Source organism: Carcharodon carcharias, chromosome 15 (genome assembly GCF_017639515.1).
Source record: "Carcharodon carcharias isolate sCarCar2 chromosome 15, sCarCar2.pri, whole genome shotgun sequence".
NCBI classification, from domain to species: domain Eukaryota; kingdom Metazoa; phylum Chordata; class Chondrichthyes; order Lamniformes; family Lamnidae; genus Carcharodon; species Carcharodon carcharias.
The window spans coordinates 80,051,969-80,196,147 of record NC_054481.1 but is presented as its reverse complement, the minus strand read 5'-3'; the positions used below and the strand labels follow the sequence as shown (position 1 = coordinate 80,196,147).

At 50.7% G+C, this 144,179-nt stretch overlaps 4 pseudogenes; all 4 read left to right on the top strand.

Annotated features, from left to right (window-relative positions):
- The first annotated feature begins 8,781 nt into the window (after window positions 1–8,781).
- LOC121288401 lies at window positions 8,782–19,602 on the top strand (annotated as a pseudogene).
- Window positions 19,603–30,567: 10,965 nt separating this feature from the next.
- LOC121288400 lies at window positions 30,568–95,023 on the top strand (annotated as a pseudogene).
- Window positions 95,024–110,640: 15,617 nt separating this feature from the next.
- Window positions 110,641–121,329, top strand: LOC121288399 (annotated as a pseudogene).
- An 8,266-nt stretch (window positions 121,330–129,595) lies between these two features.
- On the top strand, window positions 129,596–131,370 carry LOC121287824 (annotated as a pseudogene).
- Window positions 131,371–144,179: the final 12,809 nt, after the last annotated feature.

Below are 144,179 nucleotides of genomic sequence, written 5' to 3'. Positions count from 1 at the left end.
GCAGGAGCTACAGCAGCAACAACTGCAAGAGCAGCATAATAAGCAGCAACAGCAGCAGCAGCAGCAACAGCAACAGCAGCAACAGCAGCAGCAACAGCAGCAGCAAAAGCTGCAACAGGAAAAGCAACAAGAGCAGCAACAGCAGCAACAGAATCAGCAACAGCAGCAGCAAAAGCAGCAGAAACAGCAGCAGCAAAAGCAGCAGTTGCAAAATCCTCAACAACAGCAGCAGCAGCAACTGCAACAGCAACAGCAGCAGCAACAGCAGCAACAACAGAAGCCGAAACACCAGCAAACATGCCGCAGCAGCAAATTCAACAGGATCAGCAGCAGCAGCAACAACAGCAGCAGCAAAAGCAACAGTTGCAAAATCATGAGCAACAGCAACAGGAAGAGGAGCAACAACAGCAGTAACAGCAACAGCAACAGCAACAGCAACAGCAACAGGATCAGATGCAACAGGAACAGCAACAACAGCAGCAACAGCAGCAACAGGATCAGCAACAACAACAGCAGCAGCAACAGCAGCAGCAAAAGCAACAGTTGCAAAATCCTCAGCAACAGCAGCAGGAACATCAGCAACAACAGCAGCAGCAGGAGCAACAGCAGCAACAACAGCAGCAGAAACACCAGCAAACATGCCGCAGCAGCAACATCAACAGGTTCAGCAACAGCAGCAGCAACAACAGCAGCAACAGCAGAAGCAGTGGCAGCAACAGCAGCAACAACAGCAGCAGCAGCAACAGCAATAGCAACAGTAGCAGCAGCAGCAACAACAGCAGCCATAGCAACAGCAGCAACAACAGCAGCAGAAACACCAGCAAACCTGCCGCAATAACAACAGCAGCAGCAGCAACAGCAACAGCAGCAGCAGCAGCAACCGCAGCAGCAATAACAGCTGCGGCAACAGCAACAGCAACATCAACAGGAACAACATGAGCAGCAGCAGCAGGAACTGCAACAGCAGTAGCAGCAACAGGAACAGTAGCAGCAGCAGAAGCAGTGGCAGCAACAGCAGCAGCATCAGCAACAGCAGCAACAGAAACAGCAGTAGCAGCAACAGTAGCAACAGCAGCTGCAACAACAGCAGCTGCAACAGCAGCAACAGGATCAGCAACAGCAACAGCAACAGCAGCAGCAGCAACAGCAGAAGCAAGAGCAGGAGCAGCAGCAACATTAGCAACTGCAGCAGCAACAGCAGCAGCAGCAACATCAGCAACAACTGCAGCACCTTCAGCAGTATCAACAGCAGCAGGAGCAGCAAAATAACAGCAACACCAGCAAAATCAGCAGCAGCAACAACAACAGCATCAGCAAGAACAGCAGCAGCAAAAACAGCAGCAACAGTAGCAACAGCAGGAGCTGCAGCAGCAACAAGAGCCAAAGGAACAGCAACAGCAGTAGCATCAGAAACAGCAGCAGCAGCAACCGCTTTACCAGCAGCAGGAGGAGCAGTGGCAGCAACAGCTTCAGTAATAGGATCATCAGCAAAAGCAGCAGCCCAACACCAGCAGAAACAGCAGCAACAACAACTGCAGCAGCAACAGCAACAGCAACACCAGCAGCAACTGCAGCTGCTTAAGCAGCAACAACAGCAGCAAGAGCAGCAGCAGCAACATCAGCAACAACTGCAGCACATTCAGCAGTATCAACAGCAGCAGGAGCAGCAAAATAACAGCAACAGCAGCAGCATCAGCTGCAGCAACATAGGCAGCCATAGCAACAACAGCAGCAGCAACAGCAGGAAAAGGAACAGCAGCCGCAGCCGCAGCAGCAACAGCAACAGCAACAGCATAACCAGCAGCATCAGGTGCAGCAGCAGCAAAAACAGCAACAACAGCAGCAGCAACATGAGCAACATGAGCAACAGCAACAGCAGCAGCAGCTCCAACTGCAGCAGCAGCAACAGCAACAGCGATAGCCGCTACAGAAGCAGGTACAGAAACAGCAAAAACAGCTTTAGCAACACCACCAGCAGCACTAACAGCAACAATAGCAACAGCATCATCAACAGCAAGAGCAGAAAAATCAGCAGCAACAACAACAGCAACAGCTGCCACAACAGCACCAACAGCAGCAGCAACAGCAGCAGCAGGAACAGCAAGAACAGCAACAGCAATAGCAACAGCAGCAACAGCAGCAGCAGAAACACCAGCAAATCTGCCGCAGCAGCAACATCAACTGCAGCAGCAATAACAGCTGCAGCAACAGCAACAGCAACAGCAGCAACAGCAACATCAACAGGAGCAATGTGAACAGCAGCAGTAGGAACAGCAACAGCAGCAGCAGTGACATCAGCAGCAGCAACAGCAACAGCTCAGGAGCAGCAGTGGCAGCAGCAAAAACAACTGCAGCAGCAGCAACAGCAACACCAGCAGCAACTGCACCTGCTTCAGCAGCAACAACAGCAGCAAGAGCAGCACATGCAACAGCAACACCAGCAACATCAGCAACAACAACAGCAACAGCATCAGCAAAAACAGCAGCAGCAACAACAATAACAGCAGCAGTAGCAACAGCAGGAGCAGCAGCAGCAACAAGAGCCAAAGGAACAGCAACAGCAGTAGCATCAGCAACAGCAGCCAAAGGAACAACAACAGCAGAAGCATCAGCAACAGCAGCAACAGCATTAGCAGCAACAGCAGGAGCAGCATCAGCAAGAACAGCTGTAACGAATATCAGCAACAGCAGCAGCAGCAACAGCTTCACCAGCAACAGGAGGAGCAGCGGCAGCAACAACATCAGTAATAGGATCATCATCATCAGCAGCAGCAACAACATCTGCAGCAGCTGCAGCAAAAGCAACATCAGCAGCAACTGCAGCTGCTTCAGCAGCGACAACAGCAGCAAAAGCAGCAAATGCAACAGCAACACCCGCAACATCAGCAGCAGCAACAGCGGCAGCCATAGCAATAACATCAACAGCAGCAACAACAGCAAAAGGAACAGCAAAAACAGCAAGAGCGACAGCAGCAACAGCAACAGCAACAAAAGGAACAGCAACCGCAGCCGCAGCAGCAACATCAGCAGCAACAGCAGCAGCAAAAGCAACAGTTGCAAAATCCTCAGCAACAGCAGCAGGAAGAGCAGCAACAACAGCAGCAGCAGCAACTGCAACAGCAACAGCAGCAGCAGAACCAGCACCAGCCAGAGTAAAAGCAGCAACAACAGCTAGAGAAAAACCAGCAAACATGCCGCAGCAGCAACATCAACAGGATCAGCAACAGCAGCAGCAACAGCAGCAGCAACAGCAGCAGCAACAGCAGCAGCAAAAGCAACAGTAGCAAAATCATCAGCAACAGCAGCAGCAGTGGCAGCAACAGCAGCAACAACAGCAGCAGCAGCAAAAGCAACAGCAACAGCAGCAGCAGCAACAGCAACAGCAGCAGCAATAACAGCTGCAGCAACAGCACCATCAACAGGAGCAACATGAGCAGCAGCAGGAACAGCAACGGCAGTAGCAGCAACAGGAACAGTAGCAACAGCAGGAGTAGTGGCAGCAACAGCAGCAGCATCATCAACAGCGGCAACAGAAACAGCAGTGGCAGCAACAGTAGCAACAGCAGCTGCAACAACAGCAGCAGCAACAGCAGCAACAGGATCAGCAACAGCAACAGCAGCCGCAGCAACAGCAGCAGCAAAAGCAACAGCAGCAGCAACATTAGCAACTGCAGCAGCAACAGCAGCAGCAGCATCATCAGCAGCAATAACAGCTGCAGCAACAGCAACATCAACAGGAGCAACATGAGCAGCAGCAGCAGGAACAGCAACGGCAGTAGCAGCAACAGGAACAGTAGCAACAGCAGGAGCAGTGGCAGCAACTGCAGCAGCATCATCAACAGCAGCACCAGAAACAGCAGTAGCAGCAACAGTAGCAACAGCAGCTGCAAAAACAGCAGCAGCAAAATCAGCAGCAGCAACAGCAACAGCATCAGCAAGAACAGCAGCAGCAAAAACAGCAGCAACAGTAGCAACAGCAGGAGCTGCAGCAGCAACAAGAGCCAAAGGAACAGCAACAGCAGTAGCATCAGAAACAGCAGCAGCAGCAACCGCTTTACCAGCAGCAGGAGGAGCAGTGGCAGCAACAGCTTCAGTAATAGGATCATCAGCAAAAGCAGCAGCCCAACACCAGCAGAAACAGCAGCAACAACAACTGCAGCAGCAGCAGCAACAGCAACACCAGCAGCAACTGCAGCTGCTTAAGCAGCAACAACAGCAGCAAGAGCAGCAAATGCAACAGCAACAGCAGCAGCATCAGCTGCAGCAACATAGGCAGCCATAGCAACAACAGCAGCAGCAACAGCAGGAAAAGGAACAGCAGCCGCAGCCGCAGCAGCAACAGCAACAGCAACAGCATAACCAGCAGCATCAGGTGCAGCAGCAGCAAAAACAGCAACAACAGCAGCAGCAACATGAGCAACATGAGCAACAGCAACAGCAGCAGCAGCTCCAACTGCAGCAGCAGCAACAGCAACAGCGATAGCCGCTACAGAAGCAGGTACAGAAACAGCAAAAACAGCTTTAGCAACACCACCAGCAGCACTAACAGCAACAATAGCAACAGCATCATCAACAGCAAGAGCAGAAAAATCAGCAGCAACAACAACAGCAACAGCTGCCACAACAGCACCAACAGCAGCAGCAACAGCAGCAGCAGGAACAGCAAGAACAGCAACAGCAATAGCAACAGCAGCAACAGCAGCAGCAGAAACACCAGCAAATCTGCCGCAGCAGCAACATCAACTGCAGCAGCAATAACAGCTGCAGCAACAGCAACAGCAACAGCAGCAACAGCAACATCAACAGGAGCAATGTGAACAGCAGCAGTAGGAACAGCAACAGCAGCAGCAGTGACATCAGCAGCAGCAACAGCAACAGCTCAGGAGCAGCAGTGGCAGCAGCAAAAACAACTGCAGCAGCAGCAACAGCAACACCAGCAGCAACTGCACCTGCTTCAGCAGCAACAACAGCAGCAAGAGCAGCACATGCAACAGCAACACCAGCAACATCAGCAACAACAACAGCAACAGCATCAGCAAAAACAGCAGCAGCAACAACAATAACAGCAGCAGTAGCAACAGCAGGAGCAGCAGCAGCAACAAGAGCCAAAGGAACAGCAACAGCAGTAGCATCAGCAACAGCAGCCAAAGGAACAACAACAGCAGAAGCATCAGCAACAGCAGCAACAGCATTAGCAGCAACAGCAGGAGCAGCATCAGCAAGAACAGCTGTAACGAATATCAGCAACAGCAGCAGCAGCAACAGCTTCACCAGCAACAGGAGGAGCAGCGGCAGCAACAACATCAGTAATAGGATCATCATCATCAGCAGCAGCAACAACATCTGCAGCAGCTGCAGCAAAAGCAACATCAGCAGCAACTGCAGCTGCTTCAGCAGCGACAACAGCAGCAAAAGCAGCAAATGCAACAGCAACACCCGCAACATCAGCAGCAGCAACAGCGGCAGCCATAGCAATAACATCAACAGCAGCAACAACAGCAAAAGGAACAGCAAAAACAGCAAGAGCGACAGCAGCAACAGCAACAGCAACAAAAGGAACAGCAACCGCAGCCGCAGCAGCAACATCAGCAGCAACAGCAGCAGCAAAAGCAACAGTTGCAAAATCCTCAGCAACAGCAGCAGGAAGAGCAGCAACAACAGCAGCAGCAGCAACTGCAACAGCAACAGCAGCAGCAGAACCAGCACCAGCCAGAGTAAAAGCAGCAACAACAGCTAGAGAAAAACCAGCAAACATGCCGCAGCAGCAACATCAACAGGATCAGCAACAGCAGCAGCAACAGCAGCAGCAACAGCAGCAGCAACAGCAGCAGCAAAAGCAACAGTAGCAAAATCATCAGCAACAGCAGCAGCAGTGGCAGCAACAGCAGCAACAACAGCAGCAGCAGCAAAAGCAACAGCAACAGCAGCAGCAGCAACAGCAACAGCAGCAGCAATAACAGCTGCAGCAACAGCACCATCAACAGGAGCAACATGAGCAGCAGCAGGAACAGCAACGGCAGTAGCAGCAACAGGAACAGTAGCAACAGCAGGAGTAGTGGCAGCAACAGCAGCAGCATCATCAACAGCGGCAACAGAAACAGCAGTGGCAGCAACAGTAGCAACAGCAGCTGCAACAACAGCAGCAGCAACAGCAGCAACAGGATCAGCAACAGCAACAGCAGCCGCAGCAACAGCAGCAGCAAAAGCAACAGCAGCAGCAACATTAGCAACTGCAGCAGCAACAGCAGCAGCAGCATCATCAGCAGCAATAACAGCTGCAGCAACAGCAACATCAACAGGAGCAACATGAGCAGCAGCAGCAGGAACAGCAACGGCAGTAGCAGCAACAGGAACAGTAGCAACAGCAGGAGCAGTGGCAGCAACTGCAGCAGCATCATCAACAGCAGCACCAGAAACAGCAGTAGCAGCAACAGTAGCAACAGCAGCTGCAAAAACAGCAGCAGCAAAATCAGCAGCAGCAACAGCAACAGCATCAGCAAGAACAGCAGCAGCAACAACTGGAGCAACAGTAACAGCAACAGTAGCAACAGCAGGAGCTGCAGCAGCAACAAGAGCCAAAGGAACAGCAACAGCAGTAGCATCAGCAACAGCAGCCAAAGGAACAGCAACAGCAGTAGCATCAGCAACAGCAGCAGCCACAACCGCTTTACCAGCAACAGCAGGAGCAGCGTCAGCAAGAACAGCAGTAACAGGAATATCAGCAGCTGCAGCAGCAACAGGTTTACCAGCAGCAGGAGGAGCAGTGGCAGCAACAGCATCCGTAACAGGATCATCTGCAAAATTAGCAGCCCAACACCAGCAGAAACAGCAGCAACAACAAATGCAGCAGCAGCAGCAACAGCAACACCAGCTGCAACTGCAGCTGCTTAAGCAGCAACAACAGCAGCAAGAGCAGCAAATGCAATAGCAACACCAGCAGCATCAGCTGCAGCAACATAAGCAGCCATAGCAACAACAGCAGCAGCAACAGCAGCAAAAGGAACAGCAGCTGCAGCCGCAGCAGCAACAGCAACAGCAACAGCATAAGCAGCAACATCAGGAGCAGCGGCAGCAACAACAGCAGTAACAGGAATATCAGCAATATCAGCAAGAACAACTGCAGCAGCAGCAAAAACAGGAACAACAGCAGCAGCAACATGAGCAACAGCAGCAGCAGCAACAGCAGCAGCGGCACCAACTGCAGCAGCAGCAACAGCAACAGCGATAGCCGCTACAGAAGCAGGTACAGCAACAGCAAAAACAGCTTTAGCAACACCACCAGCAACACTAACAGCAACAATAGCCTCAGCAGCATCAACAGCAAGAGCAGAAAAATCAGCAGCAACAACAACAGCAACAGCTGCCACAACAGCACCAACGGCAGCAGCAACAGCAGCAACAGGAACAGCAAGAACAGCAACTGCAATAGCAACAGCAGTAGCAGAACAACAGCAAATCTGCCGCATCAGCAACATCAACAGCAGCAGCCATAACAGCTGCAGCAACAGCAACAGCAACAGCAGCAACAGCAACATCAACAGGAGCAACATGAACAGCAGCAGCAGGAACAGCAACAGCAGCAGCAGCGACATCAACAGCAGCAACAGCAACAGCACAGGAGCAGCAGTGGCAGCAAGAACTTCAGTAATACGATCATCAGCAACAGCAACAGCCGCAACAGCAGCAGAAAAAACAATTGCAGCTGCAGCTGCACAAGCAACAGCAGCAGTCGCAACAGCAGCAGCAGCAAAAACAACTGCAGCAGCAGCAACAGCAACAACAGCAGCAACTGCACCTGCTTCAGCAGCAACAACAGCAGCAGGATCAGCAACAACAGCAACAGCATCAGCAAAAACAGCAGCAGCAACAACAATAACAGCAGCAGTAGCAACAGCAGGAGAAGCAGCAGCAACAACAGCCAAAGGAACAGCAACAGCAGTAGCATCAGCAACAGCAGCCAAAGGAACAGCAACAGCAGTAGCATCAGCAACAGCAGCAACAGCATTAGCAGCAACAGCTGGAGCAGCATCAGCAAGAACATCAGTAACAGGAATATCAGCAACAGCAGCAGCAGCAACAGCTTTACCAGCAACAGGAGGAGCAGCGGCAGCAACAACATCAGTAATAGGATCATCATCATCAGCAGCAGCAACAACAACTGCAGCAGCTGCAGCAAAAGCAACATCCGCAGCAACTGCAGCTGATTCATAACAACAACAGCAGCAAGAGCAGCAAATGCAACAGCAACACCAGCAACATCTTCAGAAGCAACAGCGGCAGCCATAGCAATAACAGTAACAGCAGCAACAAGAGCAACAGGAACAGGAAAAACAGCAAGAGCAACAGCATCAACAGCAACAGCAGCCAAAGGAACAGCAACCACGGCCGCAGCAGCAACAGCAGCAGCAACAGCATCAGCAGCAACAGAAACAGCATTACCAGCAACAGCAGGAGCAGCAGCTGCAACAACAGCAGTAACAGGAATATCAGCAATAGCAGCAATAGCAACAACAACAACTGCAGCAGCAGCAAAAACAGCAGCAGCCACAGCAGCAGCAACAGTACCAACAGCAACAGCAGCAGCAGCAGCTAAAGCAAAAGCAACACCAGCAACATCAGCAGCAGCAACAACAGCAGCAGCAGGAAAAACAGCAAAAGCAACAAGAGTAGCAACAGCAGGAGCAGCAGCAGCAGCAACAGCAAGAGCAGCAGCAACCGCAACAGCAGCAGCAGCTAAAGCAGCAGCAACAGCAGCAGCAACAGCAGCAGCAAAAGCTGCACATGAACAGCAGTGACAGCAGCAATAGGATCAGCCACAGCAACAGCAACAGCAGCAGGAACAGCAGCAGCAAAAGTAACAGTTTCAAAATCCTCAGCAACAGCAGCAGGAACAGCAGCAACAACAAGAGCAGCAGCAACTGCAACAGCAACAGCAGCAGCAGCAGCAGCAACAGCAGCAGCCAGATCAACAGCAGCAACAACAGCAGCAGAAACACCAGCAAACATGCTGCAGCAGCAACATCAACAGGATCAGCAACAGCAACAGCATCAGCAGCAGCCACAGCAGCAGCAAAAGCAACAGTTGCAAAATCCTCAGCAACAGCAGCAGGAACAGCAGCAACAATAGCAGCAGCAGCAACTGCAACAGCAACAGCAGCAGCAGCGACATCAGCAGCAGCAACAGCAACAGCAACAGCAGCAGCCACAACTGCAGCAGCAGCAAAAACAACTGTAGCAGCAGCAGCAAAAGCAACGCCAGCAGCAACTGCAGCACCTTCAGCAGTAACAACAGCAGCAGGAGCAGCAAAATCAACAGCAACACCAGCAGAATCAGCAGCAGCAACAGCAACAGCATCAGCAAGAACAGCAGCAGGAACAACAGCAGCAACAGTAAAAGCAACAGTAGCAACAGCAAGAGCTGCAGCAGCAACAACAGCCAAAGGAACAGCAACAGCAGTAGCATCAGCAACAGCAGGCAAAGGTACAGCAACGTCAGAAGCATCAGCAACAGCAGCAGCAGCAACAGCTTTACCAGCAACAGCAGGAGCAGCGTCAGCAAGAACAGCAGTAACAGGAATATCAGCAGCAGCAGCAGCAGCAACAGCATCAATAATAGGATCATCAGCAACAGCAGCAGCCCAACACCAGCAGAAACAGCAGCAACAACAACTGCAGCAGCAGCAGCAGCAGCTGCAACACCAGCAGCAATTGCTGCTGCTTAAGCTGCAACTGCAGCAGCAAGAGCAGCAAATGCAACTGCAGCACCAGCAGCATCAGCTGCAGCAAAATAAGCAGCCATAGCAACAACAGCAACAGCAGCAACAACAGCAACAGGAACAGCAAAAACAGCAATAGCAACTGCAGCAACAGCAACAGCAGCAAAAGGAACAGCAACAACATTACCAGCAACAGCAACAGCATTACCAGCAACAGCAGGAGCAGCAGCATCAGCAACAGCAGTATCAGGAATATCAGCCACAACAGCAACAGCAGCAACAACAGCAGCAGCAACAGCAGAAGCAACAGCAGCAGCAACAGCAGCAGCAAAAGCAACAGTAGCAAAATCATCAGCAACAGCAGCAACAACAGCAGCAACAACCACAGCAGCAGCAACAGCAGCAGCAACAACAGCAGCAACTGCATTACCAGCAACAGCAACAGCATTACCAGCAACAGCAGGAGAAGTAGCATCAACAACAGCAGTAACAGGAATATCAGCAACAGCAGCAGCAATAGCAGTTACAACAACTGCAGCAGCAGCAACAGCATTAACAGCAACATCAACAGCATTACCAGCAACAGCAGGAGAAGCAGCATCAAAAACAGCAGTAACAGGAATATCAGCAACAGCAGCAATAGCAGATAAAACAACTGCAGCAGCAGCAAAAACAGCAGCAGCAACATCAGCAACTGTACCAACAACAACGGCAGCAGCAACAGGAAAAGCAAAAGCAACACCAGCAACATCAGCAGTAGCAACAACAGCAGCAGGAAAAACAGCACAAGCAACAAGAGCAGCAATAGCAGGAGCTGCAGCAGCAACAACAGCAAGAGCAGCATAATTAGCAGCAACAGCAAGAGCAGCAGCAACAGCAACAGCAGCAAAAGCAGCAGCTACAGCAGCAGCAAAAACTGCAACAGGAACAGCAACAACAGCAGCAACAGCGGCAACAGGATCAGCAAAAACAGCAATAGCAACAGCAGCAACAGCAACAGCAGCAAAAGGAACAGCAATAGCAGCCACAGCAGCAACAGCAACAGCAACAGCATAGCCAGCAACATCAGGAGCAGCGGCAGCAACAACAGCAGTAACAGGAATATCAGCAACAGCAGCAGCAGCAACAGCTTTACCAGCAACAAAAGGAGCAGCGGCAGCAACAGCATCAGTAATAGGATCATCAGCAACAGCAGCAGCCCAACACCAGCAGAAACCGCAGCAACAACAACTGCAGCAGCTGCAGCAACAGAAACACCAGCAGCAACCGCAGCTGCTTCAGCTGCTACAACAGCAGAAAGAGCAACAAATGCAACAGCAACAGCAGCAGCATCAGCTGTAGCAACAGAAGCAGCCATATCAACAACAGCAACAGCAGCAACAAAAACAGCAAAAGGAACATCAAAAACAGCAACAGCAACAGCAGCAACAGCAACTGCAATAACAGCTGCAGCAACAGCAATAGCAACAGCAGCAACAGCAACATCAACAGAAGCAACATGAACAGCAGCAACAGGAACAGCAACAGCAGCAGCAGGTACAGGAACAGTAACAACATCAGGAGCAGTGGCAGCAACAGCAGCAACATCAGCAACAGCAGCAACAGAAACAGCAGCAGCAGCAACAGCAGCAGCATCAGCAAAAACAGCTTTATAGCAACACCACCAGCAACACTAACAGCACCAATAGCAACAGCAGCATCAGAAGCAAGAGCAGAAAAATTAGCAGCAACCACAACAGCAACAACTGCCACAACGGCAGCAGCAACAGCAGCAACAGGAACAGCAAGAACAGCAACATCAGCAGCAACAGGATCAGCAACAGCAACAGCAAGAACAGCAACATCAGCAACAACAGGATCAGCAACAGCAACAGCAGCAGCAAAAACAGGAGCAACAGCAACAGTAGCAAGTGCAGCTGCAACAGCAGCATCAGCAACATCAGCAGCAGCAACAGCAACAGCACAGGAGGAGCAGTGGCAGCAACAACTTCAGTAATAGGATCATGAGCAACAGCAACATCCACAACAGCAGCAGAAACAACAACTGCAGCAGCAGCTGCAGCAGCAACAGCAGCAGCCGCAACAGCAACAGCAGCAAAAACAACTGCAGCAGCAAAAATAACTGCAGCAGCAGCAGCAACAGCAACACCAGCAGCAACTGCAGCTGCTTCAGCAACAACAGCAGCAAGAGCAGCAAATGCAACAGCAACACCAGCAACATCAGCAGCAACAACAGCAACAGCATCAGCAAAAACAGCAGCAGCAACAACAGTAACAGCAGCAGTAGCAACAGCAGGAGCTGCAGCAGCAACAACAGCCAAAGGAACAGCAACAGCAGTAGCATCAGCAACAGCAGCCAAAGGAACAGCAACAGCAGTAGCATCAGCAACAGCAACAACAGCATTAGCAGCAACAGCAGGAGCAGCGTCAGCAAGAACAGCAGTAACAGGAATATCAGCAACAGTAGCAGCAGCAACAGCATTAGCAGGATCAGGAGGAGCAGCGGCAGCAACAACATCAGTAATAGGATCATCAGCAACAGCAATAGCAACAACAACTGCAGCAGCTGCAGCAACAGCAACTCCAGCAGCAACTGCAGCTGCTTCAGCAGCAACCACAGTAGCAAGAGCAGCACATGCAACAGCAACACCAGCAGCATCAGCTGCAGCAACAGAAGCAGCCATAACAACAACAGCAAAAGCAGCAGCAACATCAGCATCAGGAACAGCAAAAACAGCAATCGCAAAGCAGCAACAGCAACAGCAGCAAAAGGAACAGCAACCAAGCCACAGCAGCAACAGCAACAGCAACAGCATAACCAGCAACATCAGGAGCAGCGGCAGCAACAACAGCAGTAACAGGAATATCAGCAATAGCAACAGCAGCAGCTACATCAGCAACTGCAACAACAGCAATAGCAGCAGCAGCAACAAGTGCAGCAGCAGCAACAGCAACAGCGATAGCCGCTACAGAAGCAGGTACAGCAACAGCAATATCATCAGCAGCACCATGAACAGCAACATCAGCAGCAACAGCTGCAACTGCAACAGCAAAAACAACTGCAGCAGCAGTAGCAACAGCAACACCAGCAGCAACTGCAGCACCTTCAGCAGTAACAACAGCAGCATGAGCAGCAAAATCAACAGCAAAACCAGCAAAATCAGCAGCAGCAATAGCAACAGCATCAGCAAGAACTGCAGCAGCAACAACGCAGCAACAGTAACAGCAACAGTAGCAGGAGTTGCAGCAGCAACAACAGCCAAATGAACAGCAACAGCAGTAGCATCAGCAACAGCAGCCACAGCAACAGCTTAACCAGCAACAGCAGGAGCAGCATGAGCAGGAACGGCAGTAACAGTAATATCAGCAACAGCAGCAGCAGCAACAGCTTTACCAGCAACAGGAGGAGCAGCGGCAGCATCAGCATCAGTAATAGGATCATCGGCAACAGCAGCAGCCCAACACCAGCAGCAACTGCAGCTGCTTCAGGAGCAACAACAGCAGCTAGAGCAGCAAATGAAACAGCAACACCTGAAACATCTGCTGCAGCAACAGAAGCAGCCATATCAACAACAGCAACAGCAGCAGCAGCAACAGCAACAGGAACAGCAAAAACAGCAACAGCAACAAAAGCAACTGCAATAACACCTGCAGCAGCAGCAACAGGAACAGCAGCAACCATATCTGCAGCAACAGCAACAACAGAAGCAACAGAAGCAACAGCATCAAAAAGAATATTAACAGCAGCAGCAACACCAGCAACAGGAACAGCAGCATAACAGCAGCATCAACAGCAGCAACTGGAACAGCAACAAGAGCAACAGCAGCAGCAACAGGAACAGCAAAAACAGCAGCAGCAATCGTCGCAGCAGCAGCTGCAACAGCAGCAGCAACAGCAGCAATAGCAACACAAACAGCAGCAAGAGGAACAGCATCAACAGCATAACAGCAGCAACTGGAACAGCAGCCGCAAAAACAGCAACAGAAGCAGCAGCAACAACAGCAGCAACAGGAACAGCAGCAACAGGCACAGCAACAACAGGAACAGGAACAACAGCATTAACAGCAACAACAGAAACAGCAACAACAGCAACAGAGGCATGATCAGCAGCAGTAGCATCAGCAGCAGGAGCAACAGCAACAGCAGAATGAAACAGCAATAGCAACAGCAGCAACGACAGCAGCTGCAACTGCAACAAGAACTGCAAAAAAGCAACAACAGCAACAGCAGCAGCAACATCAGCAACAGGAACAGCAAAAACAGCAATAGCAACAGCAACAGCAGCAAAAGGAACAGCAATCGCAGATGCAGCAGCAACAGCAACAGCAACAGCATAACCAGCATCATCAGGTGCAGCGGCAGCAACAACAGCAGTAACAGGAATATCAGCAATATCAGCTACAAGAACTGCAGCAGCAGCAGCAGAAGCAGCAACAGCAGCAGCAACATGAGCAACAGCAGCAGCAGCAATGGCAGCAACAGCAACAGCAGCAGCAACAGCGACAGGATCAGCTGCAACAGGAACAGCAACAACAGCAGCGACAGCAGCAACAGGATCAGCAACTGCAACAGCAACAGCAGCAGCAGCAAAAGCAACAGTTGCAAAATCCTCAGCAACAGCAGCAGGAACAGCAGCAACAACAACAGCAGCAGCACCTGCAACAGCAACAGCAGCAGCAGCAACAGCAGCAGGTAGAGCAACAGCAGCAACAACAGCAGCAGAACCACCAGCAAACATGCCGCAGCAGCAACATCAACAGGATCAGCAACAGCAGCAACAACAGCAGCAGCAGCAACAGAAGTAGCAACAGCAGCAGCAGCAGCAACAACAGCAGCCATAGCAACAGCAGCAACAACAACAGCAGAAACACCAGCAAACATGTCGCAGCAGCATCATCAACAGGATCAGCAACAGCAGCACCAGTGGCAGCAACAGCAGCAACAACAGCAGCAGCAGGAACAGCAACAGCAACAGCAGCAGCAGCAGCAACAGCAGCAGCCATAGCAACAGCAGCAACAACAGCAGCAGAAATACCAGCAAACCTGCCGCAGCAGCAACATCAACAACAGCAGCAACAGTAACAGTGGCAACAGCAGCAGCAACAGCAGCAGCAATAACAGCTGCAGCATCAGCAACAGCAGCAGCAACATTAGCAACTGCAGCAGCAACAGCAACATCAGCAACAGCAACAGCAGCAGCCACAACTGCAGCAGCAGCAAAAACAACTGCAGCAGCAGCAACACCAGCAGCTACTGCAGCACCTTCAGCAGTAACAACAGCAGCAGGAGCAGCAAAATCAACAGCAACACCAGCAAAATCAGCAGCAGCAACAGCAACAGCATCAGCAAGAACAGCAGCAGCAACAACAGCACCAACAGTAACAGCAACAGTAGGCAAAGGAACTGCAACAGCAGTAGCATCAGCAACAGCAGCAGCAGGAAGCGCTTTACCAGCAACAGCAGGAGCAGCGTCAGCAAGAACAGCAGTAACAGGAATATCAGCAGCAGCAGCAGCAACAGATTTACCAGCAGCAGAAGGAGCAGTGTCAGCAGCAGCATCAGTAATAGGATCATCAGCAAAAGCAGCAGCAACAACAACTGCAGCAGCTGCAGCAACAGTAACAGCAACACCAGCAGCAACAGCAGCTGCTTCAGCAGCAACAACAGCAGAAAGAGCAGCAAATGCAACAGCAACACCAGCAACATCAGCAGCAGCAACAGTGGCAGCCATAGCAACAACAGCAGCAGCAGCAAAAGGAACAGCAAGCGCAGCCGCAGCAGCAGCAACAGCATCAGCAGCAACAGCAACAGCATTACCAGCAACAGCAGAAGCAGCAGCAGCTGCAAAAGAAGTAACAGGAATATCAGCAACAGCAGCAATAGCAGCTACAACAACTGCATCAGCAGCAAAAACATCAGCAGCTACAGCAGCAGCAACGGTACCATGAGCAACAGCAGCAGCAGTAAAACCAAAAGCAACACCAGCAACATCAGCAGCAGCACCAACAACAGCAGCAGGAAACAGAGCAAAAGCAACAAGAGCAGCAACAGCAGGAGCTACAGCAGCAACAACTGCAAGAGCAGCATAATAAGCAGCAACAGCAACAGCAGCAGCAACAGCAACAGCAGCAACAGCAGCAGCAACAGCAGCAGCAAAAGCTGCAACAGGAAAAGCAACAAGAGCAGCAACAGCAGCAACAGAATCAGCAACAGCAGCAGCAAAAGCAGCAGAAACAGCAGCAGCAAAAGCAGCAGTTGCAAAATCCTCAACAACAGCAGCAGCAGCAACTGCAACAGCAACAGCAGCAGCAACAGCAGCAACAACAGAAGCCGAAACACCAGCAAACATGCCGCAGCAGCAAATTCAACAGGATCAGCAGCAGCAGCAACAACAGCAGCAGCAAAAGCAGCAGTTGCAAAATCATGAGCAACAGCAACAGGAAGAGCAGCAACAACAGCAGTAACAGCAACAGCAACAGCAACAGCAACAGGATCAGATGCAACAGGAACAGCAACAACAGCAGCAACAGCAGCAACAGGATCAGCAACAACAACAGCAGCAGCAACAGCAGCAGCAAAAGCAACAGTTGCAAAATCCTCAGCAACAGCAGCAGGAACATCAGCAACAACAGCAGCAGCAGCAACTGCAACAGCAACAGCAGCAGCAGCAACAGCAGCAGCCAGAGCAACAGCAGCAACAACAGCAGCAGAAACACCAGCAAACATGCCGCAGCAGCAACATCAACAGGTTCAGCAACAGCAGCAGCAACAACAGCAGCAACAGCAGAAGCAGTGGCAGCAACAGCAGCAACAACAGCAGCAGCAGCAACAGCAATAGCAACAGCAGCAGCAGCAGCAACAACAGCAGCCATAGCAACAGCAGCAACAACAGCAGCAGAAACACCAGCAAACCTGCCGCAATAACAACAGCAGCAGCAGCAACAGCAACAGCAGCAGCAGCAGCAACCGCAGCAGCAATAACAGCTGCGGCAACAGCAACAGCAACATCAACAGGAACAACATGAGCAGCAGCAGCAGGAACTGCAACAGCAGTAGCAGCAACAGGAACAGTAGCAGCAGCAGAAGCAGTGGCAGCAACAGCAGCAGCATCAGCAACAGCAGCAACAGAAACAGCAGTAGCAGCAACAGTAGCAACAGCAGCTGCAACAACAGCAGCTGCAACAGCAGCAACAGGATCAGCAACAGCAACAGCAACAGCAGCAGCAGCAACAGCAGAAGCAAGAGCAGGAGCAGCAGCAACATTAGCAACTGCAGCAGCAACAGCAGCAGCAGCAACATCAGCAACAACTGCAGCACCTTCAGCAGTATCAACAGCAGCAGGAGCAGCAAAATAACAGCAACACCAGCAAAATCAGCAGCAGCAACAGCAACAGCATCAGCAAGAACAGCAGCAGCAAAAACAGCAGCAACAGTAGCAACAGCAGGAGCTGCAGCAGCAACAAGAGCCAAAGGAACAGCAACAGCAGTAGCATCAGAAACAGCAGCAGCAGCAACCGCTTTACCAGCAGCAGGAGGAGCAGTGGCAGCAACAGCTTCAGTAATAGGATCATCAGCAAAAGCAGCAGCCCAACACCAGCAGAAACAGCAGCAACAACAACTGCAGCAGCAGCAGCAACAGCAACACCAGCAGCAACTGCAGCTGCTTAAGCAGCAACAACAGCAGCAAGAGCAGCAAATGCAACAGCAACAGCAGCAGCATCAGTTGCAGCAACATAAGCAGCCATAGCAACAACAGCAGCAGCAACAGCAGGAAAAGGAACAGCAGCCGCAGCCGCAGCAGCAACAGCAACAGCAACAGCATAACCAGCAGCATCAGGTGCAGCAGCAGCAAAAACAGCAACAACAGCAGCAGCAACATGAGTAACATGAGCAACAGCAACAGCAGCAGCAGCTCCAACTGCAGCAGCAGCAACAGCAACAGCGATAGCCGCTACAGAAGCAGGTACAGAAACAGCAAAAACAGCTTTAGCAACACCACCAGCAGCACTAACAGCAACAATAGCAACAGCATCATCAACAGCAAGAGCAGAAAAATCAGCAGCAACAACAACAGCAACAGCTGCCACAACAGCACCAACAGCAGCAGCAACAGCAGCAGCAGGAACAGCAAAAACAGCAACAGCAATAGCAACAGCAGCAACAGCAGCAGCAGAAACACCAGCAAATCTGCCGCAGCAGCAACATCAACTGCAGCAGCAATAACAGCTGCAGCAACAGCAACAGCAACAGCAGCAACAGCAACATCAACAGGAGCAATGTGAACAGCAGCAGTAGGAACAGCAACAGCAGCAGCAGTGACATCAGCAGCAGCAACAGCAACAGCTCAGGAGCAGCAGTGGCAGCAGCAAAAACAACTGCAGCAGCAGCAACAGCAACACCAGCAGCAACTGCACCTGCTTCAGCAGCAACAACAGCAGCAAGAGCAGCACATGCAACAGCAACACCAGCAACATCAGCAACAACAACAGCAACAGCATCAGCAAAAACAGCAGCAGCAACAACAATAACAGCAGCAGTAGCAACAGCAGGAGCAGCAGCAGCAACAAGAGCCAAAGGAACAGCAACAGCAGTAGCATCAGCAACAGCAGCCAAAGGAACAACAACAGCAGAAGCATCAGCAACAGCAGCAACAGCATTAGCAGCAACAGCAGGAGCAGCATCAGCAAGAACAGCTGTAACGAATATCAGCAACAGCAGCAGCAGCAACAGCTTCACCAGCAACAGGAGGAGCAGCGGCAGCAACAACATCAGTAATAGGATCATCATCATCAGCAGCAGCAACAACATCTGCAGCAGCTGCAGCAAAAGCAACATCAGCAGCAACTGCAGCTGCTTCAGCAGCGACAACAGCAGCAAAAGCAGCAAATGCAACAGCAACACCCGCAACATCAGCAGCAGCAACAGCGGCAGCCATAGCAATAACATCAACAGCAGCAACAACAGCAAAAGGAACAGCAAAAACAGCAAGAGCGACAGCAGCAACAGCAACAGCAACAAAAGGAACAGCAACCGCAGCCGCAGCAGCAACATCAGCAGCAACAGCAGCAGCAAAAGCAACAGTTGCAAAATCCTCAGCAACAGCAGCAGGAAGAGCAGCAACAACAGCAGCAGCAGCAACTGCAACAGCAACAGCAGCAGCAGAACCAGCACCAGCCAGAGTAAAAGCAGCAACAACAGCTAGAGAAAAACCAGCAAACATGCCGCAGCAGCAACATCAACAGGATCAGCAACAGCAGCAGCAACAGCAGCAGCAACAGCAGCAGCATCAGCAGCAGGAAAAGCAACAGTAGCAAAATCATCAGCAACAGCAGCAGCAGTGGCAGCAACAGCAGCAACAACAGCAGCAGCAGCAAAAGCAACAGCAACAGCAGCAGCAGCAACAGCAACAGCAGCAGCAATAACAGCTGCAGCAACAGCAACATCAACAGGAGCAACATGAGCAGCAGCAGGAACAGCAACGGCAGTAGCAGCAACAGGAACAGTAGCAACAGCAGGAGTAGTGGCAGCAACAGCAGCAGCATCATCAACAGCAGCAACAGAAACAGCAGTGGCAGCAACAGTAGCAACAGCAGCTGCAACAACAGCAGCAGCAACAGCAGCAACAGGATCAGCAACAGCAACAGCAGCCGCAGCAACAGCAGCAGCAACAGCAACAGCAGCAGCAACATTAGCAACTGCAGCAGCAACAGCAGCAGCAGCATCATCAGCAGCAATAACAGCTGCAGCAACAGCAACATCAACAGGAGCAACATGAGCAGCAGCAGCAGGAACAGCAACGGCAGTAGCAGCAACAGGAACAGTAGCAACAGCAGGAGCAGTGGCAGCAACTGCAGCAGCATCATCAACAGCAGCACCAGAAACAGCAGTAGCAGCAACAGTAGCAACAGCAGCTGCAAAAACAGCAGCAGCAAAATCAGCAGCAGCAACAGCAACAGCATCAGCAAGAACAGCAGCAGCAACAACTGGAGCAACAGTAACAGCAACAGTAGCAACAGCAGGAGCTGCAGCAGCAACAAGAGCCAAAGGAACAGCAACAGCAGTAGCATCAGCAACAGCAGCCAAAGGAACAGCAACAGCAGTAGCATCAGCAACAGCAGCAGCCACAACCGCTTTACCAGCAACAGCAGGAGCAGCGTCAGCAAGAACAGCAGTAACAGGAATATCAGCAGCTGCAGCAGCAACAGGTTTACCAGCAGCAGGAGGAGCAGTGGCAGCAACAGCATCCGTAACAAGATCATCTGCAAAATTAGCAGCTCAACACCAGCAGAAACAGCAGCAACAACAAATGCAGCAGCAGCAGCAACAGCAACACCAGCTGCAACTGCAGCTGCTTAAGCAGCAACAACAGCAGCAAGAGCAGCAAATGCAATAGCAACACCAGCAGCATCAGCTGCAGCAACATAAGCAGCCATAGCAACAACAGCAGCAGCAACAGCAGCAAAAGGAACAGCAGCTGCAGCCGCAGCAGCAACAGCAACAGCAACAGCATAAGCAGCAACATCAGGAGCAGCGGCAGCAACAACAGCAGTAACAGGAATATCAGCAGCTGCAGCAGCAACAGGTTTACCAGCAGCAGGAGGAGCAGTGGCAGCAACAGCATCCGTAACAGGATCATCTGCAAAATTAGCAGCCCAACACCAGCAGAAACAGCAGCAACAACAAATGCAGCAGCAGCAGCAACAGCAACACCAGCTGCAACTGCAGCTGCTTAAGCAGCAACAACAGCAGCAAGAGCAGCAAATGCAATAGCAACACCAGCAGCATCAGCTGCAGCAACATAAGCAGCCATAGCAACAACAGCAGCAGCAACAGCAGCAAAAGGAACAGCAGCTGCAGCCGCAGCAGCAACAGCAACAGCAACAGCATAAGCAGCAACATCAGGAGCAGCGGCAGCAACAACAGCAGTAACAGGAATATCAGCAATATCAGCTAGAACAACTGCAGCAGCAGCAAAAACAGGAACAACAGCAGCAGCAACATGAGCAACAGCAGCAGCAGCAACAGCAGCAGCGGCACCAACTGCAGCAGCAGCAACAGCAACAGCGATAGTCGCTACAGAAGCAGGTACAGCAACAGCAAAAACAGCTTTAGCAACACCACCAGCAACACTAACAGCAACAATAGCCTCAGCAGCATCAACAGCGAGAGCAGAAAAATCAGCAGCAACAACAACAGCAACAGCTGCCACAACAGCACCAACGGCAGCAGCAACAGCAGCAACAGGAACAGCAAGAACAGCAACTGCAATAGCAACAGCAGTAGCAGAACAACAGCAAATCTGCCGCATCAGCAACATCAACAGCAGCAGCCATAACAGCTGCAGCAACAGCAACAGCAACAGCAGCAACAGCAACATCAACAGGAGCAACATGAACAGCAGCAGCAGGAACAGCAACAGCAGCAGCAGCGACATCAGCAGCAGCAACAGCAACAGCACAGGAGCAGCAGTGGCAGCAAGAACTTCAGTAATACGATCATCAGCAACAGCAACAGCCGCAACAGCAGCAGAAAAAACAATTGCAGCTGCAGCTGCACAAGCAACAGCAGCAGTCGCAACAGCAGCAGCAGCAAAAACAACTGCAGCAGCAGCAACAGCAACAACAGCAGCAACTGCACCTGCTTCAGCAGCAACAACAGCAGCAGGATCAGCAACAACAGCAACAGCATCAGCAAAAACAGCAGCAGCAACAACAATAACAGCAGCAGTAGCAACAGCAGGAGCTGCAGCAGCAACAACAGCCAAAGGAACAGCAACAGCAGTAGCATCAGCAACAGCAGCCAAAGGAACAGCAACAGCAGTAGCATCAGCAACAGCAGCAATAGCATTAGCAGCAACAGCTGGAGCAGCATCAGCAAGAACATCAGTAACAGGAATATCAGCAACAGCAGCAGCAGCAACAGCTTTACCAGCAACAGGAGGAGCAGCGGCAGCAACAACATCAGTAATAGGATCATCATCATCAGCAGCAGCAACAACTGCAGCAGCTGCAGCAAAAGCAACATCCGCAGCAACTGCAGCTGATTCATAACAACAACAGCAGCAAGAGCAGCAAATGCAACAGCAACACCAGCAACATCTTCAGAAGCAACAGCGGCAGCCATAGCAATAACAGTAACAGCAGCAACAAGAGCAACAGGAACAGGAAAAACAGCAAGAGCAACAGCATCAACAGCAACAGCAGCCAAAGGAACAGCAACCACGGCCGCAGCAGCAACAGCAGCAGCAACAGCATCAGCAGCAACAGAAACAGCATTACCAGCAACAGCAGGAGCAGCAGCTGCAACAACAGCAGTAACAGGAATATCAGCAATAGCAGCAATAGCAACAACAACAACTGCAGCAGCAGCAAAAACAGCAGCAGCCACAGCAGCAGCAACAGTACCAACAGCAACAGCAGCAGCAGCAGCTAAAGCAAAAGCAACACCAGCAACATCAGCAGCAGCAACAACAGCAGCAGCAGGAAAAACAGCAAAAGCAACAAGAGTAGCAACAGCAGGAGCAGCAGCAGCAGCAACAGCAAGAGCAGCAGCAACCGCAACAGCAGCAGCAGCTAAAGCAGCAGCAACAGCAGCAGCAACAGCAGCAGCAAAAGCTGCACATGAACAGCAGCAACAGCAGCAACAGGATCAGCCACAGCAACAGCAACAGCAGCAGGAACAGCAGCAGCAAAAGTAACAGTTTCAAAATCCTCAGCAACAGCAGCAGGAACAGCAGCAACAACAAGAGCAGCAGCAACTGCAACAGCAACAGCAGCAGCAGCAGCAGCAACAGCAGCAGCCAGATCAACAGCAGCAACAACAGCAGCAGAAACACCAGCAAACATGCTGCAGCAGCAACATCAACAGGATCAGCAACAGCAGCAGCAACAGCAGCAGCAACTGCAGCAGCAAAAGCAACACTAGCAAAATCATCAGCAACAACAGCAGCAGGAGCAAGAGCAAAAGCAACAGCAGCAACAACAGCAGCCATAGCAACAGCAGCAACAACAGCAGCAGAAACACCAGCAAACCTGCCGCAGCAGCAACATCAACAACAGCAGCAACATCAACAGTGGCAACAGCAGCAGCAACAGCAGCAGCAATAACAGCTGCAGCAACAGCAACAGCAACATCAACAGGAGCAACATCAACAGCAGCAGCAGGAACAGCAACAGCAGCAGCAGCAACAGTAACATCAACAGGAGCAACATCAACAGCAGCAACAGTAACATCAACAGGAGCAACATCAACAGCAGCAGCAGGAACAGCAACAGCAGCAGCAGCAACAGTAACAGTAGCAACAGTAGGAGCAGTGGCAGCATCTTCTGCAACATCAGCAACAGCAGCAACAGAAACAGCAGTAGCAGCAACAGTAGCAACAGCAGCTGCAACAACAGCAGCAGCAACAGCAGCAACAGGATTAGCGAAAGCAACAGCAACAGCAGCAGCAGCAACAGCAGCAGCAACAGCAGGAGCAACAGCAACAGTAGCAACTGCAGCAGCAACAGCAGCAGCAGCAACTGCAGCAGCAGCATAAACAGCTGCAGCATCAGCAGCAACAGCAACACCAGCAGCAACTGCAGAACCTTCAGCATTAACAACAGCAGCATGAGCAGCAAAATCTACAGCAACACCAGCAAAATCATCAGCAGAAACAGCAACAGCATCAGCATCAGCAAGTACAGCAGTAACAGGAATATCAGCAACAGCAGCAGTGGCAACAGCTTTACCAGCAGCAGCAGGAACAGCGGCAGCAACAGCATCAGTAATAGGATCATCAGCAGCAGCAACAACCCAACACCAGGAGAAACAGCAGCAACAACAACTGCAGCAGCTGCAGCAACAGCAAAACCAGCAGCAACTGCAGCTGCTTCAGCCGCAACTACAGCAGCAATAGCAGCAAATGCAACAGCAAAACCAGCAACATCAGCAGCAGCAACAGCGGCAGCCATAGCAACAACAGCAACAATAGCAACAGCAGCAGCAAAAGCTGCAACAGGAACAGCAACAACAGCAGCAACAGCAGCAACAGGATCAGCAACAGCAACAGCATCAGCAGCAGCCACAGCAGCAGCAAAAGCAACAGTTGCAAAATCCTCAGCAACAGCAGCAGGAACAGCAGCAACAATAGCAGCAGCAGCAACTGCAACAGCAACAGCAGCAGCAGCGACATCAGCAGCAGCAACAGCAACAGCAACAGCAGCAGCCACAACTGCAGCAGCAGCAAAAACAACTGTAGCAGCAGCAGCAACAGCAACGCCAGCAGCAACTGCAGCACCTTCAGCAGTAACAACAGCAGCAGGAGCAGCAAAATCAACAGCAACACCAGCAGAATCAGCCGCAGCAACAGCAACAGCATCAGCAAGAACAGCAGCAGGAACAACAGCAGCAACAGTAAAAGCAACAGTAGCAACAGCAAGAGCTGCAGCAGCAACAACAGCCAAAGGAACAGCAACAGCAGTAGCATCAGCAACAGCAGCCAAAGGTACAGCAACGTCAGAAGCATCAGCAACAGCAGCAGCAGCAACAGCTTTACCAGCAACAGCAGGAGCAGCGTCAGCAAGAACAGCAGTAACAGGAATATCAGCAGCAGCAGCAGCAGCAACAGCATCAATAATAGGATCATCAGCAACAGCAGCAGCCCAAAACCAGCAGAAACAGCAGCAACAACAACTGCAGCAGCAGCAGCAGCAGCAACACCAGCAGCAATTGCTGCTGCTTAAGCTGCAACTGCAGCAGCAAGAGCAGCAAATGCAACTGCAGCACCAGCAGCATCAGCTGCAGCAAAATAAGCAGCCATAGCAACAACAGCAACAGCAGCAACAACAGCAACAGGAACAGCAAAAACAGCAATAGCAACTGCAGCAACAGCAACAGCAGCAAAAGGAACAGCAACAACATTACCAGCAACAGCAACAGCATTACCAGCAACAGCAGGAGCAGCAGCATCAGCAACAGCAGTATCAGGAATATCAGCCGCAACAGCAACAGCAGCAACAACAGCAGCAGCAACAGCAGAAGCAACAGCAGCAGCAACAGCAGCAGCAAAAGCAACAGTAGCAAAATCATCAGCAACAGCAGCAACAACAGCAGCAACAACCACAGCAGCAGCAACAGCAGCAGCAACAACAGCAGCAACTGCATTACCAGCAACAGCAACAGCATTACCAGCAACAGCAGGAGAAGTAGCATCAACAACAGCAGTAACAGGAATATCAGCAACAGCAGCAATAGCAGTTACAACAACTGCAGCAGCAGCAACAGCATTAACAGCAACATCAACAGCATTACCAGCAACAGCAGGAGAAGCAGCATCAAAAACAGCAGTAACAGGAATATCAGCAACAGCAGCAATAGCAGATAAAACAACTGCAGCAGCAGCAAAAACAGCAGCAGCAACATCAGCAACTGTACCAACAACAATGGCAGCAGCAACAGGAAAAGCAAAAGCAACACCAGCAACATCAGCAGTAGCAACAACAACAGCAGCAGGAAAAACAGCACAAGCAACAAGAGCAGCAACAGCAGGAGCTGCAGCAGCAACAACAGCAAGAGCAGCATAATTAGCAGCAACAGCAAGAGCAGCAGCAACAGCAACAGCAGCAAAAGCAGCAGCTACAGCAGCAGCAAAAACTGCAACAGGAACAGCAACAACAGCAGCAACAGCGGCAACAGGATCAGCAAAAACAGCAATAGCAACAGCAGCAACAGCAACAGCAGCAAAAGGAACAGCAACAGCAGCCACAGCAGCAACAGCAACAGCAACAGCATAGCCAGCAACATCAGGAGCAGCGGCAGCAACAACAGCAGTAACAGGAATATCAGCAACAGCAGCAGCAGCAACAGCTTTACCAGCAACAAAAGGAGCAGCGGCAGCAACAGCATCAGTAATAGGATCATCAGCAACAGCAGCAGCCCAACACCAGCAGAAACCGCAGCAACAACAACTGCAGCAGCTGCAGCAACAGAAACACCAGCAGCAACCGCAGCTGCTTCAGCTGCTACAACAGCAGAAAGAGCAACAAATGCAACAGCAACAGCAGCAGCATCAGCTGTAGCAACAGAAGCAGCCATATCAACAACAGCAACAGCAGCAACAAAAACAGCAAAAGGAACATCAAAAACAGCAACAGCAACAGCAGCAACAGCAACTGCAATAACAGCTGCAGCAACAGCAATAGCAACAGCAGCAACAGCAACATCAACAGAAGCAACATGAACAGCAGCAACAGGAACAGCAACAGCAGCAGCAGGAACAGGAACAGTAACAACATCAGGAGCAGTGGCAGCAACAGCAGCAACATCAGCAACAGCAGCAACAGAAACAGCAGCAGCAGCAACAGCAGCAGCATCAGCAAAAACAGCTTTATAGCAACACCACCAGCAACACTAACAGCACCAATAGCAACAGCAGCATCAGAAGCAAGAGCAGAAAAATTAGCAGCAACCACAACAGCAACAACTGCCACAACGGCAGCAGCAACAACAGCAACAGGAACAGCAAGAACAGCAACATCAGCAGCAACAGGATCAGCAACAGCAACAGCAAGAACAGCAACATCAGCAACAACAGGATCAGCAACAGCAACAGCAGCAGCAAAAACAGGAGCAACAGCAACAGTAGCAAGTGCAGCTGCAACAGCAGCATCAGCAACATCAGCAGCAGCAACAGCAACAGCACAGGAGGAGCAGTGGCAGTAACAACTTCAGTAATAGGATCATGAGCAACAGCAACATCCACAACAGCAGCAGAAACAACAACTGCAGCAGCAGCTGCAGCAGCAACAGCAGCAGCCGCAACAGCAACAGCAGCAAAAACAACTGCAGCAGCAAAAATAACTGCAGCAGCAGCAGTAACAGCAACACCAGCAGCAACTGCAGCTGCTTCAGCAACAACAGCAGCAAGAGCAGCAAATGCAACAGCAACACCAGCAACATCAGCAGCAACAACAGCAACAGCATCAGCAAAAACAGCAGCAGCAACAACAGTAACAGCAGCAGTAGCAACAGCAGGAGCTGCAGCAGCAACAACAGCCAAAGGAACAGCAACAGCAGTAGCATCAGCAACAGCAGCCAAAGGAACAGCAACAGCAGTAGCATCAGCAACAGCAACAACAGCATTAGCAGCAACAGCAGGAGCAGCGTCAGCAAGAACAGCAGTAACAGGAATATCAGCAACAGTAGCAGCAGCAACAGCATTAGCAGGATCAGGAGGAGCAGCGGCAGCAACAACATCAGTAATAGGATCATCAGCAACAGCAATAGCAACAACAACTGCAGCAGCTGCAGCAACAGCAACTCCAGCAGCAACTGCAGCTGCTTCAGCAGCATCCACAGTAGCAAGAGCAGCACATGCAACAGCAACACCAGCAGCATCAGCTGCAGCAACAGAAGCAGCCATAACAACAACAGCAAAAGCAGCAGCAACATCAGCATCAGGAACAGCAAAGACAGCAATCGCAAAGCAGCAACAGCAACAGCAGCAAAAGGAACAGCAACCACAGCCACAGCAGCAACAGCAACAGCAACAGCATAACCAGCAACATCAGGAGCAGCGGCAGCAACAACAGCAGTAACAGGAATATCAGCAATAGCAACAGCAGCAGCTACATCAGCAACTGCAACAACAGCAATAGCAGCAGCAGCAACAAGTGCAGCAGCAGCAACAGCAACAGCGATAGCCGCTACAGAAGCAGGTACAGCAACAGCAATATCATCAGCAGCACCATGAACAGCAACATCAGCAGCAACAGCTACAACATCAAAAACAGCTTTAGCAACACCACCAGCAACACTAACAGCAACAGTAGCAACAGCAGGAGCAACAGCAGCATCAACAGCAAGAGCAGAAAAATCAGCAGGAACAACAACAGCAACAGCTGCCACAACAGCAGCAACATCAGCAGGAACAGCATCAGCAGGAACAGCAAGAACAGCAACAGCAATAGCAACAGCAGCAACAGCAGCAGCAGAAACACCAGCAAACCTGCCACAGCAGCAACATCAACAGCTGCAGCAACAGCAACATCAACAGGAGCAACATGACCAGCAGCAGCAGGAACAGCAACAGCAGTAGCAGCAGGAGGAACCGTAGCAACAGCAGGAGCAGTGGCAGCAACAGCAGCAACATCAGCAACAGCAGCAACAGAAAAAGCAGTAGCAGCAACAGCAGCAACAGCAGCTGGAACAACAGCAGTAGCAACCCAGCAACAGGATCAGCAACAGCAACAGGAACAGCAGCATCAGCAACAGCAGCAGCAAAATCAGGAGCAACAGCAACAGTAGCAACTGCAGCAGGAACAGCAGCAGCCACTACTGCAGCAGCAGCAAAAACAACTGCAGCAGCAGCAGCAACAGCAACACCAGCAGCAACTGCAGCACCTTCAGCAGTAACAACAGCAGCAGGAGCAGCAAAATCAACAGCAACACCAGCAAAATCAGCAGCAGCAACAGCAACAGCATCAGCAAGAACTGCAGCAGCAACAACGCAGCAACAGTAACAGCAACAGTAGCAGGAGTTGCAGCAGCAACAACAGCCAAATGAACAGCAACAGCAGTAGCATCAGCAACAGCAGCCACAGCAACAGCTTAACCAGCAACAGCAGGAGCAGCATGAGCAGGAACAGCAGTAACAGTAATATCAGCAACAGCAGCAGCAGCAACAGCTTTACCAGCAACAGGAGGAGCAGCGGCAGCATCAGCATCAGTAATAGGATCATCGGCAACAGCAGCAGCCCAACACCAGCAGCAACTGCAGCTGCTTCAGGAGCAACAACAGCAGCTAGAGCAGCAAATGAAACAGCAACACCTGAAACATCTGCTGCAGCAACAGAAGCAGCCATATCAACAACAGCAACAGCAGCAGCAGCAACAGCAACAGGAACAGCAAAAACAGCAACAGCAACAAAAGCAACTGCAATAACACCTGCAGCAGCAGCAACAGGAACAGCAGCAACCATATCTGCAGCAACAGCAACAACAGAAGCAACAGAAGCAACAGCATCAAAAAGAATATTAACAGCAGCAGCAACACCAGCAACAGGAACAGCAACACAACAGCAGCATCAACAGCAGCAACTGGAACAGCAACAAGAGCAACAGCAGCAGCAACAGGAACAGCAAAAACAGCAGCAGCAATCGTCGCAGCAGCAGCTGCAACAGCAGCAGCAACAGCAGCAATAGCAACACAAACAGCAGCAAGAGGAACAGCATCAACAGCATAACAGCAGCAACTGGAACAGCAGCCGCAAAAACAGCAACAGAAGCAGCAGCAACAACAGCAGCAACAGGAACAGCAGCAACAGGCACAGCAACAACAGGAACAGGAACAACAGCATTAACAGCAACAACAGAAACAGCAACAACAGCAACAGAGGCATGATCAGCAGCAGTAGCATCAGCAGCAGGAGCAACAGCAACAGCAGAATGAAACAGCAATAGCAACAGCAGCAACGACAGCAGCTGCAACTGCAACAAGAACTGCAAAAAAGCAACAACCGCAAAACGAACAGCAGCAGCAGCAGCAACAGCAGCAATAGCAACAGTATCAACAGCAGGAGCAGCGGCAGTAACAACAGCAGTAACAGAAATATCAGCAAAAGCAGAAGCAGCAACAACTTTAGCAGCAACAACAACAATATTATCAGCAACAGCAGCAACAGCAATAGAGACAGTAGCCACAGAAGGAGCAGCAGCAGCAACAACAGTAGTAACAGCAATATCAGCAACATCAGCAGCAGCAACAGTGACAGTAGCAAGAGCAGGAGCAGTGGCAGCAACAACGGCAGTAACAGGAACATCAGCAATGGTAGCAGCAACAGCAGTAGCAACAACATCAGCAACAGCAGCAACAGGAATATCAACTGCAGCAGGAACAGCAGCAGCAACAGCACAACAGGAACAGCAGCAACAGGAATAGCAAACGCAGCAGGAACAGCAGCAGCAGCAGCAAGAACAGCAACAGGAAAAGTAGCAACAGGATCAGCAACAACAGCAGCAGTGGCAACAGCAACAGGAACAGCAAGAACAGCAACAGCAACAGCAACAGCAGAATGCAAGCAGCAACAGCAGCAAAAGGAACAGCAGCAACAGCAGCAACAGCAACAGTAACAACAGCAGGAGCAGTGGTAGTAACAGCAACAGTAACAGGAATATCAGCAACAGCAGCAGCAGCAAAACTTTAGCAGCAATAACAACAACAGCATTAACAACAGCAGCAACAGCAACAGCGACAGTAGCAACTGCAGGAGAAGCAGCAGCAACAACTGTATTAACAGGAATATCAGCAACATCAGCAGCAACAGCAGCAAGAGAAGCAAAAGCAGCAGCAGCAACAGCAACAGCGCCAATAGCAACAGCAGGAGCAGAGTCAGCAAAAACAGCAGTAACAGGATCATCAGCAATGGTAGCAGCAGCAACAGCATTAGCAGCAACAGCAGCAATAGCAGCCACATCAGCAACAGCAGCAACAGGAACAGCAGCAAGAGGAATATCAACCACCGTGGGAACAGCAGCAGCAAAAGCAAGAGCACAACAGGGACAGTAGCAACAGGATCAGCAACACCAGCAGCAACTGCAGCACCTTCAGCAGTAACAACAGCAGCAAGAGCAGCAAAATCAACAGCAACACCAGGAACATTAGCAGCAGCAAAAGCAATAGCATCAGCAAGACCAGCAGCAGCAACAACAGCAGCAGCAACAGTAACAGCAGCAAAAACTGTAGTAACAGGAATATCAGCAACATCAGCAGCAACAGCAGCAAGAGAAGCAAAAGCAGCAGCAACAGCAACAGCGCCAGTAGCAACAGCAGGAGCAGAGTCAACAACAAAAGCAGGAACAGGAACATCAGCAATGGTAGCAGCAGGAACAGAATTAGCAGCAACAGCAGCAATAGCAGCCACATCAGCAACAGGGACAGTAGCAACAGGATCAGCAACACCAGCAGCAACTGCAGCACCTTCAGCAGCAACAGCAGCAGCTAGAGCAGCAAATGCAACAGCAACATCAGCTGCAGCAACAGAAGCAACCATATCAACAACAGCAACAGCAGCAGCAACAACAGCAACAGGAACAGCAAAAACAGCAACAGCAACAGCAGCAACAGCGGCAATAGCAACCACATCAGCAACAGCAGCAACAGGAACAGCAGCAGCAGGAATATCAACCACTGTGGGAACAGCAGCAGCAACAGCAACAGCAAAACAGGGACAGTAGCAACAGGATCAGCAACACCAGCAGCGACTGCAGCACCTTCAGCAGTAACAACAGCAGCAGGAGCAGCAAAATCAACAGGAACACCAGCAAAATCAGCAGCAGCAAAGGCAACAGCATCAGCAAGACCAGCAGCAGCAACAACAGCAGCAACAGTAACAGCAACAGTAGCAACAACAGGAGCTGCAGCAGGAACGACAGCCAAAGGAACAGCAACAGCAGTAGCATCAGCAACAGCAGCCCAAAGAGCAGCAACAGCCATAGCATCAGGAACAGCATCAACAGCAACAGCTTTACCAGCAACAGCAGGAGCAGCATCAGCAAGAACAGCAGTAACAGGAATATCAGCAACAGCAGCAGCAGCAACAGGTTTACCAGCAACAGGATGAGCAGCGGCAGCAACAGCATCAGTAATAGGATCATCAGCAACAGCAGCTGCCCAACACCAGCAGAAACAGCATCAACAACAACTGCAGCAGCTGCAGCAACAGCAACACTAGCAGTAACTGAAGCTGCTTCAGCAGCAAAAGCAGCAGCTAGAGCAGCAAATGCAACAGCAACACCAGGATCATCAGCTGCAGCAACAGAAGCAGCCATATCAACAACACCAACAGCAGAAGCAACAACAGCAACAGGAACAGCAAAAACAGCAACAGCAACAGCAGCACCAGCAACTGCAATAACAGCTGCAGCAGCAGCAACAGGAACTGCAGCAATCGCTTCTGCAGCAACAGCAACAACAGAAGCAACAGAATCAAAAAGAACAGTAACAGCAGCGGCAACAGCAGCAACAGGAACAGCAGCATAACAGCTGCAACAGCAGCAGCAGCAGCAATAGCAACATAAACAGCAGCAATAGGAACAGCATCAACAGCAGCAACAGCAACAGCAACAGCAGCAAAAGGAACAGCAACATCATTAGGAGCAACAACCGCAGCAATAGTAGCAGCAGCAACAACAGCAGGAACAGCGACAGGAGCAGCAAAAACAGCAACAGGAACAGCAGGAATAACAGCACCAAAAAAAAAATTGTAACAGCAACAGCAACAACAGCAGCAGAGGCACGATCAGCAACAGTAACATCAGCAGCAGGAGCAACAGCAAAAGCAGAATGAAAGCAGCAATAGCAGCAGCAACAACAGCAGCAACAGGAACAGCAGCAACAGGCACAGCAACAACAGGAACAGGAACAACAGCATTAACAGCAACAACAGAAACAGCAACAACAGCAACAGAGGCATGATCAGCAGCAGTAGCATCAGCAGCAGGAGCAACAGCAACAGCAGAATGAAACAGCAATAGCAACAGCAGCAACGACAGCAGCTGCAACTGCAACAAGAACTGCAAAAAAGCAACAGCAGCAAAAGGAACAGCAGCAGCAGCAGCAACAGCAGCAATAGCAACAGTAACAACAGCAGGAGCAGCAGCAGTAACAACAGCAGTAACAGAAATATCAGCAAAAGCAGAAGCAGCAACAGCTTTAGCAGCAACAACAACAACAGTATCAGCAACAGCAGCAATAGCAATAGAATCAGTAGCCACAGAAGGAGCAGCAGCAGCAACAACAGTAGTAACAGGAATATCATCAACATCAGCAACAGTGACAGTAGCAAGAGCAGGAGCAGTGGCAGCAACAACGGCAGTAACAGGAACATCAGCAATGGTAGCAGCAACAGCAGTAGCAACAACATCAGCAACAGCAGCAACAGGAATATCAACTGCAGCAGGAACAGCAGCAGCAAGAGCAACAGCACAACAGGAACAGCAGCAACAGGAATAGCAAACGCAGCAGGAACAGCAGCAGCAGCAGCAGCAAGAACAGCAACAGGAACAATAGCAACAGGATCAGCAACAACAGCAGCAGTGGCAGCAGCAACAGGAACAGCAAGAACAGCAACAGCAGCAGCAACAGCAGCAGCAACAGCAACAGCAACAGTTGCAACAACAGCAACAGCAGTTGCAAGAACAGCAATAGGATCAGCAACAGCAACATCAGCAGCAGCAGCAACAGCAAGAGCAGAATGCAAGCAGCAACAGCAGCAAAAGGAACAGCAACAGCAACAGTAACAACAGCAGGAGCAGTGGAAGTAACAACAGCAGTAACAGGAATATCAGCAACAGCAGCAGCAGCAAAGCTTTAGCAGCAATAACAACAACAGCATTAACAACAGCAGCAACAGCAACAGCGACAGTAGCAACAGCAGGAGCAGCAGCAGCAACAACAGTAGTAACAGGAATATCAGCAACATTAGCAGCAACAGCAGGAAGAGAAGCAAAAGCAGCAGCAGCAACAGCAGCAACAGCAACAGCGCCAGTATCAACAGCAGGAGCAGAGTCAGCAACAACAGGAGTAACAGTAACAGGAACATCAGCAATGGTAGCATCAGCAGGAGCCTTAGCAGCAACAGCAGCAATAGCAGGCACATCAGCAACAGCAGCAACAGGAACAGCAGCAACAGGAATATCAACCACCGTGGGAACATCAGCAGCAACAGCAAGAGCACAACAGGGACAGTAGCAACAGGACCAGCAAAAACAGCAGCAGTGGCAGCAGCAACAGGAACAGCAATAACTGCAACAGCAGAAGCAACAGCAGCAACAAGATCAGCAACAGCAATAGCAGCAGAAAAAATATCAGCAGCAACAGCAACAGTAACTGCAACATCAACAGCAAGCAGCAACAGCAGGAGCAAAAGCAGCAACAGCAGCAGCAACAGCAGCAACAGGAACAGCAACAGCAGTAGCAGCAACAACCACAGCAATAGTAACAGCAGCAAAAACAGCAGCAACAAAATAGCAGCGGCAGCAACAGCAGCAGCAACAGCAGCAACAACAGCAGCAACAGGAAGAACAACAACTGGAACCGCAACAACAGCAGCAACAGCAGCGGCAACAGCAGCAACAGCAACAGCAACAACAGCAACAGCAGTAGCAACAGCAGCAACAGTATGAGCAGCAACAACAACAGTAGTAGCAACAGGAATAGCAGCAACAGCGACAGCAACAACAACAGCAACAGGAGCAACAACAACACAACAGCAACAGCAACAGCAGAAGTAGGAACAGCAACAGCAGCAGGCACAGCAAGAGCAACAGCAGCAACAGGTGCAGCAACAGCAGCAGCAACAGGAACAGCAGCAACAGCAACTGCAGCAACAACAGAAGCAACAGCAGCAAAAAGAACAGTAACAGCAGCAGCAACAGCAGCAACAGGAACAGCAGCATAACAGCAGCAACAGCAGCAGCAGCAACAGCAACAACAGGAAGAGCAACAGCAGCAACAGCAGCAGCAACACCAGCAACAGGAATAGCAAGTACTGCAACCGCAGCAGCAACAGCAGTAGCAACAGCAACAGTAACAGCTACAACAGCAACAGGAAATTTAGCAACAGGAACAGCAACAACAGTAGCAACAGCAGCAATAACAGCAGCAACAGGAACAGCAACAGCAGCAGCTACAGCAGCAACAGGATCAGCAACAGTAGCAGCAACAGCAAAAGCAACAGCAGCAACAGCAGCAAAAATACAGTAACAGCAGCAGCAACAACAGGAACAGCAGCAACAGCATTAGCAGCAACAGGAACAGCAGCCACAACTGCAGCAAAAGCAGCAAGAAGAACAGCATCATAACAGCAGCAACAACAGCAGCAGCAACAACAGGAACAGCAACAACAGCAGCAACAGGAACAGCAACTACAGCAGCAAAAGCATCAGCAATAACAGCAACAGGAACAGCAAAAACAGCAGCAGCAATCGTAGCCGCAGCAGCTGCAGCAGCAGCAGCAACAGCAACAGAAACAACAGAAATAGGAACAGTATCAACAGCATCAACAGCAGCAGCAACAGGAACAGCAACAGCATTAGGAGCAACAACCACGGCAATAGTAGAAGCAGCAGCAAAAGCAACAGCTATAGTAGCAACAGCAGGAGCAGAGGCAGCAACAACAGCAGTAACAGGAACATCAGCAATGGCAGCTGCAGCAACAGCAGTAGCAGGAACAGCAGCAGCAACAGCAGCAACAGCAATAGAAACAGCAGCAATATGAACAGCATAAACAGCAGCAGCAACAGTAGCAGCAACAGGAACAGCAGCAACAGCAACTGCAGCAACAACAGAAGCAACAGCAGCAAAAAGAACAGTAACAGCAGCAACAACAGCAGCAAAAGGAACAGCAAATAGATCAACAGCAGCAGCAACAGGGACAGCTGCACAGCAACAGCAATAGCAACAGCACCCGCAGCTGGAACAGCAGCAACAGGAACAGCAGCAACAGCAGAAATAGCATCAGCAATAACAGCAACAGGAACAGCAAATTCAGCAGCAGCAATCGTAGCAGCAGCAGCTGCAACAACCGCAGGAGCAACAGCAGCAGCAATAGCAGTAACAGCAGCAACAGGAACAGCAGCAAAAGTAAGAGCAACACCAGCAAGAACATCAGCAGCAGTAGCAACATCAGCAACATCAGCAGCAACAGCAGCCACAGCAGCAATAGCAACAGCAACACCAACAACATCAGCAGCAGCAACAGCAAAAACAGTAGCAGAAACAGCAGCAAACCTGCAGCAGTAGCAACATCAACAGCAAGAACAGCAGTAACAGGAATATCAGCAACAACAGCAGCAGCAACAACTTTACCATCAACAGCAGGAGCAGTGTCAGCAACAACAGCAGTAACAGGAATATCAGAAATTGCAGCAACAGCAGCTACAACAACTGCAGCAGCAGCAAAAACAGCAACAACAGCAGCAGCAAACACAGCAACAGCAGCAGCAGGAGCAGCAACCACTACTGCAGCAGTAGCAACAGCAATAGCGATAGCCGCTATACAGAAGCAGGTACCGCAACAGCAATATCAGCAGCAGCACCATGAACAGCAGTAACAGGAACAGCAACATCAGCAGCAACGGCAGCCGCAGCAGCAAAAGCAACAGCACCAACAACATCAGCAGCAGCAACAGCAACAACAGTAGCAGAAACAGCAGCAAACCTGCAGCAGTAGCAACATCAACAGCAGCAGCAGCAGCTACAACAGCAGCAGGAGCAAAAACAGCAACAGGAGCAGCAAAAGCAGCAACATTAGCAACAGCAACAGCAGTAGTAGCAACAGCAGCAGCAACAAAAGCAGCAGTAACAGCAGCAACAGCAACAGCATCAGCAAGAGAAGCAGCAGCAACAACTGCAGCAACAGTAACAGCAACGTCGCAACAGCAGGAGCTGCAGCAGCAACAACAGCCAAAGGAACAGCAACAGCAGTATCATCAGCAACAGCAACCAAAGGAACAGCAACAGCAGTAGCATCAGCAAGAGCAGCAACAGCAACAGCTTTACCAACAACAGCAAGAGCAGCGTCAGCAAGAACAGCAGTAACAGGAATATCAGCAACAGCAGCAGCAACAGCTTTACCATCGACAGCAGGAGCAGTGGCAGCAACAACAGCAGTAACAGGAATATCAGAAATTGCAGCAACAGCAGCTACAACAACTGCAGCAGCAACAAAAAGAGCAACAAAAGCAGCAGCAAACTCAGCAACAGCAGCAGCATCCACAACTGCAGCAGTAGCAGCAGCAACAGCGATAGCCGCTACAGAAGCAGGTACAGCAACAGCAATGTCAGCAGCAGCTCCATGAACAGCGGTAACAGGAACAGCAACATCAGCAACAGTAGCAACAGTAGCAACAGCAGGAGCCGCAGCAGCAACAACTGCAAGAGCAGCAAAATCAGCAGCATCAGCAATAGCAAGAATAGCAACAGTGACAGAAGCAACAGCAAGAAACAGCAGCAACAGCAGCAGCAACAGGAACATCTACAACAGCAGCAACAGCAGCAGCAACAGCAACTACAGGAACAGCAAGAACAGCAACAGCTGCAGCAACAGCAGCGGCATCAGCAGAAACAGCATTAGCAACACCACCAGCAACACTAACAGCAACAGTAGCAACAGCAGGAGCAACAGCAGCATCAACAGCAAGAGCTGAAAAAACAGCAGCAAAAGCAGCAGCAACAGCTGCCACAACAGCAGCAACAGGAACAGCCGGAACAGCAACAGCAATAGCAACAGCAGCAACAGGATCAGCAACAGCAGCAGCAACAGTAGCAGCAGGAACAGCAGCAGCAACAACAGCAATAGCACAGGAGGAGCAGTGGCGCCAACAACTTCAGTAATAGGATCATCAGCAACAGCAGCAGTCGCAACAGCAGCAGAAACAACAACTTCAGCAGCAGCAGCAACAGCAACAGCAGCAGCAAAAACAACTGCAGTGCAGCAGCAACAGCAACACCAGCAGCAACTGCAGCTGCTTCAGCAGCAACAACAGCAAACGCAACAGCAACACCAGCAACATCAGCAGCAACATCATCAGCAAAAACAGCAGCAGCAAGAACAGTAACAGCAGCAGTAGCAACAGCAGGAGCTGCAGCAGCAACAACAGCCAAAGGAACAACAACAGCAGCAGCAGCAGCAACAGCAGCCAAAGGAACAGCAACAGCAACAGCATCAGAAGCAACAGCAGGTAAAGCATCAGCAAGAACAGCAGTAACAGGAATATCAGCAACAGCAGCAGCAGCAACAGCATTAGCAGGAACAGGAGGAGCAGCAGCAGCAACAACATCAGTAATAGGATCATCAGCAACAGCAACAGCAGCAACAACTGCAGCAGCTGCAGCAACAGCAACACCAGCAGCAACTGCAGCTGCTTCAGCAGCAACAACAGCAGCAAGAGCAGCAAATGCAACTGCAACACCAGCAACATCAGCAGTAGCAATAGAAGCAGACATAGCAACAACAGCAACGGCAGCAACAACAGCAACATGAACAGCAAAAACAGCAATAGCAACAGCAGCAACAGCAGCAGCAGCAAATGGAACAGCAACCGCAGCCGCAGCAGCAACGGCAGCAGCAACAGCAACAGCAACAGCAATACCAGCAACAGCAGGAGCAGCAGCATCAGAAAGAGCAGTAACAGGAATATCAACAACAGCAGCAACAGCAGCTACAACAACTGCAGCAGCATCAACAGAAGCAACAATAGCAGCAGCAACAGCAGCAGCAAAAGCTGCAACAGGAACAGCAACAACAGCAGCAACAGCAGCAACAGCAGCAACAGGATCAGCATCAGCAGCAGCAACAGCAGCAGCAACAGCAGCAGCAAAAGCAACAGTAGCAAAATCATCAGCAGCAGCTGGAGCAACAGCAGCAACAACAGCAGCAGCAGCAACAGCAACAGCAACAGCAGCAGCAGCAGCAACAGCAGCAGCCATAGCAACAACAGCAACAACAGCAGCAGAAACACCAGCAAACCTGCCGCAGCAGCAACATCAACAGCAGCAGCAACAGCAACAGCGGCAACAGCAACAGCAACAGCAATACCAGCAACAGCAGGAGCAGCAGCATCAGAAAGAGCAGTAACAGGAATATCAACAACAGCAGCAACAGCAGCTACAACAACTGCAGCAGCATCAACAGAAGCAACAACAGCAGCAGCAACAGCAGCAGCAAAAGCTGCAACAGGAACAGCAACAACAGCAGCAACAGCAGCAACAGCAGCAACAGCAGCAACAGGATCAGCATCAGCAGCAGCAACAGCAGCAGCAACAGCAGCAGCAAAAGCAACAGTAGCAAAATCATCAGCAGCAGCCGGAGCAACAGCAGCAACAACAGCAGCAGCAGCAACAGCTACAGCAACAGCAGCAGCAGCAGCAACAGCAGCAGCCATAGCAACAACAGCAACAACAGCAGCAGAAACACCAGCAAACCTGCCACAGCAGCAACATCAACAGCAGCAGCAACAGCAACAGCGGCAACAGCAGCAGCAACAGCAGCAGCAAAGGCAACAGCAACAGCAATATCAGCTGCAGCATGAGCAACAGCAACAGCAGCAACAGCAACATCAACAGTAGCAACATAAACAGTAGCAACAGCAGGAACAGTGGCAGCAACCGCAGATACCTCAGCAACAGCAGCAGCAGAAACAGCAGTAGCAGCCACAACAGCAAGAGCAGCTGCAACATCAGTAATAGTATCATCATCATCAGCAGCAGCAACAACAACAGCAACAGCTGCCACAACAGCAGCAACAGGAACAGCAAGAACAGCAACAGCAATAGCAACAGCAGGAGCAGAAACACCAGAAAACCAGAAGCAGCAGTAACATCAACAGCAGCACCAACAGCAACAGCGGCAACAGCAGCATCAACAGCAGCAGCAATAACAGCTGCAGCAACAGCAACAGCAACAGCAGCAACAGCAACATCAACAGGAGCGACATGAACAGCAGCAGCAGGAACAGCAACAGCAGCAGCAGCGACATCAGCAGCAGCAACATCAACAGCCCAGGAGGAGCAGTGGCAGCAAGAACTTCAGTAATAGGATCATCAGCAACAGCATCAGCCGCAACAGCAGCAGAAGCAACAACTGCAGCTGCAGCTGCAACAGCAACAGCAGCAGCAACAGCAGCAGCAGCAAAAACAACTGCAGCAGCAGCAACAGCAACACTAGCAGCAACTGCAGCTGCTTCAGCAGCAACAAAAGCAGCAAGAGCAGCAAATGCAACAGCAACACTAGCAACATCAGCAGCAACAACAGCAACAGCATCAGCAAGAGCAGCAGTAGTAGCAACAGCAGCAACAGTAACAGCAACAGTAGCAACAGCAGGAGCCGCAGCAGCAAAAAGAGCCAAAGGAACAGCAACAGCAGTAGCATCAGCAACAGCAGCCAAAGGAACAGCAACAGCAGTAGCATCAGCAACAGCAGCAACAGCATTAGCAGCAACAGCAGGAGCAGCGTCAGCAAGAACAGCAGTAACAGGAATATCAGCAACAGCAGCAGCAGCAACAGCTTAACCAGTAACAGGAGGAGTAGCGGCAGCAGCAACATCAGTAATAGGATCATCATCATCAGCAGCAGCAACAACAACTGCAGCAGCTGCAGCAACAGCACACCAGCAGCAACTGCAGCTGCTTCAGCAGCAACAACAGCAGCAAGAGCAGCAAATGCAACAGAAAAACCAGCAACATCAGCAGCAGCAACAGCGGCAGCCATAGCAACAACAGCAACAGCAGCAACAGCAGCAAAAGGAACAGCAACTGCAGCCGCAGCAGCAGCAACAGCAGCAGCAACAGCATTAGCAGCAACAGCAACAGCATTACCAGCAACAGCAGGAGCAGCAGCAGCAACAAAAGCAGTAACAGGGATATCAGCAACAGCAGCAATAACAGCTACAACAACTGGAGCAGCAGCAAAAACAGCAGCAACAACAGCTGCAGCAACCGTACCAACAGCAACAGCAAAGCAGTAGTAAAAGCAAAAACAACACCAGCAACAGCAGCAGCAGCAACAACAACAGCCGCAGGAAAAAGAGCAAAAGCAACAAGAGCGGCAACAGCAGGAGCTGCAGCAGCAACAACAGCAAGAGAAGCATAATAAGCAGCAACAGCAACAGCAGCAGCAACAGCAACAGCAACAGCAGCAACAGTAGCAGCAACAGCAGCAGCAACAGCAGCAGCAAAAGCAACATTTGCAAAATCCTCAGCAACAGCTGCAGGAACAGCAGCAACAACAGCAGCATCAACAGCAACAACAACCGCAGCAGAAACATGAGCAAACATGCCGCAGCAGCAAATTCAACAGGATCAGCAACAGCAACAGCAGCAGCAACAGCAGCAGCAAAAGCAACAGTAGCAAAATTATCAGCAACAGCAGCAGGAAGAGCAGCAACAAGAGGAGCAACAGCAACAGCAGCAGCAACAGCAACAGTATCAGCTGCAACAGGAACAGCAACAACAGCAGCAACAGCAGCAATAGGCTCAGCAACAGCAACAGCCACAACAGCAGCAGAAACAACAACTGCAGCTGCAGCTGCAACAGCAACAGCAGCAGTCGCAACAGCAGCAGCAGTAGAAACAACTGCAGCAGCAACAGCAGCAGCAAGATCAGCAACAGCAACATCAACAGGAGCAACATGAACAGCAGCAGCACGAACAGCAACAGCAACAGCAGCTGCCGCAAGAGCAGCAGCAGCAAAGATAACTGCAGCAGCATCAGCAGCAGCAAAAGCAACAGTAGCAAAATCATCAGCAACAGCAGCAACAACAGCAGCAGCAACAGCAGCAGCAAAAGCAACAGCAGCAAACAGCAACAACAGCAGCAGCAACAACAAAAACAGAAGCAGCAGCAGCAACAACAGCAGCCATAGCAACAGCAGCAACAACAGCAGCAGAAACACCAGCAAATCTGCCGCAGCAGCAACATCAACAACAGCAAAAACAGCAACAGTGGCAACAGCAGCAGCAACAGCAGCAGCAATAACAGCTGCAGCAACAGCAACAGCAACATCAACAGGAGCAACATGAACAGCAGCAGCAGGAACAGCAACAGCAACAGCAGCAGCAATAGCAACAGCATCAGCAAGTGCAGCAGCAGCAACAACAGCAGCAGCAGTAACAGCAACAGTAGCAACAGCAGGAGCTGCAGCAGCAACAAGAGCCAAAGGAACAGCGACAGCAGTAGCGTCAGCTACAGCAGCAACAGCATTAGCAGCAACGTCAGGAGCAGCGTCAGCAAGAACAGCAGTAACAGGAATATCAGCAACAGCATCAGCAGCAACAGCTTAACCAGCAACTGGAGGAGTAGCGGCAGCAGCAACAACAGTAATAGGATCATCATCATCAGCAGCAGCTACAACAACTGCAGCAGCTGCAGCAACAGCACACAAGCAACATCAGCAACAGCAACAGCAGCAAAAGGAACAGCAACCGTAGCCACAGCAGCAGCAACAGCTGCAACAACAGCAACAGCATCAGCAAAAACAGCAGCAGCAGCAGCAACAATAACAGCAGCAGTAGCAACAGCAGGAGCTGCAGCAGCAACAACAGCTAAAGGAACAGCAACAGCAGTAGCATCAGCAACAGCAGCCAAAGGAACAGCAACAGCAGTAACATCAGCAACAGCAGCAACAGCTTTACCAGCAACAGGAGGAGCAGCGGCAGCAACAACATCAGTAATAGTATCATCATCATCAGCAGCAGCAGCAACAACAGCAACAGCTGCCACAACAGCAGCAACAGGAACAGCAAGAACAGCAACAGCAATAGCAACAGCAGCAGCAGAAGCACCAGAAAACCAGAAGAAGCAGTAACATCATCAGCAGCAGTAACAGCAACAGCGGCAACAGCAGCAACAACAGCCGCAGCAATAACAGCAGCAGCAACAGCAACAGAAACAGCAGCAACAGCAACATCAACAGGAGCGAAATGAACAGCAGCAGCAGCGACATCAGCAGCAGCAACAGCAGGAGCAGCAGCAAAATTAACAACTGCAGCAGCAACAGCAGCAGCAGCAACATCAGCTGCAGCAACAGCAACAGCAACAGCAGCAGCCACAACTGCAGCAGCAGCTAAAACAACTGCAGCAGCAGCAGCAACAGCAACAGCAGCAGCAACTGCAGCACCTTCAGCAGTAACAACAGCAGCAGGAGCAGCAGAATCAACAGCAACACATGCACAATCAGCAGCAGCAACAGCAACAGCATCAGCAAGAACAGCAGTAACAGGAATATCAGCAACAGCAGCAGTGGCAACAGCTTTACCAGCAGCAGCAGCAACAATAACAGCAGCAGTAGCAACAGCAGGAGCTGCAGCAGCAACAACAGCCAAAGGAACAGCAACAGCAGTAGCATCAGCAACAGCAGCCAAAGGAACAGCAACAGCAGTAGCATCAGCAACAGCAGCAACAGCATTAGCAGCAACAGCAGGAGCAGCGTCAGCAAGAACAGCAGTAACAGGAATATCAGCAACAGCAGCAGCAGCAAAAGCATTATCAGCAACAGGAGGAGCAGCGGCAGCAACAACATCAGTAATAGTATCATCATCATCATCAGCAGCAACAACAACAGCAACAGCTGCCACAACAGCAGCAACAGGAACAGCAAGAACAGCAACAGCTTAAGGAACAGCGGCAGCAGAAACACCAGAAAACCAGAAGCAGCAGTAACATCAACAGCAGCACCACCAGCAACAGCGGCAACAGCAGCATCAACAGCAGCAGCAATAACAGCTGCAGCAACAGCAACAGCAACAGCAGCAACAGCAACATCAACAGGAGCGACATGAACAGCAGCAGCAGGAACAGCAACAGCAGCAGCAGCGACATCAGCAGCAGCAACAGCAACAGCCCAGGAGGAGCAGTGGCAGCAAGAACTTCAGTAATAGGATCATCAGCAACAGCATCAGCTGCAACAGCAGCAGAAACAACAACTGCAGCTGCAGCTGCAACAGCAACAGCAGCAGCAACAGCAGCAGCAGCAAAAACAACTGCAGCAGTAGCAACACCAACACTAGCAGCAACTGCAGCTGCTTCAGCAGCAACAAAAGCAGCAAGAGCAGCCAATGCAACAGCAACACCAGCAACATCAGCAGCAACAACAGCAACAGCATCAGCAAGAGCAGCAGCAGTAGCAACAGCAGCAACAGTAACAGCAACAGTAGCAACAGCAGGAGCCACAGCATTAACAAGAGCCAAAGGAACAGCAACAGCAGTAGCATCAGCTACAGCAGCCAAAGGAACAGCAACAGCAGTAGCATCAGCAACAGCAGCAACAGCATTAGCAGCAACAGCAGGAGCAGCGTCAGCAAGAACAGCAGTAACAGGAATATCAGCAACAGTAGCAGCAGCAACAGCTTAACCAGTAACAGGAGGAGTAGCGGCAGCAGCAACATCAGTAATAGGATCATCATCAGCAGCAGCAGCAACAACAACTGCAGCAGCTGCAGCAACAGCACACCAGCAGCAACTGCAGCTGCTTCAGCAGCAACAACAGCAGCAAGAGCAGCAAATGCAACAGTAAAACCAGCAACATCAGCAGCAGCAACAGCGGCAGCCATAGCAACAACAGCAACAGCAGCAACAGCAGCAAAAGGAACAGCAACTGCAGCCGCAGCAGCAGCAACAGCAGCAGCAACAGCATCAGCAGCAACAGCAACAGCATTACCAGCAACAGCAGGAGCAGCAGCAGCAACAAAAGCGGTAACAGGAATATCAGGAACAGCAGCAATAACAGCTACAACAACTGGAGCAGCAGCAAAAACAGCAGCAGCAACAGCAGCAGCAACCGTACCAACAGCAACAGCAAAGCAGCAGTAAAAACAAAAGCAACACCAGCAACATCAGCAGCAGCAACAACAACAGCCGCAGGAAAAAGAGCAAAAGCAACAAGAGCGGCAACAGCAGGAGCTGCAGCAGCAACAACAGCAAGAGAAGCATAATAAGCAGCAACAGCAACAGCAGCAGCAACAGCAACATCAACAGCAGCAACAGTAGCAGCAACAGCAGCAGCAACAGCAGCAGCAAAAGCAACATTTGCAAAATCCTCAGCAACAGCAGCAGGAACAGCAGCAACAACAGCAGCAGCATCAGCAACAACAACAGCAGCAGAAACATGAGCAAACATGCTGCAGCAGCAAATTCAACAGGATCAGCAACAGCAACAGCAGCAGCAAAAGCAACAGTAGCAAAATTATCAGCAACAGCAGCAGGAAGAGCAGCAACAAGAGGAGCAACAGCAACAGCAGCAGCAACAGCAACAGGATCAGCTGCAACAGGAACAGCAACAACAGCAGCAACAGCAGCAATAGGCTCAGCAACAGCAACAGCCACAACAGCAGCAGAAACAACAACTGCAGCTGCAGCTGCAACAGCAACAGCAGCAGTCGCAACAGCAGCAGCAGCAGAAACAACTGCAGCAGCAACAGCAGCAGCAAGATCAGCAACAGCAACATCAACAGGAGCAACATGAACAGCAGCAGCAGGAACAGCAACAGCAACAGCAGCTGCCGCAAGAGCAGCAGCAGCAAAGATAACTGCAGCAGCATCAGCAAAAGCAAAAGCAACAGTAGCAAAATCATCAGCAACAGCAGCAGCAACAGCAGCAGCAACAGCAGCAGCAAAAGCAACAGTAGCAAACAGCAACAACAGCAGCAGCAACAACAAAAACAGAAGCAGCAGCAGCAACAACAGCAGCCATAGCAACAGCAGCAACAACAGCAGCAGAAACACCAGCAAATCTGCCACAGCAGCAACATCAACAACAGCAGCAACAGCAACAGTGGCAACAGCAGCAGCAACAGCAGCAGCAATAACAGCTGCAGCAACAGCAACAGCAACATCAACAGGAGCAACATGAACAGCAGCAGCAGGAACAGCAACAGCAGCAGCAGCGACATCAGCAGCAGCAACAGCAACAGCCCAGGAGGAGCAGTGGCAGTAAGAACTTCAGTAATAGGGTCATCAGCAACAGCATCAGCCACAACAGCAGCAGAAACAACAACTGCAGCTGCAGCTGCAACAGCAGCAGCCACCATAGCAGCAGCAGCAAAAACAAATGCAGCAGCAGCAACAACAGCAACAGCATCAGCAAGTGCAGCAGCAGCAACAACAGCAGCAGCAGTAACAGCAACAGTAGCAACAGCAGGAGCTGCAGCAGCAACAGCAGCCAAAGGAACAGCGACAGCAGTAGCGTCAGCTACAGCAGCAACAGCATTAGCAGCAACGTCAGGAGCAGCGTCAGCAAGAACAGCAGTAACAGGAATATCAGCAACAGCATCAGCAGCAACAGCTTAACCAGCAACTGGAGGAGTAGCGGCAGCAGCAACAACAGTAATAGGATCATCATCATCAGCAGCAGCAACAACAACTGCAGCAACTGCAGCAACATCACACCAGCAGCAACTGCAGCTGCTTCAGCAGCAACAACAGCAGCAAGAGCAGCAAATGCAAAAGCAAAACTAGCAACATCAGCAGCAGCAAAAGCGGAGCCATAGCAACAACAGCAACAGCAGCAACAGCAGCAAAAGGAACAGCAACCGCAGCCGCAGCAGCAACAGCAGCAGCAACAGCATCAGCAGCAACAGCAACAGCATTACCAGCAACAGCAGGAGCAGCAGCAGCAACAAAAGCAGTAACAGGAATATCAGCAACAGCAGCAATAAAAGCTACAACAACTGCAGCAGCAGCAAAAACAGCAGCAGCAACAGCAGCAGCAACCGTACCAACAGCAACAGCAAAGCAGCAGCAAAAGCAAAAGCAACACCAGCAACATCAGCAGCATCAACAACAACAGCAGCAGGAAAAAGAGCAAAAGCAACAAGAGCAGCAACAGCAGGAGCTGCAGCAGCAACAACAGCAAGAGAAGCATAATAAGCAGCAACAGCAACAGCAGCAGCAACAGTAGCAGCAACAGCAGCAGCAACAGCAGCAGCAAAAGCAACATTTGCAAAATCCTCAGCAACAGCAGCAGGAACAGCAGCAACAACAGCAGCAGCAGCAACTGCAACATCCACAGCAGCAGCAACAGTAACAACAACAGCAGCAGAAACACGAGCAAACATGCCGCAGCAGCAAATTCAACAGGATCAGCAACAGCAACAGCAGCAGCAACAGCAGCAGCAAAAGCAACAGTAGCAAAATTATCAGCAACAGCAGAAAGAAGAGCAGCAACAAGAGGAGCAACAGCAACAGCAGCAGCAACAGCAACAGGATCAGCTGCAACAGGAACAGCAACAACAGCAGCAACAGCAGCAATAGATTCAGCAACAGCAACAGCCGCAACAGCAGCAGAAACAACAACTGCAGCTGCAGCTGCAACAGCAACAGCAGCAGTCGCAACAGCAGCAGCAGCAAAAACAACTGCAGCAGCAACAACAGCAGCAAGATCAGCAACAGCAACATCAACAGGAGCAACATGAACAGCAGCAGCAGGAACAGCAACAGCAACAGCAGCTGCCGCAAGAGCAGCAGCAGCAAAGATAACTGCAGCAACATCAGCAGCAGCAGCAAAAGCAACAGTAGCAAAATCATCAGCAACAGCAGCAGCAACAGCAGCAGCAACAGCAGCAGCAAAAGCAACAGTAGCAAACAGCAACAACAGCAGCAGCAACAACAAAAACAGAAGCAGCAGCAGCAACAACAGCAGCCATAGCAACAGCAGCAACAACAGCAGCAGAAACACCAGCAAACCTGCTGCAGCAGCAACATCAACAACAGCAGCAACAGCAACAGCGCAACAGCAGTCGCAACAGCAAAAGCAATAACAGCTGCAACAACAGCAACAGCAACATCAACAGGAGCAACATGAACAGCAGCAGCAGGAACAGCAACAGCAGCAGCAGCGACATCAGCAGCCGCATCAGCAACAGCCCAGGAGGAGCAGTGGCAGTAAGAACTTCAGTAAAAGGGTCATCAGCAACAGCATCAGCCACAACAGCAGCAGAAACAACAACAGCAGCTGCAGCAAAAACAACTGCAGCAGCAACAACAGCAGCTAGAGCAGCAAATGCAACAGCAACACCAGCAACATCAGCAGCAACAACAGCAACAACAGCATCAAGAGCAGCAGCAGCAACAACTGCAGCAACAGTAACAGCAACAGTAGCAACAGCAGGAGCTGCAGCAGCAACAAGAGCCAAAGGAACAGCAACAGCAGTAGCTTCAGCAACAGCAGCCAAAGGAACAGCAACAGCAGTAGCATCAGCAACAGCAGCAACAGCATTAGCAACAACAGCAGGAGCAGAGTCAGCAAGAACAGCAGTAACAGGAATATCAGCAGCAGCAGCAGCAACAGCTTTACCAGCAACAGGAGGAGCAGCAGCAGCAACAACATCAGTAATAGCATCATCATCTGCAGCTGCAGCAACAACAACAGCAACAGCTGCCACAACAGCAGCAACAGGAGCAGCTAGAACAGCAACAGCAATAGCAACAGCAGCAGATGAAACACCAGAAAACCAGAAGCAGCAGTAACATCAACAGCAGCACCAACAGCAACAGCAGCAACAGCAACATCAACAGGAGTGACATGAAGAGTAGCAGCAAGAACAGCAACAGCAGCAGCAAAAGCAACAGTAGCAAAATCATCAGCAACAGCAGCAGGAAGAGCAGCAACAAGAGCAGCAACAGCAACAGCAGCAGCAACAGCAACAGGATCAGCTGCAACAGGAACAACAACAACAGCAGCAACAGCAGCAATCGACTCAGCAACAGCAACAGCCGCAACAGCAGCAGCAACAAGAACTGCAGCTGCAGCTGCAACAGCAACAGCAGCAGTCGCAACAGCAGCAGCAGCAAAAACAACTGCAGCAGCAACAACAGCAGCAAGATCAGCAACAGCAACATCAACAGGAGCAAAATGAACAGCAGCAGAAGGAACAGCAACAGCAGCAGCAGCGACATCAGCAGCAGCAACAGCAACAGCCCAGGAGGAGTAGTGGCAGCAAGAACTTCAGTAATAGGATCATCAGCAACAGCATCAGCCGCAACAGCAGCAGAAACAACAACTGCAGCTGCAGCTGCAACAGCAACAGCAGCAGTCGCAACAGCAGCAGCAGCAAAAACAACTGCAGCAGCAACAACAGCAGCAAGATCAGCAACAGCAACATCAACAGGAGCAACAGGAACAGCAGCAGGAACAGCAACAGCAACAGCAGCAGCAGGAACAGCAACAGCAGCAACAGCAACACGAGCAGAAACTGCAGCTGCTTCAGCAGCAACAACAGCAGCTAGAGCAGCAAATGCAACAGCAACACCAGCAACATCAGCAGCAACAACAGCAACAGCATCAGCAAGAGCAGCAGCAGCAACAACTGCAGCAACAGTAACAGCAACAGTAGCAACAGCAGGAGCTGCAGCAGCAACAAGAGCCAAAGGAGCAGCAACAGCAGTAGCATCAGCAACAACAGCAACAGCATTAGCAGCAACAGCAGGAGCAGCGTTAGCAAGAACAGCAGTAACAGGAATATCAGCAGCAACAGCAGCAACAGCTTTACCAGCAGCAGGAGGAGCAGCGGCAGCAACAGCATCAGTAATAGGATCATCAGCAAAAGCAGCAGCCCAACACCAGCAGAAACAGCAGCAACAACAACAGCAGCAGCAGCAGCAACAGCAACACCAGCAGCAACTTCAGCTGCTTAAGCAGCAACAACAGCAGCAAGAGCAGCAAATGCAACAGCAACACCAGCAGCATCAGCTGCAGCAACATAAGCAGCCATAGCAACAACAGCAAGAGCAGCAGCACCAAAAGGAACAGCATACACAGCCGCAGCAGCAACAGCAACAGCAACAGCATAACCAGCAACAGCAGGAGCAGCGGCAGCAACAACAGCAGTAACAGGAATAACAGCAATATTAGCTACAACAACTGCAGCAGCAGCAAAACAGCAACATGAGCAACAGCAGCAACAGCAACAGCAGCAGCAGCAGCAGCACCAATTGCAGCAGCAGCAACAGCAACAGCGATAGCCGCTACAGAAGAAGGTACAGCAACAGCAAAAACAGCTTTAGCAACACCACCAGCAACACTAACAGCAACAGCAGCATCAACAGCAAGAGCAGAAAAATCAGCAGCAACAACAATAGCAACAGCTGCCACAACAGCAGCAACAGCAGCAGCAACAGCAGCAACGGGAGCAGAAAGAACAGCAACAGCAACAGCAGCAACAGCAGCAACAGCAGCAGCAGAAACACCAGCAAACCTGCCACAGCAGCAACATCAACAGCAGCAGCAATAACAGCTGCAGCAACAGCAACAGCAACATCAAAAGGAGCTACATGAAAGCAGCAGCGGGAACAGCAACAGCAGCAGCAGCGACATCAGCAGCAGCAACAGCAACAGCACAGGAGCAGCAGTGGTGGCAAGAACTTCAGTAATAGGATCATCAACAATAGCAACAGCCGCAACAGCAGCAGAAACAACATCTGCAGCTGCAGCTGCAACAGCAACAGCAGCAGTCGCAACAGCAGCAGCAGCATAAACAACTGGAGCAGCAGCAACAGCAACACCAGCAACAACGGCACCTGCTTTAGAAGCAACAACAGCAGCAATAGCAGCAAACGCAACAGCAACACCAGCAACATCAGCAGCAACAACAGCAACAGCATCAGCAAAAACAGCAGCAGCAACAACAATAACAGCAACAGTAGCAACAGCAGGAGCTGCAGCAGCAAGAGCCAAAGGAACGGCAACAGCAGTAGCATCAGCAACAGCAGCCAAAGGAACAGCAACAGCAGTAGCATCAGCAACAGCAGCAACAGCATTAGCAGCAACAGCAGGAGCAGCGTCAGCAAGAACAGCAGTAACAGGAATATCAGCAACAGCAGCAGGAGCAACAGCTTTACCAGCAACAGGAGGAGAAGCAGCAGCAGCAACATCAGGAATAGGATCATCATCAGCAGCAGCAGCAACAACAACTGCAGCAGCTGCAGCAACAGCAACATCAGCAGCAACTGCAGCTGCTTCAGCAGCAACAACAGCAGCAAGAGCCGCAAATGCAACAGCAACACCAGCAACATCAGCGGCAGCAACATCGGCAGCCATAGCAATAACAGCAACAGCAGGAACAACAGCAGCAGGAGCAGCAAAAACATCAAGAGCAACAGCAGCAACAGCAACAGCAGCAAAAGGAACAGCAACCGCAGCCACAGCAGCAACAGCAGCAGCAACAGCATCAGCAACAACAGCAACAGCATTACCAGCAACAGCAGGAGCAGCAGCAGCAACAACAGCAGTAACAGGAATATCAGCAACAACAGCAATAGCAACAACAACAACTGGAGCAGCAGCAAAAACAGCAGCAGCAACAGCAGCAGCAACCGTACCAGCAGCAACAGCAGCAGCAGCAACAACAGCAGTAGGAAAATCAGCAAAATCAACAAGAGCAGCAACAGCAGGAGCTCCAGCAGCAACAACAGCAAGAGCAGCATAATAAACAGCAACAGCAAGAGCAGCAGCAACCGCAACAGCAGCAGCAGCAAAAGCAGCAGCAACAGCAGCAGCAAAAGCTGCAACATGAACAGCAGCAACAGCAGCACAGGATCAGCCACAGCAACAGCAACAGCAGCAGCAACAGCAGCAGAAAAAACAACACTTGCAAAATCCTCAGCAACAGCAGCAAGAACAGCAACTGCAACAGCAACAGCAGCAGCAGCAACAGCAGCAGCCAGAGCAACAGCAGGAACAACAGCAGCAGAAACACAAGCAAACATGCCGCAGCAGCAACATCAGCAGGATCAGCAACAGCAGCAGCAACAGCAGCAGCAAAAGCAACAGTAGCAAAATCATCAGCAACAGCAGCAGGAAGAGCAGCAACAACAGCAGCAGCAGCAACAGCAAAAGCAACAGCAGCAGCAGAAACACCAGCAATCCTGCCGCAGCAGCAACATCAACAACAGCAGCAACAGCAACAGCAGCAGCAGAAACAACAGCAATCCTGCCGCAGCAGCAACATCAACAACAGCAGCAACAGCAACGGTGGCAACAGCAGCAGCAATAACAGCTCCAGCAACAGCAACAGCAGCAATATGAACAGCAGCAGCAGGAACTGCAACAGCAGCAGCAGCAACAGGTACAGTAGCAACAGCAGGAGCAGTGGCAGCAACAGCAGCAACATAAGCAACAGCAGCAACAGAAACAGCAGTAACAGCAACAGAAGCAACAGCAGCTGCAACAATAGCAGCAGCAACAGCAGCAACAGGATCAGCGACAGCAACAGGAACAGCAGCAGCAGCAAAAGCAGCAGCAACAGCAGGAGCAACATCAACAGCAGCAACAGCAGCATCAACAGGAGTGACATGAGCAGCAGCAGCGGGAACAGGAACAGCAGCAGCAGCGACATCAGCAGCAGCAACAGCAACAGCACAGGTGGAGCAGTGGCAGCAAGAACTTCAGTAATAGGATCATCAGCAGCAACATCAGACGCAACAGCAGCAGAAACAGCAACTGCAGCTGCAGTTGCAACAGCAACAGCAGCAGCCACAGCAGCAGCAGCAGCAAAAACAACGGCAGCAGCAGCAACAGCAACACCAGCAGCAACTGCAGCTGCTTCAGCAGCAACAACAGCAGCAAGAGCAGCAAATGCAACAGCAACACCAGCAACATCAGCAGCAACAACAGCAACAGCATCAGCAAAAACAGCAGCAGCAACAGCAATAACAGCAGCAGTAGCAAAAGCAGCAGCTCCTTCAGCAACAACAGCCAAAGGATCAGCAACAGCAGTAGCATCAGCAACAGCAGCCAAAGGAACAGCAATGGCCATAGCATCAGCAACAGCAGCAACAGCATTAGCAGCAACAGCAGGAGCAGCGTAAGCAAGAACATCAGTAACAGGAATATCAGCAACAGCAGCAGCAGCAACAGCTTAACCAGCAACAGGAAGAGTAGCGGCAGCAGCAACATCAGTAATAGGATCATCATCAGCAGCAGCAGCAACAACAACTGCAGCAGCTGCAGCAACAGCACACCAGCAGCAACTGCAGCTGCTTCAGCAGGAACAACAACAGCAAGAGCAGCAAATGCAACAGCAATACCAGCAACATAAGCAGCAGCAACAGCAGCAGCCATAGCAACAACAGCAACAGCAGCAACAGCAGCAAAAGGAAAAGCAACCGCAGCTGCAGCTGCAGCAACAGCAGCAGCAACAGCATTACCAGCAACAGCAGGAGCAGCAGCAGCTACAAAAGTAGTAACAGGAATATCAGCAACAGCAGCAATAGCAGCTACATCAACTGCATCAGCATCAACATCAGCAGCAACCTTACCAACAGCAACAGCAGCGGCAACAGCAGCAGAAAAAACAACAGTTGCAAAATCCTCAGCAACAGCAGCAAGAACAGCAACTGCAACAGCAACAGCAGCAGCAGCAACAGCAGCAGCCAGAGCAACAGCAGGAACAACAGCAGCAAAAACACAAGCAAACATGCCGCAGCAGCAACATCAGCAGGATCAGCAACAGCAGCAGCAACAGCAGCAGCAAAAGCAACAGTAGCAAAATCATCAGCAACAGCAGCAGGAAGAGCAGCAACAACAGCAGCAGCAGCAACAGCAAAAGCAACAGCAGCAGCAGAAACACCAGCAATCCTGACGTAGCAGCAACAAAAAACAACAGCAGCAACAGCAACAGTGGCAACAGCAGCAGCAACAGCAGCAGCAATAACAGCTGCTTCAACAGCAACAGCAGCAACATGAACAGCAGCAGCAGGAACTGCAACAGCAGCAGCAGCAACAGGTAAAGTATCAACAGCAGGAGCAGTGGCAGCAACAGCAGCAACATCAGCAACAGCAGCAACAGAAATAGCAGTAGCAGCAACAGTAGCAACAGCAGCTGCAACAACAGCAGCAGCAACAGCAGCAACAGGATCAGCGACAGCAACAGGAACAGCAGCAGCAGCAAAAGCAGCAGCAACAGCAGGAGTAACATCAACAGTAGCAACTGCAGCAGCAACAGCAGCAGCAGCAACATCAGCAGCAGCAACAGCAACAGCTTCAGCAAAAACAGCAGCAGCAACAACAATAACAGCAGCAGTAGCAAAAGCAGCAGCTGCTTCAGCAACAACAGCCAAAGGATCAGCAACAGCAGTAGCATCAGCAACAGCAGCCAAAGGAACAGCAACGGCCGTAGCATCAGCAACAGCAGCAACAGCATTAGCAGCAACAGCAGGAGCAGCGTAAGCAAGAACAGCAGTAACAGGAATATCAACAACAGCAGCAGCAGCAACAGCTTAACCTTCAACAGGAGGAGTAGCGGCAGCAGCAACATCAGTAATAGGATCATCATCATCAGCAGCAGCAACAACAACTGCAGCAGCTGCAGCAACAGCACACCAGCAGCAACTGCAGCTGCTTCAGCAGGAACAACAGCAGCAAGAGCAGCAAATGCAACAGCAACACCAGCAACATAAGCAGCAGCAACAGCGGCAGCCATAGCAACAACAGCAACAGCAGCAACAGCAGCAAAGGGAACAGCAACCTCAGCTGCAGCTGCAGCAACAGCAGCAGCAACAGCATCAGCAGCAACAGCAACAGCATTCCCAGCAACAGCAGGAGCAGCAGCAGCTACAAAGGTAATAACAGGAATATCAGCAACAGCAGCAATAGCAGCTACATCAACTGCATCAGCAGCAAAAACATCAGCAGCAACAGCAGCAGCAACCTTACCAACAGCAACAGCAGCAGCAGCAGTAAAAGCAAAAGCAACACCAGCAACATCAGCAGCAGCAACAACAACAGCAGCAGGAAAAAGAGCAAAAGCAACAACAGCAGCAACAGCAGGAGCTGCAGCAGAAACAACAGCAAGAGAAGCATAATAAGCAGCAACAGCAACAGCAGCAGCAACAGCAACAGAAACAGCAGCAGCAGCAGGAACAGCAGCAGCAACAGCAGCAGCAAAAGCTGCAACAGGAACAGCAACAAGAGCAGCAACAGCAGCAACAGGATCAGCAACAGCAGCAGCAAATGCAGCAGCAACAGCAGCAGCAAAAGCAACATTTGCAAAATTCTCAGCAACAGCAGCAGCAACAACTGCAGCAGCAACAGCAGCAGCAATGGCAGCAACAACAGCAGCAGAAACATGAGCAAACATGCCACAGCAGCAAATTCAACAGGATCAGCATCAGCAACAGCAGCAACAGCATTAGCAGCAATAGCAGGAGCAGCTTCAGCAAGAACAGCAGTAACAGGAATATCAGCAACAGCAGTAGCAGGAACAGCTTAACCAGCAACAGGAAGAGTAGCGGCAACAGCAACATCAGTAATCGGATCATCATCATCAGCAGCAGCAACAACAACTGCAGCAGCTGCAGCAACAGCGCACCAGCAACATCAGCAGCAGCAACAGCGGCAGCCATAGCAACAACAGCAACAGCAGCAACAGCAGCAAAAGGAACAGCAACCGCAGCCGCAGCAGCAGCAACAGCAGCAGCAACAGCATCAGCAGCAACAGCAACAGCATTACCAGCAACAGCAGGGGCAGCAGCAGCTACAAAAGCAATAACAGGAATATCAGCAACAGCAGCAATAGCAGCTACATCAACTGCATCAGCAGCAAAAACATCAGCAGCAACAGCAGCAGCAACCGTACCAACTGCAACAGCAGCAGCAGCAGTAAAAGCAAAAGCAACACCAGCAACATCAGCAGCAGCAACAACAACAGCAACAGGAAAAAGAGCAAAAGCAACAAGAGCAGCAACAGTAGGAGCTGCAGCAGCAACAACAGCAAGAGAAACATAATAAGCAGCAACAGCAGCAGCAACAGAAACAGGATCAGCTGCAACAGGAACAGCAACAACAGCAGTAACAGCAGCCACACGCAACAGCCGCAACAGCAGCAGAAACAACATCTGCAGCTGCAGCTGCAACAGCAACAGCAGCAGTCGCAACAGCAGCAGCAGCAAAAACAACTGCAGCAGCAACAACAGCAGCAAGATCATCAAACGCAACAGCAACACCAGCAACATTAGCAGCAACAACAGCAACAGCATCAGCAAAAACAGCAGCAGCAGCAAAAATAACGGCAGCAACAGCAACAGCAACACCAGCAGCAACTGCAGCACCTTCAGCATTAACAACAGCAGCATGAGCAGCAAAATCAACAGCAACACTAGCAAAATCAGCAGCAGCAACCGCAACAGCATCAGCAAGAACAGCAGTCACAGGAATATCAGCTACAGCAGCAGTGGCAGCAGCTTTACCAGCAGCAGGTGGAGCAGCGGCAGCAACAGCGTCAGTAATAGGATCATCAGCAACAGCAACAGCCCAACACCAGGAGAAACAACAGCAACAACAACTGCAGCAGCTGCAGCAACAGCAAAACCAGCACCAACTGCAGCTGCTTCAGCAGCAACAACAGCAGCAAGAGGAGCAAATGCAGCTGCAACACCAGCAACATCAGCAGCAACAACAGCGGCAGCCATAGCAACAACAGCAACAGCAGCAACAGCAGCAACAAAAGCAGCAACAGCAGCAACAGGATCAGCAACTGCAACAGCAAGAGCAGCAGCAACAGCAGCAGCAAAAGCAACAGTTGCAAAATCCTTAGCAACAGCAGCAGGAACAGCAGAACAATAGCAGCAGCAGCAACTGCAACAGCAACATCAGCAGCAGCAACAGCAACAGCAAAAACAGCAGCCACAACTGCAGCAGCAGGTAAAACAACTGTAGCAGCAGCAGCAATAGCAACACGAGGAGCAACTGCAACACCTTCAGCAGTAACAACAGCAGCAGGAGCAGCAAAATCAACAGCAACACCAGCAGAATTAGCAGCAGCAACAGCAACAGCAACAGTAAAAGCAACAGTAGCAACAGCAGGAGCTGCAGCAGCAACAACAGCCAAAGGAACAGCAACAGCAGTAGCATCAGCAACAGCAGCCAAAGGTACAGCAACAGCAGTAGCATCAGCAACAGCAGCAGCAGCAACCGCTTTACCAGCAACAGCAGGAGAAGCGTCAGCAAGAACAGCAGTAACAGGAATATCAGCAGCAGCAGAGGCAGCAACAGCATCAATAATAGGATCATTAGCAACAGCAGCAGCCCAACACCAGCAGAAACAGCAGCAACAACAACTGCAGCAGCAGCACAACAGCAACACCAGGAGCAACTGCAGCTGCTTAAGCAGCAACAACAGCAGCAAGAGCAGCAAATGCAACAGCAACACCAGCAGCACCAGCTGCAGCAACATAAGCAGCCATAGCAACAACAGCAGCAGCAGAAGCAACATCAGCAACAGGAACAGCAAAAACAGCAATAGCAACAGCAGCAAATGCAACAGCAGCAAAAGGAACAGCAACTGCAGCCGCAGCAGAAACAGCAACAGCAAGAGCATAACCAGCAACATCAGGAGCAGCGGCAGCAACAACAGCAGTAACAGGAATATTAGCAATATCAGCTACAACTGCAGCAGCAGCAAAAACAGCAACAACAGCAGCAGCAACATGAGCAACAGCAGCAAAAACAGCAGCAGCAGCAACAGCAGCAGTGATAGCCGCTACAGAAGCAGGTACAGCAACAGCAAAAACAGCTTTCGCTACACCACCAGCAACAGTAACAGCAAGAGTAGCAACAGCAGCAATAACAGCAAGAGCAGAAAAATCAGCAGCAACAACAACAGCAACAGCTGCAAGAACAGCACCAACAGCAGCAGCAGCAGCAGCAACAGGAACAGCAAGAACAGCAACAGCAATAGCAACAGCAGCAACAGCAGCAGCAGAAACACCAGCAAACCGACCACAGCACCAACATCAACAGCAGCAGCAATAACAGCTGCAGCAATAGCAACAGCAACAGCAACAACAGCAACATCAACAGGAGCAACATGAACAGCAGCAGCAGGAACTGCAACAGCAGCAGCAGCGACATCAGCAGCAGCAACAGCAACAGTACAGGAGCAGCAGTGGCAGCAAGAACTTCAGTAATAGGATCATCAGCATAAGCAACAGCCGCAACAGCAGCAGAAACAACAACTGCAGCTGCAGCTGCAATAGCAACAGCAGCAGCAGCAAAAACAACGGCAGCAGCAGCAGCAAAAGCAAGACCAGCAGCAACTGCAGCTGCTTCAGCAGCAACAACAGTAGCAAGAGCAGCAAATGCAACAGCAACACCAGCAACATCAGCAGCAACAACAGCAACAGCATCAGCACAAACAGCAGCAGCAACAACAATAACAGCAGCAGTAGCAAAAGCAGCAGCTGCTTCAGCAACAACAGCCAAAGGATCAGCAACAGCAGTAGCATCAGCAACAGCAGCCAAAGGAACAGCAACAGCTGTAGCATCAGCAACAGCAGCAACAGCATTAGCAGCAACCGCAGGAGCAGCGTAAGCAAGAACAGCAGTAACAGGAATATCAGCAACAGCAGCAGCAGCAACAGCTTAACCAGCAAAAGGAGGAGTAGCGGCAGCAGCAACATCAGTAATAGGATCATCATCAGCAGCAGCAACAACAACTGCAGCAGCTGCAGCAACAGCAAAACCAGCACCAACTGCAGCTGCTTCAGCAGCAACAACAGCAGCAAGAGGAGCAAATGCAGCAGCAACACCAGTAACATCAGCAGCAGCAACAGTGGCAGCCATAGCAACAACAGCAACAGCAGCAACAGCAGCAACAAAAGCAGCAACAGCAGCAACAGGATCAGCAACTGCAACAGCAACAAAAGCAGCAACAGCAGCAGCAAAAGCAACAGTTGCAAAATCCTCAGCAACAGCAGCAGGAACAGCAGCAACAATAGCAGCAGCAGCAACTGCAACAGCAAAAGCAGAAGCCACAACTGAAGCAGCAGGTAAAACAACTGTAGCAGCAGCAGCAACAGCAAAACGAGCAGCAACTGCAGCACCTTCAGCAGTAACAACAGCAGCAGGAGCAGCAAAATCAACAGCAACACCAGCAGAATCAGCAGCAGCAACAGCAACAGCATTAGCAAGAACAGCAGCAGCAACAACAGCAGCAACAGTAAAAGCAACAGTAGCAACAGCAGGAGCTGCAGCAGCAACAACAGCCAAAGGAACAGCAACAGCAGTAGCATCAGCAACAGCAGCCAAAGGTACAGCAACAGCAGTAGCATCAGCAACAGCAGCAGCACAACCGCTTTACCAGCAACAGCAGGAGAAGCGTCAGCAAGAACAGCAGTAACAGGAATATCAGCAGCAGCAGAGGCAGCAACAGCATCAATAATAGGATCATTAGCAAAAGCAGCAGCCCAACACCAGCAGAAACAGCAGCAACAACAACTGCAGCAGCAGCACAACTGCAACACCAGGAGCAACTGCAGCTGCTTAAGTAGCAACAACAGCAGCAAGAGCAGCAAATGCAACAGCAACACCAGCAGCACCAGCTGCAGCAACAGAAGCAGCCATAGCAACAACAGCAGCAGCAGAAGCAACATCAGCAACAGGAACAGCAAAAACAGCAAAGCAACAGCAGCAAATGCAACAGCAGCAAAAGGAACAGCAACTGCAGCCGCAGCAGCAACAGCAACAGCAAGAGCATAACCAGCAACATCAGGAGCAGCGGCAGCAACAACAGCAGTAACAGGAATATTAGCAATATCAGCTAAAACTACAGCAGCAGCAAAAACAGCAACAACAGCAGCAGCAACATGAGCAACAGCAGCAAAAACAGCAGCAGCAGCAACAGCAGCAGTGATAGCCGCTACAGAAGCAGGTACAGCAACAGCAAAAACAGCTTTAGCTACACCACCAGCAACACTAACAGCAACAGTAAACAACAGCAGCATTAACAGCAAGAGCAGAAAAATCAGCAGCAACAACAACAGCAACAGCTGCAAGAACAGCACCAACAGCAGCAGGAGCAACAGGAACAGCAAGAAATCAACAGCAATAGCAACAGCAACAACAGCAGCAGCAGAAACACCAGCAAACTGATGCGGCACCAACATCAACAGCAGCAGCAATAACAGCTGCAGCAGCAGCAGCAAAAGCAAGACCAGCAGCAGCAGCAAAAGCAAGACCAGCAGCAACTGCAGCTGCTTCAGCAGCAACAACAGCAGCAAGAGCAGCAAATGCAACAGCAACACCAGCAACATCAGCAGCAACAACAGCAACAGCATCAGCAAAAACAGCAGCAGCAACAACAATAACAGCAGCAGTAGCAAAAGCAGCAGCTGCTTCAGCAACAACAGCCAAAGGATCAGCAACAGCAGTAGCATCAGCAACAGCAGCCAAAGGAACAGCAACGGCCGTAGCATCAGCAACAGCAGCAACAGCATTAGCAGCAACAGCAGGAGCAGCGTAAGCAAGAACAGCAGTAACAGGAATATCAACAACAGCAGCAGCAGCAACAGCTTAACCTTCAACAGGAGGAGTAGCGGCAGCAGCAACATCAGTAATAGGATCATCATCATCAGCAGCAGCAACAACAACTGCAGCAGCTGCAGCAACAGCACACCAGCAGCAACTGCAGCTGCTTCAGCAGGAACAACAGCAGCAAGAGCAGCAAATGCAACAGCAACACCAGCAACATAAGCAGCAGCAACAGCGGCAGCCATAGCAACAACAGCAACAGCAGCAACAGCAGCAAAGGGAACAGCAACCTCAGCTGCAGCTGCAGCAACAGCGGCAGCAACAGCATCAGCAGCAACAGCAACAGCATTCCCAGCAACAGCAGGAGCAGCAGCAGCTACAAAAGTAATAACAGGAATATCAGCAACAGCAGCAATAGCAGCTACATCAACTGCATCAGCAGCAAAAACATCAGCAGCAACAGCAGCAGCAACCTTACCAACAGCAACAGCAGCAGCAGCAGTAAAAGCAAAAGCAACACCAGCAACATCAGCAGCAGCAACAACAACAGCAGCAGGAAAAAGAGCAAAAGCAACAACAGCAGCAACAGCAGGAGCTGCAGCAGAAACAACAGCAAGAGAAGCATAATAAGCAGCAACAGCAACAGCAGCAGCAACAGCAACAGAAACAGCGGCAGCAGCAGGAACAGCAGCAGCAACAGCAGCAGCAAAAGCTGCAACAGGAACAGCAACAAGAGCAGCAACAGCAGCAACAGGATCAGCAACAGCAGCAGCAAATGCAGCAGCAACAGCAGCAGCAAAAGCAACATTTGCAAAATCCTCAGCAACAGCAGCAGCAACAACTGCAACAGCAACAGCAGCAGCAATGGCAGCAACAACAGCAGCAGAAACATGAGCAAACATGCCGCAGCAGCAAATTCAACAGGATCAGCATCAGCAACAGCAGCAACAGCATTAGCAGCAATAGCAGGAGCAGCTTCAGCAAGAACAGCAGTAACAGGAATATCAGCAACAGCAGTAGCAGGAACAGCTTAACCAGCAACAGGAAGAGTAGCGGCAACAGCAACATCAGTAATCGGATCATCATCATCAGCAGCAGCAACAACAACTGCAGCAGCTGCAGCAACAGCGCACCAGCAACATCAGCAGCAGCAACAGCGGCAGCCATAGCAACAACAGCAACAGCAGCAACAGCAGCAAAAGGAACAGCAACCGCAGCCGCAGCAGCAGCAACAGCAGCAGCAACAGCATCAGCAGCAACAGCAACAGCATTACCAGCAACAGTAGGAGCAGTAGCAGCTACAAAAGCAATAACAGGAATATCAGCAACAGCAGCAATAGCAGCTACATCAACTGCATCAGCAGCAAAAACATCAGCAGCAACAGCAGCAGCAACCATACCAACAGCAACAGCAGCAGCAGCAGTAAAAGCAAAAGCAACACCAGCAACATCAGCAGCAGCAACAACAACAGCAACAGGAAAAAGAGCAAAAGCAACAAGAGCAGCAACAGTAGGAGCTGCAGCAGCAACAACAGCAAGAGAAACATAATAAGCAGCAACAGCAGCAGCAACAGAAACAGGATCAGCTGCAACAGGAACAGCAACAACAGCAGTAACAGCAGCCACACGCAACAGCCGCAACAGCAGCAGAAACAACATCTGCAGCTGCAGCTGCAACAGCAACAGCAGCAGTCGCAAAAGCAGCAGCAGCAAAAACAACTGCAGCAGCAACAACAGCAGCAAGATCATCAAACGCAACAGCAACACCAGCAACATTAGCAGCAACAACAGCAACAGCATCAGCAAAAACAGCAGCAGCAGCAGCAGCAAAAATAACGGCAGCAACAGCAACAGCAACACCAGCAGCAACTGCAGCACCTTCAGCATTAACAACAGCAGCATGAGCAGCAAAATCAACAGCAACACTAGCAAAATCAGCAGCAGCAACCGCAACAGCATCAGCAAGAACAGCAGTCACAGGAATATCAGCTACAGCAGCAGTGGCAGCAGCTTTACCAGCAGCAGGTGGAGCAGCGGCAGCAACAGCGTCAGTAATAGGATCATCAGCAACAGCAACAGCCCAATACCAGGAGAAACAACAGCAACAACAACTACAGCAGCTGCAGCAACAGCAAAACCAGCACCAACTGCAGCTGCTTCAGCAGCAACAACAGCAGCAAGAGGAGCAAATGCAGCTGCAACACCAGCAACATCAGCAGCAACAACAGCGGCAGCCATAGCAACAACAGCAACAGCAGCAACAGCAGCAACAAAAGCAGCAACAGCAGCAACAGGATCAGCAACTGCAACAGCAAGAGCAGCAGCAACAGCAGCAGCAAAAGCAACAGTTGCAAAATCCTTAGCAACAGCAGCAGGAACAGCAGAACAATAGCAGCAGCAGCAGCAGCAACAGCAACATCAGCAGCAGCAACAGCAACAGCAGCAGGAACAGCAGCAGCCACAACTGCAGCAGCAGGTAAAACAACTGTAGCAGCAGCAGCAATAGCAACACGAGGAGCAACTGCAACACCTTCAGCAGTAACAACAGCAGCAGGAGCAGCAAAATCAACAGCAACACCAGCAGAATTAGCAGCAGCAACAGCAACAGCAACAGTAAAAGCAACAGTAGCAACAGCAGGAGCTGCAGCAGCAACAACAGCCAAAGGAACAGCAACAGCAGTAGCATCAGCAACAGCAGCCAAAGGTACAGCAACAGCAGTAGCATCAGCAACAGCAGCAGCAGCAACCGCTTTACCAGCAACAGCAGGAGAAGTGTCAGCAAGAACAGCAGTAACAGGAATATCAGCAGCAGCAGAGGCAGCAACAGCATCAATAATAGGATCATTAGCAACAGCAGCAGCCCAACACCAGCAGAAACAGCAGCAACAACAACTGCAGCAGCAGCACAACAGCAACACCAGGAGCAACTGCAGCTGCTTAAGCAGCAACAACAGCAGCAAGAGCAGCAAATGCAACAGCAACACCAGCAGCACCAGCTGCAGCAACATAAGCAGCCATAGCAACAACAGCAGCAGCAGAAGCAACATCAGCAACAGGAACAGCAAAAACAGCAATAGCAACAGCAGCAAATGCAACAGCAGCAAAAGGAACAGCAACTGCAGCCGCAGCAGAAACAGCAACAGCAAGAGCATAACCAGCAACATCAGGAGCAGCGGCAGCAACAACAGCAGTAACAGGAATATTAGCAATATCAGCTACAACTGCAGCAGCAGCAAAAACAGCAACAACAGCAGCAGCAACATGAGCAACAGCAGCAAAAACAGCAGCAGCAGCAACAGCAGCAGTGATAGCCGCTACAGAAGCAGGTACAGCAACAGCAAAAACAGCTTTCGCTACACCACCAGCAACAGTAACAGCAAGAGTAGCAACAGCAGCAATAACAGCAAGAGCAGAAAAATCAGCAGCAACAACAACAGCAACAGCTGCAAGAACAGCACCAACAGCAGCAGCAGCAGCAGCAACAGGAGCAGCAAGAACAGCAACAGCAATAGCAACAGCAGCAACAGCAGCAGCAGAAACACCAGCAAACCGACCACAGCACCAACATCAACAGCAGCAGCAATAACAGCTGCAGCAATAGCAACAGCAACAGCAACAACAGCAACATCAACAGGAGCAACATGAACAGCAGCAGCAGGAACTGCAACAGCAGCAGCAGCGACATCAGCAGCAGCAACAGCAACAGTACAGGAGCAGCAGTGGCAGCAAGAACTTCAGTAATAGGATCATCAGCATAAGCAACAGCCGCAACAGCAGCAGAAACAACAACTGCAGCTGCAGCTGCAATAGCAACAGCAGCAGCAGCAAAAACAACGGCAGCAGCAGCAGCAAAAGCAAGACCAGCAGCAACTGCAGCTGCTTCAGCAGCAACAACAGTAGCAAGAGCAGCAAATGCAACAGCAACACCAGCAACATCAGCAGCAACAACAGCAACAGCATCAGCACAAACAGCAGCAGCAACAACAATAACAGCAGCAGTAGCAAAAGCAGCAGCTGCTTCAGCAACAACAGCCAAAGGATCAGCAACAGCAGTAGCATCAGCAACAGCAGCCAAAGGAACAGCAACAGCCGTAGCATCAGCAACAGCAGCAACAGCATTAGCAGCAACCGCAGGAGCAGCGTAAGCAAGAACAGCAGTAACAGGAATATCAGCAACAGCAGCAGCAGCAACAGCTTAACCAGCAACAGGAGGAGTAGCGGCAGCAGCAACATCAGTAATAGGATCATCATCAGCAGCAGCAACAACAACTGCAGCAGCTGCAGCAACAGCAAAACCAGCACCAACTGCAGCTGCTTCAGCAGCAACAACAGCAGCAAGAGGAGCAAATGCAGCAGCAACACCAGTAACATCAGCAGCAGCAACAGTGGCAGCCATAGCAACAACAGCAACAGCAGCAACAGCAGCAACAAAAGCAGCAACAGCAGCAACAGGATCAGCAACTGCAACAGCAACAAAAGCAGCAACAGCAGCAGCAAAAGCAACAGTTGCAAAATCCTCAGCAACAGCAGCAGGAACAGCAGCAACAATAGCAGCAGCAGCAACTGCAACAGCAAAAGCAGAAGCCACAACTGAAGCAGCAGGTAAAACAACTGTAGCAGCAGCAGCAACAGCAAAACGAGCAGCAACTGCAGCACCTTCAGCAGTAACAACAGCAGCAGGAGCAGCAAAATCAACAACAACACCAGCAGAATCAGCAGCAGCAACAGCAACAGCATCAGCAAGAACAGCAGCAGCAACAACAGCAGCAACAGTAAAAGCAACAGTAGCAACAGCAGGAGCTGCAGCAGCAACAACAGCCAAAGGAACAGCAACAGCAGTAGCATCAGCAACAGCAGCCAAAGGTACAGCAACAGCAGTAGCATCAGCAACAGCAGCAGCAGCAACCGCTTTACCAGCAACAGCAGGAGAAGCGTCAGCAAGAACAGCAGTAACAGGAATATCAGCAGCAGCAGAGGCAGCAACAGCATCAATAATAGGATCATTAGCAAAAGCAGCAGCCCAACACCAGCAGAAACAGCAGCAACAACAACTGCAGCAGCAGCACAACAGCAACACCAGGAGCAACTGCAGCTGCTTAAGTAGCAACAACAGCAGCAAGAGCAGCAAATGCAACAGCAACACCAGCAGCACCGGCTGCAGCAACAGAATCAGCCATAGCAACAACAGCAGCAGCAGAAGCAACATCAGCAACAGGAACAGCAAAAACAGCAAAGCAACAGCAGCAAATGCAACAGCAGCAAAAGGAACAGCAACTGCAGCCGCAGCAGCAACAGCAACAGCAAGAGCATAACCAGCAACATCAGGAGCAGCGGCAGCAACAACAGCAGTAACAGGAATATTAGCAATATCAGCTAAAACTACAGCAGCAGCAAAAACAGCAACAACAGCAGCAGCAACATGAGCAACAGCAGCAAAAACAGCAGCAGCAGCAACAGCAGCAGTGATAGCCGCTACAGAAGCAGGTACAGCAACAGCAAAAACAGCTTTAGCTACACCACCAGCAACACTAACAGCAACAGTAAACAACAGCAGCATTAACAGCAAGAGCAGAAAAATCAGCAGCAACAACAACAGCAACAGCTGCAAGAACAGCACCAACAGCAGCAGCAGCAACAGCAACAGCAAGAAAGCAACAGCAATAGCAAAAGCAGCAAGAGCAGCAGCAGAAACACCAGCAAACTGACGCGGCACCAACATCAACAGCAGCAGCAATAACAGCTGCAGCAGCAGCAGCAAAAGCAAGACCAGCAACAGCAGCAAAAACAGCAGCAGCAGCAACAGCAGCAGTGATAGCCGCTACAGAAGCAGGTACAGCAACAGCAAAAACAGCTTTCGCTACACCACCAGCAACAGTAACAGCAAGAGTAGCAACAGCAGCAATAACAGCAAGAGCAGAAAAATCAGCAGCAACAACAACAGCAACAGCTGCAAGAACAGCACCAACAGCAGCAGCAGCAGCAGCAACAGGAACAGCAAGAACAGCAACAGCAATAGCAACAGCAGCAACAGCAGCAGCAGAAACACCAGCAAACCGACCACAGCACCAACACCAACAGCAGCAGCAATAACAGCTGCAGCAATAGCAACAGCAACAGCAACAACAGCAACATCAACAGGAGCAACATGAACAGCAGCAGCAGGAACTGCAACAGCAGCAGTAGCGACATCAGCAGCAGCAACAGCAACAGTACAGGAGCAGCAGTGGCAGCAAGAACTTCAGTAATAGGATCATCAGCATAAGCAACAGCCGCAACAGCAGCAGAAACAACAACTGCAGCTGCAGCTGCAATAGCAACAGCAGCAGCAGCAAAAACAACGGCAGCAGCAGCAGCAAAAGCAAGACCAGCAGCAACTGCAGCTGCTTCAGCAGCAGCAACAGTAGCAAGAGCAGCAAATGCAACAGCAACACCAGCAACATCAGCAGCAACAACAGCAACAGCATCAGCAAAAACAGCAGCAGCAACAACAATAACAGCAGCAGTAGCAAAAGCAGCAGCTGCTTCAGCAACAACAGCCAAAGGATCAGCAACAGCAGCCAAAGGAACAGCAACAGCCGTAGCATCAGCAACAGCAGCAACAGCATTAGCAGCAACCGCAGGAGCAGCGTAAGCAAGAACAGCAGTAACAGGAATATCAGCAACAGCAGCAGCAGCAACAGCTTAACCAGCAACAGGAAGAGTAGCGGCAGCAGCAACATCAGTAATAGGATCATCATCATCAGCAGCAACAACAACTGCAGCAGCTGCAGCAACAGCACACCAGCAGCAACTGCAGCTGCTTCAGCAGGAACAACAGCAGCAAGAGCAGCAATTGCAACAGCAATACCAGCAACATAAGCAGCAGCAACAGCGGCAGGCACAGCAACAACAGCAACAGCAGCAACAGCAGCAAAAGGAACAGCAACCACAGCTGCAGCTGCAGCAACAGCAGCAGCAACAGCATTACCACCAACAGCAGGAGCAGCAGCAGCTACAAAAGTAGTAACAGGAATATCAGCAACAGCAGCAATAGCAGCTACATCAATTGCATCAGCAGCAAAAACATCAGCAGCAACAGCAGCAGCAACCTTACCAACAGCAACAGCAGCAGCAACAGCAGCAGAAAAAACAACACTTGCAAAATCCTCAGCAATAGCAGCAAGAACAGCAACTGCAACAGCAACAGCAGCAGCAGCAACAGCAGCAGCCAGAGCAACAGCAGGAACAACAGCAGCAGAAACACAAGCAAACATGCCGCAGCAGCAACATCAGCAGGATCAGCAACAGCAGCAGCAACAGCAGCAGCAAAAGCAACAGTAGCAAAATCATCAGCAACAGCAGCAGGAAGAGCAGCAACAACAGCAGCAGCAGCAACAGCAAAAGCAACAGCAGCAGCAGAAACACCAGCAATCCTGCCACAGCAGCAACATCAACAACAGCAGCAACAGCAACAGTGGCAACAGCAGCAGCAACAACAGCAGCAATAACAGCTGCTTCAACAGCAACAGCAGCAACATGAACAGCAGCAGCAGGAACTGCAACAGCAGCAGCAGCAACAGGTGGAGTAGCAACAGCAGGAGCAGTGGCAGCAACAGCAGCAACAGCAGCAACAGCACCAACAGAAACAGCAGTAGCTGCAACAGCAGCTGCAACAACAGCAGCAGCAACAGCAGCAACAGGATCAGCGACAGCAACAGGAACAGCAGCAGCAGCAAAAGCAGCAGCAACAGCAGGAGCAACATCAACAGTAGCAACTGCAGCAGCAACAGCAGCAGCAGCAACATCAGCAGCAGCAAAAGCAATAGCAACAGCAGCAGCCACAACTGCAGGAGCAGCAAAAACAACTGCAGCAGCAGCAACAGCAACACCAGCAGCAACTGCAGTACCTTCAGCATTAACAACAGCAGCATGAGCAGCAAAATCAACAGCAACACTAGCAAAATCAGCAGCAGCAGCACCAACAGCATCAGCAAGAACAGCAGTCACAGGAATATCAGCTACAGCAGCAGTGGCAGCAGCTTTACCAGCAGCAGGTGGAGCAGCGGCAGCAACAGCATCAGTAATAGGATCATCAGCAACAGCAACAGCCCAACACCAGGAGAAACAGCAGCAACAACAACTGCAGCAGCTGCAGCAACAGCAAAACCAGCACCAACTGCAGCTGCTTCAGCAGCAACAACAGCAGCAAGAGGAGCAAATGCAGCAGCAACACCAGTAACATCAGCAGCAGCAACAGCGGCAGCCATAGCAACAACAGCAACAGCAGCAACAGCAGCAACAAAAGCAGCAACAGGATCAGCAACTGCAACAGCAACAGCAGCAGCAACAGCAGCAGCAAAAGCAACAGTTGCAAAATCCTCAGCAACAGCAGCAGGAACAGCAGCAACAATAGCAGCAGCAGCAACTGCAACAGCAAAAGCAGCAGCCACAACTGCAGCAGCAGGTACAACAACTGTAGCAGCAGCAGCAACAGCAAAACGAGCAGCAACTGCAACACCTTCAGCAGTAACAACAGCAGCAGGAGCAGCAAAATGCAAAATCAACAGCAACACCAGCAGAATCAGCAGCAGCAACAGCAACAGCATCAGCAAGAACAGCAGCAGCAACAACAGCAGCAACAGTAAAAGCAACAGTAGCAACAGCAGGAGCTGCAGCAGCAACAACAGCCAAAGGAACAGCAACAGCAGTAGCATCAGCAACAGCAGCCAAAGGTACAGCAACAGCAGTAGCATCAGCAACAGCAGCAGCAGCAACCGCTTTACCAGCAACAGCAGGAGAAGCGTCAGCAAGAACAGCAGTAACAGGAATATCAGCAGCAGCAGAGGCAGCAACAGCATCAATAATAGGATCATTAGCAACAGCAGCAGCCCAACACCAGCAGAAACAGCAGCAACAACAACTGCAGCAGCAGCACAACAGCAACACCAGGAGCAACTGCAGCTGCTTAAGCAGCAACAACAGCAGCAAGAGCAGCAAAAGCAACAGCAACACCAGCAGCACCAGCTGCAGCAACATAAGCAGCCATAGCAACAACAGCAGCAGCAGAAGCAACATCAGCAACAGGAACAGCAAAAACAGCAAAGCAACAGCAGCAAATGCAACAGCAGCAAAAGGAACAGCAACTGCAGCCGCAGCAGCAACAGCAACAGCAAGAGCATAACCAGCAACATCAGGAGCAGCAGCAGCAACAACAGCAGTAACAGGAATATTAGCAATATCAGCTACAACTGCAGCAGCAGCAAAAACAGCAACAACAGCAGCAGCAACATGAGCAACAGCAGCAAAAACAGCAGCAGCAGCAACAGCAACAGTGATAGCCGCTACAGAAGCAGTTACAGCAACAGCAAAAACAGCTTTAGCTACACCACCAGCAACACTAACAGCAACAGTAAACAACAGCAGCATTAACTGCAAGAGCAGAAAATCAGCAGCAACAACAACAGCAACAGCTGCCAGAACAGCACCAACAGCAGCAGCAGCAGCAGCAACAGGAACAGCAAGAAGAGCAACAGCAATAGCAACAGCAGCAACAGCAGCAGCAGAAACACCAGCAAACCGACGCGGCACCAACATCAACAGCAGCAGCAATAACAGCTGCAGCAACAGCAACAGCAACAGCAGCAACAGCAACATCAACAGGAGCAACATGAACAGCAGCAGCAGGAACTGCAACAGCAGCAGCAGCGACATCAGCAGCAGCAACAGCAACAGTACAGGAGCAGCAGTGGCAGCAAGAACTTCAGTAATAGGATCATCAGCATAAGCAACAGCCGCAACAGCAGCAGAAACAACAACTGCAGCTGCAGCTGCAATAGCAACAGCAGCAGCCACAACAGCAGCAGCAGCAAAAACAATTGCAGCAGCAGCAAAAGCAAGACCAGCAGCAACTGCAGCTGCTTCAGCAGCAACAACAGCAGCAAGAGCAGCAAATGCAACAGCAACACCAGCAACATCAGCAGCAACAACAGCAACAGCATCAGCAAAAACAGCAGCAGCAACAACAATAACAGCAGCAGTAGCAAAAGCAGCAGCTGCTTCAGCAACAACAGCCAAAGGATCAGCAACAGCAGTAGCATCAGCAACAGCAGCCAAAGGAACAGCAACGGCCGTAGCATCAGCAACAGCAGCAACAGCATTAGCAGCAACAGCAGGAGCAGCGTAAGCAAGATCAGCAGTAACAGGAATATCAACAACAGCAGCAGCAGCAACAGGTTAACCAGCAACAGGAGGAGTAGCAGCAGCAGCAACATCAGTAATAGGATCATCATCATCATCAGCAGCAACAACAACTGCAGCAGCTGCAGCAACAGCACACCAGCAGCAACTGCAGCTGCTTCAGCAGGAACAACAGCAGCAAGAGCAGCAAATGCAACAGCAACACCAGCAACATAAGCAGCAGCAACAGCGGCAGCCATAGCAACAACAGCAACAGCAGCAACAGCAGCAGCAACAGCATCAGCAGCAACAGCAACAGCATTACCAGCAACAGCAGGAGCAACAGCAGCTACAAAAGTAATAACAGGAATATCAGCAACAGCAGCAATAGCAGCTACATCAACTGCATCAGCAGCAAAAACATCAGCAGCAACAGCAGCAGCAACCTTACCAACAGCAACAGCAGCAGCAGCAGTAAAAGCAAAAGCAACACCAGCAACATCAGCAGCAGCAACAACAACAGCAGCAGGAAAAAGAGCAAAAGCAACAACAGCAGCAACAGCAGGAGCTGCAGCAGAAACAACAGCAAGAGAAGCATAATAAGCAGCAACAGCAACAGCAGCAGCAACAGCAACAGAAACAGCAGCAGCAGCAGGAACAGCAGCAGCAACAGCAGCAGCAAAAGCTGCAACAGGAACAGCAACAAGAGCAGCAACAGCAGCAACAGGATCAGCAACAGCAGCAGCAAATGCAGCAGCAACAGCAGCAGCAAAAGCAACATTTGCAAAATCCTCAGCAACAGCAGCAGCAACAACTGCAACAGCAACAGCAGCAGCAATGGCAGCAACAACAGCAGCAGAAACACGAGCAAACATGCCGCAGCAGCAAATTCAACAGGATCAGCAACAGCAACAGCAGCAGCAACAGCAGCAGCAAAAGCAACAGTAGCAAAATCATCAGCAACAGCAGCAGGAAGAGCAGCAACAAGAGCAGCAACAGCAACAGCAACAGCAACAGCAGCAGCAACAGCAACAGGATCAGCTGCAACAGGAACAGCAAAAACAGCAGCAACAGCAGCAATAGGCTCAGCAACAGCAATAGCCGCAACAGCAGCAGAAACAACAACTGCAGCTGCAGCTGCAACAGCAACAGCAGCAGTCGCAGCAGCAGCAGCAGCAAAAACAACTGCAGCAGCAACAACAGCAGCACAATCAGTAACAGCAACATCAACAGGAGCAACATGAACAGCAGCAGCAGGAAAAGCAACAGCAGCAGCAGCGACAAAAGCAGCAGCAACAGCAACAGCCCAGGAGGAAAAGTGGCAGCCAGAACCTCAGTAATAGGATCATCAGCAACAGCAGCAGACACAGCAGCAGCAGCAAAAACAACTGCAGCAATAGCAACAGCAACAGCATCAGCAAGAGCAGCAGCAGCAACAACAGCAGCAACAGTCACAGCAACAGTAGCAACAGCAGGAGCTGCAGCAGCAACAAGAGACAAATGAACAGCAACAGCAGTAGCATCAGCTACAGCAGCCAAAGGAACAACAACAGCAGTAGCATCAGCAACAGCAGCAACAGCATTAGCAGTAACAGCAGGAGCAGCTTCAGCAAGAACAGCAGTAACAGGAATATCAGCAACAGCAGCAGCAGCAACAGCTTAACCAGCAACAGGAAGAGTAGCGGCAACAGCAACATCAGTAATCGGATCATCATCAGCAGCAGCAGCAACAACAACTGCAGCAGCTGCAGCAACAGCGCACCAGCAACATCAGCAGCAGCAACAGCGGCAGCCATAGCAACAACAGCAACAGCAGCAACAGCAGCAAAAGGAACAGCAACCGCAGCCGCAGCAGCAGCAACAGCAGCAGCAACAGCATCAGCAGCTACAGCAACAGCAGTACCAGCAACAGCAGGAGCAGCAGCAGCTACATAAGCAATAACAGGAATATCAGCAACAGCAGCAATAGCAGCTACATCAACTGCATCAGCAGCAAAAACATCAGCAGCAACAGCAGCAGCAACCGTACCAACAGCAACAGCAGCAGCAGCAGTAAAAGCAAAAGCAACACCAGCAACATCAGCAGCAGCAACAACAACAGCAGCAGGAAAAAGAGCAAAAGCAACAAGAGCAGCAACAGTAGGAGCTGCAGCAGCAACAACAGCAAGAGAAACATAATAAGCAGCAACAGCAGCAGCAACAGAAACAGGATCAGCTGCAACAGGAACAGCAACAACAGCAGTAACAGCAGCCACACGCTCAGCAACAGCAACAGCCGCAACAGCAGCAGAAACAACATCTGCAGCTGCAGCTGCAACAGCAACAGCAGCAGTCGCAACAGCAGCAGCAGCAAAAACAACTGCAGCAGCAACAACAGCAGCAAGATCATCAAACGCAACAGCAACACCAGCAACATTAGCAGCAACAACAGCAACAGCATCAGCAAGAACAGCAGCAGCAACAACAGCAGCAACAGTAAAAGCAACAGTAGCAACAGCAGGAGCTGCAGCAGCAACAACAGCCAAAGGAACAGCAACAGCAGTAGCATCAGCAACAGCAGCCAAAGGTACAGCAGCAGCAGTAGCATCAGCAACAGCAGCAGCAGCAACCGCTTTACCAGCAACAGCAGGAGAAGCGTCAGCAAGAACAGCAGTAACAGGAATATCAGCAGCAGCAGAGGCAGCAACAGCATCAAAAAGAGGATCATTAGCAAAAGCAGCAGCCCAACACCAGCAGAAACAGCAGCAACAACAACTGCAGCAGCAGCACAACAGCAACACCAGGAGCAACTGCAGCTGCTTAAGCAGCAACAACAGCAGCAAGAGCAGCAAATGCAACAGCAACACCAGCAGCACCAGCTGCAGCAACATAAGCAGCCATAGCAACAACAGCAGCAGCAGAAGCAACATCAGCAACAGGAACAGCAAAAACAGCAATAGCAACAGCAGCAAATGCAACAGCAGCAAAAGGAACAGCAACCGCAGCCGCAGCAGCAGCAACAGCTTCAGCAACAGCATCAGCAGCAACAGCAACAGCATCACCAGCAACAGCAGGAGCAGCAGCAGCTACAAAAGCAGTAATAGGAATATCAGCAACAGCAGCAATAGCAGCTACATCAACTGCATCAGCAGCAAAACATCAGCAGCAACAGCAGCAGCAACCGTACCAACAGCAACAGCAGCAGCAGCAGTAAATGCAAAAGCAACACCAGCAACATCAGCAGCAGCAACAACAACAGCAGCAGGAAAAAGAGCAAAAGCAACAAGAGCAGCAACAGTAGGAGCTGCAGCAGCAACAACAGCAAGAGAAACATAATAAGCAGCAACAGCAGCAGCAACAGAAACAGGATCATCTGCAACAGGAACAGCAACAACAGCAGTAACTGCAGCTAAACGCTCAGCAACAGCAACAGCCGCAACAGCAGCAGAAACAACATCTGCAGCTGCAGCTGCAACAGCAACAGCAGCAGTCGCAACTGCAGCAGGAACAGCAGCAGCCACAACTGCAGCAGCAGGTAAAACAACTGTTGCAGCAGCAGCAATAGCAACACGAGGAGCAACTGCAACACCTTCAGCAGTAACAACAGCAGCAGGAGCAGCAAAATCAACAGCAACACCAGCAGAATTAGCAGCAGCAACAGCAACAGCAACAGTAAAAGCAACAGTAGCAACAGCAGGAGCTGCAGCAGCAACAACAGCCAAAGGAACAGCAACAGCAGTAGCATCAGCAACAGCAGCCAAAGGTACAGCAACAGCAGTAGCATCAGCAACAGCAGCAGCAGCAACCGCTTTACCAGCAACAGCAGGAGAAGCGTCAGCAAGAACAGCAGTAACAGGAATATCAGCAGCAGCAGAGGCAGCAACAGCATCAATAATAGGATCATTAGCAACAGCAGCAGCCCAACACCAGCAGGAACAGCAGCAACAACAAATGCAGCAGCAGCACAACAGCAACACCAGGAGCAACTGCAGCTGCTTAAGCAGCAACAACAGCAGCAAGAGCAGCAAATGCAACAGCAACACCAGCAGCACCAGCTGCAGCAACATAAGCAGCCATAGCAACAACAGCAGCAGCAGAAGCAACATCAGCAACAGGAACAGCAAAAACAGCAATAGCAACAGCAGCAAATGCAACATCAGCAAAAGGAACAGCAACCGCAGCCGCAGCCGCAGCAGCAGCAACAGCAGCAGCAACAGCATCAGCAGCAACAGCAACAGCATCACCAGCAACAGCAGGAGCAGCAGCAGCTACAAAAGCAGTAATAGGAATATCAGCAACAGCAGCAATAGCAGCTACATCAACTGCATCAGCAGCAAAACATCAGCAGCAACAGCAGCAGCAACCGTACCAACAGCAACAGCAGCAGCAGCAGTAAATGCAAAAGCAACACCAGCAACATCAGCAGCAGCAACAACAACAGCAGCAGGAAAAAGAGCAAAAGCAACAAGAGCAGCAACAGTAGGAGCAGCAGCAGCAACAACAGCAAGAGAAACATAATAAGCAGCAACAGCAGCAGCAACAGAAACATGATCATCTGCAACAGAAAGAGCAACAACAGCAGTAACAGCAGCCAAACGCTCAGCAACAGCAACAGCCGCAACAGCAGCAGAAACAACATCTGCAGCTGCAGCTGCAACAGCAACAGCAGCAGTCGCAACTGCAGCAGGAACAGCAGCAACAATAGCAGCAGCAGCAACTGCAACAGCAAAAGCAGCAGCCACAACTGCAGCAGCAGGTAAAACAACTGTAGCAGCAGCAGCAACAGCAAAAGGAGCAGCAACTGCAGCACCTTCAGCAGTAACAACAGCAGCAGGAGCAGCAAAATCAACAGCAACACCAGCAGAATCAGCAGCAGCAACAGCAACAGCATCAGCAAGAACAGCAGCAGCAACAACAGCAGCAACAGTAAAAGCAACAGTAGCAACAGCAGGAGCTGCAGCAGCAACAACAGCCAAAGGAACAGCAACAGCAGTAGCATCAGCAACAGCAGCCAAAGGTACAGCAGCAGCAGTAGCATCAGCAACAGCAGCAGCAGCAACCGCTTTACCAGCAACAGCAGGAGAAGCTTCAGCAAGAACAGCAGTAACAGGAATATCAGCAGCAGCAGAGGCAGCAACAGCATCAATAATAGGATCATTAGCAACAGCAGCAGCCCAACACCAGCAGAAACAGCAGCAACAACAACTGCAGCAGCAGCACAACAGCAAAACCACGAGCAGCTGCAGCTGCTTCAGCAGCAACAACAGCAGCAAGAGCAGCAAATGCAACAGCAACACCAGCAGCACCAGTTGCAGCAACATAAGCAGCCATAGCAACAACAGCAGCAGCAGAAGCAACATCAGCAACAGGAACAGCAAAATCAGCAATAGCAACAGCAGCAAATGCAACAGCAGAAAAAGGAACAGCAACTGCAGCCGCAGCAGCAACAGCAAAAGCAAGAGCATGACCAGCAACATCAGGAGCAGCGGCAGCAACAACAGCAGTAACAGGAATATTAGCAATATCAGCTACAACTGCAGCAGCAGCAAAAACAGCAACAACAGCAGCAGCAACATGAGCAACAGCAGCAAAAACAGCAGCAGCAGCAACAGCAACAGTGATAGCCGCTACAGAAGCAGGTACAGCAACAGCAAAAACAGCTTTAGCTACACCACCAGCAACACTAACAGCAACAGTAAACAACAGCAGCATTAACTGCAAGAGCAGAAAATAAGCAGCAACAACAACAGCAACAGCTGCCAGAACAGCACCAACAGCAGCAGCAGCAGCAACAGGAACAGCAAGAACAGCAACAGCAATAGCAACAGCAGCAACAGCAGCAGCAGAAACACAAGCAAATCGACCACAGCACCAACATCAACAGCAGCAGCAATAACAGCTGCAGCAACAGCAACAGCAACAGCAGCAACAGCAACATCAACAGGAGCAACATGAACAGCAGCAGCAGGAACTGCAACAGCAGCAGCAGCGACATCAGCAGCCGCAACAGCAACAGTACAGGAGCAGCAGTGGCAGCAAGAACTTCAGTAATAGGATCATCAGCATAAGCAACAGCCGCAACAGCAGCAGAAACAACAACTGCAGCTGCAGCTGCAATAGCAACAGCAGCAGCCGAAACAGCAGCAGCAGCAAAAACAACTGCAGCAGCAGCCGCAAAAGCAAGACCAGCAGCAACTGCAGCTGCTTCAGCAGAAACAACAGCAGCATGAGCAGCAAATGCAACAGCAACACCAGCAACATCAGCAGCAACAACAGCAACAGCATCAGCACAAACGGCAGCAGCAACAACAATAACAGCAGCAGTAGCAATTCAGCAGCTGCTTCAGCAACAACAGCCAAAGGATCAGCAAAAGCAGCAGCCACAACTGCAGCAGCAGGTAAAACAACTGTAGCAGCAGCAGCAACAGCAAAAGGAGCAGCAACTGCAGCACCTTCAGCAGTAACAACAGCAGCAGGAGCAGCAAAATCAACAGCAACACCAGCAGAATCAGCAGCAGCAACAGCAACAGCATCAGCAAGAACAGCAGCAGCAACAACAGCAGCAACAGTAAAGGCAACAGTAGCAACAGCAGGAGCTGCAGCAGCAACAACAGCCAAAGGAACAGCAACAGCAGTAGCATCAGCAACAGCAGCCAAAGGTACAGCAGCAGCAGTAGCATCAGCAACAGCAGCAGCAGCAACCGCTTTACCAGCAACAGCAGGAGAAGCTTCAGCAAGAACAGCAGTAACAGGAATATCAGCAGCAGCAGAGGCAGCAACAGCATCAATAATAGGATCATTAGCAACAGCAGCAGCCCAACACCAGCAGAAACAGCAGCAACAACAACTGCAGCAGCAGCACAACAGCAAAACCACGAGCAGCTGCAGCTGCTTCAGCAGCAACAACAGCAGCAAGAGCAGCAAATGCAACAGCAACACCAGCAGCACCAGTTGCAGCAACATAAGCAGCCATAGCAACAACAGCAGCAGCAGAAGCAACATCAGCAACAGGAACAGCAAAATCAGCAATAGCAACAGCAGCAAATGCAACAGCAGCAAAAGGAACAGCAACTGCAGCCGCAGCAGCAACAGCAAAAGCAAGAGCATGACCAGCAACATCAGGAGCAGCGGCAGCAACAACAGCAGTAACAGGAATATTAGCAATATCAGCTACAACTGCAGCAGCAGCAAAAACAGCAACAACAGCAGCAGCAACATGAGCAACAGCAGCAAAAACAGCAGCAGCAGCAACAGCAACAGTAATAGCCGCTACAGAAGCAGGTACAGCAACAGCAAAAACAGCTTTAGCTACACCACCAGCAACACTAACAGCAACAGTAAACAACAGCAGCATTAACTGCAAGAGCAGAAAATCAGCAGCAACAACAACAGCAACAGCTGCCAGAACAGCACCAACAGCAGCAGCAGCAGCAACAGGAACAGCAAGAACAGCAACAGCAATAGCAACAGCAGCAACAGCAGCAGCAGAAACACAAGCAAATCGACCACAGCACCAACATCAACAGCAGCAGCAATAACAGCTGCAGCAACAGCAACAGCAACAGCAGCAACAGCAACATCAACAGGAGCAACATGAACAGCAGCAGCAGGAACTGCAACAGCAGCAGCAGCGACATCAGCAGCCGCAACAGCAACAGTACAGGAGCAGCAGTGGCAGCAAGAACTTCAGTAATAGGATCATCAGCATAAGCAACAGCAGCAGCCGAAACAGCAGCAGCAGCAAAAACAACTGCAGCAGCAGCCGCAAAAGCAAGACCAGCAGCAACTGCAGCTGCTTCAGCAGAAACAACAGCAGCAAGAGCAGCAAATGCAACAGCAACACCAGCAACATCAGCAGCAACAACAGCAACAGCATCAGCACAAACAGCAGCAGCAACAACAATAACAGCAGCAGTAGCAATTCAGCAGCTGCTTCAGCAACAACAGCCAAAGGATCAGCAACAGCAGTAGCAACAGCAACAGCAGCCAAAGGAACAGCAACGGCCGTAGCATCAGCAACAGCAGCAACAGCATTAGCAGCAACAGCAGGAGCAGCGTAAGCAAGAACAGCAGTAACAGGAATATCAGCAACAGCAGCAGCAGCAACAGCTTAACCAGCAACAGGAAGAGTAGCGGCAGCAGCAACATCAGTAATAGGATCATCATCATCAGCAGCAACAACTACTGCAGCAGCTGCAGCAACAGCACACCAGCAGCAACTGCAGCTGCTTCAGCAGGAACAACAGCAGCAAGAGCAGCAAATGCAACAGCAACACCAGCAACATAAGCAGCTGCAACAGCGGCAGCCACAGCAACAACAGCAACAGCAGCAACAGCAGCAAAAGGAACAGCAACCGCAGCTGCAGCTGCAGCAACAGCAGTAGCAACAGCATCAGCAGCAACAGCAACAGCATTACCAGCACCAGCAGGAGCAGCAGCAGCTACAAAAGCAGTAACAGGAATATCAGCAACAGCAGCAATAGCAGCTACATCAACTGCATCAGCAGCAACAGCAGCAGCAACCTCACCAACAGCAACAGCAGCAGCAGTAAAAGCAAAAGCAACACCAGCAACATCAGCAGCAGCAACAACAACAGCAGCAGGAAAAAGAGCAAAAGCAACAACAGCAGCAACAGCAGGAGCTGCAGCAGAAACAACAGCAAGAGAAGCATAATAAGCAGCAACAGCAACAGCATCAGCAACAGCAACAGCAACAGCAGCAACAGCAGCAGGAACAGCAGCAGCAACAGCAGCAGCAAAAGCTGCAACAGGAACAGCAACAAGAGCAGCAACAGCAGCAACAGGATCAGCAACAGCAGCAGCAACGGCAGCAGCAAAAGCAACATTTGCAAAATCCTCAGCAACAGCAGCAGCAACAACTGCAACAGCAACAGCAGCAGCAATAGCAGCAACAACAGCAGCGGAAACACGAGCAACCATGCCGCAGCAGCAAATTCAACAGGATCAGCAACAGCAACAGCAGCAGCAACAGCAGCAGCAAAAGCAACAGTAGCAAAATCATCAGCAACAGCAGCAGGAAGAGCAGCAACAAGAGCAGCAACAGAAACAGCAACAGCAACAGCAGCAGCAACAGCAACAGGATCAGCTGCAACAGGAACAGCAACAACAGCAGCAACTGCAGCAATAGGCTCAGAAACAGCAACAGCCGCAACAGCCGCAACAGCAGCAGAAACAACAACTGCAGCTGCAGCTGCAACAGCTACAGCAGCAGTTGCAACAGCAGCAGCAAGATCAGTAACAGCAACATCAACAGGAGCAACATGAACAGCAGCAGCAGGAACAGCAGCAGCAGCAGTGACAAAAGCAGCAGCAACAGCAACAGCCCAGGAGGAGCAGTGGCAGCAAGAACCTCAGTAATAGGAGCAGACACAACAGCAGCAGAAGCAAAAAACAATTGCAGCAGCAGCAACAGCAACAGCATCAGCAAGAGCAGCAGCAGCAACAACAGCAGCAACAGTAACAGCAACAGCAGCAGACACAACAGCAGCAGCAGCAAAAACAACTGCAGCAGCAGCAACAGCAACAGCATCAGCAAGAGCAGCAGCAGCAACAACAGCAGCAACAGTAACAGCAACAAGAGCCAAAGGAACAGCAACAGCAGTAGCATCAGCCACAGCAGCCAAAGGAACAGCAACAGCAGTAGCATCAGCAACAGCAGCAACAGCATTAGCAGCAACAGCAGGAGCAGCATCAGCAAGAACAGCAGTAACAGGAATATCAGCAACAGCAGCAGCAGCAACAGCTTAACCAGCAACAGGAAGAGTAGTGGCAGCAGCAACATCAGTAATAGGATCATCAGCATCAGCAGCAGCAACAACAACTGCAGCAGCTGCAGCAACAGCACACCAGCAACATCAGCAGCAGCAACAGTGGCAGCCATAGCAACAACAGCAACAGCAGCAACAGCAGCAAAAGGAACAGCAACTGCAGCTGCAGCAGCAGCAACAGCAGCAGCAACAGCATCAGCAGCAACAGCAACAGCAGTACCAGCAACAGCAGGAGCAGCAGCAGCTACAAAAGCAGTAACAGGAATATCAGCAACAGCAGCAATAGCAGCTACATCAACTGCATCAGCAGCAAAAACATCAGCAGCAACAGCAGCAGCAACCGTACCAACAGCAACAGCAGCAGCCGCAGTAAAAGCAAAAGCAACACCAGCAACATCAGCAGCAGCAACAACAACAGCAGCAGGAAAAAGAGCAAAAGCAACAAGAGCAGCAACAGCAGGAGCTGCAGCAGCAACAACAGCAAGAGAAACATAATAAGCAGCAACAGCAGCAGCAATAGAAACAGGATCAGCTGCAACAGGAACAGCAACAACAGCAGTAACAGCAGCAACAGGCTCAGCAACAGCAACAGCCGCAACAGCAGCTGAAACAACATCTGCAGCTGCAGCTGCAACAGCAACAGCAGCAGTCGCAACAGCAGCAGCAGCAAAAACAACTGCAGCAGCAACAACAGCAGCAAGATCATCAAACGCAACAGCAACACCAGCAACATTAGCAGCAACAACAGCAACAGCATCAGCAAAAACAGCAGCAGTAGCAGCAGCAACAATAACAGCAGCAGTAGCAACAGCAGCAACAGCAGCATCAACAGGAGCGACATGAACAGCAGCAGCGGGAACAGCAACAGCAGCAGCAGCGACATCAGCAGCAGCAACAGCAACAGCACAGGTGGAGCAGTGGCAGTAAGAACTTCAGTAATAGGATCATCAGCAGCAGCATCAGCCGCAACAACAGCAGAAACAACAACTGCAGCTGCAGCTGCAACAGCAACAGCAACAGTCACAACAGCAGCAGCAGCAAAACAACGGCAGCAGCAGCAACAGCAACACCAGCAGCAACAGCAGCTGCTTCAGCAGCAACAACAGCAGCAAGAGCAGCAAATGCAACAGCAACACCAGCAACATCAGCAGCAACAACAGCAACAGCATCAGCAAGAGCAGCAGCAGCAACAACTGCAGCAACAGTAACAACAACAGTAGCAACAGCAGGAGCTGCAGCAGCAACAAGAGCCAAAGGAACAGCAACAGCAGTAGCATCAGCAACAGCAGCCAAAGGAACAGCAACAGCAGCAGCATCAGCAACAGCAGCAACAGCATTAGCAGCAACAGCAGGAGCAGCGGCAGCAACAACAGCAGTAACAGGAATATCAGCATTATCAGCTACAACAACTGCAGCAGCAGCAAAACAGCAACAACAGTAGCAGCAACATGAGCAACAGCAGCAAGAGCAACAGCAGCAGCAGCACCAACTGCAGCAGCAGCAACAGCAACAGCAACAGCAATAGCCGCTACAGAGGAAGGTACAACAACCGGAAAAACAGCTTTAGCAACACCACCAGCAACACTAACCGCAACAGTAGCAACAGCAGTATCAACAGCAAGAGAAGAAAAATCAGCAGCAACAACAACAGCAACAGCTGCCACAACAGCAGCACCAGCAGCAACAGCAGCAACAGCAGCAGCAGAAACACCAGCAAACCAGCCACAGCAGCAACATCAAAAGCAACAGCAATAACAGCTGCAGCAACAGCAACAGCAACAGCAACATCAAAAGGAGCAACATGAACAGCAGCAGCAGGAACAGCAACAGCAGCAACAGAAACACCAGCAGCAACTGCAGCTGCTTCAGCAGCAACAACAGCAGCAAGAGCAGCAAATGCAACAGCAACACCAGCAACATCAGCAGCAACAACAGCAACAGCATCAGCACAAACAGCAGCAGCAACAACAATAACAGCAGCAGTAGCAAAAGCAGCAGCTGCTTCAGCAACAACAGCCAAAGGATCAGCAACAGCAGTAGCATCAGCAACAGCAGCCAAAGGAACAGCAACAGCAGCAGCATCAGCAACAGCAGCAACAGCATTAGCAGCAACAGCAGGAGCAGCGTCAGCAAGAACAGCAGTAACAGGAATATCAGCAGCAACAGCTGCAACAGCTTTACAAGCAGCAGGAGGAGCAGCGGCAGCAACAGCATCAGTAAAAGGATCATCAGCAAAAGCAGCAGCCCAACACCAGCAGAAACAGCAGCAACAACAACTGCAGCAGCAGCAGCAACAGCAACACCAGCAGCAACTGCAGCTGCTTAAGCAGCAACAACAGCAGCAAGAGCAGCAAATGCAACAGCAACACCAGCAGCATCAGCTGCAGCAACATAAGCAGCCATAGCAACAACAGCAACAGCAATAGCAGCAAAAGGAACAGCAAACACAGCCGCAGCAGCAACAGCAACAGCAACAGCATAAGCAGCAACATCAGGAGCAGCGGCAGCAACAACAGCAGTAACAGGAATATCAGCAATATCAGCTACAACAACTGCAGCAGCAGCAAAACAGCAACAACAGTAGCAGCAACATGAGCAACAGCAGCAACAGCAACAGCAGCAGCAGCACCAATTGCAGTAGCAGCAACAGCAACAGCGATAGCCGCTACAGAAGAAGGTACAGCAGCAGCAAAAACAGCTTTAGCAACACCACCAGCAACACAAACAGCAACAGTAGCAGCAGCAGCATCAACAGCAAGAGCAGAAAAATCAGCAGCAACAACATTAGCAACAGCTGCCACAACAGCAGCAACAGCAGCAACGGGAGCAGAAAGAACAGCAACAGCAAAAGCAGCAACAGCAGCAGCAGAAACACCAGAAAACCGGCCACAGCAGCAACATCAACAGCAGCAGCAATAACAGCTGCAGCCACAGCAACAGCAACAGCAACATCAAAAGGAGCTACACGAACAGCAGCAGCAGGAACAGCAACAGCAGCAGCAGCGACATCAGCAGCAGCAACAGCAACAGCACAGGAGCAGCAGTGGCGGCAAGAACTTCAGTAATAGGATCATCAGCAACAGCAACAGACGCAACAGCAGCAGAAACAACAACTGCAGCTGCAGCTGCAAAAGCAACAGCAGCAGTCGCAACAGCAGCAGCAGCAAAAAGAACTGAAGCAGCATCAACAGCAACACCAGCAACAACTGCACCTGCTTCAGCAGCAACAACAGCAGCAATAGCAGCAAACGCAACAGCAACACCAGCAACATCAGCAGCAACAACAGCAACAGCTTCAGCAAGAACAGAAGCAGCAACAACAATAACAGCAGCAGTAGCAACAGCAGGAGCTGCAGCAGCAACAAGAGCCAAAGGAACAGCAACAGCAGTAGCATCAGCAACAGCAGCCAAAGGAACAGCAACAGCAGTATCATCAGCAACAGCAGCAACAGCATTAGCAGCAACAGCAGGAGCATCGTAAGCAAGAACAGCAGTAACAGGAATATCAGCAACAGCAGCAGGAGCAACAGCTTTACCAGCAACAGGAGGAGAAGCGGCAGCAGCAACATCAGGAATAGGATCATCATCAGCAGCAGCAGCAACAACAACTGCAGCAGCTGCAGCAACAGCAACATCAGCAGCAGCTGCAGCTGCTTCAGCAGCAACAACAGCAGCAAGAGCAGCAAATGCAACAGCAAAACCAGCAACATCAGCAGCAGCAACATCGGCAGCCATAGCAATAACAGCAACAGCAGGAACAACAGCAACAGGAGCAGCAAAAACATCAAGAGCAACAGCAGCAACAGCAACAGCAGCAAAAGGAACAGCAACCGCAGCCGCAGCAGCAACAGCAGCAGCAACAGCATCAGCAGCAACAGCAACAGCATTACCAGCAAGAACAGGTGCAGCAGCAGCAACAACAGCAGTAACAGGAATATCAGCAACAACAGCAATAGCAACAACAACAACTGCAGCAGCAGCAAAAACAGCAGCAGCAACAGCAGCAGCAACCGTACCAGCAGCAACAGCAGCAGCAGCAGCAAATGCAAAAGCAACACCAGCAACATCATCAGCAGTAACAACAACAGCAGCAGGAAAATCAGCAAAAGCAACAGGGGCACCAACAGCAGGAGCTGCAGCAGCAACAACAGCCAAAGCAACAGCAACAGCAGTAGCATCAGCAACAGCAGACAAAGGAACAGCAACAGCAGCAGCAGCAGCAACAGCAGCAACAGCATTAGCAGCAACAGCAGGAGCAGCGTCAGCAATAACAGCAGTAACAGGAATATCAGCAGCAACAGCTGCAACAGCTTTACAAGCAGCAGGAGGAGCAGCGGCAGCAACAGCATCAGTAAAAGGATCATCAGCAAAAGCAGCAGCCCAACACCAGCAGAAACAGCAGCAACAACAACTGCAGCAGCAGCAACAGCAACACCAGCAGCAACTGCAGCTGCTTAAGCAGCAACAACAGCAGCAAGAGCAGCAAATGCAAAAGCAACACCAGCAGCATCAGCTGCAGCAACATAAGCAGCCATAGCAACAACAGCAACAGCAACAGCAGCAAAAGGAACAGCAAACACAGCCGCAGCAGCAACAGCAACAGCAACAGCATAATCAGCAACATCAGGAGCAGCGGCAGCAACAACAGCAGTAACAGGAATATCAGCAATATCAGCGACAACAACTATAGCAGCAGCAAAACAGCAACAACAGCAGCAGCAACATGAGCAACAGCAGCAACAGCAACAGCAGCAGCAGCACCAATTGCAGTAGCAGCAACAGCAACAGCGATAGCCGCTACAGAAGAAGGTACAGCAACAGCAAAAACAGCTTTAGCATCACCACCAGCAACACTAACAGCAACAGTAGCAACAGCAGCATCAACAGTAAGAGCAGAAAAATCAGCAGCAACAACAATAGCAACAGCTGCCACAACAGCAGCAACAGCAGCAACGGGAGCAGCAAGAACAGCAACAGCAACAGCAGCAGCAGAAACACCAGCAAACCGGCCACAGCAGCAACATCAACAGCAGCAGCAATAACAGCTGCAGCCACAGCAACAGCAACAGCAACATCAAAAGGAGCTACATGAACAGCAGCAGCAGGAACAGCAACAGCAGCAGCAGCGACATCAGCAGCAGCAACAGCAACAGCACAGGAGCAGCAGTGGCGGCAAGAACTTCAGTAATAGGATCATCAGCAACAGCAACAGCCGCAACATCAGCAGAAACAACAACTGCAGCTGCAGCTGCAACAGCAACAGCAGCAGTCGCAACAGCAGCAGCAGCAAAAACAACTGAAGCAGCAACAGCAGCAACACCAGCAACAACTGCACCTGCTTCAGCAGCAACAACAGCAGCAATAGCAGCAAACGCAACAGCAACAGCATCAGCAAGAACAGCAGCAGCAACAACAATAACAGCAGCAGTAGCAACAGCAGGAGCTGCAGCAGTAACAATAGCCAAAGGAATAGCAACAGCAGTAGCATCAGCAACAGCAGCCAAAGGAACAGCAACAGCAGTATCATCAGCAACAGCAGCAACAGCATTAGCAGCAACAGCAGGAGCAGCGTAAGGAAGAACAGCAGTAACAGGAATTTCAGCAACAGCAGCAGGAGCAACAGCTTTACCAGCAACAGGAGGAGAAGCGGCAGCAGCAACATCAGGAATAGGATCATCATCAGCAGCAGCAGCAACAACAACTGCAGCAGCTGCAGCAACAGCAACATCAGCAGCAGCTGCAGCTGCTTCAGCAGCAACAACAGCAGCAAGAGCAGCAAATGCAACAGCAAAACCAGCAACATCAGCAGCAGCAACATCGGCAGCCATAGCAATAACAGCAACAGCAGGAACAACAGCAACAGGAGCAGCAAAAACATCAAGAGCAACAGCAGCAACAGCAACAGCAGCAAAAGGAACAGCAACCGCAGCCGCAGCAGCAACAGCAGCAGCAACAGCATCAGCAGCAACAGCAACAACATTACCAGCAACAGCAGGAGCAGCAGCTGCAACAACAGCAGTAACAGGAATATCAGCAACAACAGCAATAGCAACAACAACAACTGCAGCAGCAGCAAAAACAGCAGCAGCAACAGCAGCAGCAACCGTACCAGCAGCAACAGCAGCAGCAGCAGCAAATGCAAAAGCAACACCAGCAACATCATCATCAGTAACAACAACAGCAGCAGGAAAATCAGCAAAAGCAACAAGAGCACCAACAGCAGAAGCTGCAGCAGCAACAACAGCAAGAGCAGCATAATAAGCAGCAGCAGCAAGAGCATCAGCCACCGCAACAGCAGCAGCAGCAACAGCATCAGCAACAGCAGCTTCAAAAGCTGCAACATGAACAGCAGCAACAGCAGCACAGGATCAGCCACAGGAATAGCAACAGCCGCAGCAACAGCAGCAGCAAAAGCAACAGTTGCAAAATCCTCAGCAACAGCTGCAAGAACAGCAAAGGCAACAGCAACAGCAGCAACAGCAACAGCAGCAGCCAGAGCAACTGCAGGAACAGCAGCAGCAGAAACAAAAGCAAACATGCCGCAGCAGCAACAACAGCAGGATCAGCAACAGCAGCAGCAACAGCAGCAGCAACAGCGGCAGCAAAAGCAACAGTAGCAAAATCATCAGCAACAGCAGCAGGAAGAGCAGCAACAGCAGCAGCAGCAACAGCAAAAGCAACAGCAGAAGCAGCAACAACAACAGCAGCCATAGCCACAGCACCAACAACAGCACCAGAAACACCAGCAAACCTGCCGCAGCAGCAACATCAACAACAGCAGCAACAGCAACAGTGGCAACAGCAGCAGCAACAGCAGCAGCAATAACAGCTGCAGCAACAGCAACAGCAGCAACATGAACAGCAGCAGCAGGAACAGCAACAGCAGCAGCAGCAACAGGAACAGTAGCAACAGCAGGAGCAGTGGCAGCAACAGCAGCAACATCAGCAACAGCAGCAACAGAAACAGCAGTAGCAGCAACAGTAGCAACAGCAGCTGCAAAAACAGCAGCAGCAGCAACAGCAACAGGATCAGCCACAGCAACAGGTTCAGCAGCAGCAGCAAAAGCAGCAGCAACAGCAGGAGCAACATCAACAGTGGCAACTGCAGCAGCAACAGCAGCAGCAGCAACATCAGCAGCAGCAGCTGCAATAGCAACAGTAGCAGCCACAACTGGAGCAGCAGCAACAGCAACACCAGCAGCAACTGCAGCACCTTCAGCATTAACAACAGCAGCATGAGCAGCAAAATCAACAGCAACACTAGCAAAATCAGCAGCAGCAACCGCAACAGCATCAGCAAGAACAGCAGTCACAGGAATATCAGCTACAGCAGCAGTGGCAGCAGATTTACAAGCAGCAGGTGGAGCAGTGGCAGCAACAGCGTCCGTAATATGATCATCAGCAACAGCAACAGCCCAACACCAGGAGAAACAGCAGCAACAACAACTGCAGCAGCTGCAGCAACAGCAAAACCAGCACCAACTGCAGCTGCTTCAGCAGCAACAACAGCAGCAAGATAAGCAAATGCAGCAGCAACACCAGCAACATCAGCAGCAGCAACAGCGGCAGCCATAGCAACAACAACAACAGCAGCAACAAAAGCAACAGTTGCAAAATCCTCAGCAACAGCAGCAGGAACAGCAGCAACAATAGCAGCAGCAGCAAGTGCAACAGCAACATCAGCAGCAGCAACAGCAACAGCAAAAGCAGCAGCCACAACTGCAGCAGCAGGTACAACAATTGTAGCAGCAGCAGCAACAGCAACACGAGCAGCAACTGCAGCACCTTCAGCAGTAACAACAGCAGCAGGAGCAGCAAAATCAACAGCAACACCAGCAGAATCAGCAGCAGCAATAGCAACGGCATCAGCAAGAACAGAAGCAGCAATAACAGCAGCAACAGTAAAAGCAACAGTAGCAACAGCAGGAGCTGCAGCAGCAACAAAAGTCAAAGGAACAGCAAAGCAGTAGCATCAGCAACAGCAGCCAAAGGTACAGCAACAGCAGTAGCATCAGCAACAGCAGCAGCAGCAACCGCTTTACCAGCAACAGCAGGAGAAGCGTCAGCAAGAACAGCAGTAACAGGAATATCAGCAGCAGCAGAGGCAGCAACAGCATCAATAATAGGATCATTAGCAACAGCAGCAGCCCAACACCAGCAGAAACAGCAGCAACAACAACTGCAGCAGCAGCACAACAGCAAAACCACGAGCAACTGCAGCTGCTTCAGCAGCAACAACAGCAGCAAGAGCAGCAAATGCAACAGCAACACCAGCAGCATCAGTTGCAGCAACATAAGCAGCCATAGCAACAACAGCAACAGCAGAAGCAGCATCAGCAACCGGAACAGCAAAAATAGCAATAACAACAGCAGCAAATGCAACAGCAGCAAAAGGAACAGCAACTGCAGCCGCAGCAGCAACAACAACAGCAAGAGCAAAACCAGCAACATCAGGAGCAGCGGCAGCAACAACAGCAGTAACAGAAATATTAGCAATATCAGCTACAACTGCAGCAGCAGCAAAAACAGCAACAACAGCAGCAGCAACATGAGCAACAGCAGCAAAAACAGCAGCAGCAGCAACAGCAACAGTGATAGCCGCTACAGAAGCAGGTACAGCAACAGCAAAAACAGCTTTAGCTACACCACCAGCAACACTAACAGCAACAGTAGCAACAGCAGCATTAACAGCAAGAGCAGAAAAATCAGCAGCAACAACAACAGCAACAGCTATAGCAACAGCAGCAACAGCAGCAGCTGAAACACCAGCAAACCGACCGCAGCACCAACATCAACAGCAGCAGCAATAACAGCTGCAGCAACAGCAACAGCAACAGCAGCAACAGCAACATCAACAGGAGCAAGATGAACAGCAGCAGCAGGAACTGCAACAGCAGCAGCAGCGACATCAGCAGCAGCAACAGCAACAGTACAGGAGCAGCAGTGGCAGCAAGAACTTCAGTAATAGGATCATCAGCATAAGCAACAGCCGCAACCGCAGCAGAAACAACAACTGCAGCTGCAGCTGCAATAGCAACAGCAGCAGCCGCAACAGCAGCAGCAGCAAAAACAACTGCAGCAGCAGCAGCAAAAGCAAGACCAGCAGCAACTGCAGCTGCTTCAGCAGCACAACAGCAGCAAGAGCAGCAAATGCAACAGCAACACCAGCAACATCAGCAGCAACAACAGCAACAGCATCAGCAAAAACAGCAGCAGCAACAACAATAACTGCAGCAGTAGCAAAAGCAGCAGCTGCTTCAGCAACAACAGCCAAAGGATCAGCAATAGCAGTAGCATCAGCAACAGCAGCCAAAGGAACAGCAACGGCCGTAGCATCAGCAACAGCAGCAACAGCATTAGCAGCAACAGCAGGAGCAGCGTAAGCAAGAACAGCAGTAACAGGAATATCAGCAACAGCAGCAGCAGCAACAGCTTAACCCGCAACAGGAGGAGAAGCGGCAGCAGCAACGTCAGTAATAGGAACATCATCATCAGCAGCAGCAACAGCAACTGCAGCAGCTGCAGCAACAGCACACCAGCAGCAACTGCAGCTGCTTCAGCAGGAACAACAGCAGCAAGAGCGGCAGCAAAAGCAACAGTAGCAAAACCTTCAGCAACAGCAGCAGGAAGAGCAGCAACAACAGCAGCAGCAGCAACAGCAAAAGCAACAGCAGCAGCAGCAACAAAAACAGCAGCCGTAGCCACAGCACCAACAACAGCAGCAGAAACACCAACAAACCTGCTGCAGCAGCAACATCAACAACAGCAGCAGCAGCAACAGTGGCAACAGCAGCAGCAACAGCAGCAGCAATAACAGCTGCAGCAACAGCAACAGCAGCAACATGAACAGCAGCAGCAGGAACAGCAACAACAGGAGCAGCATCAGGAATGGTAGCAACAGCAGGAGCAGTGGCAGCAACAGCAGCAACATCAGCAACAGCAGCAACAGAAACAGCAGTAGCAGCAACAGTAGCAACAGCAGCTGCAACAACAGCAGCAACAGCAGCAACAGGATCAGCGACAGCAACAGGAAAAGCAGCAGCAGCAAAAGCAGCAGCAACAGCAGGAGCAACATCAACAGTAGCAACTGCAGCAGCAACAGCAGCACCAGCAACATCAGCAGCAGCAACAGCAATAGCAACAGCAGCAGCCACAACTGCAGAAGCAGCAAAAATAACTGCAGCAGCAGCAACAGCAACACCAGCAGCAACTGCAGCACCTTCAGCATTAACAACAGCAGCATGAGCAGCAAAATCAACAGCAACACTAGCAAAATTAGCAGCAGCAACACCAACAGCATCAGCAAGAGCAGCAGTCACAGGAATATCAGCTACAGCAGCAGTGGCAGCAGCTTTACCAGCAGCAGGTGGAGCAGCGGCAGCAACAGCGTCAGTAATAGGATGATCAGCAACAGCAACAGCCCAACACTAGGAGAAACAGCAGCAACAACAACTGCAGCAGCTGCAGCAACAGCAAAACCAGCACCAACTGCAGCTGCTTCAGCAGCAACAACAGGAGCAAGAGCAGCAAATGGAGCAGCAACACCAGCAACATCAGCAGCAGCAACAGCGGCAGCCATAGCAACAACAGCAACAGCAGCAACAGCAGCAACAAAAGCAGCAACAGGATAAGCAACTGCAACAGCAACAGCAGCAGCAACAGCAGCAGCAAAAGCAACAGTTGCAAAATCCTCAGCAACAGCAGCAGGAACAGCAGCAACAATAGCAGCAGCAGCAACTGCAACAGCAACATCAGCAGCAGCAACAGCAACAGCAAAAGCAGCAGCCACAACTGCAGCAGCAGGTAAAACAACTGTAGCAGCAGCAGCAACAGCAACACAAGCAGCAACTGCAGCACCTTCAGCAGTAACAACAGCAGCAGGAGCAGCAAAATCAACAGCAACACCAGCAGAATCAGGAGCAGCAACAGCAACAGCATCAGCAAGAACAGCAGCAGCAACAACAGCAGCAACAGTAAAAGCAACAGTAGCAACAGCAGGAGCTGCAGCAGCAACAACAGCCAATGGAACAGCAACAGCAGTAGCATCAGCAACAGCAGCCAAAGGTACAGCAACAGCAGTAGCATCAGCAACAGCAGCAGCAGCAACCGCTTTAACAGCAACAGCAGGAGAAGCGTCAGCAAGAACAGCAGTAACACGAATATCAGCAGCAGCAGGAACAGCATCAATAATAGGATCATTAGCAACAGCAGCAGCCCAACACCAGCAGAAACAGCAGCAACAACAACTGCAGCAGCAGCACAACAGCAAAACCACGAGCAACTGCAGCTGCTTAAGCAGCAACAACAGCAGCAAGAGCAGCAAATGCAACAGCAACACCAGCAGCATCAGCTGCAGCAACATAAGCAGCCATAGCAACAACAGCAACAGCAGAAGCAACATCAGCAACAGGAACAGCAAAAACAGCAATAGCAACAGCAGCAAAAGGAACAGCAACCGCAGCTGCAGCAGCAACAGCAACAGCAAGAGCATAACCAGCAACATCAGGAGCAGCGGCAGCAACAGCAGCAGTAACAGGAATATTAGCAATATCAGCTACAACTGCAGCAGCAGCAAAAACAGCAACAACAGCAGCAGCAACATGAGCAACAGCAGCAAAAACAGCAGCAGCAGCAACAGCAACAGTGATAGCCACTATAGAAGCAGGTACAGCAACAGCAAAAACAGCTTTAGCTACACCACCAGCAACACTAACAGCAAGAGTAGCAACAGCAGCATTAACAGCAAGAGCAGAAAAATCAGCAGCAACAACAACAGCAACAGCTGCCAGAACAGCACCAACAGCAGCAGCAGCAGCAGCAACAGGAACAGCAAGAACAGCAACACCAATAGCAACAGCAGCAACAGCAGCAGCAGAAACACCAGCAAACCGACCACAGCACCAACATCAACAGCAGCAGCAATAACAGCTGCAGCAACAGCAGCAACAACAACATCAACAGGAGCAACATGAACTGCAGCAACAGGAACTGCAACAGCAACAGCGACATCAGCAGCAGCAAAAACAACAGTACAGGAGCAGCACTGGCAGCAAGAACTTCAGTAATAGGATCATCAGCATAAGCAACAGCTGCAACAGCAGCAGAAACAACAACTGCAGCTGCAGCTGCAATAGCAACAGCAGCAGCTGCAACAGCAACAGCAGCAAAAACAACTGCAGCAGCAGCAGCAAAAGCAAGACCAGCAGCAACTGCAGCTGCTTCAGCAGCAACAACAGCAGCAAGAGCAGCAAATGCAACAGCAACACCAGCAACATCAGCAGCAGCAACAGCAACAGCATCAGCAAAAACAGCAGCAGCAACAACAATAACAGCAGCAGTAGCAAAAGCAGCAGCTGCTTCAGCAACAACAGCCAAAGGATCAGCAACAGCAGTAGCATCAGCAACAGCAGCCAAAGGAACAGCAACAGCCGTAGCATCAGCAACAGCAGCAACAGCATTAGCAGCAACCGCAGGAGCAGCGTAAGCAAGAACAGCAGTAACAGGAATATCAGCAACAGCAGCAGCAGCAACAGCTTAACCAGCAACAGGAGGATTAGCGGCAGAGCAACATCAATAATAGGATCATCATCATCAGCAGCAGCAACAACAACTGCAGCAGCTGCAGCAACAGCACACCAGCAGCAACTGCGGCTGCTTCAGCAGGAACAACAGCAGCAAGAGCAGCAAATGCAACAGCAACACCAGTAACATCAGCAGCAGCAACAACTACAGCCGCAGGAAAAAGAGCAAAAGCAACAACAGCAGCAACAGCAGGAGCTGCAGCAGAAACAACATCAAGAGAAGCATAATAAGCAGCAACAGCAACAGCAGCAGCAACAGCAACAGCAGCAACAGCAGCAGCAACAGCAACAGCAGCAGCAACAGCAACAGCAGCAACAGCAGCAGCAACAGCAGCAGCAACAGCAGCAGCAAATGCTGCAACAGGAACAGCAACAAGAGCAGGAACAGCAGCAGCAAGAGCATCAGCAGCAACAGCAACAGCATTACCAGCATCAGCAGGAGCAGCAGCAGCTACAAAAGCAGTAACAGGAATATCAGCAACAGCAGCAATAGCAGCAGCAAAATCATCAGCAGCAACAGCAGCAGCAACATTACCAACAGCAACAGCAGCAGCAGCAGTAAAAGCAAAAGCAACACCAGCAACATCAGCAGCAGCAACAACAACAGCAGCAGGAAAAGGAGCAAAAGCAACAACAGCAGCAACAGTAGGAGCTGCAGCAGAAACAACAGCAAGAGAAGCATAATAAGCAGCAACAGCAACAGCAGCAGCAACAGCAACAGCAGCAACAGCAGCAGCAACAGCAGCAACAACAACAGCAGCAGGAAAAGGAGCAAAAGCAACAACAGCAGCAACAGTAGGAGCTGCAGCAGAAACAACAGCAAGAGAAGCATAATAAGCAGCAACAGCAACAGCAGCAGCAACAGCAACAGCAACAGCAGCAACAGCAGCAGCAACAGCAGCAGCAACAGCAGCAGCAAAAGCTGCAACAGGAACAGCAACAAGAGCAGCAACAGCAGCAACAGGATCAGCAACAGCAGCAGCAAATGCAGCAGCAACAGCAGCAGCAAAAGCAACATTTGCAAAATCCTCAGCAACAGCAGCAGCAACAACTGCAACAGCAACAGCAGCAGCAATAGCAGCAACAACAGCAGCAGAAACACGAGCAAACATGCCGCAGCAGCAAATTCAACAGGATCAGCAACAGCAACAGCAGCAGCAACAACAGCAGCAAAAGCAACAGTAGCAAAATCATCAGCAACAGCAGCAGGAAGAGCAGCAACAAGAGCAGCAACAGCAACAGCAACAGCAACAGCAGCAGCAACAGCAACAGGATCAGCTGCAACAGGAACAGCAACAACAGAAGCAACAGCAGCAATAGGCTCAGCACAGCAACAGCCGCACCAGCAGCAGAAACAAGAACTGCAGCTGCAGCTGCAACAGCAACAGCAGCAGTCGCAACAGCAGCAGCAGCAAAAACAACTGCAGCAGCAACAACAGCAGCAATATCAGTAACAGCAACATCAACAGGAGCAACATGAACAGCAGCAGCAGGAACAGCAACAACAGCAGCAGCGACAAAAGCAGCAGCAACAGCAACAGCCCAGGAGGAGCAGTGGCAGCAAGAACCTCAGTAATAGGATCATCAGCAACAGCAGCAGACACAACAGCAGCAGCAGCAAAAACAACTGCAGCAGCCGCAACAGCAACAGCATCAGCAAGAGCAGCAGCAACAACAACAGCAGCAACAGTAACAGCAACAGTAGCAACAGCAGGAGCTGCAGCAGCAACAAGAGCCAAAGGGACAGCAACAGCAGTAGCATCAGCTACAGCAGCCAAAGGAACAGCAACAGCAGTAGCATCAGCAACAGCAGCAACGGCATTAGCAGCAACAGCAGGAGCAGCGTCAGCAAGAACAGCAGTAACAGGAATATCAGCAACAGCAGCAGCAGCAACAGCTTAACCAGCAACAGGAGGAGTAGTGGCAGCAGCAACATCAGTAATCGCATCATCATCATCAGCAGCAGCAACAACAACTGCAGCAGCTGCAGCAACAGCACACCAGCAGCAACATCAGCAGCAGCAACATCAGCAGCCATAGCAACAACAGCAACAGCAGCAACAGCAGCAAAAGGAACAGCAACCGCAGCCGCAGCAGCAGCAACAGCAGCAGCAACAGCATCAGCAGCAACAGCAACAGCATTACCAGCAACAGCAGGAGCAGCAGCAGCAACAAAAGCAGTAACAGGAATATCAGCAACAGCAGCAATAGCAGCTACATCAGCTGCCTCAGCAGCAAAAACATCAGCAGCAACAGCAGCAGCAACCGTACCAACAGCAACAGCAGCAGCAGCAGTAAAAGCAAAAGCAACACCAGCAACATCAGCAGCAGCAACAACAACAGCAGCAGGAAAATCAGCAAAAGCAACAAGAGCAGCAACAGCAGGAGCTGCAGCAGCAACAACAGCAAGAGAAGCATAACAAGGAGCAGAAACAGCAGCAACAGCAGCAGCAACAGCAACAGGATCAGCTGCAACAGGAACAGCAACAACAGCAGCCACAGGCTCAGCAACAGCAACAGCCGCAACAGCAGCTGAAACAACAACTGCAGCTGCAGCTGCAACAGCAACAGCAGCAGTCGCAACAGCAGCAGCAGCAAAAACAACTGCAGCAGCTGCAGCAACAGCAACTTCAGCAGCAGCTGCAGCTGCTTCAGCAGCAACAACAGCAGCAAGAGCAGCAAATGCAACAGCAAAACCAGCAACATCAGCAGCAGCAACATCGGCAGCCATAGCAATAACAGCAACAGCAGGAACAACAGCAACAGGAGCAGCAAAAACATCAAGAGCAACAGCAGCAACAGCAACAGCAGCAAAAGGAACAGCAACCGCAGCCGCAGCAGCAACAGCAGCAGCAACAGCATCAGCAGCAACAGCAACAGCATTACCAGCAACAGCAGGAGCAGCAGCAGCAACAACAGCAGTAACAGGAATATCAGCAACAACAGCAATAGCAACAACAACAACTGCAGCAGCAGCAAAAACAGCAGCAGCAACAGCAGCAGCAACCGTACCAGCAGCAACAGCAGCAGCAACATCAGCAGCAGCAACAGCAATAGCAACAGCAGCAGCCACAACTGGAGCAGCAGCAACAGCAACACCAGCAGCAACTGCAGCACCTTCAGCATTAACAACAGCAGCATGAGCAGCAAAATCAACAGCAACACTAGCAAAATCAGCAGCAGCAACAGCAACAGCATCAGCAAGAACAGCAGTCACAGGAATATCAGCTACAGCAGCAGTGGCAGCAGATTTACCAGCAGCAGGTGGAGCAGTGGCAGCAACAGCGTCCGTAATATGATCATCAGCAACAGCAACAGCCCAACACCAGGAGAAACTGCAGCAACAACAACTGCAGCAGCTGCAGCAACAGCAAAACCAGCACCAACTGCAGCTGCTTCAGCAGCAACAACAGCAGCAAGAGCAGCAAATGGAGCATTAGCACCAGCAACATCAGCAGCAGCAACAGCGGCAGCCATAGCAACAACAGCAACAGCAGCAACAGCAGCAACAAAAGCAGCAACAGGATCAGCAACTGCAACAGCAACAGCAGCAGCAACAGCAGCAGCAAAAGCAACAGTTGCAAAATCCTCAGCAACAGCAGCAGGAACAGCAGCAACAATAGCAGCAGCAGCAACTGCAACAGCAACATCAGCAGCAGCAACAGCAACAGCAAAAGCAGCAGCCACAACTGCAGCAGCAGGTAAAACAACTGTAGCAGCAGCAGCAACAGCAACACGAGCAGCAACTGCAGCACCTTCAGCAGTAACAACAGCAGCAGGAGCAGCAAAATCAACAGCAACACCAGCAGAATCAGGAGCAGCAACAGCAACAGCATCAGCAAGAACAGCAGCAGCAACAACAGCAGCAACAGTAAAAGCAACAGTATCAACAGCATGAGCTGCAGCAGCAACAACAGCCAAAGGAACAGCAACAGCAGTAGCATCAGCAACAGCAGCCAAAGGTACAGCAACAGCAGTAGCATCAGCAACAGCAGCAGCAGCAACCGCTTTAACAGCAACAGCAGGAGAAGCGTCAGCAAGAACAGCAGTAACACGAATATCAGCAGCAGCAGCAGCAGCAACAGCATCAATAATAGGATCATTAGCAACAGCAGCAGCCCAACACCAGCAGAAACAGCAGCAACAACAACTGCAGCAGCAGCACAACAGCAAAACCACGAGCAACTGCAGTTGCTTAAGCAGCAACAACAGCAGCAAGAGCAGCAAATGCAACAGCAACACCAGCAGCATCAGCTGCAGCAAAATAAGCAGCCATAGCAACAACAGCAACAGCAGAAGCAACATCAGCAACAGGAACAGCAAAAACAGCAATAGCAACAGCAGCAACTGCAACAGCAACATCAGCAGCAGCAACAGCAACAGCAAAAGCAGCAGCCACAACTGCAGCAGCAGGTAAAACAACTGTAGCAGCAGCAGCAACAGCAACATGAGCAGCAACTGCAGCACCTTCAGCAGTAACAACAGCAGCAGGAGCAGCAAAATCAACAGCAACACCAGCAGAATCAGGAGCAGCAATAGCAACAGCATCAGCAAGAACAGCAGCAGCAACAACAGCAGCAACAGTAAAAGCAACAGTAGCAACAGCAGGAGCTGCAGCAGCAACAACAGCCAAAGGAACAGCAACAGCAGTAGCATCAGCAACAGCAGCCAAAGGTACAGCAACAGCAGTAGCATCAGCAACAGCAGCAGCAGCAACCGCTTTAACAGCAACAGCAGGAGAAGCGTCAGCAAGAACAGCAGTAACAGGAATATCATCAGCAGCAGCAGCAGCAGCAACAGCATCAATAATAGGATCATTAGCAACAGCAGCAGCCCAACACCAGCAGAAACAGCAGCAACAATAACTGCAGCAGCAGCACAACAGCAAAACCACGAGCAACTGCAGCTGCTTAAGCAGCAACAACAGCAGCAAGGGCAGCAAATGCAACAGCAACACCAGCAGCATCAGCTGCAGCAAGATAAGCAGCCATAGCAACAAAGCAACAGCAGAAGCAACATCAGCAACAGGAACAGCAAAAACAGCAATAGCAACAGCAGCAAATGCAACAGCAGCAAAAGGAACAGCAACCGCAGCCGCAGCAGCAACAGCAACAGCAAGAGCATAACCAGCAACATCAGGAGCAGCGGCAGCAACAACAGCAGTAACAGGAATATTAGCAATATCAGCTACAACTGCAGCAGCAGCAAAAACAGCAACAACAGCAGCAGCAACATGAGCAACAGCAGCAAAAACAGCAGCAGCAGCAACAGCAACAGTGATAGCCACTATAGAAGCAGGTACAGCAACAGCAAAAACAGCTTTAGCAACACCACCAGCAACACTAACAGCAACAGTAGCAACAGCAGCATCAACAGCAAGAGCAGAAGAATCAGCAGCAACAACAACAGCAACAGCTGCAACAACAGCAGCAACAGCAGCAGCAACAGCAGCAACGGGAGCAGCAAGAACAGCAACAGCAACAGCAGCAACAGTAGCAGCAGAAACAACAGCAAACCTGCCACAGCAGCAACATCAACAGCAGCAGCAATAACAGCTGCAGCAACAGCAACATCAAAAGGAGCAACATGAACAGCAGCAGCAGGAACAGCAACAGCAGCAACAGCAACACCAGCAGCAACTGCAGCTGCTTCAGCAGCAACAACAGCAGCAAGAGCAGCAAATGCAACAGCAACACAAGCAACATCAGCAGCAACAACAGCAACAGTATCAGCAAGAGCAGCAGCAGCAACAACTGCAGCAACAGTAACAGCAACAGTAGCAACAGCCGGATTAGGAGCAGCAACAAGAGCCAAAGGAACAGCAACAGCAGTAGCATCAGCAACAGCAGTCTAAGGAACAGCAACAGCAGTATCATCAGCAACAGCATCAACAGCATTAGAAGCAACAGCAGGAGCAGCGTCAGGAAGAACAGCAGTAACTGGAATATCAGCAGCAACAGCAGCAACAGCTTTACCAGCAGCAGGAGGAGCAGCGCCAGCAACAGCATCAGTAATAGGATCATCAGCAAAAACAACAGCCCAACACCAGCAGAAACAGCAGCAACAACAACTGCAGCAGCAGCAGCAACAGCAACACCAGCAGCAACTGCAGCACCTTCAGCATTAACAACAGCAGCATGAGCAGCAAAATCAACAGCAACACTAGCAAAATCAGCAGCAGCAACAGCAACAGCATCAGCAAGAACAGCAGTCACAGGAATATCAGCTACAGCAGCAGTGGCAGCAGCTTTACCAGCAGCAGGTGGAGCAGCGGCAGCAACAGCGTCAGTAATAGGATCATCAGCAACAGCAACAGCCCAACACCAGGAGAAACAGCAGCAACAACAACTGCAGCAGCTGCAGCAACAGCAAAACCAGCACCAACTGCAGCTGCTTCAGCAGCAACAACAGCAGCAAGAGGAGCAAATGCAGCTGCAACACCAGCAACATCAGCAGCAACAATAGCGGCAGCCATAGCAACAACAGCAACAGCAGCAACAGCAGCAACAAAAGCAGCAACAGCAGCAACAGGATCAGCAACTGCAACAGCAACAGCAGCAGCAACAGCAGCAGCAAAAGCAACAGTTGCAAAATCCTCAGCAACAGCAGCAGGAACAGCAGCAACAATAGCAGCAGCAACAACTGCAACAGCAACATCAGCAGCAGCAACAGCAACAGCAAAATCAGCAGCCACAACTGCAGCAGCAGGTAAAACAACTGTAGCAGCAAATGCAACAGCAACACCAGCAGCACCAGCTGCAGCAACATAAGCAGCCATAGCAACAACAGCAGCAGCAGAAGCAACATCAGCAACAGGAACAGCAAAAATAGCAATAGCAACAGCAGCAAATGCAACAGCAGAAAAAGGAACAGCAACTGCAGCTGCAGCAGCAACAGCAACAGCAAGAGCAAAACCAGCAACATCAGGAGCAGCAGCAGCAACAACAGCAGTAACAGGAATATTAGCAATATCAGCTACAACTGAAGCAGCAGCAAAAACAGCAACAACAGCAGCAGCAACATGAGCAACAGCAGCAAAAACAGCAGCAGCAGCAACAGCAACAGTGATAGCCGCTACAGAAGCAGGTACAGCAACAGCAAAAACAGCTTTAGCTACACCACCAGCAACACTAACAGCAAGAGTAGCAACAGCAGCATTAACAGCAAGAGCAGAAAAATCAGCAGCAACAACAACAGCAACAGCTGCCAGAACAGCACCAACAGCAATAGCAACAGCAGCAACAGCAGCAGCAGAAACACCAGCAAACCGACCGCAGCACCAACATCAACAGCAGAAGCTATAACAACTGCAGCAACAGCAACAGCAAAAGCAGCAACAGCAACATCAACAGGAGCAACATGAACAGCAGCAGCAGGAACTGCAACAGCAGCAGCGACATCAGCAGCAGCAACAGCAACAGTACAGGAGCAGCAGTGGCAGCAAGAACTTCAGTAATAGGATCATCAGCATAAGCAACAGCCGCAACAGCAGCAGAAACAACAACTGCAGCTGCAGCTGCAATAGCAACAGCAGCAGCCCAACATCAGCAGCAGCAAAAACAACTGCAGCAGCAGCAGCAAAAGCAAGACCAGCAGCAACTGCAGCTGCTTCAGCAGCAACAACAGCAGCAAGAGCAGCAAATGCAACAGCAACACCAGCAACATCAGCAGCAACAACAGCAACAGCATCAGCAAAAACAGCAGCAGCAACAACAATAACAGCAGCAGTAGCAAAAGCAGCAGCTGCTTCAGCAACAACAGCCAAAGGATCAGCAACAGCAGTAGCATCAGCAACAGCAGCCAAAGGAACAGCAACGGCCGTAGCATCAGCAACAGCATTAGCAGCAACAGCAGGAGCAGCGTAAGCAAGAACAGCAGTAACAGGAATATCAGCAACAGCAGCAGCAGCAACAGCTTAACCAGCAACAGGAGGAGTAGCAGCAGCGGCAACATCAGTAATAGGATCATCATCATCAGCAGCAGCAACAACAACTGCAGCAGCTGCAGCAACAGCTCACCAGCAGCAACTGCCCCTGCTTCATCAGGAACAACAGCAGCAAGAGCAGCAAATGCAACAGCAACACGAGCAACATAAGCAGCAGCAACAGTGGCAGCCATAGCAACAACAGCAACAGCAGCAACAGCAGCAAAAGGAACAGCCACCGCAGCTGCAGCTGCAGCAACAGCATCAGCAGCAAGAGCAACAGCATTACCAGCAACAGCAGGAGCAGCAGCAGCTACAAACGTAGTAACAGGAATATCAGCAACAGCAACAATAGCAGCTACATCAACTGCATCAGCAGCAAAATCATCAGCAGCAACAGCAGCAGCAACCTTACCAACAGCAACAGCAGCAGCAGCAGTAAAAGCAAAAGCAACTCCAGCAACATCAGCAGCAGCAACAACAACAGCAGCAGGAAAAAGAGCAAAAGCAACAACAGCAGCAACAGCAGGAGCTGCAGCAGAAACAACAGCAAGAGAAGCATAATAAGCAGCAACAGCAAAAGCAGCAGCAACAGCAACAGCAACAGCAGCAACAGCAGCAGGAACAGCAGCAGAAAAGGCAGCAGGATCAAAAGCTGCAACAGGAACAGCAACAAGAGCAGCAACAGCAGCAACAGGATCAGCAACAGCAGCAGCAAATGCAGCAGCAACAGCAGCAGCAAAAGCAACATTTTCAAAATCCACAGCAACAGCAGCAGCAGCAACCGCTTTACCAGCAACAGCAGGAGAAGCGTCAGGAAGAACAGCAGTAACAGGAATATCAGAAGCAGCAGAGGCAGCAACAGCATCAATAATAGGATCATTAGCAACAGCAGCAGCCCAACACCAGCAGAAACAGCAGCAACAACAACTGCAGCAGCAGCACAACAGCAAAACCACGAGCAACTGCAGCTGCTTAAGCAGCAACAACAGCAGCAAGAGCAGCAAATGCAACAGCAACACCAGCAGCACCAGCTGCAGCAACATAAGCAGCCATAGCAACAACAGCAGCAGCAGAAGCAACATCAGCAACAGGAACAGCAGAAATAGCAATAGCAACAGCAGCAACAGCAACAGCAGCAGCAACAGCAACAGCAACAGCAGCAACAGCAGCAGCAACAGCAGCAGCAACAGCAGCAGCAAAAGCTGCAACAGGAACAGCAACAAGAGCAGCAACAGCAGCAACAGGATCAGCAACAGCAGCAGCAAATGCAGCAGCAACAGCAGCAGCAAAAGCAACATTTGCAAAATCCTCAGCAACAGCAGCAGCAACAACTGCAACAGCAACAGCAGCAGCAATAGCAGCAACAACAGCAGCAGAAACACGAGCAAACATGCCGCAGCAGCAAATTCAACAGGATCAGCAACAGCAACAGCAGCAGCAACAACAGCAGCAAAAGCAACAGTAGCAAAATCATCAGCAACAGCAGCAGGAAGAGCAGCAACAAGAGCAGCAACAGCAACAGCAACAGCAACAGCAGCAGCAACAGCAACAGGATCAGCTGCAACAGGAACAGCAACAACAGAAGCAACAGCAGCAATAGGCTCAGCACAGCAACAGCCGCACCAGCAGCAGAAACAAGAACTGCAGCTGCAGCTGCAACAGCAACAGCAGCAGTCGCAACAGCAGCAGCAGCAAAAACAACTGCAGCAGCAACAACAGCAGCAATATCAGTAACAGCAACATCAACAGGAGCAACATGAACAGCAGCAGCAGGAACAGCAACAACAGCAGCAGCGACAAAAGCAGCAGCAACAGCAACAGCCCAGGAGGAGCAGTGGCAGCAAGAACCTCAGTAATAGGATCATCAGCAACAGCAGCAGACACAACAGCAGCAGCAGCAAAAACAACTGCAGCAGCCGCAACAGCAACAGCATCAGCAAGAGCAGCAGCAACAACAACAGCAGCAACAGTAACAGCAACAGTAGCAACAGCAGGAGCTGCAGCAGCAACAAGAGCCAAAGGGACAGCAACAGCAGTAGCATCAGCTACAGCAGCCAAAGGAACAGCAACAGCAGTAGCATCAGCAACAGCAGCAACGGCATTAGCAGCAACAGCAGGAGCAGCGTCAGCAAGAACAGCAGTAACAGGAATATCAGCAACAGCAGCAGCAGCAACAGCTTAACCAGCAACAGGAGGAGTAGTGGCAGCAGCAACATCAGTAATCGCATCATCATCATCAGCAGCAGCAACAACAACTGCAGCAGCTGCAGCAACAGCACACCAGCAGCAACATCAGCAGCAGCAACATCAGCAGCCATAGCAACAACAGCAACAGCACCAACAGCAGCAAAAGGAACAGCAACCGCAGCCGCAGCAGCAGCAACAGCAGCAGCAACAGCATCAGCAGCAACAGCAACAGCATTACCAGCAACAGCAGGAGCAGCAGCAGCAACAAAAGCAGTAACAGGAATATCAGCAACAGCAGCAATAGCATCTACATCAGCTGCCTCAGCAGCAAAAACATCAGCAGCAACAGCAGCAGCAACCGTACCAACAGCAACAGCAGCAGCAGCAGTAAAAGCAAAAGCAACACCAGCAACATCAGCAGCAGCAACAACAACAGCAGCAGGAAAATCAGCAAAAGCAACAAGAGCAGCAACAGCAGGAGCTGCAGCAGCAACAACAGCAAGAGAAGCATAACAAGGAGCAGAAACAGCAGCAACAGCAGCAGCAACAGCAACAGGATCAGCTGCAACAGGAACAGCAACAACAGCAGCCACAGGCTCAGCAACAGCAACAGCCGCAACAGCAGCTGAAACAACAACTGCAGCTGCAGCTGCAACAGCAACAGCAGCAGTCGCAACAGCAGCAGCAGCAAAAACAACTGCAGCAGCTGCAGCAACAGCAACTTCAGCAGCAGCTGCAGCTGCTTCAGCAGCAACAACAGCAGCAAGAGCAGCAAATGCAACAGCAAAACCAGCAACATCAGCAGCAGCAACATCGGCAGCCATAGCAATAACAGCAACAGCAGGAACAACAGCAACAGGAGCAGCAAAAACATCAAGAGCAACAGCAGCAACAGCAACAGCAGCAAAAGGAACAGCAACCGCAGCCGCAGCAGCAACAGCAGCAGCAACAGCATCAGCAGCAACAGCAACAGCATTACCAGCAACAGCAGGAGCAGCAGCAGCAACAACAGCAGTAACAGGAATATCAGCAACAACAGCAATAGCAACAACAACAACTGCAGCAGCAGCAAAAACAGCAGCAGCAACAGCAGCAGCAACCGTACCAGCAGCAACAGCAGCAGCAACATCAGCAGCAGCAACAGCAATAGCAACAGCAGCAGCCACAACTGGAGCAGCAGCAACAGCAACACCAGCAGCAACTGCAGCACCTTCAGCATTAACAACAGCAGCATGAGCAGCAAAATCAACAGCAACACTAGCAAAATCAGCAGCAGCAACAGCAACAGCATCAGCAAGAACAGCAGTCACAGGAATATCAGCTACAGCAGCAGTGGCAGCAGATTTACCAGCAGCAGGTGGAGCAGTGGCAGCAACAGCGTCCGTAATATGATCATCAGCAACAGCAACAGCCCAACACCAGGAGAAACTGCAGCAACAACAACTGCAGCAGCTGCAGCAACAGCAAAACCAGCACCAACTGCAGCTGCTTCAGCAGCAACAACAGCAGCAAGAGCAGCAAATGGAGCATTAGCACCAGCAACATCAGCAGCAGCAACAGCGGCAGCCATAGCAACAACAGCAACAGCAGCAACAGCAGCAACAAAAGCAGCAACAGGATCAGCAACTGCAACAGCAACAGCAGCAGCAACAGCAGCAGCAAAAGCAACAGTTGCAAAATCCTCAGCAACAGCAGCAGGAACAGCAGCAACAATAGCAGCAGCAGCAACTGCAACAGCAACATCAGCAGCAGCAACAGCAACAGCAAAAGCAGCAGCCACAACTGCAGCAGCAGGTAAAACAACTGTAGCAGCAGCAGCAACAGCAACACGAGCAGCAACTGCAGCACCTTCAGCAGTAACAACAGCAGCAGGAGCAGCAAAATCAACAGCAACACCAGCAGAATCAGGAGCAGCAACAGCAACAGCATCAGCAAGAACAGCAGCAGCAACAACAGCAGCAACAGTAAAAGCAACAGTATCAACAGCATGAGCTGCAGCAGCAACAACAGCCAAAGGAACAGCAACAGCAGTAGCATCAGCAACAGCAGCCAAAGGTACAGCAACAGCAGTAGCATCAGCAACAGCAGCAGCAACCGCTTTAACAGCAACAGCAGGAGAAGCGTCAGCAAGAACAGCAGTAACACGAATATCAGCAGCAGCAGCAGCAGCAACAGCATCAATAATAGGATCATTAGCAACAGCAGCAGCCCAACACCAGCAGAAACAGCAGCAACAACAACTGCAGCAGCAGCACAACAGCAAAACCACGAGCAACTGCAGTTGCTTAAGCAGCAACAACAGCAGCAAGAGCAGCAAATGCAACAGCAACACCAGCAGCATCAGCTGCAGCAACATAAGCAGCCATAGCAACAACAGCAACAGCAGAAGCAACATCAGCAACAGGAACAGCAAAAACAGCAATAGCAACAGCAGCAACTGCAACAGCAACATCAGCAGCAGCAACAGCAACAGCAAAAGCAGCAGCCACAACTGCAGCAGCAGGTAAAACAACTGTAGCAGCAGCAGCAACAGCAACATGAGCAGCAACTGCAGCACCTTCAGCAGTAACAACAGCAGCAGGAGCAGCAAAATCAACAGCAACACCAGCAGAATCAGGAGCAGCAATAGCAACAGCATCAGCAAGAACAGCAGCAGCAACAACAGCAGCAACAGTAAAAGCAACAGTAGCAACAGCAGGAGCTGCAGCAGCAACAACAGCCAAAGGAACAGCAACAGCAGTAGCATCAGCAACAGCAGCCAAAGGTACAGCAACAGCAGTAGCATCAGCAACAGCAGCAGCAGCAACCGCTTTAACAGCAACAGCAGGAGAAGCGTCAGCAAGAACAGCAGTAACAGGAATATCAGCAGCAGCAGCAGCAGCAGCAACAGCATCAATAATAGGATCATTAGCAACAGCAGCAGCCCAACACCAGCAGAAACAGCAGCAACAATAACTGCAGCAGCAGCACAACAGCAAAACCACGAGCAACTGCAGCTGCTTAAGCAGCAACAACAGCAGCAAGGGCAGCAAATGCAACAGCAACACCAGCAGCATCAGCTGCAGCAAGATAAGCAGCCATAGCAACAAAGCAACAGCAGAAGCAACATCAGCAACAGGAACAGCAAAAACAGCAATAGCAACAGCAGCAAATGCAACAGCAGCAAAAGGAACAGCAACCGCAGCCGCAGCAGCAACAGCAACAGCAAGAGCATAACCAGCAACATCAGGAGCAGCGGCAGCAACAACAGCAGTAACAGGAATATTAGCAATATCAGCTACAACTGCAGCAGCAGCAAAAACAGCAACAACAGCAGCAGCAACATGAGCAACAGCAGCAAAAACAGCAGCAGCAGCAACAGCAACAGTGATAGCCACTATAGAAACAGGTACAGCAACAGCAAAAACAGCTTTAGCAACACCACCAGCAACACTAACAGCAACAGTAGCAACAGCAGCATCAACAGCAAGAGCAGAAGAATCAGCAGCAACAACAACAGCAACAGCTGCAACAACAGCAGCAACAGCAGCAGCAACAGCAGCAACGGGAGCAGCAAGAACAGCAACAGCAACAGCAGCAACAGTAGCAGCAGAAACAACAGCAAACCTGCCACAGCAGCAACATCAACAGCAGCAGCAATAACAGCTGCAGCAACAGCAACATCAAAAGGAGCAACATGAACAGCAGCAGCAGGAACAGCAACAGCAGCAACAGCAACACCAGCAGCAACTGCAGCTGCTTCAGCAGCAACAACAGCAGCAAGAGCAGCAAATGCAACAGCAACACAAGCAACATCAGCAGCAACAACAGCAACAGTATCAGCAAGAGCAGCAGCAGCAACAACTGCAGCAACAGTAACAGCAACAGTAGCAACAGCCGGATTAGGAGCAGCAACAAGAGCCAAAGGAACAGCAACAGCAGTAGCATCAGCAACAGCAGTCTAAGGAACAGCAACAGCAGTATCATCAGCAACAGCATCAACAGCATTAGAAGCAACAGCAGGAGCAGCGTCAGGAAGAACAGCAGTAACTGGAATATCAGCAGCAACAGCAGCAACAGCTTTACCAGCAGCAGGAGGAGCAGCGCCAGCAACAGCATCAGTAATAGGATCATCAGCAAAAACAACAGCCCAACACCAGCAGAAACAGCAGCAACAACAACTGCAGCAGCAGCAGCAACAGCAACACCAGCAGCAACTGCAGCACCTTCAGCATTAACAACAGCAGCATGAGCAGCAAAATCAACAGCAACACTAGCAAAATCAGCAGCAGCAACAGCAACAGCATCAGCAAGAACAGCAGTCACAGGAATATCAGCTACAGCAGCAGTGGCAGCAGCTTTACCAGCAGCAGGTGGAGCAGCGGCAGCAACAGCGTCAGTAATAGGATCATCAGCAACAGCAACAGCCCAACACCAGGAGAAACAGCAGCAACAACAACTGCAGCAGCTGCAGCAACAGCAAAACCAGCACCAACTGCAGCTGCTTCAGCAGCAACAACAGCAGCAAGAGGAGCAAATGCAGCTGCAACACCAGCAACATCAGCAGCAACAATAGCGGCAGCCATAGCAACAACAGCAACAGCAGCAACAGCAGCAACAAAAGCAGCAACAGCAGCAACAGGATCAGCAACTGCAACAGCAACAGCAGCAGCAACAGCAGCAGCAAAAGCAACAGTTGCAAAATCCTCAGCAACAGCAGCAGGAACAGCAGCAACAATAGCAGCAGCAACAACTGCAACAGCAACATCAGCAGCAGCAACAGCAACAGCAAAATCAGCAGCCACAACTGCAGCAGCAGGTAAAACAACTGTAGCAGCAAATGCAACAGCAACACCAGCAGCACCAGCTGCAGCAACATAAGCAGCCATAGCAACAACAGCAGCAGCAGAAGCAACATCAGCAACAGGAACAGCAAAAATAGCAATAGCAACAGCAGCAAATGCAACAGCAGAAAAAGGAACAGCAACTGCAGCTGCAGCAGCAACAGCAACAGCAAGAGCAAAACCAGCAACATCAGGAGCAGCAGCAGCAACAACAGCAGTAACAGGAATATTAGCAATATCAGCTACAACTGAAGCAGCAGCAAAAACAGCAACAACAGCAGCAGCAACATGAGCAACAGCAGCAAAAACAGCAGCAGCAGCAACAGCAACAGTGATAGCCGCTACAGAAGCAGGTACAGCAACAGCAAAAACAGCTTTAGCTACACCACCAGCAACACTAACAGCAAGAGTAGCAACAGCAGCATTAACAGCAAGGGCAGAAAAATCAGCAGCAACAACAACAGCAACAGCTGCCAGAACAGCACCAACAGCAATAGCAACAGCAGCAACAGCAGCAGCAGAAACACCAGCAAACCGACCGCAGCACCAACATCAACAGCAGAAGCTATAACAACTGCAGCAACAGCAACAGCAAAAGCAGCAACAGCAACATCAACAGGAGCAACATGAACAGCAGCAGCAGGAACTGCAACAGCAGCAGCGACATCAGCAGCAGCAACAGCAACAGTACAGGAGCAGCAGTGGCAGCAAGAACTTCAGTAATAGGATCATCAGCATAAGCAACAGCCGCAACAGCAGCAGAAACAACAACTGCAGCTGCAGCTGCAATAGCAACAGCAGCAGCCCAACATCAGCAGCAGCAAAAACAACTGCAGCAGCAGCAGCAAAAGCAAGACCAGCAGCAACTGCAGCTGCTTCAGCAGCAACAACAGCAGCAAGAGCAGCAAATGCAACAGCAACACCAGCAACATCAGCAGCAACAACAGCAACAGCATCAGCAAAAACAGCAGCAGCAACAACAATAACAGCAGCAGTAGCAAAAGCAGCAGCTGCTTCAGCAACAACAGCCAAAGGATCAGCAACAGCAGTAGCATCAGCAACAGCAGCCAAAGGAACAGCAACGGCCGTAGCATCAGCAACAGCATTAGCAGCAACAGCAGGAGCAGCGTAAGCAAGAACAGCAGTAACAGGAATATCAGCAACAGCAGCAGCAGCAACAGCTTAACCAGCAACAGGAGGAGTAGCAGCAGCGGCAACATCAGTAATAGGATCATCATCATCAGCAGCAGCAACAACAACTGCAGCAGCTGCAGCAACAGCTCACCAGCAGCAACTGCAGCTGCTTCATCAGGAACAACAGCAGCAAGAGCAGCAAATGCAACAGCAACACGAGCAACATAAGCAGCAGCAACAGTGGCAGCCATAGCAACAACAGCAACAGCAGCAACAGCAGCAAAAGGAACAGCCACCGCAGCTGCAGCTGCAGCAACAGCATCAGCAGCAAGAGCAACAGCATTACCAGCAACAGCAGGAGCAGCAGCAGCTACAAACGTAGTAACAGGAATATCAGCAACAGCAACAATAGCAGCTACATCAACTGCATCAGCAGCAAAATCATCAGCAGCAACAGCAGCAGCAACCTTACCAACAGCAACAGCAGCAGCAGCAGTAAAAGCAAAAGCAACTCCAGCAACATCAGCAGCAGCAACAACAACAGCAGCAGGAAAAAGAGCAAAAGCAACAACAGCAGCAACAGCAGGAGCTGCAGCAGAAACAACAGCAAGAGAAGCATAATAAGCAGCAACAGCAAAAGCAGCAGCAACAGCAACAGCAACAGCAGCAACAGCAGCAGGAACAGCAGCAGAAAAGGCAGCAGGATCAAAAGCTGCAACAGGAACAGCAACAAGAGCAGCAACAGCAGCAACAGGATCAGCAACAGCAGCAGCAAATGCAGCAGCAACAGCAGCAGCAAAAGCAACATTTTCAAAATCCTCAGCAACAGCAGCAGCAGCAACCGCTTTACCAGCAACAGCAGGAGAAGCGTCAGGAAGAACAGCAGTAACAGGAATATCAGAAGCAGCAGAGGCAGCAACAGCATCAATAATAGGATCATTAGCAACAGCAGCAGCCCAACACCAGCAGAAACAGCAGCAACAACAACTGCAGCAGCAGCACAACAGCAAAACCACGAGCAACTGCAGCTGCTTAAGCAGCAACAACAGCAGCAAGAGCAGCAAATGCAACAGCAACACCAGCAGCACCAGCTGCAGCAACATAAGCAGCCATAGCAACAACAGCAGCAGCAGAAGCAACATCAGCAACAGGAACAGCAGAAATAGCAATAGCAACAGCAGCAAATGCAACAGCAGCAAAAGGAACAGCAACTGCAGCCGCAGCAGCAACAGCAAAAGCAAGAGCATGACCAGCAACATCAGGAGCAGCGGCAGCAACAACAGCAGTAACAGGAATATTAGCAATATCAGCTACAACTGCAGCAGCAGCAAAAACAGCAACAACAGCAGCAGCAACATGAGCAACAGCAGCAAAAACAGCAGCAGCAGCAACAGCAACAGTGATAGCCGCTACAGAAGCAGGTACAGCAACAGCAAAAACAGCTTTAGCTACACCACCAGCAACAGTAACAGCAAGAGTAGCAACAGCAGCATTAACAGCAAGAGCAGAAAAATCAGCAGCAACAACAACAGCAACAGCTGCCAGAACAGCACCAACAGCAGCAGCAGCAGCAGCAACAGGAACAGCAAGAACAGCAACAGCAATAGCAACAGCAGCAACAGCAGCAGCAGAAACACCAGCAAACCGACCGCAGCACCAACATCAACAGCAGCAGCAATAACAGCTGCAGCAACAGCAACAGCAACAGCAGCAACAGCAACATCAACAGGAGCAACATGAACAGCAGCAGCAGGAACTGCAACAGCAGCAGCAGCGACATCAGCAGCAGCAACAGCAACAGTACAGGAGCAGCAGTGGCAGCAAGAACTTCAGTAATAGGATCATCAGCATAAGCAACAGCTGCAACAGCAGCAGAAACAACAACTGCAGCTGCAGCTGCAATAGCAACAGCAGCAGCCACAACAGCAGCAGCAGCACAAACAACTGCAGCAGCAGCAGCAAAAGCAAGACCAGCAGCAACTGCAGCTGCTTCAGCAGCAACAACAGCAGCAAGAGCAGCAAATGCAACAGCAACACCAGCAACAACAGCAGCAACAACAGCAACAGCATCAGCAAAAACAGCAGCAGTAACAACAATAACAGCAGCAGTAGCAAAAGCAGCAGCTGCTTCAGCAACAGCAGCCAAAGGATCAGCAACAGCAGTAGCATCAGCAACAGCAGAGAAAGGAACAGCAATGGCCGTACCATCAGCAACAGCAGCAACAGCATTAGCAGCAACAGCAGGAGCAGCGTAAGCAAGAACAGCAGTAACAGGAATATCAGCAACAGGAGCAGCAGCAACAGCTTAACCAGCAACAGGAGGAGTAGCGGCAGCAGCAACATCAGTAATAGGATCATCATCATCAGCAGCAGCAACAACAACTGCAGCAGCTGCAGCAACAGCACACCAGCAGCAACTGCAGCTGCTTCAGCAGGAACAACAGCAGCAAGAGGAGCAAATGCAACAGCAACACCAGCAACATAAGCAGCAGCAACAGCGGCAGCCATAGCAACAACAGCAACAGCAGCAACAGCAGCAAAAGGAACAGCAACCGCAGCTGCAGCTGCAGCAACAGCAGCTGCAACAGCATCAGCAGCAACAGCAACAGCATTACCGGCAACAGCAGGAGCAGCAGCAGCTACAAAAGCAGTAACAGGAATATCAGCAACAGCAGCAATAGCAGCTACATCAACTGCATCAGCAGCAAAATCATCAGCAGCAACAGCAGCAGCAACCTTACCAACAGCAACAGCAGCAGCAGCAGTAAAAGCAAAAGCAACACCAGCAACATCAGCAGCAGAAACAACAACAGCAGCAGGAAAAAGAGCAAAAGCAACAACAGCAGCAACAGCAGGAGCTGCAGCAGAAACAACAGCAAGAGAAGCATAATAAGCAACAACAGCAACAGCAGCAGCAACAGCAACAGCAGCAACAGCAGCAGGAACAGCAGCAGCAACAGCAGCAGCAGCAAAAGCTGCAACAGGAACAGCAACAAGAGCAGCAACAGCAGCAACAGGATCAGCAACAGCAGCAGCAAAAGCAACATTTGCAAAATCCTCAGCAACAGCAGCAGCAACAACTGCAACAGCAACAGAAGCAGCAATAGCAGCAACAGCACCAGCGGAAACACAAGCAAACATGCCGCAGCAGCAAATTCAACAGGATCAGCAACAGCAACAGCAGCAGCAACAGCAGCAGCAAAAGCAACAGTAGCAAAATCATCAGCAACAGCAGCAGGAAGAGCAGCAACAAGAGCAGCAACAGCAACAGCAACAGCAGCAGCAACAGCAACAGGATCAGCTGCAACAGGAACAGCAACAACAGCAGCAACAGCAGCAATAGGCTCAGCACCAGCAACAGCCGCAACAGCAGCAGAAACAGCAACTGCAGCTGCAACAGCAACAGCAGCAGTCGAAACAGCAGCAGCAGCAAAAACAACTGCAGCAGCAACAACAGCAGCCAGATCAGTAACAGCAACATCAACAGGAGCAACATGAACAGCAGCAGCAGGAACAGCAACAGCAGCAGCAGCGACAAAAGCAGCAGCAACAGCAACAGCCCAGGAGGAGCAGTGGCAGCAAGAACCTCAGTAATAGGATCATCAGCAACAGCTGCAGAAACAACTGCAGCAGCAGCAACAGCATCAGCAAGAGCAGCAGCAGCAACAACAGCAGCAACAGTAACAGCAACAGTAGCAACAGCTGAGCTGCAGCAGCAACAAGAGCCAAAGGAACAGCAACAGCAGTAGCATCAGCTACAGCAGCCAAAGGAACAGCAACAGCAGTAGCATCAGCAACTGCAGCAACAGCATTAGCAGCAACAGCAGGAGCAGCGGCAGCAAGAACATCAATAAGAGGAATATCAGCAACAGCAGCAGCAGCAACAGCTTAACCAGCAACAGGAGGAGTAGCGGCAGCAGCAACATCAGTAATCGGATCATCAACATCAGCAGCAGCAACAACAACTGCAGCAGCTGCAGCAACAGCACACCAGCAACATCAGCAGCAGCAACAGCAGCAGCAACAGAAACAGGATCAGCTGCAACAGGAACAGCAACAACAGCGGTAACAGCAGCAACAGGCTCAGCAACAGCAACAGCCGCAACAGCAGCAGAAACAACATCTGCAGCTGCAGCTGCAACAGCAACAGCAGCAGTCACAACAGCAGCAGCAGCAAAAACACCTGCAGCAGCAACAACAGCAGCAAGATCATCAAAGGCAACAGCAACACCAGCAACATGGGCAGCAACAACAGCAACAGCAGCAGGAAAAAGAGCAAAAGCAACAAGAGCAGCAACAGCAGGAGCTGCAGCAGCAACAACAGAAAGAGAAACATAAGAAGCAGCAACAGCAGCAGCAACAGAAACAGGATCAGCTGCAACAGGAACAGCAACAACAGCAGTAACAGCAGCAACAGGCTCAGCAACAGCCACAGCCGCAACAGCAGCTGAAACAACATCTGCAGCTGCAGCTGCAACAGCAACAGCAGCAGTCGCAACAGCAGCAGCAGCAAAAACACCTGCAGCAGCAACAACAGCAGCAAGATTATCAAACGCAACAGCAACACTAGCAACATTAGCAGCAACAACAGCAACAGCATCAGCAAAGCAGCAGCAGCAGCAGCAACAATAACAGCAGCAGTAGCAACAGCAGCAACAGCAACATCAACAGGAGCGACATGAACATCAGCAGTGGGAACAGCAACAGCAGCAGCAGCGACATCAGCAGCAGCAACAGCAACAGCACAGGTGGAGCAGTGGCAGCAAGAACTTCAGTAATAGGATCATCAGCTGCAGCATTAGCCGCAACAGCAGCAGAAACAACAACTGCAGCTGCAGCTGCAACAGCAACAGCAGCAGCCACATCAGCAGCAGCAGCAAAAACAACGGCAGCAGCAGCAACAGCAACACCAGCAGCAACTGCAGCTGCTTCAGCAGCAAACAACAGCAGCAAGAGCAGCAAATGCAACAGCAACACCAGCAACATCAGCAGCAACAACAGCAACAGCATCAGCAAGAGCAGCAGCAGCAACAACTGCAGGAACAGAAACAGCAACAGTAGCAACAGCAGGAGCTGCAGCAGCAACAAGAGCCAAAGGAACAGCAACAGCAGTAGCATCAGCAGCAGCAGCAGCAACCACTTTACTAGCAACAGCAGGAGCAGCGTCAGCAAGAACAGCAGAAACATGAATATCAGCAGCAGCAGTGACAGCTTTACCAGCAGCAGGAGGAGCAGCGGCAGCAACAGCATCAGTAATAGGATCATCAGCAAAAGCAGCAGCCCAACACCAGCAGAAACAGCAGCAACAACAACTGCAGCAGCAGCAGCAACAGCAACACCAGCAGCAACTGCAGCTGCTTAAGCAGCAACAACAGCAGCAAGAGCAGCAAATGCAACAGCAACACCAGCAGCATCAGCTGCAGCAGCATAAGCAGCCATAGCAACAACATAGCTTTATCAGCAACAGCTGCAGCCCAACACCAGCAGAAACAGCAGCAACAACAACTGCAGCGGCAGCTGCAACAGCAGAACCAGCAGCAACTGCTGCTGCTTCAGCAGCAACAACAGCAGCAACAGCAGCAAATGCAACAGCAACACCAGCAGCATCAGCTGCAGCAACATAAGCAGCCATAGCAACAATAGCAACAGCAGCAGCAACATCAGCAACAGGAACAGCAAAAACAGCTATAGCAACAGCAACAGCAGCAAAAGGATCTGCAACCGCAGCCGCAGCAGCAACAGCAACAGCAACAGCATAACCAGCAACCTCAGCAGCAGCGGCAGCAACAACAGCAGTAACAGGAATATCAGCAATATCAGCTACAACAACTGCTGCAGCAGCAAAAACAGCAACAACAGCAGCAGCAACATGAGCAACAGCAGCAAAAACAGCAACAGCAGCAGCAGCAGCACCAACTGCAGCAGAAGCAAGAGCAACAGTGATAGCCGCTACAGAAGCAGGTACCATAACAGCAAAAACAGATTTAGCAACACCACCAGCAACACTAACAGCAACAGCAGCAACAGAAGCATCATCAGCCAGAGCAGAAAAATCTGCAGCAACAACAAAAGCAACAGCTGCCACAACAGCAGCAACAGGAACAGCAAGAACAGCAACAGCAATAGCAACAGCAGCAACAGCAACAGCAGAAACACCAACAAACCTGCCGCAGCAGCAACATCAACAGCAGCAGCAATAACAGCTGCAGCAACAGCAATTTCAACAGGAGCAACATGAACAGCAGCAGCAGGAACAGCAACAGCAGCAGCAGCAACAGCAACACCATCAAAATCAGCAGCAGCAACAGCATCAGCAAGAACAGTAGCAGCAACAACAGCAGCAACAGTAACAGCAACAGTATCAATAGCAGGAGCTGCAGCAGCAACAAGAGCCAAAGGAACAGCAACAGCAGTAGCGTCAGCTAGAGCAGCAGCAGCAACCAATTTACCAGCGACAGGAGGAGCAGCATCAGCAAGAACAGCAGTAATAAGAATATCAGCAGCAGTAGCAGCAACAGCTTTACCAGCAGCAGGAGGAGCAGCGACAGCAACAGCATCAATAATATGATCATCAGCAACAGCAGCAGCCCAACACCAGCAGAAACAGCAGCAACAACAACTGCAGCAGCAGAAGCATCAGCAACACCAGCAGCATCAGCTGCAGCAACATAAGCAGCCATAGCAACAACAGCAACAGCAGCAGCACCATCTGCAACAGGAACAGCAAAAACAGCAATTGCAACAGCAGCAACAGCAACAGCAGGAAAAGGAACAGCAATCAAAGACGCAGCAGCAACAGCAACCGGAACAGCATAACCAGGATCATCAGGAGCAGTGGCAGCACAAAACAGCAGTAACAGGAATATCAGCAATATCAGCTACAACAACTGCAGCAGCAGCAGAAACAGCAACAACAGCAGCAGCAAAATGAGCAACAGCAGCAACAGCAACAGCAGCAGCAGCACCAACTGCAGCAACAGCAACAGCAACAGCGATAGACGCTACAGAAGCAGGTACAGCAACAGCAGCAGCAGCGACATCAGCAGCAGCAACAACAACAGCACAGGAGCAGCAGTGGCAGCAAGAATTTCAGTAATAGGATCATCAGCAACAGCAACAGCCGCAACAGCAGCAGAAGCAACAACTGCAGCTGCAGCTGCAGCAGCAACAGCAGCAGCAGCAAAAACAACTGCAGCAGCAGCAACAGCAACAACAGAAGCAACTACAGCCTCTTCAGCAGCAACAACAGCAGCAAGAGCAGCAAACGCAACAGAAACTCCAGCAACATCAGCAGCAACAACAGCAACAGCAGCAGTAGCAACAGCATGAGCAACAACAATAACAGCAGCAGTAGCAACAGCAGGAGCTGCAGCAGCAAGAAGAGCCAAAGGAACAGCAACAGCAGTAGCATCAGCTCAGCAGCCAAAGGAACAACAACAGCAGTAGCATCAGCAACTGCAGCAACAGCATTAGCAGCAACAGCAGGAGCAGCGTCAGCAAGAACAGCAGTAACAGGAATATCAGCAACAGCAGCAGCAGCAACAGCTTTACCAGCAACAGGAGGAGCAGCGGCAGCAACAACATCAGTAATAGGATCATCATCATCAGCAGCAGCAACAACACCAGCAGCAACTGCAGCTGCTTCAGCAGCAACAACAGCAGCAAGAGCAGTGAATGCAACAGCAACACCAGCAACATCAACAGCAGCAACAGCGGCAGCCATAGCAACAACAGCAACAGCAGCAGCAACAACAGCAAGAGGAACAGCAAAAACAGCAAAAGCAACAGCAGCAAATGGAACAGCAACCGCAGCTGCAGCAGCAACAGCAGCAGCAACAGCAGCAGCAACAGCATCAGTAGCAACAGCAAAAGCATTACCAGCAACAGTAGGAACAGCGGCTGCAACAACAGCAGCAGCAACAGCAGCAACAGCAAAAGCAACAGCAGCAGCAACAGCAGGAATAGCAACATCAGCAGCAGCAACAGCAACAGCAACAGCAGCAGCCGCAACTGCAGCAGCAGGAAAAACAACTGCAGCAGCAGCAGCAACAGCAACACTAGCAGCAGATGCAGCACCTTCAGCAGTAACAACAGCAGCAGGAGCAGCAAAATCAACAGCAACACCAGCAAAATCAGCAGCAGCAACAGTAACAGCAACTGTAGCAACAGCAGGAGCTGCAGCAGCAACAACAGCCAAAGGAACAGCAACAGCAGTAGCATCAGCAACAGCAGCCAAAGGAACAGCAACAGCAGTAGCATCAGCAACAGCAGCAGCAGCAACCGCTTTACCAGCAACAGCAGGAGCAGCGTCAGCAAGAACAGCAGAAACATGAATATCAGCAGCAGCAGCAGCTTTACCAGCAGCAGGAGGAAAGCGGCAGCAACAGCATCAGTAATAGGATCATCAGCAAAAGCAGCAGCTCAACACCAGCAGAAACAGCAGCAACAACAACTGCAGCAGCAGCAGCAACAGCAATACCAGCAGCAACTGCAGCTGCTTAATAAGCAACAACAGCAGCAAGAGCAGCAAATGCAACAGCAACACCAGCAGCAACTGCTGCTGCTTCAGCAGCAACAACAGCAGCAACAGCAGCAAATGCAACAGCAACACCAGCAGCATCAGCTGCAGCAACATAAGCAGCCATAGCAACAATAGCAACAGCAGCAGCAACATCGGCAACAGGAACAGCAAAAACAGCAATAGCAACAACAACAGCAGCAAAAGGATCTGCAACCACAGCCGCAGCAGCAACAGCAACAGCAACAGCATAACCAGCAACCTCAGGAGCTGCGGCAGCAACAACAGCAGTAACAGGAATATCAGCAAAATCAGCTACAAAAACTGCAGCAGCAGCAAAAACAGCAACAACAGCAGCAGGAACATGAGAAAGAGCAGCAAAAACAGCAACAGCAGCAGCAGCACCAATGCAGCAGCAGCAAGAGCAACAGCAATAGCCGCTACAGAAGCAGGTACAGTAACAGCAAAAAAAGCTTTAGCAACACCACCAGCAACTCTAACAGCAACAGTAGCAACAGCAGCATCAACAGCAAGAACAGAAAAATCAGCAACAACAACAACAGCAACAGCTGCCAGAACAGCACCAACAGCAGCAACAGGAATAGCAAGAACAGCAACAGCAATAGCAACAGCAGCAACAGCAACAGCAGAAACACCAACAAACATGCCGCAGCAGCAACATCAACAGCAGCAGCAATAACAGCTGCAGCAACAGCAACAGCAACAGCAACATCAACAGGAGCAACATGAACAGCAGCAGCAGCGACATCAGCAGCAGCAACAGCAACAGCACAGGAGCAGCAGTGGCAGCAAGAACTTCAGTAATAGGATCATCAGCAACAGCAACAGCCGCAACAGCAGCAGAAACAACAACTGCAGCTGCAGCTGCAACAGCAACAGCAGCAGCCGCAACAGCAGCAGCAGCAAAAACAACTGCAGCAGCAACAGCAACAGCAATACCAGAGGCAACTGCAGCTGCTTCAGCAGCAACAACAGCAGCAAGAGCAGCAAACGCAACAGCAACACCAGCAACATCAGCAGCAACAACAGCAACAGCATCAGCAAAAACAGCAGCAGCAACAACAGTAACAGCAGCAGTAGCAACAGCAGGAGCTGCAGCAGCAACAACAGAAAAAGGAACAGCAACAGCAGCAGCATCAGCAACAGCAGCCAAAGGAACAGCAACAGCCGAAGCATCAGCAGCAGCTTTAGGAGCAATAACAGGAGCAGTGTCAGCAAGAACAGCAGTAACAGGAATATCAGCAACAGCAGCAGCAGCAACAGCTTTACCAGCAACAGGAGGAGAGCTGCAGCAACACCATCAGTAATACAATCATCATCATCAGCAGCAGCAACAACAACTGCAGCAGCTGCAGCAACAGCAGCACCAACAGCAACTGCAGCTGCTTCAGCAGCAACAACAGCAGCAAGAGCAACAAATGCAATAGCAACACCAGCAACATCAGCAGCAGCAACAGGGGCAGCCATAGCAACAACAGCAACAGCAGCAACAGGAACAGCAAAAACAGCAAGAGCAACAGCAGCAACAGCAACAGCAGCAAAAGTAACAGCAACCACAACCACAGCAGCAACAGCAGCAGCAACAGCATCAGCAGCAACAGCAACAGAATTAACAGCAACAGCAGGAGGAGCAGCAGCAACAACAGCAGCAACAGGAATATCAGCAACAGCAATAGCAGCTACAACAACTGCAGCAGCAGCAAAAACAGCAGCAGCAACAGCAGCAACACTACCAACAGCAACAGCAGAAGCAGCAAAAGCAAAAGCAACACAAGCAACATCAGCAGCAGCAACAACAACAGCAGCAGGAAAAAACAGCAAAAGCAACAAGAGCAGCCAAAGCAGGAGCTGCAGCAGCAACAACAGCAAGAGCAGCATAATAAGCATCAACAGCAACAGCAGCAGCAACATCCGCAACAGAAGCATCAACAGCAGCAGCAACACCCACAGCAGCAGCAGCAACAAAAGCTGCAGCAGGAACAGTAACAACAGCAGCAACAGCAGCAAGAGGATCAGCAACATCAACAGCAGCAGCAGCAAAAGCAACAGTTGCAAAATCCTCGTCAACAGCAGCAGGAACAGCAGCAACAACAGCAGCAGTAGCAATTGCAACAGGTCCAGCAGCTGCAGCAACAGCAGCAGCCAGAGCAACAGCAGCAACAACAGCAGCAGAAACACCAGCAAACATGCCACAGCAGCAACATCAACAGGATCGGCAACAGCAGCAGCAAAAGCAACAGTAGCAAAATCATCAGCAACAGCAGCAGGAAGGGCAGCAGCAGCAGCATCAACAGCAGCAGCAGCAACAACAGCAGCCATAGCAACAGCAGCAACAACAGCAGCAGAAACACCAGCAAACCTGCCGCAGCAGCAACATCAACAACAGTAGCAACAGCAACAGCGGCAACAGCAGCAGCAACAGCAGCAGCTTCAGCAAGAACAGCAGCAGCAACAACAGCAGCAACAGTAACAGCAACAGTAGGAAAAGGAACTGCAACAGCAGTAGCAACAGCAACAGCAGCAGCAGGAAGCGCTTTACCAGCAACAGCAGGAGCAGCGTCAGCCAGAACAGCAGTAACAGGATTATCAGCAGCAGCAGCAACAGATTTACCAGCAGCAGGAGGAGCTGTGTCAGCAGCAGCATCAGTAATAGGATCATCAGCAAAAGCAGCAGCAACAACAACTGCAGCAGCTGCAGCAACAGCAACAGCAACACCAGCATCAACTGCAGCTGCTTCAGCAGCAACAGCGGCAGCAAGAGCAGCAAATGCAACAGCAACACCAGCAACATCAGCAGCAGCAACATTGGCAGCCATAGCAACAATAGCAACAGCAGCAAAAGGAACAGCAACCGCAGCCGCAGCAGCAGCAACAGCAGCAGCAACAGCATCAGCAGCAACAGCAACAGCATTACCAGCAACAGCAGAAGCAGCAGCAGCTACAAAAGCAGTAACAGGAATATCAGCAACAGCAGCAATAGCAGCTACAACAGCTGCATCAGCAGCAAAAACATCAGCAGCAACAGCAGCAGCAACGGTACCATCAGCATCGGCAGCAGCAGCAGTAAAACCACAAGCAACACCAGCAACATCAGCAGCAGCACCAACAACAGCATCAGGAAACAGAGCAAAAGGAACAAGAGCAGCAACAGCAGGAGCTGCAGCAGCTACAACTGCAAGAGCAGCATAATAAGCAGCAACATCAACAGCAGCAGCAGCAAAAGCAACATTTGCAAAATCCTCATCAACAGCAGCAGGAACAGCAGCAACAACAGCAGCAGCAGCAATTGCAACAGCAACAGCAGCTGCAGCAACAGCAGCAGCCAGAGCAACATCTGCAACAACAGCAGCAGAAACACCAGCAAACATGCCACAGCAGCAACATCAACAGGATCAGCAACAGCAGCAGCAACAGCAGCAGCAAAAGCAACAGAAGCAAAATCATCAGCAACAGCAGCAGGAAGGGCAGCAGCAGCAGCATCAACAGCAACAGCAGCAGCAGCAAAAACAGCAGCCATAGCAACAGCAGCAACAACAGCAGCAGAAACACCAGCAAACATGCCGCAGCAGCAACATCAACAGGATCAGCAACAGCAGCAGCAACAGCAGCAGCAAAAGCAAAAGTAGCAAAATCATCAGCAACAGCAGCAGGAAGAGCAGCAGCACCAACAGCACCAGCAGCAGCAGCAACAGCAGCAGCCATAGCAACAGCAGCAACAACAGCAGCAGAAGCACCAGCAAACCTGCCGCAGCAGCAACATCAACAACAGCAGCAACAGCAACAGTGACAACAGCAGCAGCAACAGCAGCAGCACTAATAGCTGCAGCAACAGCAACATCAACAGGAGCAACATGAACAGCAGCAGCAGGAACAGCAACAGCAGCAGCAGCGACATCGGCAACAGCAACAGCAACAGCACAGGAGCAGCAGTGGCAGCAAGAACTTCAGTAAAAGGATCATCAGCAACAGCAACAGCCGCAGCAGCAACAGGAACAGTAGCAACAGCAGGAGCAGTGGCAGCAACAGCAGCAACATCAGCAACAGCAGCAACAGAAACAGCAGTAGCAGCAACAGCAGCAACAGCAGCAACAGGATCAGCAACAGCAACAGCAACAGCAGCAGCAACAGCAGCAGCAACAGCAGGAGCAACAGCAGCAGCAGCAACAGCAGCAGCAGCAACATCAGCAGCAGCAACAGCAACAGCAACAGCAGCAGCCACAACTGCAGCAGCAGCAATTGCAACAGCAACAGCAGCTGCAGCAACAGCAGCAGCCAGAGCAACAGCAGCAACAACAGCAGCAGAAACACCAGCAAACATGCCACAGCAGCAACATCAACAGGATCAGCAACAGCAGCAGCAACAGCAGCAGCAAAAGCAACAGTAGCAAAATCATCAGCAACAGCAGCAGGAAGGGCAGCAGCAGCAGCATCAACAGCAACAGCAGCAGCAGCAAAAACAGCAGCCATAGCAACAGCAGCAGAAACACCAGCAAACATGCCACAGCAGCAACATCAACAGGATCAGCAACAGCAGCAGCAACAGCAGCAGCAAAACCAAAAGTAGCAAAATCATCAGCAACAGCAGCAGGAAGAGCAGCAGCATCAACAGCACCAGCAGCAGCAGCAACAGCAGCAGCCATAGCAACAGCAGCAACAACAGCAGCAGAAGCACCAGCAAACCTGCCGCAGCAGCAACATCAACAACAGCAGCAACAGCAAGTGACAACAGCAGCCGCAACAGCAGCAGCACTAATAGCTGCAGCAACAGCAACAGCAACATCAACAGGAGCAACATGAACAGCAGCAGCAGGAACAGCAACAGCAGCAGCAGCGACATCGGCAACAGCAACAGCAACAGCACAGGAGCAGCAGTGGCAGCAGGAACCTCAGTAAAAGGATCATCAGCAACAGCAACAGCCGCAGCAGCAACAGGAACAGCAGCAGCCACAACTGCAGCAGCAGCAAAAACAAAGGCAGCAGCAGCAACAGCAACACCAGCAGCAACTGCAGCACCTTCAGCAGTAACAACAGCAGCAGGAGCAGCAAAATCAACAGCAACACCAGCAAAATCAGCAGCAGCAGCAGCAACAGCAACAGCATCAGCAATAACAGCTGCAGCAACAGCAACAGCAACAGCAGCAACAGCAACATCAACAGGAGCAACATGAACAGCAGCAGCAGGAACAGCAACAGCAGCAGCAGCGACATCGGCAGCAGCAACAGCAACAGCACAGGAGCAGCAGTGGCAGCAAGAACATCAGTAAAAGGATCATCAGCAACAGCAACAGCCGCAACAGCAGCAGAAACAACAACTGCAGCTGCAGCTGCAACAGCAACTGCAGCAGCCGCAACAGCAACAGCAGCAAAAACAACAGCAGCAGCAGCAGCAACAGCAACACCAGCAGCAACTGCAGCTTCTTCAGCAGCAACAACAGCAACAAGAGCAGCAAACGCAACAGCAACACCAGCAACATCAGCAGCAACAACAGCAACAGCATCAGCAAAAACAGCAGCAGCAACAACAGTAACAGCAGCAGTAGCAACAGCAGGAGCTGCAGCAGCAGCAACAGAAAAAGGAACAGCAACAGCAGCAGCATCAGCAACAGCAGCCAAAGGAACAGCAACAGCCGAAGCATCAGCAGCAGCATTAGGAGCAATAACAGGAGCAGCGTCAGCAAGAAAAGCAGTAACAGGAATATCAGCAACAGCAGCAGCAGCAACAGCTTTACCAGCAACAGGAGGAGAGCTGCAGCAACACCATCAGTAATACAATCATCATCATCAGCAACAGCAACACCAACAGCAACTGCAGCTGCTTCAGCAGCAACAACAGCAGCAAGAGCAACAAATGCAATAGCAACACCAGCAACATCAACAGCAGCAACAGCGGCAGACATAGCAACAACAGCAACAGCAGCAACAACAGCAACAGGAACAGCAAAAACAGCAAGAGCAACAGCAGCAACAGCAACAGCAGCAAAAGTAACAGCAACCACAGCCACAGCAGCAACAGCAGCAGCAACAGCAGGAGGAGCAACAGCATCAGCAGCAACAGCAACAGAATTAACAGCAACAGCAGGAGGAGCAGCAGCAACAACAGCAGCAACAGGAATATCAGCAACAGCAGCAATAGCAGCTGCAACAACTGCAGCAGCAGCAAAAACAGCAGCAGCAACAGCAGCAACAGTACCAACAGCAACAGCAGAAGCAGCAAAAGCAAAAGCAACACAAGCAACATCAGCAGCAGCAACAACAACAGCAGCAGGAACAAACAGCAAAAGCAACAAGAGCAGCCAAAGCAGGAGCTGCAGCAGCAACAACAGCAAGAGCAGCATAATAAGCAGCAACAGCAACAGCAACAGAAACATCCACAACAGAAGCATCAACAGCAGCAGCAACACCCACAGCAACAGCAGCAACAAAAGCTGCAGCAGGAACAGTAACAACAGCAGCAACAGCAGCAAGAGGATCAGCAACATCAATAGCAGCAGCAGCAAAAGCAACAGTTGCAAAATCCTCATCAACAGCAGCAGGAACAGCAGCAACAACAGCAGCAGTAGCAATTGCAACAGGTCCAGCAGCTGCAGCAACAGCAGCAGCCATAGCAACAGCAGCAACAACAGCAGCAGAAACACCAGCAAACATGCCACAGCAGCAACATCACAGGATCGGCAACAGGATCGGCAACAGCAGCAGCAAAAGCAACAGTAGCAAAATCATCAGCAACAGCAGCAGGAAGGGCAGCAGCAGCAGCATCAACAGTAACAGCAGCAGCAGCAAAAACAGCAGCCATAGCAACAGCAGCAACAACAGCAGCAGAAACACCAGCAAACCTGCCGCAGCAGCAACATCAACAACAGTAGCAACAGCAACAGCGGCAACAGCAGCAGCAACAGCAGAAGCAATAACAGCTGCATCAACAGCAACAGCAACATCAACAGGATCAACATGAACAGCAGCAGCAGGAACAGCAACAGCAGCAGCAGCGACATCGGCAACAGCAACAGCAACAGCACAGGAGCAGCAGTGGCAGCAAGAACTTCAATAAAAGCATCATCAGCAACAGCAACAGCCGCAGCAGCAACAGGAACAGTAGCAACAGCAGGAGCAGTGGTAGCAACAGCAGCAACATCAGCAACAACAGCAACAGAAACAGCAGTAGCAGCAACAGTAGCAACAGCAGCTGCAACAACAGCAGCAGCAACAGCAGCAACAGGATCAGCAACAGCAACAGCAGCAGCAACAGCAGCGGCAACAGCAGGAGCTGCAGAAACATGAGCAACTGCAGCAGCAACAGCAGCAGCAGCAACATCAGCAACAGCAACAGCAACAGCAACAGCCACAACTGCAGCAGCAGCAAAAACAACTGCAGCAGCAGCAGCAACAGGAACACCAGCAGCAACTGCAGCACGTTCAGCAGTAACAACAGCAGCAGGAGCAGCAAAATCAACAGCAACACCAGCAAAATCAGCAGCAGCAACAGCAACAGCATCAGCAAGAACAGCAGCAGCAACAACAGCACCAACAGTAACAGTAACAGTAGCAAAGGAACTGCAACAGCAGTAGCATCAGCAACAGCAGCAGCAGGAAGCGCTTTACCAGCAACAGCAGGAGCAGCGTCAGCAATAACAGCAGTAACAGGAATATCAGCAGCAGCAGCAGCAACAGATTTACTAGCAGCAGGAAGAGCAGTGTCAGCAGCAGCATCAGTCATAGGATCATCAGCCAAATCAGCAGCAACAACAACTGCAGCTGCTGCAGCAACAGCAACAGCAACACCAGCAGCAACTGTAGCTGCTTCAGCAGCAACAACAGCAGCAAGAGCAGCAAATGCAACAGCAACACCAAAAACATCAGCAGCAGCAACAGTGGCAGCCATAGCAACAACAGCAACAGCAGCAAAAGGAACAGCAACCGCAGCCACAGCAGCAGCAACAGCAGCAGCAACAGCATCAGCAGCAACAGCAACAGCATTACCAGCAACAGCAGAAGCAGCAGCAGCTACAAAAGCAGTAACAGGAATATCAGCAACAGCAGCAGGAAGGGCAGCAGCAGCAGCATCAACAGCAACAGCAGGAGCAGCAACAACAGCAGCCATAGCAAAAGCAGCAACAACAGCAGCAGAAACACCAGCAACAACAGCAGCCATAGCAACAGCAGCAACAACAACAGCAGAAACACCAGCAAACCTGCCGCAGCAGCAACATCAACAAAAGCAGCAACTGCAACAATGTCAACAGCAGCAGCAACAGCAGCAGCAATAATAGCTGCAGCTACAGCAACAGCAACATCACCAGGAGCAACATGAACAGCAGCAGCAGGAACAGCAGCAGCAGCAGCAGCAGCGACATCGGCAACAGCAACAGCAACAGCACAGGAGCAGCAGTGGCAGCAAGAACTTCAGTAAAAGGATCATCAGCAACAGCAACAGCCACAGCAGCAACAGGAACAGTAGCAACAGCAGGAGCAGTGGCAGCAACAGCAGCAATATCAGCAACAGCAGCAACAGAAACAGCAGTAGCAGCAACAGTAGCAACAGCAGCTGCAAAAACAGCAGCAGCAACAGCAGCAACAGGATCAGCAACAGCAACAGCAACAGCAGGAGCAACAGCAGCAGCAAAAGCAACAGTAGCAAAATCATCAGCAACAGCAGCAGGAAGAGCGGCAACAAGAGCAGCAACAGCAACAGCAGCAGAAACACCAGCAAACCTCCCACAGCAGCAACATCAACAACAGCATCAACAGCAACAGCAGCAACAGCAGCAGCAACAGCAGCAGCGATAACAGCAGCAGCAACAGCAACAGCAACAGCAGCAGCAGCAACAGGAACAGTAGCAACAGCAGGAGCAGTGGCAGCATCAGCAGCAACATCAGCAACAGCAGCAACAGACACAGCAGTAGCATCAACAGTAGCAACAGCAGCTGCAACAACAGCAGCAGCAACAGCATCAACAAGATCAGCAACAGCAACAGCAACAGCATCAGCAAGAAATGCTGCAGCAACAACAGCAGCAGGGAAAACAACAAAAGCAACGAGAGCAGCAACAGCAGGAGCTGCAGCAGCAAAAACAGCAACAGCAGCAGTAACAGCAGCAGCAACAGCAGCAGCAACAGCACCATCAAAAGATGCAACAGGAACAGCAACAACAGCAGCAACAGCAGCAACAGGATCAGCAACAGCAACAGCAACAGCAGCAGCAACAGCAGCAGCAAAAGCAACAGTTGAAACATCCTCATCAACAGCAGCAGGAACAGCAGCAACAACAGCAGCAGCAGCAACTGCAACAGCAGCAGCAGCAGCAACAGCAGCAGCCAGAGCAACAGCAGCAACAACAGCAGCAGAAACACCAGCAAACATGCCGCAGCAGCAACATCAACAGGATCAGCAACAGCAGGAGCAACAGCAACAGCAAAAGCAACAGTAGCAAAATCATCAGCAACAGCAGCAGGAACAGCAGCAGCAACAACAGCAGCAACAGGATCAGCAACAGCAGCAGCAACAGCAGCAGCACAAGCAGCAGCAAAAGCAACAGTTGCAAAATCATCAGCAACAGCAGCAGCAGCAGCAGCAACAGCGAATGCAGCAGTAGCAATAGCAGCAGCAACAGCAACCGCAGCAACAACAGCAGCAGAATCACCAGTAAACATGCCGCAGCAGCAACTTCAACAGGATCAGCAACAGCAGCAGGAACAGCAGCAACAACAGCAGCAGCAACAACTGCAACAGCGACAGCAGCAACAGCAACAGCAGCAGCAACAGCAACAGCAGCAACAACAGCAGCAGAAACACCAGCAAACATGCCGCAGCAGCAACATCAACAGCATCAGCAACAGCAGCAGCAACAGCAGCAGCAAAAGCAGCAGCAAAAACAACAGTAGCAAAATCATCAGCAACAGCAGCAGGAACAGCAGCAACAACAGCAGCAGCAGCAACAGCAACAACAGCAGCAGCAACAGCAGCAGCCATAGCAACAGCAGCAACAACAGCAGCAGAAACACCAGCAAACCTACCGCAGCAGCAACATCAACAACAGCAGCAGCAGCAACAGCAGCAGCAGCAACAGCAATAACAGGTGCAGCAACATCAACAGGAGCAACATGAACAGCAGCAGCAGGAACAGCAACAGCAGCAGCAGCAACAGGAACAGTAGCAACAGCAGGAGCAGTGGCAGCAACAGCAGCAATATCAGCAACAGCAGCAACAGAAACAGCAGTAGCAGCAACAGTAGCAACAGCAGCTGCAACAACAACAGCAGCAACAGCAGCAACAGGATCAGCAACAGCAACAGCAGCAGCAGCAACAGCAGCAGCAACAGCAGCAGCAACAGCAACATTAGCAACAGCAGCAGCAAAAGCAACAGTTGCAAAATCATCAGCAACAGCAGCAGGAACAGCAGCAACAACAGCAGCAGCAGCAACTGCAACAGCAACAGCAGCAGCAGCAACAGCAGCAATAACAGCTGCAGCAACAGCAATAACAGCTGCAGCAACAGCAACAGGAGCAACAGAATTAGCAGCAACAGCAGGAGCAGCATCAGCAAGAACAGCAGTAACAGGAATATCAGCAACAGCAGCAGCAGCAACAGCTTTACCAGCAACAGGAGGAGCAGCGGCAGCAACAACATCAGTAATAGGATCATCAGCAGCTGCAGCAACAGCAACACCAGCAACAACTGCAGCTGCTTCAGCAGCAACAACAGCAGCAAAAGCAGCAAATGCAACAGCAACACCAGCAACATCAGCAGCAGCAAGAGCGGCAGCCATAGCAACAACAGCAACAACAGCAACAGGAACAGCAAAAATAGCAAGAGCACAGCATCAACAGAAACAGCAGCAACAACAGCAGCAGCAACAGCATCAGCAGCAACTGCAACAGCATTACCAGCAACAGCAGGAGCTGCAGCAGCAACATCAGCAGTAACCGGAATATCAGCAACAGCAGCAATAGCAGCTACAACAACTGCAGCAGCAGCAAAAACAGCAGCAGCAACATCAGCAACTGTACCAACAGCAACAGCAGCAGCAGCAGCAAAAGCAAAAGCAGCAGCAGCAACATCAGCAGCAGCAACAACAACAGCAGCAGGAGAAACAGCACAAGCAGCAAGAGAAGCAACAGCAGGTGATGCAGCAGCAACAACAGCAAGAGCAGCATAATAAGCAGCAACAGCAACAGCAGCAGCAACAGCAAAGGCAACAGCAGCAGCAAAGGCAGCAGCAAAAGCAACAGCAAAAGCTGCAACAGGATCAGCACAGCAGCAGCAAAAGCAGCAGCAAAAGCAACAGTTGCAAAATCATCAGCAACAGCAGCAGGAACAGCAGCAGCAACAGCAGCAGCAGCAACTGCAACAGCGACAGCAGCAGCAGCAACAGCAGCAGCAACAGCAACAGCAGCAACAACAGCAGCAGAAACACCAGCAAACATGCCGCAGCAGCAACATCAACAACATCAGCAACAGCAGCAGCAACAGCAGCAGCAAAAGCAGCAGCAAAAACAACAGTAGTAAAATCATCAGCAACAGCAGCAGGAACAGCAGCAACAACAGCAGCAGCAGCAACAGCAACAACAGCAGCAGCAACAGCAGCAGCCATAGCAACAACAACAACAACAGCAGCAGAAACACCAGCAAACATGCCGCAGCAGCAACATCAACAGGATCAGCAAAAGCAGCAGCAACAACAGCAACAAAAGCAACAGTAGCAAAGTCATCAGCAACAGCAGCAGCAACAGCATCAGCAGCAACACCAACAGCATTACCAGCAACAGCAGGAGCAGCAGCAGCAACAACAGCAGTAACAGGAATATCAGCAACAGCAGCAATAGCAGCTACAACAACTGCAGCAGCAGCAAAAACAGCAGCAGCAACATCAGCAACTGTACCAACAGCAACAGCAGCAGCAGCAGCAAAAGCAAAAGCAGCAGCAGCAACATCAGCAGCAGCAACAACAACAGCAGCAGGAAAAACAGCAAAAGCAGCAAGAGCAGCAACAGCAGGTGCTGCAGCAGCAACAACAGCAAGAGCAGCATAATAAGCAGCAACAGCAACAGCAGCAGCAACAGCAAAGGCAACAGCAGCAGCAAAGGCAGCAGCAACAGCAACAGCAGCAACAACAGCAGCAGAAACACCAGCAAACATGCCGCAGCAGCAACATCAACAGCATCAGCAACAGCTGCAGCAACAGCAGCAGCAACAACAGCAGCAAAAACAACAGTAGCAAAATCATCAGCAACAGCAGCAGGAACAGCAGCAACAACAGCAGCAGCAGCAACTGCAACAGCAGCAGCAGCAGCAGCAACAGCAGCAGCCAGAGCAACAGCAGCAACAACAGCAGCAGAAACACCAGCAAACATGCCGCAGCAGCAACATCAACAGGATCAGCAAAAGCAGGAGCAACCGCAACAGCAAAAGCAACAGTAGCAAAATCATCAGCAACAGCAGCAGGAACAGCAGCAGCAACAACAGCAGCAACAGGATCAGCAACAGCAGCAGCAACAACAGCAGCAAAAGCAGCAGCAAAAGCAACAGTTGCAAAATCATCAGCAACAACAGCAGCAGCAGCAACTGCAACAGCGAATGCAGCAGTAGCAATAGCAGCAGCAACAGCAACCGCAGCAACAACAGCAGCAGAATCACCAGTAAACATGCCGCAGCAGCAACTTCAACAGGATCAGCAACAGCAGCAGGAACAGCAGCAACAACAGCAGCAGCAACAACTGCAACAGCGACAGCAGCAACAGCAACAGCAGCAACAACAGAAGCAGAAACACCAGCAAACATGCCGCAGCAGCAACATCAACAGCATCAGCAACAGCAGCAGCAACAGCAGCAGCAACAGCAGCAGCAAAAACAAAAGTAGCAAAATCATCAGCAACAGCAGCAGGAACAGCAGCAACAACAGCAGCAGCAGCAACAGCAACAACAGCAGCAGCAACAGCAGCAGCCATAGCAACAGCAGCAACAACAGCAGCAGAAACACCAGCAAACCTACCGCAGCAGCAACATCAACAACAGCAGCAGCAGCAACAGCAGCAGCAGCAACAGCAATAACAGGTGCAGCAACATCAACAGGAGCAACATGAACAGCAGCAGCAGGAACAGCAACAGCAGCAGCAGCAACAGGAACAGTAGCAACAGCAGGAGCAGTGGCAGCAACAGCAGCAATATCAGCAACAGCAGCAACAGAAACAGCAGTAGCAGCAACAGTAGCAACAGCAGCTGCAACAACAACAGCAGCAACAGCAGCAACAGGATCAGCAACAGCAACAGCAGCAGCAGCAACAGCAGCAGCAACAGCAACATTAGCAACAGCAGCAGCAAAAGCAACAGTTGCAAAATCATCAGCAACAGCAGCAGGAACAGCAGCAACAACAGCATCAGCAGCAACTGCAACAGTAACAGCAGCAGCAGCAACAGCAGCAATAACAGCTGCAGCAACAGCAATAACAGCTGCAGCAACAGCAACAGGAGCAACAGAATTAGCAGCAACAGCAGGAGCAGCATCAGCAAGAACAGCAGTAACAGGAATATCAGCAACAGCAGCAGCAGCAACAGCTTTACCAGCAACAGGAGGAGCAGCGGCAGCAACAACATCAGTAATAGGATCATCAGCAGCTGCAGCAACAGCAACACCAGCAACAACTGCAGCTGCTTCAGCAGCAACAACAGCAGCAAAAGCAGCAAATGCAACAGCAACACCAGCAACATCAGCAGCAGCAAGAGCGGCAGCCATAGCAACAACAGCAACAACAGCAATAACAGCAACAGGAACAGCAAAAACAGCAAGAGCACAGCATCAACAGCAACAGCAGCAAAAGAAACAGCACCCGCAGCCGCAGCAGCAACAGCAGCAGCAACAGCAGCAGCAACAGCATCAGCAGCAACTGCAACAGCATTACCAGCAACAGCAGGAGCTGCAGCAGCAACATCAGCAGTAACCGGAATATCAGCAACAGCAGCAATAGCAGCTACAACAACTGCAGCAGCAGCAAAAACAGCAGCAGCAACATCAGCAACTGTACCAACAGCAACAGCAGCAGCAGCAGCAAAAGCAAAAGCAGCAGCAGCAACATCAGCAGCAGCAACAACAACAGCAGCAGGAAAAACAGCACAAGCAGCAAGAGAAGCAACAGCAGGTGCTGCAGCAGCAACAACAGCAAGAGCAGCATAATAAGCAGCAACAGCAACAGCAGCAGCAACAGCAAAAGCAACAGCAGCAGCAAAGGCAGCAGCAAAAGCAACAGCAAAAGCTGCAACAGGATCAGCACAGCAGCAGCAAAAGCAGCAGCAAAAGCAACAGTTGCAAAATCATCAGCAACAGCAGCAGGAACAGCAGCAGCAACAGCAGCAGCAGCAACTGCAACAGCGACAGCAGCAGCAGCAACAGCAGCAGCAACAGCAACAGCAGCAACAACAGCAGCAGAAACACCAGCAAACATGCCGCAGCAGCAACATCAACAACATCAGCAACAGCAGCAGCAACAGCAGCAGCAAAAGCAGCAGCAAAAACAACAGTAGTAAAATCATCAGCAACAGCAGCAGGAACAGCAGCAACAACAGCAGCAGCAGCAACAGCAACAACAGCAGCAGCAACAGCAGCAGCCATAGCAACAGCAGCAACAACAGCAGCAGAAACACCAGCAAACCTACCGCAGCAGCAACATCAACAACAGCAGCAGCAGCAACAGCAGCAGCAGCAACAGCAATAACAGGTGCAGCAACATCAACAGGAGCAACATGAACAGCAGCAGCAGGAACAGCAACAGCAGCAGCAGCAACAGGAACAGTAGCAACAGCAGGAGCAGTGGCAGCCACAGCAGCAATATCAGCAACAGCAGCAACAGAAACAGCAGTAGCAGCAACAGTAGCAACAGCAGCTGCAACAACAGCAGCAACAGAAACAGCAGCAACAGGATCAGCAAACAGCAACAGCAACAGCAGCAGCAGCAACAACAGCAGCAACAGCAGCAACAGGATCAGCAACAGCAACAGCAGCAGCAGCAACAGCAGCAGCAACAGCAGCAGCAACAGCAACATTAGAAACAGCAGCAGCAAAAGCAACAGTTGCAAAATCATCAGCAACAGCAGCAGGAACAGCAGCAACAACAGCAGCAGCAGCAACTGCAACAGCAACAGCAGCAGCAGCAACAGCAGCAATAACAGCTGCAGCAACAGCAATAACAGCTGCAGCAACAGCAACAGGAGCAACAGAATTAGCAGCAACAGCAGGAGCAGCGTCAGCAAGAACAGCAGTAACAGGAATATCAGCAACAGCAGCAGCAGCAACAGCTTTACCAGCAACAGGAGGAGCAGCGGCAGCAACAACATCAGTAATAGGATCATCAGCAGCATCTGCAGCAACAGCAACACCAGCAACAACTGCAGCTGCTTCAGCAGCAACAACAGCAGCAAAAGCAGCAAATGCAATAGCAACACCAGCAACATCAGCAGCAGCAAGAGCGGCAGCCATAGCAACAACAGCAACAACAGCAACAGGAACAGCAAAACAGCAAGAGCACAGCATCAACAGCAACAGCAGCAAAAGAAACAGCACCCGCAGCCGCAGCAGCAACAGCAGCAGCAACAGCAGCAGCAACAGCATCAGCAGCAACAGCAACAGCATTACCAGCAACAGCAGGAGCAGCAGCAGCAACATCAGCAGTAACCGGAATATCAGCAACAGCAGCAATAGCAGCTACAACAACTGCAGCAGCAGCAAAAACAGCAGCAGCAACGTCAGCAACCGTACCAACAGCAACAGCAGCAGCAAAAGCAAAAGCAACACCAGCATCATCAGCAGCAGCAAGAACAACAGCAGCAGGAAAAACAGCAAAAGCAACGAGAGCACTAACAGCAGGAGCTGCAGCAGCAACAACAGCAAGAGCAGCATAATAAGCAGCAACATCAACAGCAGCAGCAACAGCAGCAGCAACAGCATCAGCAGCAACACCAACAGCATTACCAGCAACAGCAGGAGCAGCAGCAGCAACAACAGCAGTAACAGGAATATCAGCAACAGCAGCAATAGCAGCTACAACAACTGCAGCAGCAGCAAAAACAGCAGCAGCAACATCAGCAACTGTACCAACAGCAACAGCAGCAGCAGCAGCAAAAGCAAAAGCAGCAGCAGCAACATCAGCAGCAGCAACAACAACAGCAGCAGGAAAAACAGCACAAGCAGCAAGAGCAGCAACAGCAGGTGCTGCAGCAGCAACAACAGCAAGAGCAGCATAATAAGCAGCAACAGCAACAGCAGCAGCAACAGCAAAGGCAACAGCAGCAGCAAAGGCAGCAGCAAAAGCAACAGCAAAAGCTGCAACAGGATCAGCACAGCAGCAGCAAAAGCAGCAGCAAAAGCAACAGTTGCAAAATCATCAGCAACAGCAGCAGGAACAGCAGCAACAACAGCAGCAGCAGCAACTGCAACAGCGACAGCAGCAGCAGCAACAGCAGCAGCAACAGCAATAGCAGCAACAACAGCAGCAGAAACACCAGCAAACCTACCGCAGCAGCAACATCAACAACAGCAGCAGCAGCAACAGCAGCAGCAGCAACAGCAATAACAGGTGCAGCAACATCAACAGGAGCAACATGAACAGCAACAGCAGGAACAGCAACAGCAGCAGCAGCAACAGGAACAGTAGCAACAGCAGGAGCAGTGGCAGCAACAGCAGCAATATCAGCAACAGCAGCAACAGAAACAGCAGTAGCAGCAACAGTAGCAACAGCAGCTGCAACAACAACAGCAGCAACAGCAGCAACAGGATCAGCAACAGCAACAGCAGCAGCAGCAACAGCAGCAGCAACAGCAGCAGTAACAGGAATATCAGCAACAGCAGCAGCAGCAACAGCTTTACCAGCAACAGGAGGAGCAGCGGCAGCAACAACATCAGTAATAGGATCATCAGCAGCTGCAGCAACAGCAACACCAGCAACAACTGCAGCTGCTTCAGCAGCAACAACAGCAGCAAAAGCAGCAAATGCAACAGCAACACCAGCAACAACAGCAGCAGCAAGAGCGGCAGCCATAGCAACAACAACAACAGCAACAACAGCAACAGGAACAGCAAAAACAGCAAGAGCACAGCATCAACAGCAACAGCAGCAAAAGAAACAGCACCCGCAGCCGCAGCAGCAACAGCAGCAGCAACAGCATCAGCAGCAACTGCAACAGCATTACCAGCAACAGCAGGAGCAGCAGCAGCAACATCAGCAGTAACCGGAATATCAGCAACAGCAGCAATAGCAGCTACAACTGCAGCAGCACCAAAAACAGCAGCAGCAACATCAGCAACTGTACCAACAGCAACAGCAGCAGCAGCAGCAAAAGCAAAAGCAGCAGCAGCAACATCAGCAGCAGCAACAACAACAGCAGCAGGAAAAACAGCACAAGCAGCAAGAGCAGCAACAGCAGGTGCTGCAGCAGCAACAACAGCAAGAGCAGCATAATAAGCAGCAACAGCAACAGCAGCAGCAACAGCAAAGGCAACAGCAGCAGCAAAGGCAGCAGCAAAAGCAACAGCAAAAGCTGCAACAGGATCAGCACAGCAGCAGCAAAAGCAGCAGCAAAAGCAACAGTTGCAAAATCATCAGCAACAGCACCAGGAACAGCAGCAACAACAGCGGCAGAAGCAACTGCAACAGCGACAGCAGCAGCAGCAACAGCAGCAGCAACAGCAACAGCAGCAACAACAGCAGCAGAAACACCAGCAAACATGCCGCAGCAGCAACATCAACAACATCAGCAACAGCAGCAGCAACAGCAGCAGCAAAAGCAGCAGCAAAAACAACAGTAGTAAAATCATCAGCAACAGCAGCAGGAACAGCAGCAGCAGCAACAGCAACAACAGCAGCAGCAACAGCAGCAGCCATAGCAACAGCAGCAACAACAGCAGCAGAAACACCAGCAAGCCTACCGCAGCAGCAACATCAACAACAGCAGCAGCAGCAACAGCAGCAGCAGCAACAGCAATAACAGGTGCAGCAACATCAACAGGAGCAACATGAACAGCAGCAGCAGGAACAGCAACAGCAGCAGCAGCAACAGGAACAGTAGCAACAGCAGGAGCAGTGGCAGCAACAGCAGCAATATCAGCAACAGCAGCAACAGAAACAGCAGTAGCAGCAACAGTAGCAACATCAGCTGCAACAACAACAGCAGCAACAGCAGCAACAGGATCAGCAACAGCAACAGCAGCAGCAGCAACAGCAGCAGCAACAGCAGCAGCAACAGCAACATTAGCAACAGCAGCAGCAAAAGCAACAGTTGCAAAATCATCAGCAACAGCAGCAGGAACAGCAGCAACAACAGCAGCAGCAGCAACTGCAACAGCAACAGCAGCAGCAGCAACAGCAGCAATAACAGCTGCAGCAACAGCAATAACAGCTGCAGCAACAGCAACAGGAGCAACAGAATTAGCAGCAACAGCAGGAGCAGCGTCAGCAAGAACAGCAGTAACAGGAATATCAGCAACAGCAGCAGCAACAGCTTTACCAGCAACAGGAGGAGCAGCGGCAGCAACAACATCAGTAATAGGATCATCAGCAGCTGCAGCAACAGCAACACCAGCAACAACTGCAGCTGCTTCAGCAGCAACAACAGCAGCAAAAGCAGCAAATGCAACAGCAACACCAGCAACATCAGCAGCAGCAAGAGCGGCAGCCATAGCAACAACAGCAACAACAGCAACAACAGCAACAGGAACAGCAAAAACAGCAAGAGCACAGCATCAACAGCAACAGCAGCAAAAGAAACAGCACCCGCAGCCGCAGCAGCAACAGCAGCAGCAACAGCATCAGCAGCAACTGCAACAGCATTACCAGCAACAGCAGGAGCAGCAGCAGCAACATCAGCAGTAACCGGAATATCAGCAACAGCAGCAATAGCAGCTACAACAACTGCAGCAGCAGCAAAAACAGCAGCAGCAACATCAGCAACCGTACCAACAGCAACAGCAGCAGCAAAAGCAAAAGCAACAACAGCATCATCAGCAGCAGCAAGAACAACAGCAGCAGGAAAAACAGCAAAAGCAACGAGAGCAGTAACAGCAGGAGCTGCAGCAGCAACAACAGCAAGAGCAGCATAATAAGCAGCAACATCAACAGCAGCAGCAACAGCAGCAACAGCAGCAGCAACAGCAGCAGCGACAGCAGCAGCAAAAGCTGCAACAGGAACAGCAACAACAGCAGCAACAGCATCAACAGGATCAGCAACAGCAACAGCAACAGCAGCAGCAACAGCAGCATCAAAAGCAACAGTTGTAAAATCCTTATCAACAGCAGCAGGAACAGCAGCAACAACAGCAGCAGCAGCAACTGCAACAGCAACAGCAGCAGCAGCAACAGCAGCGGACAGAGCAACAGCAGCAACAACAGCAGCAGAAACACCAGCAAACATGCCGCAGCAGCAACATCGACAACAGCAGCAACAGCAACAGGGGCAACAGCAGCCGCAACAGCAGCAGCAATAAAGCTGCAACAACAGCAACAGCAGCAACAGCAACATCAACAGGAGCAACATGAACAGCAGCAGCAGGAGCAGCAACAGCAGCAGCAGCAACAGGAACAGTAGCAACAGCAGGAGCAGTGGCAGCAACAGCAGCAACATCAGCAACAGCAGCAAGAGAAACAGCAGTAGCAGCAACAGTAGCAACAGCAGCTGCAACAACAGCAACAGCAGCAGCAACATCAGCAGCAGCAACAGCAACAGCAACAGCAGCAGCCACAACTGCAGCAGCAGGGAAAACAACTGTGGCAGCAGCAGCAAGAGCAACACCAGCAGCAACTGCAGCACCTTCAGCAGTAACAACAGCAGCAGGAGAAAAAAAATTAACAGCAACACCAGCAAAATCAGCAGCAGCAACAGCAACAGCATCAGCAAGAACAGCAGTAACAGGAATATCAGCAACAGCAGCAGTGGCAACAACTTTATCAGCAGCAGGAGGAGCATCGGCAGCAACAGCATCAGTAATAGGATCATCAGCAACAGAAGTAGCCCAATACCAGCAGAAACAGCAGCAACAACAAAAACAGCAGCTGCAGCAACAGCAACACCAGCAGCAACTGCAGTGCTCCAGCAGCAACAACAGCAGCAAGAGCAGCAAATGCAACAGCAACATCAGCAACATCAGCAGCAGCACCAGCGGCATCCATATCAACAAAAGGAACAGGAGCAGCAGCAGCAAAAGGAACAGCAACCGCAGCAGAATCAGCAACAGCAGCAGCAACAGCATCAGCAGCAACACCAACAGCATTACCAGCAACAGCAGGAGCGACAGCAGCAACAACAGCAGTAACAGGAATATCAGCAACAGCAGCAATAGCAACTACAACAACTGCAGCAGCAGCAAAAACAGCAGCAGCAACATCAGCAACTGTACCAGCAGCAACAGCAGCAGCAGCAGCAGTAAAAGCAAAAGCAGCACCAGCAACATCAGCAGCAGCAACAACAACAGCAGCAGGAAAAACAGCAAAAGCAGCAAGAGCAGCAACAGCAGGTGCTGCAGCAGCAACAACAGCAAGAGCAGCATAATATAAGTAACCGCAACAGCAGCAGCAAAAGCAAAGGCAACAGCAGCAGCAAAGGCAGCAGCAACAGCAGCAGCAAAAGTTGCAACAGGATCAGCAACAGCAGCAGCGGCACCAACTGCAGCAGCAACAACAGCAACAGCGATAGCCGCTACAGAAGCAGGTACAGCAACAGCAAAAACAGCTTTAGCAAGACCACCAGCAACAGTAGCAACAGCAGCAATCAACAGCAAGAGCAGAAAAATCAGCAGCAACAACAACAGCAACAGCTGCCACAACAGCAGCAACAGCAGCAGCAACAGCAGCAACGGGAACAGGAAGAACAGCAACAGCAGTAGCAACAGCAGCAACAGCAGCAGTAGAAACACCAGCAAACCTGCTGCAGCAGCAACATCAACAGCAGCAGCAATAACAGCTGCAGCAACAGCAACAGCAACAGCAACATCAACAGGAGCAACATGAACAGCAGCAGCAGGATCAGCAACAGCAGCAGCAGCGACACGATCAAGAGCAACAGCAGCAGCAACGGAGCAGCAGTGGCAGCAAGAACTTTAGAAATAGAATCATCAGCAACAGCAACAGCCGCAACAGCAGCAGAAACAACAGCTGCAGCTGCAGAAGCAACAGCAACAGAAGCAGCTGCAACAGCAGCAGCAGCAAAAACAACAGCAGCAGCAGCAGCAACAGCAACACCAGCAGCAACTGCAGCTGCTTCAGCAGCAACAACCGCAGCAAGAGTAGCAGAGACAACAGCAATACCAGCAACATCAGCAGCAACAACAGCAACAGCATCAGCAAAAACAGCAGGAGCGACAACAATAACAGCAGCAGTAGCAACAGCAGGAGCTGCAGCAGCAACAACAGCCAAAGAAACAGCAACAGCAGTAGCATCAGCAACAGCAGCCAAAGGAACAGCAACAGCCATAGCATCAGCAACAGCAGCAACGGCATTAGCAGCAACAGCAGGAGCAGCGTCAGCAAGAACAGCAGTAACAGGAATATCAGCAACAGCAGCAGCAGCAACAGCTTTACCAGCAACAGGAGGAGCAGCGGCAGCAACAACATCAGTAATACGATCATCATCAGCATCAGCAGCAACAGCAACTGCAGCATCTGCAGCAACAGCAACACCAGCAGCAACTGCAGTGCTTCAGCAGCAACAACAGCTGCAAGAGCAGCAAATGCAACAGCAACACCAGCAACATCAGCAGCAGCAACAGCGGCAGCCATAGCAATAACAGCAACAGCAGCAACAACAGCAACAGGAACAGCAAAAACAGCAAGAGCAACAGCAGCAAAAGCACCCGCAGCCGCAGCAGCAACAGCAGCAGCAACAGCATCAGCAGCAACACCAACAGCATTACCAGCAACAGCAGGAGCAGCAGCAGCAAAAACAGCAGTAACAGGAATATCAGCAACAGCAGCAATAGCAGCTACAACAAACTACAGCAGCAGCAAAAACAGCAGCAGCAACATCAGCAACCGTACCAACATCAACAGCAGCAGCAAAAGCAAAAGCAACACCTGCAACATCAGCAGCAGCAGCAACAACAACAGCAGCAGGAAAAATTACAAAGCAACAAGAGCAGCAACAGCAGCAGCTGCAGCAGCAACAGCAGCAGAAAGAGCAGCAAACGCAACAGCAACACCAGCAACATCAGCAGCAACAACAGCAACAGCATCAGCAAAAACAGCAGCAGCAACAACAATAAGAGCAGGAGTAGCAACAGCAGGAGCTGCAGCAGCAACAACAGCCAAAGGAACAGCAACAGCAGCAGCATCAGCAACAGTAGCCAAAGGAACAGCAACAGCCGAAGCATCAACAGCAGCATTAGGAGCAATAACAGGAGCAGCGTCAACAAGAAAAGCAGTAACAGGAATATCAGCAACAGCAGCAGCAGTAAAAACAACTGCAGCAGCAGCAACAGCAACACCAGCAGCAACTGCAACTGCTTCAGCAGCAACAACAGCAGCAAGAGTAGCAGAGGCAACAGCAATACCAGCAACATCAGCAGCAACAACAGCAACAGCATCAGCAAAAACAGCAGGAGCGACAACAATAACAGCAGCAGTAGCAACAACAGGAGCTGCAGCAGCAACAACAGCCAAAGAAACAGCAACAGCAGTAGCATCAGCAACAGCAGCCAAAGGAACAGCAACAGCCATAGCATCAGCAACAGCAGCAACGGCATTAGCAGCAACAGCAGGAGCAGCGTCAGCAAGAACAGCAGTAACATGAATATCAGCAACAGCAGCAGCAGCAACAGCTTTACCAGCAACAGGAGGAGCAGTGGCAGCGACAACATCAGTAATACGATCATCATCATCAGCAACAGCAACAGCAACTGCAGCAGCTGCAGCAACAGCAACACCAGCAGCAACAGCAGTGCTTCAGCAGCAACAACAGCAGCAAGAGCAGCAAATGCAACAGCAACACCAGCAACATCAGCAGCAGCAACAGCGGCAGCCATAGCAATAACAGCAACAGCAGCAACAACAGCAACAGGAACAGCAAAAGAAGCAAGAGCAACAGCAGCAAAAGCACCCGCAGCCCCAGCAGCAACAGCAGCAGCAACAGTATCAGCAGCAACACCAACAGCATTACCAGCAACAGCAGGAGCAGCAGCAGCAACAACAGCAGTAACAGGAATATCAGCAACAGCAGCAATAGCAGCTACAACAACTGCAGCAGCAGCAAAAACAGCAGCAGCAACATCAGCAACCGTACCAACATCAACAGCAGCAGCAAAAGCAAAAGCAACACCTGCAACTTCAGCAGCAGCAGCAACAACAACAGCAGCAGGAAAAATTGCAAAGCAACAAAAGCAGCAACAGCAGCAGCTGCAGCAGCAACAACAGCAGAAAGAGTAGCAAACGCAACAGCAACACCAGCAACATCAGCAGCAACAACAGCAACAGCATCAGCAAAAACAGCAGCAGCAACAACAATAACAGCAGCAGTAGCAACAACAGGAGCTGCAGCAGCAACAACAGCCGAAGGAACACAACAGCAGTAGCATCAGCAACAGCAGCCAATGCAACAGCAACAGCCGTAGCATCAGCAACAGCAGCAACGGCATTAGCAGCAACAGCAGGAGCAAAGTCAGCAAGAACAGCAGTTACAGGAATACCAGCAACAGCAGCAGCAGCAACAGCTTTACCAGCAACAGGAGGAGAAGCAGAAGCAACAACATCAGTAATACGATCATCATCATCAGCAGCAGCAACAACAGCAAGAGCAGCATAATAAGCAGCAACAGCAACAGCAGCAGCAAGAGCAACAGCAACATCAGCAGCAGCAACAGCAGCAGCAAAAGCTGCAACAGGAACAGCAACAACAGCAGCAACAGCAGCAACAGGATCAGCAACAGCAGCAGCAGCAGCAGCAGAAACAGCAGCAGCAGAAGCAACAGTTGCAAAATCATCCGCAACAGCAGCAGGAAGAGCAGCAACAACAGCAGCAACAGCAACAGGAGGAGCAGTCACCACAACTGCAGCAGCAGCAAAAACAACAGCAGAAAGAGCAGCAAATGCAACAGCAATACCAGCAACATCAGCAGCAACAACAGCAACAGCATCAGCAAAAACAGCAGCAGCAACAACAATAACAGCAGCAGTAGCAACAGCAGGAGCTGCAGCAGCAACAACAGCCAAAGGAACACTACAGCAGTAGAATCAGCAACAGCAGCCAATGCAACAGCTACAGCCGTAGCATCAGCAACAGCAGCAACGGCATTAGCAGCAACAGCAGGAGCAGCGTCAGCAAGAACAGCAGTTACAGGAATATCAGCAACAGCAGCAGCAGCAACAGCTTTACCAGCAACAGGAGGAGCAGCAGAAGCAACAACATCAGTAATACGATCATCATCAGCAGCAGCAACAGCAACTGCAGCAGCTGCAGCAACAGCAACACCAGCAGCAAGTGCAGCTGCTTCAGCAGCAAAAACAGCAGCAAGAGCAGCAAATGCAACAGCAACACCAGCAACATCAGCAGCAGCAACAGCAATAGCATCAGCAAGAACCAGCAGTAACAGGAATATGTGCAACAGCAGCAGTGGCAACAGCTTTACCAGCAGCAGGAGGAGCAGCGGAAGCAACAGCATCAGTAATAGGATCATCAGCAGCAGCAGTAGCCGAATACCAGCAGAAACAGCAGCAACAACAACTGCAGCTGCTGCAGCAACAGCAAAACCAGCAGCAACTGCAGCTGCTTCAGCAGCAACAACACCAGCAAGAGCAGCAAATGCAACAGCAACGCCAGCTACATTAGCAGCAGCAACAGTGGCAGCCATAGCAACAATAGCAACAGCAACAGCAGCAGCAAAAGGAACAGCAACCGCAGCCGAAGCAGCAACAGCATCAGCAGCAACAGCAACAGCATTACCAGCAACAGCAGGAGCAGCAGCAGCAACAACAGCAGTAACAGGAATATCAGCAACAGCAGCAATAGCAGCTACAACTGCAGCAGCAGCAAAAACAGCAGCAGCAACATCAGCAACCGTACCAACAGCAAGAGCAGCAGCAGCAGCAAAAGCAAAAGCAACACCAGATACATCAGCAGCAGCAACAACAACAACAGCAGGAAAAACAGCAAAAGCAACAAGAGCAGCAACAGCAAGAGCTGCAGCAGCAACAACAGCAAGAGCAGCATAATAAGCAGCAACAGCAACAGCAGCAGCAAGAGCAACAGCAACAGCAGCAGCAACAGCAGCAGCAAAAGCTGCAACAGGAACAGCAACAACAGCAGCAACAGCAGCAGAAACAGCAGCAGCAGAAGCAACAGTTGCAAAATCATCAGCAACAGCAGCAGGAACAGCAGCAACAACAGCAGCAGCAGCAACTGCAACAGCAACAGCAGCAGCAACAATAGCAGCAGCAACAGCAACAGCAGCAACAACAGCAGCAGAAACACCAGCAAACATGCCACAGCAGCAACATCAACAGCATCAGCAACAGCAGCAGCAACAGCAGCAGCAAAAGCAACAGTAGCAAAATCATCAGCAACTGCAGCAGGAAGATCAGCAACAACAGCAGCAGCAGCAACAGCAAAAGCAGCAGCAGCAACAGCAGCCGCCGTAGCAACAGCAGCAACAACAGCAGCAGAAAAACCAGCAAACCTGCCACAGCAGCAACATCAACAAGAGCAGCAACAGCAACAGCAGCAATAACAGCTGCAGCAACAGCAATAACAGCTGCAGCAACAGCAACAGGAGCAACGGCATTATCAGCAACAGCAGGAGCAGCGTCAGCAAGAACAGCAGTAACAGGAATATCAGCAACAGCAGCAGTGGCAACAGCTTTACCAGCAGCAGGAGGAGCAGCGGCAGCAAAAGCATCAGTAATAGGATCATCATCAGCAGCAGTAGCCCAATACCAGCAGAAACAGCAGCAACAACAAATGCAGCAGCTGCAGCAACAACAACACCAGCAGCAACTGCAGCTGATTCAGCAGCAACAACAGCAGCAAGAGCAGCAAATGCAACAGCAACACCAGCAACATCAGCAGCAGCAAAAGCGGCAGCCATACCAACAATAGCAGCAGCAGCAGCAGCAGCAAAAGGAACAGCAACCGAAGCCGCAACAGCAACAGCAGCAGCAAATGGAGCGGCAACAGCATTACCAGCAACAGCAGCAGCAGCAGCAACAACTGCAGTAACAGGAATATCAGCAACAGCAGCAATAGCAGCTACAACAACTTCAGCAGCAGCAAAAACAGCAGCAGCAACATCAGCAACTGTACCAACAGCAACAGCAGTGGCAGCAAAAGCAAAAGCAGCACCAGATACATCAGCAGCATCAACAACAACAACAACAGGAAAAACAGCAAAAGCAACAAGAGTAGCAACAGCAGGAGCTGCAGCAGCAACAAAAGCAAGAGCAGCATTATAAGCAGCAACAGCAACAGCAGCAGCAAGAGCAACAGCAACAGCAGCAGCAACAGCAGCAGCAACAGCAGCAACAAAAATTGCAACAGGAACAGCAACAATGGCAGCAACAGCAGCAACAGGATCAGCAACAGCAGCAGCAACAGAAGCAGCAAAAGCAACAGTTGCAAAATCATCAGCAACAGCAGCAGGAAGAGCAGAAACAACAGCAGCAGCAGCAACAGCAGCAGCCAGAGAAACAGCAGCAACAACAGCAGCAGAAACACCAGCAAACATGCCGCAGCAGCAACATCAACAGGATCAGCAACAGCAGCAGCAACAGCAGCAGCAAAAGCAACAGTAGCAAAATCATCAGCAACAGCAGCAGGAAGAGCAGCAACAACAGCAGCAGCAGCAACAGCAACAGCTTCAGCAAGAACAGCAGCAGCAACCACAGCTGCAACAGTAACAACAACCGTAGCAACAGCAGGAGCTGCAGCAGCAAAAACAGCCAAATGAACAGCAAAAGCAGTGCCATCTACAACAGCAGCCAAATGAACAGCAACAGCAGTAGCATCAGCAACAGCAGCAGCAGCAACAGCTTTACCAGCAACAGCAGGAGCAGTGTCAGCGAGAACAGCAGTAACAGGATATAGCAACAGCAACAGCAACAGCAGGAGCAATAGCAACAGTAGCAACTGCAGCAGCAACAGCAGCAGCAGCAACATCAGCAGCAGCAACAGCAACAGCAACAGCAGCAGCCACAACTGCAGCAGCAGCAAAAACAACTGCAGCAGCAGCAGCAACAGCAACACCAGCAGCAACTGCAGCACCTTCAGCAGTAACAACAGCAGCAGGAGCAGCAAAATCAACAGCAAGACCAGCAAAATCAGAAGCAGCAGCAGCAACAGTAGCAACTGCAGCAGCAACAGCAGCAGCAGCAAAATCAGCAGCAACAACAGCAACAGCATCAGCAAGAACAGCAGCAGCAAAAACAGCAGCAACAGTAATAGCAACAGTAGCAACAGCAGGAGCTGCAGCAGCAACCACAGCCAAAGGAACAGCAACAGCAGTAGCATCAGCAACAGCAGCCAAAGGAACAGCAACCGCAGCCGCAGCAGCAACAGCAGCAGCAACAGCATCAGCAGCAACAGCAACAGCATTACCAGCAACAGCAGGAGCAGCAG